The sequence below is a fragment of the Chrysemys picta genome, chromosome 18, assembly GCF_011386835.1.
Source record: "Chrysemys picta bellii isolate R12L10 chromosome 18, ASM1138683v2, whole genome shotgun sequence".
Lineage (NCBI taxonomy): Eukaryota > Metazoa > Chordata > Testudines > Emydidae > Chrysemys > Chrysemys picta.
In genome coordinates, this window is record NC_088808.1 from 12,291,251 (window position 1) to 12,435,429 (window position 144,179).

A 144,179-nucleotide genomic window follows, 5' to 3' on the forward strand; every position below is an offset into this window, starting at 1 on the left:
TTCAAACTCCATTAAAGTGAATGGGAGGCTTTCCATTGGCTTTAATGGGAGTTGGACTGGGCCCAAAGACAGCCTGTGAGTACAGTGAAAAGAATAAGGGAGAGAGATTGGATGTGGCTCTTGAAAAGGACCATGTGCCACGCGGGTGCTCGTGAGGCACACTGAAGAAAGGTAGGGTGGAGCCGAGGTGCTCCATGGCATTATTTTTACACTGCACAGATGCAGACAGAATGCTTCGGGGTCACTGAAAGGAGCAAACTGTCCAGTGCTCCTTATACCTGCTGGCGAAAGGTTCAGCATGTGCTCCCCCATTGCCTGCTGCCAGCTGTTAACAGGACAGGAGAGAGGGTCTCTCAGGGGTCAGGTGTTCTAACCAGCTGCTCACAGGCTGTTATTGTCAGCATTCTTCCTCGGTGGTGCACGGATGTACGTTCATCATCCACATTACACCTATGCATAGGAGCCTGTATTCAGGCCTACATCTTAGAGCCACCTGGGGGAACAAGGCGGCATCCTGCTTCCATGTGGCTATCTCCATTCTGCAGAGCCAGAAAAGGGCTGTCAGCTGTTAACTGTGCTCCCTCTGCTAACAGCTAGTCTGTCGCTGCACAAAAACAGTAGGACTTTGCATAACCAATGGACCTTCGTGTTTTTCTTGGCAACGGAGCCTCCCGACTCTCCCCAGCGTACAACAGCTTAAAGCTACAAGAACTTCTACGCATAAATTGCTTGACAGTGTCTATATAATTTTTTTTTTTTAACTAGAATTTTGCAATGAAGAACCTGATCTGTAAACTCTTAGGGGACGTCCTGGTTCCATTGAAGTCAATGGGAGTGTTGCGATTCTCTTCAACCGGGGCAAGGCAAAGCTTGATCACACCAAGCAGTCTTTATTCACATGAGCAGTCTCGCGGACATCAAAGGAATTACGCTTGTGAATAACAACAGCGCACGTTCATCATGGTTTTCAGGATCAGGGCATAAATAATTATGTATTTGTAACAGCATGTTTGCTTTTTGTGCTGGCATTTCACAGCAAATTACCAAATGTTACACCTGATCTCTGGAAATTGACCAGGCTCTATTCATGATACTATGGGCCATACCTTTAAAGGAGCTGGGGAGTTTGAGCCGTTACAGATAACAAGTAGGAAACAGACAACTTTAAAAAACTTTCAGTGATATCAGAAGAAGAACTTTAAATGATGGGTGTTTGCCAGAGGCCCAGCTCCAGCAATATTGCCATCTGATTTACACAATTTTAAACAATCCCCATATTTTTTTTACAATGCCACTAACCGCTGTACAGATAAAATCTAGATGATAAAATATGACTCATGATTTTTTTTTTTTTTTTTTTTTTACAAATAGTTATAAATACAATGGAGAGAAGATATATTACATTCTATGTACAGAACACACCATTTCTATCAGGGTAGGATATTAAGCCTAGCTTTCATTTGTACACGTGACCCTGAGATGTCTTGTCGTCTTCCCTTGTACAGTATGTATACAAGTTCATTAACTCCTTCTATTGAAAATGGATTTCTGTGTTTTAATAGTATCATCTCTTTGTATGAGAACTCAGAAAGGGAAAACAGTGATCTTTCTCCCCTCACCCCCAGACATTTCATGATTGATTGTTTCTGCTCCCCAAATTGTTGGAGAACTGAACATGGTGACTTTAGTATTTGTGTAACATTTACTCATTTAGAAGTCTCTTAGCAGTACAGTGAAATGAACATGATTTCCCTTTTTATATATAAAAACACAAATTCGTACCAGGAAATAAAATGAAGTCTTTACAAAAGTCTATTTTCTGAAAGTCCGCTGTTAATTCAACAGGCTGCTTTTCAAAATATAGGCTACTGGTGTAGGCCTTCGCTTGGCTGGAAGTCAAAGTAGCTTTTGATTAATCAGGAGGCATTGGTTACTACCTCCCACCATCTTTTCATATAAAAATATACTTTAAGGTCAGCATAATTTTATGGAAAGTCCTTAGCAATGAATTCTATGGATCGTCATGGAAAACAATACACTGAATGCATTTCATAATTTTACCTGAAATTCATATGCAAGACACTCCTTTCCTGCTCAACAGCAAGCTACGCCATGCCCGATGTAAAAGAGTGTGTGGGTAGCAAATTCCTTTGCTTGGTGCCTTGGTAAAGATTTTGATACCCCTTCAACGAGGACTGTAATTTTTTAAAGCCGACTTTGGAATAGCTGGAGTGACTCTTGTTTTAAGCTTTATAGTTATGCATGGGAGTTGTCAGCGTCAGCTGTCCATTTGGTGCCACTTCATTTCCGTCTTCCTCCAGTAAGCCTGAAACATCAGCGTTGGGTATGCTGTCATGGTAGCTGCTAAAACTAATGTTGTCCTCCTTAAGCTCAATGGTCCAAAAAGGAGCATTAAGTTTTCGGTTTTGATATTCACGGTACATGTAAACAGCACCCACAAATCCCATCAATAGGACCACAACAATAATAATAACTGTCAAAATAATGATGTTAAATTGAGTCCAGGAGACGTCTGCCAATGCAGAGGTACTATTGTCAGAGGAGTTGACAGGAAATATAGTCTGCACAGTTGTTGGCGCTAATGTACTGTTTATCACCGTAGTTGAAAATGATGTTGTCCTGCTGGTGTTGGGAGCAGCAGTTATAAACCCTCTAGGTTCAGGGCCAGGAATGACTTCTGCAAATAAAAAAAGAGATACGTAAATTAATACATACATGAACAATAAAATACATGGTGAGCCATGACTGGAGAACAGGAAATAAATGGCTCTGCCTATAGATCACTGTTAGTATGAGTGCAACAAACTAAAATTTTAAGGTCAGAATTGTTCAGGTCCCATTTACACATCAAAATATTCGGCCAGATGTTCAAGACAGCTCAGCGCATTGAGGGCTGAGTTCTTTTGAAAACCTGGCCATAAGCCTCACAATGGGAGCTGCTGGGGGCCGAGCACTTTTGAAAACCCCCTCCTTGTTTAGATGCCCAAATAGGAGTTGAGCTTTTTAGAAAATCTGGCCCCGATTGTGGGTGCTCTGCTCTTGAAAATCTGGCCCACGCGACCTCGATTACTCATGATGAATTCAAGTCACTCCAAGTGCAACTCAATGGGTGAAATGTTGGCTCCACAAAGTCAAAGGGAGTTTTGCCATTCAGTGGAGCCAGGATTTCACCCATACAAAAGGTTTTCTGAAGAGACCTTTTACTAGTAGGGGCTGAGGAGGAGACTCACCTCTGAAAGGCTAATTTGGTACAGGCAACAAGAGTTGGGGATGCTCAGCCCATCTCCGGATCAGCCCCTAAGTGCCAGCGGTAGGAGAGTGATTATACTTGAAAGCCCAGGGATGGATTTAGAGGTGGAAAGATCCCTAACCAGAACATGTTACAACTAGACAGAGGATTCAGAATGTTTCTGTTCCATGGACCTAGTCCTGCTCTCAGCTACATCCATCCCACTCCATCCATTTTAATGCGATTGCCTGTGCATAACTAAGAAGAGAAGTTGGTCCTGTCTATCTTAAGTATTTTTATATCACCAATCACTGCAGTATTGAGCCACTGAATAAAGTCCTCAATAAAAAGCTATTACAAGTTACATAAGGTCAACTTCCAATCAGGTTCCCACACAAAACAGTCTAGTTAGAAGACAGTTAAGGTTAAAACATTGTTGACACAACCTAATTGACTAGCCTCCAGCTTCCTTATCATATACACATTAAAATATATGCTAGCCATTAGACACGCTAGAAATGCACAGTGAAGGTATCCACCCAGCTCCTCTCCATCATATAATAAATGACCATTGGCTCTCACCCAGACCAATTTCTACCATCACTCAACCTTAGCTTTGTCTCACTAGCGGTTTAATTAGACTGTGGTGTTGATGGTGTTGTGTGAATGTGCACGCTGTTGGATTTATAAGTACAGTACAGACCCATTTACGCGCAAATCCGCTTAACAAGTGGTAGCGCCATGCCTCCCAGTGCTACCTATTTAACACACGAGAGTTGTTAATATGCAGTACAGGAACTTGGTATGTTGCACTACAGATTTGCTCACTAACTCACTGACATAGAAATCAACAGGAAGTGCGGAGCGGAAATGTGTTGTATGTCTTTACCGCTGACGGGGGGGAAGGGCAGGGGGGAAGGGGCAGCAACGTTAAAGCGCTGCCACAGCAAAGAACCCTGCAGCACTTTAAAGTTCCTGCCCCTTTTGCCCCCCCTTGGCTGCCGATGGGGGGGGGCGGCGCAAAGGGAGCAGCTGCCCGGGGCCGGCGATTTAAAAGGATTCCGCAGCAGCAGCGTCCGGAACCCCGGGCCCTTTAAATTGCCACGGGAATCCTGAAGGACTGACTAGGGGATGCTGACCCCTAGCCCCACCCCTTCTGCCCAAGGCCCCGCCTCTTCCAGGGGCCAGAGCCTTCCCCGCCCTGTACAGTAAGTGTCCGGAGTTACTTTCACCCCTGTGTAGTAGTAGTAGTAATGTTTTTATTAGATTACACATTTGAATTTATATTCTTGCAAAGCGCCATTAAGATAGGCCTGCAGTATTTGGGATGTTGTGAATATGTATGTAATCCTAGATAATTATACATGTATATATAGATATCTTAAGATATTTCAGCATGGCCCTCTTAATCCGCAGTCCATTAACATGCGGTCACGATGGCTTGACTCCCGACATCTGCACGTGAACGGGTCTGTACTGTAGTTAAGTTCTCAGGGCCCGATCCTGCTCCCATTGAAGCGAGTGGTAAAATTCCCAGTGAATTCAGCTATGCAGGACTGGAGCCTACGACCCCAAGCAACTGAAAACAGGGAGGGTCAGAATGAAAACACTTTTTCAGCCTTCCCTATAGCAGTCAGTCAGTGCCTTTTCCACTAGAATATTCCAACAACATTTAACTATAATCAAGAGAAGGAGGAAGCTAGTATATCTCTGTGAGATGAATTATTATGGCGCAATGGAGCCTGCATCCACAAAAGTTTGCTGCAGTACTTGAGCAGACAGATCTGTTATGTCAGCTGCTGCGTTCACACCACTGATCCCTGAGCCCAGCACTTCATGGATCCAAATTAAAGGCGCTCAAAAGATCATGGCCCAAATCCCGAGTGCTTCAAGGATCCTGCTTTAGTCTGCTCTTGTGACGAAGCAAACATAAAGGATCAGTTTTCGTGAGTGGCTAGTTATTTTCGGTGCTCCAGTTTTCTCAGTATCCAACCCGAGACTCCTTAAAAGGGCCTGCTGAGCATCCACCCCATGAAAATTAGACCCCTTTTAGTTGCCTCAAGTTGGGCTGCCCAAAATTGAGGCCTCCAAATTCACTAGTCACTTCTGAAAATCTTGGCCCTAAAATCTGCTTGCACGCAGTGCCTCCACCATCTCCGCTCATGGCCGAGCAACATTCAGCAAACAGGGAACAAAAATGCAGATCTTTTAAATATTAATATGGAAAGGAAAACAGGTGTCAAGGAAACATGATAGCTGCCTCAGCTGCCAGTGAGACGGGAGGGCAGTATTTTCCCAAGTCAGTAATCAGCTATCTCACCATGTCATTAAAGTGGCAGGAGAGGTGCAGGCTGGAAAGGGTCATTCAAAAGCAAAGGCATATATGTTACTATGGGACAAGGTCAGTCAGTCCCTTACACACAAAACCAATACATTACAACGGATGGACCAGTGTGAAATTGCTATCTGCAACCCTGCAGAGAGAGCCATACATAAAGTTACAGCAGATGAATATTAATCTTTTTACTAATCATCTCTCTTCCCTGCACAGAAAACAATCTTGCAGTCTGTCCGTTCAGGGATCAGTAAGAGAATGAAGGTTACATCAGCTCCCTACTGTAATGCCTTTGAATTAAATCTCTTGGAACAGCAGGGATGAATTTGGTCCTGATACGTTTTGGAATTCTGCGCTCTCCTTCCTATGTACAACCACACATGCATGGAGCCTGCAGTCTATCTAGTGGAGTAACTTACTGACAACCACTGGGAGAAGAACTATGGGAGAAGAACTTTCTACCATTTTATTCAGGGCTATATACCGTTATAAGGTAGCCTCTTCATTACCACCGTGCACCTGAGAGTATTAGATGCAATGAGGATGAGGAATGATAAGAGGCCTCAAAATCAGGCAACAGTGAGTTCACATCCCTGCTCTTCCACTGGATTTGTTGTGTGGCTTTGGTCAAGTTGCTAACCGCTCAGTGCCTTAGTTTCCAGCTACAAAGCGGAGGTGGTAGTTCTTCACAGAGTTGTTCTAAGCAGTTGGTTAAGGCCTGCACAGCACTTTGAAGCACTACGTGTTATGATAAAAAGCCTTTACAAAAGGTGCCAATCCTGTAAATCCTTACTGACGTGAGAAGTGCTACTGAATGTAGTCAAAGCAACTCACCGGGGGGTTAAGAGTTTGCATCCAGCTCTAGAAATCAGGATACAAACCAAATTATACATAATCTTTTGTTTCAGTTTATTTCATGATATTGCCTGCCATAGTTTTGGGGAACAGATGAATTAACGAAAACCTAGATGAATCTCCAATTCACGGATTTCAGAGCCAGAACGGATCATTAGATTATCTAGTCTGACCTTCTGTATAATACTAGCAAGATGAATATATTAGTGTCTCTTTTTATACAAAAAAGTGCACAAACACGCATGAAAACACACACAAAAGTTCACTGCAGGAAAGGAACTTTCTTAAATACTTTTCTGTGCCAAAACCTAGAAGATTCTGCCCTCCCCCAGCCTGCTGTCTCAAGCTGTAGAGAGAACTGTCTGTCAAGAGCCACTTCCAGAATGCCAAAGATTAGCCGTGCGTCAGAAACATCATGCTGCTCCTTTCAACGTAGGCAATGTTCAGACAGGCTCTCGATAACTGAAAACGAAGCTTGAGAAAACATTATAATGGCTACAGGGGGAACTTTCTTCCAGCTTCCCACTTGGATTGACTCTTTTAAAGGAATGAGTTTCCACCTTGGAAGATGCTAAAGCTGTTTCATCTTCAACAGCAAATCCCTCCAGGAATAAATATACCCAATATTCCTTCCCCACCCCCAGGCAGCTTGCGTGCGGCTGATCTGTTTAGGAAACACGGACACTGATTCGAGGAGAAGGGTTTACCTTTCTTGGTGCAGTTGGCTCCCTCCGGGTCTCTGACATAACCTTCCTGACACTCCTCGCAATGGAACCCGGCCGTGTTGTGGAGGCAGCCAATGCATTCCCCTGTGTCTGGCTTGCACACCTTGGGTGACTGCTCTGGGTCTACATTCCCGTTACATTTACATCTAATGCAGATGCTGTCGGAATTGTAATAGCCATTGTCGCACTGGTCGCAGTTCGGGCCTGTGTATCCGGCTTTGCAACTGTCACACGTTGGAGCGTGTTGACCAGGTTCTGAAAAAAAAAAAAAAAAGAGCCCATGCAAATATCACTGAATGAGCTCTGTGAAAGAATGTTCCTTGTACCACTTGCATGTTTGCTCTGCATCACACTAATTTGCAGTCAGGTTCTAAAGTCAATGGGAGATTGCCCGTGTAAAAGCTGAACACACATATCTTTAAAATGCAAGCGCTTTGCAGCAGGGACGTCTTTCTGTTCAGCCCTGTAGATCTATGCTGCTCCATAAAAATAAAAAAACACATTTTTAGGTTTCTAAATCTTGGTGCCCAGTCGGAGTATAGTTAGCATATTTCCAGTCAATCTACTTCAGTACACATCTGTCTTGAGTGATGGATTGCACGGAGCATCTGGCCCATTGGGACTACACCATGGAAGTTATGGATGGACAAGAACTTTTTAGATCATCTTGACCTGGGGAAGTGGGGCGGGGGAAATCACAAGGCGTTGAAAATGTTATTACAACCTAAAGCTAAGGTGACTCCCACTCACACCATTTGCCTTAGAACTCAAGTATTCACCACCAACCTCTTGAAAACACACACAAATTACATAGGCCTAGCCTTGTTATCATTAATACTGTTCCTTATTCTTGCTTTTATAGTAAATGTACGGGCATCACAAAAATTCAGTCTTCAAATAAAGGGACCAACCACCTACTAAGTTTGGGAAAAACTACTCTAGGCCATCTCCCCACTAGTGCAGGACTGATCCCAATAGTTTGTTTTCTAGCATTTTGTCCAAAATTAATTTGAAAATCCCAAGCAACAGGGCCTTCCGTCTCTCTTCTCTTGGGAGTCTCTTACATGGCTAGGGACGGCAGCTTAAATTTCCTCCCGATTAATTTCATCCCATCCCCCTTTGCTATCTCTCTAGTAATGAGGTGGCAAGAGCTCAAAGCAACATTGCAAAACCTGTAAGGCACAGACATCTTCACAAGCCCTGCAGCCAAGCAAAGAGCACAGATTATTTGTGGCAGGTCTATTTTCTGTGTACACTGGGTGAAATTTACCCCTGGGCAAAGGGCCAGCATGTTGCCTATGCACTGCTGCAGTTCCACTTAAGTAGGAATTAAGGGTTGCATAGGCCTGTTGCTAACTTTCTGCAGAAGGATGAATTTCACCCACTGCTGATAACACAGACTAGCTCTCCACTGTATCTATGTCTTTTTGTCTGCAAAACAATAAAGACACTTAAAACGAGCAGTGGAAACCACCAGGATAACCACAGTAACCCGTAACAGCTAGCGCCTGCAGCAAGGGAGATTTTTCAATGGTTTCTTGCTCTCACAAGAAGCATCAAAAATACTCCAAGAATACTGTCAATAAATCCTGCACTCCTAAATGTCACGTGTCACTTCCGATAACACACCCCAGTTCCCATGAAAGAGGGATTCAAAGGCAAAGCTTACAAACTGGCGCACTAGGATAATCTGCCCGGAGTACAATTTAGCTGTGAAATATATTGAAAGAAGTTGCTTTCACTAGCATACAAAAAGAGCCTTACTTATTTGGCAACTGCCAGTAGATGCCACTGTTGAACATGGACAGCGGTTACAATCATGGCTTGGGAGGATGCTTCTAAAGAAGCCCACCTTACATTTTTCACAGTGGCTTCCTTCTGTATTTCCTTGGCAGTTCCAACAGGCGCCTAAGAGAAATCAATAAAAACAACAGACGATTCATTTAGCAACAGCAGCAGCAGAACATTTTAATCAAGGATATTTTTATCTCTCTCTCTCTCTATTTATATTTATATTTATATATTAGACACACACACACACCCCTACATTGCACAGCCTAAATGTTCACAAGTAACTAGTGATTTTGGATGCCCCTTTTGTTTGTCTAAACCTAAGATTCATTCAAAGGATCTGATTTGGGGCATCTCAATACTTTCTAACCACCAGCCACCCCCCCACCCCCAGTTAGGCAGTCAAAAACATAAGCACCCAAAATCACTCGGAACTTTTGAAAATGTAAGCCTACGTATACTAATAAATTCATGCAATTAAAATCCTCCAGGAGAAATATCCTAGCCTGTATCAGTCCCGGTGAGTAAGGGTGTCACCCTGCCAACCCTCACTCACACAAGTAGCCCCACTGATTTTTGGTGCCTTGGGAATACCTATAATGGTCAGAATGATGGGTTAAGGTCCTGTAAGGATCACCCTGGGGATGTCGAGGACAGCTCTCTTGATTTCTGCTGTACACTTGTTCTACCACTGCAGTGTCACTGTTTAAGTTAACCAAAGAATTCAGTTAAAAGTCTATGTTGCATCTCTCTTTGGCCTCTCTGCCAATCAAAATTCACTGACACCAGGCTCACTCCTAATGCCAGTAGCACTGCTCTCAAGTTTTGGAGATTGGGCATGCGATGCAGGCTGCAATGATATGAGGACATGAGGAGGAGTAAGAACTCCCTTGCGCAGGTTACCCGGACCTTGGGTCTGAGTGTGTGGGGTGTGGCTCCACTCCCAATGCACTGACCAGCAGAGCTGAGCCAGGAGCGTGTGGGAGGATTTGTTGCTGGTCTAGGCCAGCAACAAATTACTAACCCCCTGGAGAACGCTGGGGGAGCAAAGAAGGAATTGGGGTTCCTGAGCCAAAATTACTTCTCTGGGGTGCTCCTGGAACAGCAAAGCAACACATTGCCTCTTACTAGAGGCTGTGCCCTTGTGGCATGATCGAGTCCTTTGTCAAATTCAATTTGATATGACTGCAAACAAAGGAAGCAAATCCTGCTAGCAATATAAATGCAGCCCCTATCGAAAGCTCATCCATCAACAGGAACATCATCTGCTTCAACAAGCGCCTTACTGAGGGGTGGAGGTGACCCAGGGGAAGCTTATTTGATTAAATCCCAAGTACAAGCCTCTGAAAGGTAAAAGCAGCCTCTCCGCAAACCAGGATGGCGCAGAGCAGCGTAGTTACTGAGTGCACACTGGCTGAGCTACGCTGTCAGGGTTCTGGGGGGACAAAATGCTAGTATCAACGGCAACCAGGCATATAAAATCCCCATCAGGTTCGTGTTCAGACTAGAGTTTAAACACAATATAGTTCCTTATAACATCAATCAAGGCTGGGTATTGAATAACTGGCTGGGTATTGCTTTTTGGAACCAGCTGACCATATGGCGAAGGCTGGCGGTGACTAAGGATGCTTGCAGCGTTCCATAACTCAGTCTTCTAGTCATTGCTTCTTGTACAGTGGCCTGTATTACATGAGCTGGTGGTCTCGGTGGGAGAGATTTCCACACGATGGAAACTACCCCCCCCCCAAATTGCAACCTCTTTTGGCAATCTCACCATGGAGACCAAGGGTTGAATGAATCATGGAGAGTCAATTACTAGAGGTGGTCTTACCTAGTCAGCTTTAAGGCACTTGAGTTAGACTCTGCTCTCGGTTATGCTGCCCTAAATCTGGAATAACTGCACACATTTTCTGTGCAGACTTCTCCATTTCAAGACCACATCCTTTCCCATCAGCAGGAGTTGCAAGCATCTTCCTCTGCAATACTCCAACTGGCTGCATTGCCAATGGACCAATAGGTCACTCAATTGTACAAAGCAACAAAGAGTCCTGTGGCACCTTAAAGACTAACAGATGTATTGGAGCATAAGCTTTCGTGGGTGAATACCCACTTTGTCAGACGCAAGACGAATACCCACTGCGTCTGACGAAGTGGGTATTCACCCACAAAAGCTTATGCTCCAATACATCTGTTAGTCTTTAAGGTGCCACAGGACTCTGTTACTTTTTACAGATCCAGACTAACACGGCTACCCCTCTGATACTCAATTGTACTAAGCATCCTAAAGGTTTTGGACCAGGGATCACTTTCTTCTCTGTGGAAAGCATTAATATTTCAGAACAGTTTCCATTCTGATTGCACCTTTCAAGCATTAACTAAGCCTGGTGGCTCCTCCGGTAGGTAGGTGTTGCTACACTTATTTTACAGATGAATACAGTCAGACACGAGAGGTGAAGTGACTTATACAAGGCAGTATGTGTAAGAATAAAGCCCGGGATTCTTGATTTCCAGTCTGCTTGCCCTAACTACTTTCTCTTTAACACACTAAAACCTAATGAACCTGTATCCATACAACATACTGTGAGAAAACAGGTTCATTAGGTTTTAGTGTGTCCTGTGGCACCTTAAAGACTAACAGATGTATTGGAGCATAAGCTTTCGTGGGTGAATACCCACTTTGTCAGACACAAGACGAATACCCACTGGGTATTCCTTTATATGAAATTCCGTCACATTATCCAACTGGGATTTGTCAAAACAACGTAGGTTTTCAATTAGCCACAAGAGGGAGCCCACAACACAGTATTAATGCAATAGAAACTTTGACATTGACAAGGAATACACACTTTTATATAAAGCTGGAAAGGTCAAACAAAGTGCAATCTCTAGTTCCTATCAAGAGCTACATGCATACATTACTTGTTAGAAATCAGATCTAATTTACTACCTGTTTTTCTGCTTCAACAATAAAAAGGAAATGCAAGTAAAGAAAGAATAGGAACTTTTTACCGTTCCATCATAGATTAAACTAACAGTAACACGGTTAGGCTTCGATTCTGCAATCTGATCTATAAAGACGAACCTTTAACACTCATGGCAAAGGGTTTTGCCTCCATAGACTGACTGCAAGATCAAGGGCTTAGCTGGCTTGTTTTCTTTTTTTGGTATGTAATTCCATATCAAATAGCTAAAAACCACACATAAAGGCTCTGATTCAGCCAGGCACTTCAGCGCACCTTACCTTGAAACATGTTCTTATGTCCCATGACTTCAATGGGACTTAATCACATACTTAAAATTAAGTCTATGAGCGAGTGCTTGGCTGAATCAGGGCCACACCGAAAAAAGTTCTAATCTCTGCTAGATTTCCCATGAAATTTGTTCTTCTGTAAAAAGCAATGAGGGTGTTATCTGCTGAGAGTTCATTCTGTGACTGTCAATATTGACTTTGTGTCTTTGTTAGAAATGCACAGACAATGTAGTAATAAATACTAGAACAGAGCAAATAATTACAAACAAATAATTCATTTGATTAATTCTGTCTTTCTGCTCACAGGCTGTTGGCAAACAAGCTGCTAACTTCTTGAACTCATTGCCTATTTCACTAGACAAAATTTTGGGGAGTTTTACTTTATTCTGTGGCTCATCAATATAAGTTTGAATTTCAAAATTGGAGCTTAGTTGCTGAGCTGGGATAGGTTGTGTAAATCACATGATATTGTCTCTCTTTGGGTTTCTGGTGTGCAGGGACACAAAGGCAATTTACTTTTTTCAGCACAGAAAACATGTGTAAATAGATCACAATGTTCAAGGAACGTCAACACAAAACGGACAGGAGGCAAATGCATTAAAAATCAGAAACAAATATGAATGGCCCATTTCTGCAGCGCTCATAATGTTATTTGTGTTATAGGTTGCATTCAGCCAACACCTGAATAATACATACTTCTGGTGAATAGAAGGTACAGCAAAACGTAAGCTCTTTCGGGTCAGGATCATCTTTTGGTTATGTGTTTGTATAGGGTCTAGAACAATGGGGCCCTGGATTCCTAGTTGGAGCCCTAGACATAATAAAGGCTCAATATTGCTGTCAAAGTGAATGGCAGAGCCCGCACCAACTTCAATGGGCAGAGGATCAGATCCAAAACGATAGAGTTTGTGGTGAAAGTAGATGATTTTATGCCCTATGCACAAGTACAATTAAATGAAAGATACAAATCAAAGGGATGAGATTGGAGAGATTAGTCTTCTGAGGGCTGTAATACTTGGTCTAATTCTGGTCGTTGGGCTTGGTGTGCAGATGGCTAGGTGGTATTTAGTGGCCTGTGTTACACAGGAGGTCAGACTAGATGATCTGGTGGTCCCTTCTGGCTTTAAACTCTATGACTCTAAATACAATGGCAGAAATCAGGGGACAGTTGACTACAGGTACATCTACACAGGAAGCAGAAACGCACAGCAGCAAGTTTCAGAGCTCGGGTCTATAGACTTGGGCTGTGGAGCTAAAAATAGCTGTGTAGACGATCCAGCTTGGGCTGGAGCCTGAGCTCCGAAACCTAGGGAGGGGCCCAAATGTCTATGCAGCTATTTTTAGTACCGTAGAATCGAGCCATGCGAACCCGAGCCTGTAGACTCAGTGCCGCGGGTTTCTGCTTGCTCTGTAGATGTACTCTAGACTAGACGGTAAGGACCCAAACCACTACTCACTCACCACTGCAACCTGGCTGACATCAATGGAGCCCCACCAACATTACGGAGGAGAACTTGGCTCTAAGCGGTCAGAAGCATTGTACCTGTTAAGACATCGCAGCTGTTGGAATAGTTATTGCACTGGCATGGTTCACAGCTGGTTTGGTTGACCCAGTAGTATCCATCGCGGCACTGGTCACACTTGAAGCCGGTTATCCCAACTTTACACTGGCATTTTCCAAAGCTGCGAAGGAAAAAGAAACAAGAAATTTAAATGTGCTACTTGACGACTCGGTAACTTCTGTTCTCACTCTCATGAGTGCAATGCTCTCCTTCCCCGAGGGGGAATCTGTTCCTCTTACAATATCATGCACATGCAGCAAATGTTCACCAGAAATGTAACTGCTGGAATATAAAACACAAGGGAGTATTACTGGAGTGCAAAACACCTGTACTACCTCATTGAGTTCATGAGGTTGTGTAGGTGTAACTGTACACAGAATTTGACCGTGTATTAGCTTTCAGTTCACACTTTATTGTCTGATAATGGTCTCTTTCTGAGCACAGCAACTCAATGACTCATCCCTCCCTTTGAAAGAGTTCTCTCATTGACTTACACATCTCTAGGTATTGATAGCAATGGGTGACCCTTGTCATAAACTGTGAATTCTTGAGGACAAAGATGTCTTCCTCTGTGACTGGAAAGCACCTAAACCATTTTGGGCACTACTGCAATGTAGCAGCAAATGAAAGAAGATGACGACAGTTCGGAGTTTGAGTTTGGTTCAGATAAGTAACCCCCTAAAATCAGATGTTTAACCAAAGCTTCTACAAACCTCTTTGAGTGTACAAAACTGGACTGGAAATTTTGTGAGATCAGGAATATTTCAGTGTTTGAAGTTCTGATCCAGGATAGAAACTAAAAATGAAGAAAATTCCCCCCACCATATCTGGCTATCCCAATATTTCAGAACTTTTTTAAAAGGTTCTCCTTGAGAAACGGGCAATGTCATTTCCTCTGGACCAGCCCAGCCATCTATAGGAATGATAGCATGTTCCAGGGGCCGGAACTGGAATGAGGACTAGAACTGGGCTCTATTTCAACCTCAACCACTATGAGCCGGCTCCAAAGCCCACAGAAGGCAATGAGAGTCTTTCCAGTGACCTCAACAGGCTTTGGAGTAATGAGCCTTTACGTAGCACCTTTCACCTGAAAATCTCAAAGCACTTCACAACCATGGATAAGTAATGTCTCCATTTTACAGATGGGAAAGTTCAGAGATGCAAAGTGACTTGCCAAAGATCACAGAGCCAATCGATGGTGCTTCAGAACAGCTGTGGGTCTTGATCTGCCCACCTGTAAAATGGGGACAATAATATCGCCTTATCTCATGTGTGTATGTGGAGGGGTGGGGGGGGAGGGAGTTCTAAGGATTAATCCATTAATGCATGTAAGACACTTTGAGATTTCCATATGGAAGGAGCTATTGAAGGGCAAAATATACATATCCATGTATAACACGCATTCCAGTGCTTCTTAATTCTCCTCCTTTTATTCAGCATCTCAGCATTTGCTGTGCCATCCTAAACAAACATCAATTATTCTGGACAGTTCTTGCAGGGGAAGAAGAGACAACTAACCGCATCTACGAAAAGCCGATTAACACTAACAGAGGCTGAGGTCGAGAATAGCTGGATGTACTATTTATGTGTTGTTTTTAATTAAACGCTGTAGATTACAGTGTTTTTGGACAGCACCATTTAAAAAAAATTAACATACTTTGGTATTTCTCTTGATAGTTTGCTTGGCAAAAATAGGAAATACCCAAAGCCCCCGCACCTTCCCCCCCACACACACACACTGAAGGAAAACCCACAAATCTAGCCCAAGAGGCTAAACAAAGAAATACTTTCAAAATATGAATTTCAGACACGTTTAATGGACTGATTACAGAAAAGAGCAAGAAATAGGTTTCATTAGCCTCCACGTCATATCAGGAACTGCAGCTGGCAGATGCAGAATTTAAAGAGATGCTGTTAGAAAGCTCAGTCCCAAAACGTAGCTTTGACAATAAAAATAGGGTTTCACAAAACCTAAAGTTAATTGAAATGTTTTCGTGATGTTTAAACCCAAAGCAAATGGAAACCATTTTTCATTTGCATTTGAACATTTCTCCTGCAGGATTTGCAGCACAGAGCTACAGTGTCATGGAGCTAACAGCTCTGTAGAAAACAAGACTGATTAGACTGATAAGAAAGTGAAACCAACTAGACCTGTCATTCTAAACCTATGCCATAGCAGGACTCCCTTTCCCCTCTAGCTGGGACCTCATCCCATCTACCAGTACGGACAAGGGCGGAATAGTTGTGACTCCCAGATCAAGAATCCATGAACTAGTCTAGCTTCATTGTACAAACTGACTGAAATACATCGGATTTATAAGCTAGACCTCATCTGCGACAGATCTAAGAGGAAGCTTGCAGTGATGGTTAAAGCACAAAGCTAGGAGTCAGAACTCCTGGGTCCTATTACAACAAAGAAAATATTCTATTATATATAAGGTACTTCTATGACCTTCATCTCCCTAGTATTATGATACAACTCTTATCTGAAGCAGAAAAATGGCCATTAAAAACAGCTGAGGCGAGGAAACAGCAGTTTTTAGTGTCAACAGTTACGGTGTATTCTTAACATCCTTTGGTTTGAGCTTGTCACAAGCAAGGAGCTACTTACGGTCCTGGCAAGTTGCAGTCTTGCATGAGTTGAGAACAAGTGATTGCAACAGTGGCGTTGTGTCCAGCGTGCAGAAGATTACAAGGGGTTTATTTATAAAGCCGAGGGTGAAGGAAGTAGAGCATGAGCCTGACCACGAATGTGGTTGGAAGCTACAATTTTGAGAGATTGAATAAACCTAAATCCTCCCATACTGACTCTTGCCAAAGGAAGACAACTTGCAAGGGACCATTCAAGATGGAAATCCATTGTACACGCCACCATGGCTACATCATAGCCTTTTCTGCCCTCCCACAACTATTCTGCATGGACAGAAGAAGGCTCTCTCATCAAGAATGGCGGTAGTTGTGGGAAGGGGGAGATAGAATAGATAGTGCTAATCAGGGCAGGCATGAATGGAGAGGGAGGAGACAGACCTGATCTGTGAGGGGGACTAGAGCAAGCCCAGAGAGGGCTTAAAATAAATAAAGCAATTTTGAACTGGATCATCAAATGCACTAGGGACCTGAGGGGATAACAGGTCCGTGCTGCGTTGTACCTGTGTGAAAGTGACGAGTAACCCTCCTGCCCCCAACACACACATATTGCTCCCCTAGAAGGAGGATGGTCTTGTGGTTAGGGGGCTAGTGTGGGACTTTGGAGCCCTGAGTTCAATTCCCTGCACCATCATAATCTCCCCATGTGACTTTGGGCAAGTCACCTGATCTCTCTGAGCCTCACTTCCCTACCTATAAAATGGGGATGACAGCACTTCCCTATCTCACGGGGATTGTCGGTTGAAATACACTGAAGAGCGCTAGGAACTTGGCTACCAGGGAGATGCAGCAGGAGACACACATGGTGAGATGTAACCCTGGCGATGTGCAGAATGCATTTCCATCTTGAATGGTCCCTTGTAACTCTTCTTTCAGCAGTATGGTTTTTAGGTTTCTTAAATCCCAGTGGCCACTGCTGGAGTAGCATAAAGGAGCTATAATGCAAAGAAGAATGGGCTCCTTTATGCTGCTCCAGCAGTGCAAAGAGGCCATAAAGTGGGTGGATATGGCCCCTGGAGAATTTCCCTTGATTTAGAGGGAATCCCTTTGTTACAAAGAGCCAGCACAATGGGTCTATCCCACTCCCCTGGCATCATGGTCAGAGGAAAAGAGGAAATATTGGAGCTACTCCCAGTTTCTGAAATGGTTCCTTGTGGCCATGAGCAGCCAGGTGCAAGTTAGAGCAGCCCAAAGGCTCAAAGATAGGGTAAGTGCAAAGTTCCTGCAAAGGGAATAGCTCAGTCAGAACAGGTCCTTGTCGCTCTCTGCTTCGCTGATTATCTCTGCCTCGTTTCAAATTTCAGCTGAAAAACACAGCCGTTGGTCTCCCTGGCTATAGTTGATTTCAAACTGAACTTTAACCGGGTTTAACTCCGGCCAGTATTTGGAGATGGCGTACAAATTAAGGGCCCAGTCCCTCACGTGAGTAGTCTCACAAGTCCCATTTCCTAGAGTGGTTTCAAATTTAGCCTCCAGAATCATTTCCCTTGATTCTGGGGCATTCCCTATTATTTTCTCATCTTAATATTGACCAGGCATTTATTTTAACAGGACCATCCTCCCCAGCAACCTCTTTCCAGCCAGACTCCTGCTTCATTTTAAACAAAGTTTTTTTCTTAGGACTCCTCTGTACTTAAAATGTAGTGTTCTTGGGACAACACCCATGGATTTTACTTGTTAGATTAAAAATAACAGGATAGGAAGTTATTTTTAAAAAGTTTTGGAAAGTTTGGTATCAATGCTTCTCTAGGAGGACTTTTCTCCACATTACACACGGCACAGAGCCAAGTCTTGCATGTGTAAGATTAACTCATTCAGCAAATATAAAGCATTGCCTGTGGTCACTGCTTCTATAGGATAAAGCCCTTACAACACTCCCTTTCAGAGCTCCAGCCCAGTGAAGACTGTTGAACACTTTTCGAAGCAAAGGTCAATGGTATAAACATGCTGAAATCACAAAAAAGCCCTGTTACCAGAGCAATTGTGCCCATAAAAAATCCAAAGACTTGAAAGAAAAGACCCACAGTTTAATACTTGAAGAGTGAGAACTGAATTGGATTTGCAGTGCAAGCCAGGAATATTTTGGGGAGGAAGACTATTAAGACACAGCAACATAAATTGCTTGGTTACTATTTCAAATGATTAACCACGCGGAAGCCAACAAGTTTTTAGCTCTCCGCGTTCATGCAGTGGGAGGCCCTGTTGGAAAATCTTGATTTCTGGTACCAAAGGGTGGCTGCCCGCCTGGGATTCTATTTGGATCTGTGACAGTACATACTTTATACAGGGTGCATGGATTGTACAATGCACTCCAGTCGGACACCACCTAGTGATTCAAATAAATTCTTGCCACTGCAATGCACAAGCGCATTGAACAGCCCAATTTGGGTCCCTAACAGCACATGAGCATGGCAGGGGTTTAAAAAGTCTGGGGCTGATGCACCATTGCACTGTATGCTAGCAGAGCACAGAGATTTAAATGGAGTCACCTTGGCGGAGAAGAGGAGTAGCACCGAATAAGGACCCTAACAGCTGCTGGAGAATATAGTTTGGGAACACTCCACAGGCTAGATCATCAAGAACCTGGTCCACCAGGGCTAGCATGAAGGAAACAGCACAAGTTAGAAGGAGAGGCACACGGAAATATTACTGTGTGTGGACACTGTTCTCAGATGATCTGGACAGATAAAGGAGTGGAAAGTCTGTAGGGCAATCGCCAGGGGGCAGAGGGGGACATAAATGAGATAAAAAACTTGCAGAAAAGAGAACCCCACATCAGAACCAGATGGGCTTGTAAAACCTGGTTTGGTTTGGTTTGGTTTCCGTTCACCAGGGCTGCATTCTAGCCCCCAGGGGGAATGGCCATATGGGGTGCAGGAAACCCCACACCTCTGCAGAGTTGCCTCCAAATCATTCCTTGGGGGACAGGGATGCCTCCCCACCCACCCCTTTTAATCAATGGCAGGGACTCAGGCACTTAGAGAGAGCAGAAGCATCTAAGGATCTTTGAACAGCTCCCTGGGCCAAATCACTCCATTCAGGAGCTGGGTTGCTACGTGGCCCACATTGGTAATGGCAACAACATGATCCCCTTGTCGACAGCACTGGAGGGTGAAGTCATAGGGGCCAAAGGGTGGCTGGGCAACCATCCAGGACCATTTTTCTGGCTGTCAGCTGGCTACTTGGAAACCTTCCTAGACACACAGGGAGCATACTACAGAGAGCAGCTGATGCCTGTCTCCTTCCCCTGATCCTACCCCACACCATGTCCTGAAGCTGCAGAGCACCTATATGCTGAGGGGAATGGAGATCCTTCTGATCAGCTGCCGTCACCACTATCACCACAATCTCCCTCATCTTGTGGTTTGTGCCATGTGCTATCCTCTGCAACACACAGCAGAGAGCTGGCTGAGATGTGACACGGTGGCTAGAGGTGTAATACCCCAGCTGGCAGTACATCCCCACGCTAGCTCTGATCAAGCTAAAAATAGAAGTGTAGCCATGACAGCATGAGCAGTGGGGTGAGTTAGCTGCCCCGAATATGATCCCATCTGAAACTTGGGGCGGTCAACCCATCCTATCACTTACACCACTGCAGCTACCCTGCTGTTCTTAGCACTCTAGCTCCATCAGACTAGCGCGGTCCATGTAACCGAGCTGGAAATTACATCTCCAACTCCAGTGTAGACATACAGGTGTGTCACACTGTGATCCATACATTGTGCAGTACAATGAACCTTGATGAGACTCCTGCTGCTGTCAGTGGGAGAGTTTCCCATGTCAAAAGGGCCTTCAAGCTGTGATGAGCACAGGATAGATGAGAGGAGGAATGAACATGTCCTAAGCAGCTGTCCATACAGTATAGTGCTATGGGATACAGAAAATCAATAGCCAGTTGTAATAGTTTGGGTTTCCTTCACAAGTGAGGAATCTCAGAGAGTCCATTGCTATAGGACTTTTTTTAAAAATACATTTGATAGCATTCAAGAGCAGGGGTAAAATTCTCTATTCAATTTTCTAGGACAGTTCAAACTTCCTATAGAAAAGTTAAAGAGACAAGGTGGGTGGGGTAATATCTGTCATTGGACCAACTTCTGCTGGTGAAAGAGAAATCTTCAGGCTGCAGAGAGCCCTTCAGATCTGTGTCAGCTTGAAAGCTTGTCTCTCTCACCAACAGAAGATGGTCCAATAAAAAGATAGGACCTCACCCACCTTATCCAGGGACCAACCCAGCTACAAAAATGCTACACCCAACTCCAGCAGAGTTATCATTCTGCTACTACTTTGTATGGGACATTTTCACGGTGGAACATCAACCATTCATACTTGCCGTGAGCACACTGAGCCCTAACACAACCATTACGACCTAGAGGTGGATTTTCACGTTAATTAATCGGGACATTAACAGATGAGGAAAAGAAGAGCAGAGGAACCATTGGCACATAGTTCACTTTCATCTCCTTGCTCCTCTGGTTCCACTACAGCCCTCAGAAGCCAAACACTTGCTCCCCAGTGCTAATTTAATAACACCTTCTGAGTGCCGATTCAGAGGCCAAAGAAGCCCCAAGCCCATTATGCAACCCCACTGAGGGCTCCTTTTGTGGAAGGGAGAAGAAGGACGGCTTTATTGTAGCAAACATTGGGTCATTGTGTGAAACATTCTTTGCTTTGTGCCAGTGGACAAAATGTGTGTATATGGAATCCATCACCGGAGCCGGAATACTTAACAGCTCTGAAAGGGCATTTTATAAATGTCAAAGGGCCAGATCGTCTGGCCAAAAGCGCCGCCTTCATAGTGCCATCTCCCCCGCCCAGGGCACGGGTCAGGGATATGTGGCTTCAGAGAGGGGGGTCTAGAGCCCTGGCATTGTGCTCTACAAGCCCCATGGATAAGCCAGCTGAGATACCGCAGCCTGGACTGTCTTAACTCCTCCACACTATTAATGGGGATCCTAGGAGCATCAGTGACTGGGGAGAGCAATGACAGTGCTTCTCCTGGGGAGCCGTGCTGTCAGGGAGATGCAGCACAGTGGCCCCGAGCCAGTGGAGACGATCCCAGGAGACGCAGGGGTAGAATCACTCCCCATTGCACAGGCAGTCATCCTCTCCTGACAGAATGATTCCGGGGGAGATTCGATAGAAGGGGTCTTCCAAGGTTGTTATTGTTTGTATTACCGTAGCATGCAGAACCTCCTGAATCTGGACCCCATAGTGCCAGGGGCTGTACAGAGCCAGAACAAAAAGACTTTGTTCCAAAGTGACCCAGGCCAATGACCCCTTTTCAGGACTTATATTAACAGAGATAAGGGTACTCAATGGCAAATAGTGAAATGCTATCAGACAATAAGCACAGACCTGTAATGCAGCTTTAAAAGGAAATATTTATGGTGTGGTGAAAAGTTGCCTGGGACAAAAGATCTGTCTAGGCCAAGTTACTCTGTGGCCAGCTGGAGTGTAAATCCACAGGGCACGAGTGTGCCATGTACTAATTGTCCATGTGGATCCTGCGACCATGCACTAAAAGCTCCCTAGTGCACTCAGCTCTTAGACTGGGTAATTAACTGCACACTAGGAAAGATTTAGTGGGCTGTAGCAGGATCCACACAGAGAGTCTGTGGCACACCAGTGTGCTGTAGCTTGCCACACAGTAATGGTTCATCTAGACAAGACTTAACAGCAGCACTTGATCTTTAAGCACCTGATCCTGGATGCCTTGCCTGCTGAAAGTTCCCATGGGGGAGAATGGGAGTTGGGGATGCGCAAGGAATGTAGGATTGGGCCATGGAGCATTAGAAGTGTGAAGGACATTGACATTAGCTTGCTCTACCTAGGGATATGGGGCCAGATCCTCAGCTGGAGTAAGTCAAAACTGACCCACGGAGTGACCCCAATTTACAGCAGTTGAGGATCTGGCCCATAGTTTCGTTAGTACTGGTTACCTGACGTCCCTGGGACTGCACCAGCGTAACACAGAAGAGAATTTGGCTCCATGTATTTTCTACACTCAGGCCACGTCTACACTTAAACCACTACAGTGGCACAGTTGCAGCGCTTCAGTGTAGGCGCTCGCTACAGTCAGGGGAAGGCCTCCCCGGCGCTGTAATTAATCCACCTCCCCGAGAGGCAATAGCTAGATCAATGGAAGAATTCCTTAGCTGGGTTGACCTAATGTTTAAGTGTAGGCCTGGCCGGAGCATCTGATTTCCTCTCATTAACCAGCATTCATTTTCCTTCACAAACTGGTATGAGCAAGAGGAGAAATAGCCTCTAAGTGTTTATTCGCCCCATTGTCAATCAGCCACTGCTGTGGATCAGGAATTGAAACCTCATCGCTCATGGGCCAGGTTAGGGGCTGGACTATCCTGCCTCTTAAGTTACCAATACCAGGCAGAGTTAAAGCAGAAGTGACTGGCTCACACAAATCCAGAGAATGTACATATGTGAGCCTTTTTAGTCATCTTTTCTGGATATTCAGTAATCAGAAAAACAAGGTTGTGTCTCTTGGCAGGTTTGTCTGGTATTGTCATCATTTTTAAAAAACACCCTTCTGGCAAAACCCCAATTATGCAGATGTCCTGCCTAATGAAGTGTTTTTGCAACCAAAGGAAAGGGCCCTCAAGATTGTAAAAGTGATCTCTCCTTCTAGGGCCTGGAATCTGCACTGTTACAGCCTTTATTCTCCTATTATGAAAAAAGCATTTTTGCAAAGATTTTCGAGTCGGATTTTGACCTTCATTACAGCAGTGCAAATCCAAAGTAACTCCGCTGAAGTCTGAGGAATTACACAGGTGCAACCGCTCAGAACTTAGCCCCTAATAGTTCACTCCATTGTTGTTGTTTTCATTATGATAGCACCTAGAGGCCCCAACCAAGACCAGGGACCCATACCAGGTATTGTTGGAACATGGAGTAAGAGACAGTCGCTACCCCCAAAGAGCTTACAAAGAATGGGAAGAGAAACAGGCAGAGAAAGGTAAAATGATTTGCCCAAGGTCACGCAACAGAACTAAGACTAGAAGGCAGATCTCCACCATCCCATAACAGTGACCTAGCCACCAGCTCACCACACTCCTGCTTCCTAGACTACAGTGAATACTTTAGATCGAGGATTTTAGAAGTCTTGATTCAGTATTTTTAAGAGCACTGATTCATCCAGCAGGTGAGGTGCAGCTCTAGGGCAGAAACATAGGAATGGGGAAGCCTACTGAGGGAAATAACAGCATTTCTTGAGGCCACAGCAGCTGTAAGAGAGAGGGTAACAACCAGCAATTTTCTGCTGGAGGAGCCGTCAGTTAATAAATTGCTTCGAGGGAGAGAAGTTTGTGAATTACTCCTGTCAGCAAACAAAAGTAATATCCAGGTTCACCATTTACCGACTATGGGGGGGTTAATAAGCTGTAAAAGATGAGAAATCATAACAGATACTTAGCTAATTTAAGCACACAACAAAACATACTCTTAGCCACTTTCCACTGCTTTTATGTTGCCCACATGTAACAATTTCCATTAGAAATAAAAACTCGTTCATTCCCAGAGGTGCTGACAAGGCATTATTTGGGAGATGAACCATCACTTCCGCTCTGCTAGTCAATAAACATGGGAGTAGTTATTTTAAAAGAAAAAAATAAAGGTTTGGGCTGGGTTTTTCTAAGGGGCACATGGGAGTTAAGCGCTCAGGGCCAGAGTTAAAGGGATTTAGGTACCTAAAGACGCAGAGAGGTGCATAGTGGGATTTACAGAAGTGATTATGTGACTTTCAATGGGAGTTCGGTGCCCAACCTACTTAGGTGCTTTTGTAAAACTAGGCCCACTAGGCCACTCGCTACATCTTTAGGAACCTAAATACTTTGGTGAATCAGGCCCCCAGCTCTCAATGCCCAACTCTGCTAGGCTCTTTTAGAAATGCCAGCCTTTATGTACTGATCATACCAAACATAAGGCTGGCTGGATCTGCCAGGAACATCAGCAATGCTGTTTCAATCCATGGGAACAAGGCAGGCAGGGTCAGCCTCTCAAAAGGGAGACCACTACACGGAGGGCACACACGGTGCCAAGACTGTCTATCAAGTGGAATTCCCCTTTCAGACTCAGTGCATCCTCTGCTGCAGGGGAGACAGTGATGTATAAATGTTCCTAGGGAGGCTCCATTTTCATGCCCTTTACTGGGCATACAAGGCGTGAGATCCCCCTCCGGGGGCAGAACATCTACACTTTGACATTTACAAGCATACATTACAATTTATTTTTAAGTGGTACAGAATGACAAGATATCCCTCTAACATGACATACCCCACGCCTAAGGCTACATGCACAAACCCTGGGTATCTGCTGAAAACCTCTACAAATTCAGCTTTGAATACCAATAGGCTGCCCTATTAGCTAGACAACTGCATAACGAAGCAGGGAGATAACAGAATGCTGTGCAGTGCTACAGTGCATTTCAGCCAAGGATCTCAGCCTGAACTAATTAAGCCTCAAAACACCCCAGTGAGGGGAAGTAAAGATTGCTATCCCCAATTTACAGATGGGGAAACTGAGGCGTGGAGAAGAGAAGGGAATTTTCCAATGTTGCTTGCCAAATCAGTGGCAGAGCCAGGACCAGACTTGACTCTCGGTCCCTGCTTTAATCTTTAGGCCTTGTTTTCACTATGAAAACAAGGTGCATTTTTAACCCAGGTAAGTCAATCCTCGTGTACTAAGCAGTGTTATTAACCTAATGAAGACCAGATTTGTATTAGCTGGTTGAGGTAAAGGTTTAATAAAGATTAAAACTACCACTACCTCGTCTTCACTAGGATCATGACAGTTTAGTCTAACATGCGTTAGCTTAACATTCTTTCAAAATACAGCTATTTTTCCAAGCGAAGTCACAGCCATATACATCTCTTCCAGTCTCTAATGGCTTGTGTACTTGGAAAGTTATACCAGGGTAAGATATGGTGTGAATTTAAACTGCTGTAGCTGCACCAGTATAACTCCCTGTGTGGGCAATCTTACTTCGATGTAAGTGTGTCTTTTTCTGGTTTAGTTTATGTTGCTTTGGAAGTGGTTAGGATAAACAGAAAAAGGCTCTCTTATTCTGGAGTAAGAGTGTCCACATGGGGAGTTATACTGGCACAACCACAGTAATGTAACTGGATGTGTTTCCTGTATAGATAAGCCCTGAGTTGACCGTCTTTTCCCATGCCCTAGTGAGGGCAGCACCCTTTTTAACCAGGAGAATCCAGTACTTCCCCAGGATTCCCGTACAGTGAAAGGGTAACCTCAAAGGAAGCCCAGAACTGTGGCTTGCTAAATACTAGATGTGCTGACAGTGGAGGATTTCCCCCCACTGTATCAGCTGTGCAGGATGTGGACAGCAAAAAGCCCAGCGAGGAGCAGGTCCCTGGCACAGGCACGAGGGAGGGACAGTATATCCTAGCCAGCTTAGCCTCACCACATTGGAATTACTCCACGGAGACCCCGGAGCTTCCGCTGCTCTGCGCTGACCCATGCTGCTATTAGGAAGGCTGAAGACAACCTTCCCCGCCTTCTCTCTTGGTTCCTTTCCCAGCTACAGAAAGTGGGAGATTAGAGGTCAAGCAGAGGTCTAATGGAGGAATCTCAACTGCTTTCACATAATAAAAATACAGGAGCCTATTCAGTTTTTAAGTAATTGATTCAACCAATCCAGGCTCAGTTAACTTTCTTCAGGGTAATCTGTCCCCTTGGCCAAGAAACAGTGCCCAAGACCCACCTGAGTGTGCCAGACAGAACCTTGAAAAACTAATGGCAAAGCTCTTCTGATTTGCTACACCTGAGCATGCGGCAAGAGACGCAGGTTGTCTGGGATGCTAGAGGAGGAAGCTGCAGCATCCACGGAGAAGGGGATTTTGTTTTGAGCTGAGGCCAGCTTGACACAGCTCTTAATTCCTTGGGCAGACAGCTCCACAGCCAGAGCTAGCAGGGCGGATGTAAGGTGCCACCTCTGCCTGGTTGGTGCTGTTTCAAAGTCCACTCTAGTCACACAGATGTTGGTATGGAGACAGTTTACACAGGTGGGCTAGTGGCTTAGATCCTAACCTCCAAATCAAGAGACCTGGGTTCTAGTCCGAGCTCTGCATGCGACCTTGGGTCAGTCACTTTACTTCTATGTCCTCCTTCTACCCTTTGCCTGTCTTTTCTACTTGGACTGTTAGCTCTTCAGGGCAGGGACTGAGTCTTTCTATGGGTTCATACAACGCCTAGCACAAGGGGGCCCGACTTCAGTTGGTGTTCCAAGTTCTACTGGAACACAAACAGTAATAATAAAAACAGACATTTTATCCTTGACGCTCTAGTCCCATAATACAGTCAAGTCACCTGATTATATTTTTAGAAAACAGTGTGCTGTAATAGCTAAACAGAAAGGAAAACAATGAGGCAAGATGACATTTTAACAGAGCAAAATTAAAACCAGTTTCAAAACCACTCTGAACTGGCCAGTGGGCCATGTACGGAAACGCACCACCCCAGAGGAGACAGTGCTGATCTCTACAGATAATCAAGTCGAAAAAAGGCCTTTGACTAGCAGCAGCAGAGTCCATGCATAGTGACAGCACTGTCAGGTCAATGTTCACTCCTAAAATCAACCCTATGCCTGGGGAAATGGTTTTTGTTTTGGTTTCTTTATTCTATGGTCTGTACTGGAGGTCTAGTTAATAATTAGCACATTGGGGTGGGGTGGGGTGGGTGACACACTGTAGGGTAAAGCGTGTTTAAAAAAAAAAATACAGTTGTCCTTTAAAAAGCAACCTTTACAAAAGTGCATGCAAGCTGATATATAGGAGATATGCCCTTTTTCTCCTTAGAGCTCAGCCTCTAGGAAATGCGCTTCTCAAATCAAGGACTGTCTAGACTGGTCAGAGTCCAAAATTATGTTCCGGGTTTACTGAGACAGTCTTCCCTTGAATATGCACTTTTTAAAAGGGGTACATGAGTATTAGCTTATGCAATACGTGTGAACTTGTTTTTTAAAAATAATTTAAGGTATTTTCATTATATTACCAAAAAGAACCCAAAACAACTATGAGCCCATTATGGGTATTATGGCAGTACTCAGCAGGTCACAGCTCTGTCTGTAGGCCCATTGGGCTAGCTGTTGTAAATACACATAATAAGGGACAGGACCTGTCCCAAAAACTATTGTAGTGTCCACTCCGCTTTTCTATTGTAAGATCTCTGGGGCAGGAACTGTCTCCTGCTCTCTGTTCGTCCAGTGACTACCACACTGGGCCCCCTTTCTCTATTGGTTCCTAGGGGCTACCATTATTATTAGATTGTAAGTTTGTTTATTATGAACAGGTAAGACACAAGAAGAGCATGGGGACGGGGGGGGGGGGAGAGGATGGATTGTTAGCCCCATTTTACAGATGGGGCACAAAGTCACAGAGAATAAGTACCCAAGGTCACACGGAGTCTGTGGCTGATCTTGGAATTGAACCCAGATCTGTCGAGTCCCTGTGCTTTAGCCATGAGACCATGTGGGGCCAAATCCTGTTCTTAGATACCCACAGGCAGCTCCTATCAACTTTGACAAGGTGGTGGGGAGGTGATAGGTCCTCACACCTGAGGACATTTTGACTCTAGAGTTTACACCAGAATCTTTTGGGCAGGGACCACCTTTACACTGGACTTGAATAGAGTGTGTACACAGACTCAGACTTTAAGGCCAGAAGGGACCATCATGATCATCTAGTCTGACCTCCTGCATACTGCAGCCCACAGAACCTCACCCACCCACCCCTGTACTGTATAGCAAAGTGGGGGTCCAATCCCGAGTGAAAACTCTAGGTGCTACCATAGTACAGATAATAAATAATAACAAAATTACACAAAGTACCAGCTCAACAATCCATCATGAAAGTCCCAAATACATTTCCTCTCCTGTCCCACAGTCAAATATCCATAAGGATCTAGTGCAATAGGTTTGCAACCTACAGGCCATATTCACCCGCTTTAACTCCTGTGAATGCAGTAGAGTATTTGGCCCTTTGTTTTTTGTTTCCCATTTAATTTTTTCGCACATCCGCATCACTGTGCAAGAGTCTGCCCATCTTGTAGCAATATTGATGTTCCTAGTTCTGTAACAGACAACTGACCTACTTTTTTTTTTTAAATACCTGGAGGTCATTTCTGTCTGTGGCAAAACGCACTGGGTGTGGAATGAGAACCAGAGAGCAGCTTTTTATTCACAGCATTATCTCACTTCCCCCCCAACCCACCTTATTTTCTCCTACTTTTGCTCCCTCTTCAAAAAGCTGTGGAATTCCACCACGTCCCAAATTCTGAGATTGCCGCCAAAGGATGCTGCCAGAATATGAAATCCTTTGGACAAAATTCTACAGATGCCCTTTCTGATACGTTCAGGGGTCTGTCCAGGTGGAGTTAAGGGAAAGATCTTCCAAATTACAATGGGTAGGTAGTCAAGTGTCAGAGGGATAGCCGTGTTAGTCTGAATCTGTAAAAAGCAACAAGGAGTCCTGTGGCACCTTATAGACTAACGGACGTATTGGAGCATAAGCTTTTGTGGGTGAATACCCACTTCATCAGATGCAAGTAGGGTAGGTAGATGTCAAAATCCCACACAACTCCCCTTTGTGCCTTTGGGAATCTTTCCCTAAATTTCCAATGACACTTCCTGGACGATTCTATTTTACAAGGTATATAGTGGTTAAAACTGTAGGGCTGGGAGTGGGGAGAGATGAGCTCTTATGCCAACTGACTGATGTGTGAAGCTATACATGTGACGTAAGGCCAGACTGTGAAGTGAACCCCTCACTCACATTCACCTGAGCACATGCCCATTCACTCCAACAGGACTGCTCACCAGTGTGGTTCACAACCCCATCTTTGGGAACAGATCCTGATATCCTCAATCAGGTCGGGAAACATCTTTCTCCACAAGTTGTCTCTGCCATTGATTACATTGCAGTATTTGTGAGATAAGGTTCTATTCAACCTGAGTTTCAGGATATCAGAACCTGGCCCTTGACTGCTCTGGTCCCCAGTTTCCCACAAGAGGACAATACTCATCTGACCTTTCTGAAGCATTTTGAGTAGGGCTGGTCACAACTTTGAATTACCATTCCACAGGAGAGTCTGACATTTCAAAATTTGTTTTCATTTCAAATCAGAAGCAACCTCCTCCTCCCACCAAAAAAATTATGTAAATCTCTTGTAAATCAAAGCTATTGAAAAAAAAACTTATGGGTCAACATTTTTCGCATTTCTATTTTGACTTGATTTTGTATTATAATTTGTAATATTTGAAAGATTTCAAAATATAAAGTTGGAACCTTATCAAAACACTTTCCCCCAATTTTTATTTTCAAAATGAAATATTGTCAAAAATCAACCTGTTCCCCCCAGAAAGAATTTCCATTTTGACAAAATAGTTTTCCAATGAAAAAAACATTCCATTGGAAAAAATTTTTTTGATGTGCTCTAATTTTGAAATCCCAGGAAGGAAGGTACTATAAAGCACTAGATATTCTTATGGTTGTGAAGATCTGGGATGCAGTTTCAGATCCTCAAAGGTGCATGCTACCCGTACTTGTTTTGGTGCGAGATCAGCAGTGTCTTCCTTGTACTTCACCAATAAATCAGCTTGGAAAAGAGACGACTAAGTGGGGAATCTGATAGAGGTCTATAAAATCATGACTGGTGTGGAGAAAGTAAATAAGGATGTGTAATTTACTCCTTCTCATAACACAAGAACTAGGGGTCACCAAATGAAATTAATAGGCAGCAGGTTTAAAACAAACAAAAGGAAGTATTTCTTCACACAACGCACAGTTAACCTGTGGAACTCTTTGCTAGAGGATGTTGTGAAGGCCAAGACTATAACAGGGGTCAAAAAAAGACCTAGATAAATTCATGGAGGATAGGCAGGGATGGTGTTCCTAGCCTCTGTTTGCCAGAAGCTGGGAATGAGCGACAGGGGATGGATCACTTGATGATTACCTGTTCTGTTCATTCCCTCTGGGGCACCTGGCATTGGCCACTGTTGGATGACAGGATACTGGGCTAGATGGACCTTTGGTCTGACCCAGCATGGCCGTTCTTATGTTACTTCTGCCTGCAAGCCCTGGCTGCAAGAACGGTCAATGAGCTAAAATTAAATCAAACCTTCCCTGTTACATTAATTCCAGCAGAGGCTGCCCTTCGCTGCCCTTCCTGCTGATCCCACAGGAAGCTCTGGAACACACCCTCCTCTTCACTGACTCACTCCCTTGCAACTACTTCCCATTTCCTTCATGGTACCTCTACCTCCCCAGCCTCTGAATCCATGACATCTTCCTCAACCCAGCTACTCATATAAGGGGCTAAGATTCAAGGTTCCAGTCTGGGCCCTGTCAGCAGTTCTGACCTTTCTGCTGCATGCCCTTTACCCTGCATGATTTGACTGAAGTAATTCAAATAAGAGAAATCAGGGTGTGTTTTTCCCTTGACTCTTAGCCGGCGTAAATAAAATGGAGGGGAAAAACCATCAGATGAAAGGGTTGAAACTACAACGGCTTAGCAAGCAGAACTCCCTCCGAAGTCAATGGAGTCCCAGGCACCAAGGGACTGAAGAATTAAGCCCTAAAACTGCACACGGTTTACATTGCAAAGAAAGGCTGATCCTATTCTTGTGAAATTAGGGTATGAGATTATATTCAGGAGTTCAGTGTGCAGCTGCTCCATACCAGTCAGTGATGGGGCTGGAATTCTTCCACAGGAGCTCTGCAAGTGGAGGCAACAGCAGCGGGCACTGACTCAAAGCATCTCCTTTCAGTCCTAGCCACACACCCTCCCCCAGCCAGCACCATTTGCCTCCTGTGGGCTGCCAGTGAAGGGGAGGTTGCAGCTGCTTACCATGTCCCTGGTTGAGTTTCCACTGCCAGGAAGCCTCTGTTAGTGTCTATTAGTGTGGAAGCCAGCACAGACTCCAGATGGATAATACCCACTGTGACAGAGTTCCCCATTTAGGCATCGGATTTGCTCTACTAGAGCAGATCATTGGACCATCAAGCCAAGTCACCTAGGTCCAACAGCACAATCCTTTATAGTAAGAAAAAAATCCTACAAATCATCTAGACAGTCATGCAATGCTATTCATGGGGGTATTCCTTCCTGACCCCTGTGGCAATCAGCTCCTACCCTGAAGCATGAGACTTGATTCACCTTAAAATCCAATATAAGGTAACGAAACTGCCAAGCTGAAACTGCTCTTGGAGTTGAGGGAGGGAGTTGCTTCTTTTGCTTGGTGTAAAATACATGCTGCTGGACTGCAGGGAGCATCAGATGAGAGTGAAGACTGGCAGCAGAAAAAGACGACTGTGTGCATCAGTAGTGCAGTGTAAAAATATTTAGGGTAGGCAGGCTGTGGAATGGAATGAAAGCAAACGGGAGCTGTTACTTCAGTCCACAAAACTTTTAGTAAACAGCTTTTGACTCAATAGGACACCCTTAGCTGCAGAGCTCTTTCTACACAGGGATTGCGAGAGCTGAGGTGTATTTCACAAGAAGTGAGACTAGCTGTTGTTATGCGCTACAAGCACAGGAAGGAACAACCTCATCAAATAATATTAAGTATCTGATGCATCCTTAACAGCAAGAGAATTCAGCAGTTACCAGCAGTACCCTTTATGCTGTCCTTAGGGTAGGACAGTGCAGTCTAGAATTCTGCTCAGCTGTATTATCAAACCCCTGAACTTACCTGATTCTGGGTTCTCATTTTCAAATGCAAAATTCAGCTTAAGCTCTGAGCCAATCAGTAAAGCTACGTCTCAGCCAATCTGAGACAGATTCTGGTTTCACACAGAAACAAGGAACCATTCAGCACTTTGATTAGAGGTGGGTCCAGATCAAAAACCTTTGGTGAAGTTCTGATCTGGATGTAAACTTTACAGCAGGCTCTCAGCTCTACAATGGGCCAAATGACCCAACTCCTCTCCCCACTTCAGGAGCCTGCAGGCAGTTTCACAGCCCGCAAGAGAGTCAGTGCGACCGTCTGCCGCTCAGGACCATAGCTAACTTTGACAGCATCTTGCTTTGCGCCTGGGCTTTTTACAAACCCCAAACTCAGTTGTTAGAAAACCACATGAGCCCAAGGCCAAAGAAAAGGCTTGTCCTACCCCTTTCAAGTTGAAACAGCGGATTTTGCGTGGTTCTAGGGGGCTCTTCTAAGCTGCATGAAATATCCCAGATAAAGAGACTAGAATCCTACTGAACAACCAATTACAACACAGGAATGATATGGGCACTGCAAAAGGGGCTTTGTTCTTAAGGCTGCTAGACCGCTAATGACTCACTGCAGGGTCATCCTCTAACCCGAACATTTCCCCCACATTCCTTCCTGAAGATGGCCCATGACTTTTGGCAAAGACAAGCAGCTATATCCCTAAATTGGCCACTATCCAGCCAGCTTTTATTATTCCATCTCCTTTCTTTCTCAACCATGTGTGTCCTTAATTCCCTCACAGCAGATGAGTTGGCACATTCTCACCCCTTGTGTTTCCAAATAAAAGGCCAGATCCGATTGCCTTACTTATGTGAGGGGTCATGCTGAAATCAGGGAAGTGCATGAGATTTGGCCCAGGATTTCTCAGCAGAGCTGTCACGTTGCACCAAACAAACCCAGGAAAATGCGCGGAGGATGTGGGGGGGTAGGGGGGAGCAGGAGAGATACATTGCACACTGTTATTCATTTCACCTGCAGTGGCAAGCCATTTGAGTTTCTAAAGCTGCTGACAGAGCAGTGAGCTACACTATGTACTTTCTACAGCTGTTATCAACGTCACTAGCCTGCGCGTAATCCCAGAGAATGTAACCGTTCAGCAATCATTAACAAATAATCAGTTACAGGATTAGGCACCATTACTCTAAATTTAAACACTTAACTACCTGCATAACACTAATTTCTCAACAGTGACTAGTGATACTGGGTGCCTTAATTTCTGGGTTTCCAACCTGAGATGCCTTAAAAGAGCCAGATTTTCATCCACCCTCTGAGAATCAGGCCCATTTGAGAGGTCACAAGCTGAGCACCTAAAAACCCTGGAAAAATGTAGGCTACATTATTTTTCTTTATTTACATTGCTGTAGTGCCTAAGAGCCCCAGGCACAGACCACAGACCAGGTACTGTGCCAGGTGCTGTACCAACACACTATAAAACAATGGTCCTTGCCTCACAGAGTTTACAGTACCTATTACCATGAATAACCCCTGTGCTGAGCCTATGAGGAGAGTAATGAACTGGTGAGTCTAGAGAAGGCTGGGAGATTCTAATTCTAAATTAAATGGTTATTTTGTGTAATTAAAGCAGACCTCAGAGGGAGAGGGTAATTCAAAAGCACCGGTTGTGGAGATCTGACTGGGAAAGGAGGGAAACTGAGGCAGCAGTGCATCCAACAATGGAAGAAACAAGGGCCCATTACAGTCTCTCACTCAACTATTTCTTTTGTGATGCTCAGAGAAAGAAAGTCACAAAGCTCTGTTTGAGATCCCAGCCTCTGATGCAGGAAATAACCTTTGAAAGTGACCTCTCCCAACACCCCACTGCGCGCCTCCACCCACTCTTCCCTGGTAAATGAAGGAAATCTTGTGTGAGGAGAGATGCACAGGGAAATAGAGGAGAAATTCTGCAGCAGCAGACATTCAGCTCAGAAATGGAAGTTAACTCCCTTGTAAGTTGCTAGGTTTTTTGCTACAGCTATGGATATTTGTATAATCTGATCTTTAAAAGAAGGGGCAGCATATGCTTCATGAATTTTTATGAGACCAGCTTTATTTTTATTTATATATATATATATATATATATATATATATATATATATATATATATATATATATATATATATATATATATATATATATATATATACACACACACACACACACAATGTGAGGAGATCCCACACCTGAGCCTCAAAATACACCCTGGATATCAAAATACACCCAAGTTACAAAACATGGCATACAATCCCTGGGGAGGCTCACTGAAATGTCATGTTACTTACTTGTCACAAAGGGAGTTGACAGAGCCTTTGGAACTGCAGCCACACGGAAGGCAGAGCCCACTGGTTTGGTTCAGGAGATATCCCTCCTCGCAATTTTCACACCGCAGACCAGTGTAGCCTTTGTGACACTCGCACTGTCCTGTTGAAGTATTGCACTCATTCACACTTGCACTCCCAAGAGCACTGCAGTTACACAGATAGTCTGCAAAAGGAAAAAGAAACTCAAATTAACATGCTCTAGTCATAAAATGAAGTATATAAGCATGGGGGGGGGGGGGGAGGGAAATCGCTAAACATGCAAAAATTGCCAGGAGCACATTTGGGACAACCAGGCTTGTGTGTGTAGCTCATTCTGTGTGTGTAGCTTTGAAACAGCATTGCCAACCCCAAACAGCCAAAGATCACGAGTCAGGGCCTCCAAAATCATGAGACTGGCTTAAAAAAGAAAACAAAACACCAAACATGAGGGTGTTTTTGTTGGGGTTCTTCATATTTACTTTCTGGTGTTTGAGCCTCTGGGGTTCATGTTTTCAAGCTTTTCTTCCTACAATTATGAGGACTAGAAACTTACTTTAAAAAAAAAGTTGAGACTCTCCCATAATCACATGACTCGAGGAGCTGGGGCTTTCGGAAAGACACCAAATATCACAAGACTCATGATAAAACTGCAACATTTGGCAATGTTGCTATTAGAGCACCTCATAATTCATGGATTTATCTTCACCACACACCAGTGAGCTAAATCGGTACTATTATCCCCTGTAATTATTATTATTACAGATGGAGAACTGAGCAGAGAGAGAGGTGAAGGGCGAAATTTTCAAAAAAACACATCAAGAGCTGAGCATTTTTGGAGTGCTGATTGCAAGTGGCACAACAGCAGCTGTGGGTACTGCCCAAGTTTCAAAATCTAGCCCTGATGATGGTGCCTATAAAAGAGGCACCGATCTCTTCAGAAAATGTGCCTCTGACTGTGGATGGTGAGCATCTGAAAATCTGGCCCTAAAATGACTTGCCCAGGATCAACCACAAGAAAATCCTTCCTCTCATCACCTAAAACAGAATGAGCCAATTTCAGCCTTGCTGTCGGCAGGCAGTTCTCCACTAGAGTCACCGCAGGGCTATCATCTGATCCGAAGAGCCATTCAGGCACACACCCTCCTCCAACTGACTTTCATGGAGGTTCTTCATTTGGAAGGTTTACCGAATCCAGCCCTCAAAGGGCTGGGGCAAAAGATCAAACCACAAGTTCTCAATCTACATAAACTGAAGTGTTTAGAATAAAATCAGAATTCCTCCCCAGCAAACTAGAAACTGACACTATTAGTTTTAGCTTCCCTTCTTTACTGGAAAATATTGGGTGCTGAATAATTCAAAGTATTTATCTACCAAGACTGAATTATGAATAAGGTTCATGTCTGACATGGCAAACAGGCTTCGAGGGAGTTAAGAAACACTGATGATTATTTACCGAGAGCAGCCAGGGTGCATGATGCCATACAGATGGAGGCAGTTGCCATAGCCACTGACCGGAAGAATTTACAATCAAGAACCCAATCTCACCCACTTTACCCCCAGGAGTCACCCCACTGAAGCCTACTGGAGTTTTGCCTACTGGAGCACTGAAGTGGGCCTAAAATTAATAAAATACAGTATTTCAATATTTGTACTTCACAATTATAGTGTACACTTATGTCCCAATCCAGCAGTCCATCCCTATTGAGCAAAGCACTTAATCATATGCCTGATTTTATGCACTTGTTTAAGTTTCACTGAAGTCAAGGAGACTTGAACATGTTTAGCTTTAGGCACATGCTTAAGTGTTGGTCTGAACAGGGATGGATTTCAGAATGTATTTAAATGTTTTGTTGAACTGGAATCTTACTGAGGATCTCAAAGTGCCTTTAGAAATACCAGATCCCAGGGAGAAAGTAAATTTATTCATTTGTCAGATTAATTTACTCATTTCATGTTGGCTATTCTTCGTATATTTGCTTGTGGAATTTGGGTTGGAGGAAGAGATTATAGATCAACTTCCCAATTGGTTATATACATTTAAAACATTCTTTTTAATATTATGCCCAATTAGTTCTGGAATGAAATAATGAAAAACCATTAAAGGAATGCTGGAAGCCTTCTTCTCATAAAGAGTTGAATGGGGAAGTACTCGGAACTTTCTAAGAATCAAATATCCAGACAGTTATACTGTCAAACTATAGGGTTCAGTAAAATGTCATTCAACTCAATATTTAGAGTGATACCAGGTTTTTTGTTTTTACAGTAAATCAATCCATCAGATGCAGAGATCAGTTTTGCACCAGATTAAGAGAAGAAAATTTGTATCTCATTCATGCCAACATAAATCTGGAGTAACTCCTCTAACGTCAATAGTTATTCTGTATTTATCCTTGTGTAAGTGAGATTAGAACTGGGCCTGTATTTTCTTGGATCAGAACTGATTACTGAAATGAAAACCTGGAGATCTGTATTTATCCAGGTAAACATCCACTTCCAATTACAAGCACAAATTCCCATCTCAGTTATACCAGTGTGGCCTCACTGATTTTAGCACTTTGACTTCTACCAATGAGCGCAGGTCATGGGCAGCCACTGGAATAAGCGCTCCCTTTTCAGTTTTTAAACCAAACTATTAAACACATTAATTACTTTTAAAAGCTTGTTGTATGCAACGTAATTAATCATAATCAATTTGATAAAAAAAGATGTTATAGCTAACTGAACAGTGTTCTTAGATGCTAAGAGAACAGAGACCATTCTTACGTATTGCTCCATATTCAGAAGTTCTTATTGCTGCAGTCGCAGCATAACATCATAAATCATTGCTTGCTCTTAGCCTACAAGGTTAGAGTCAACGTAACACTGAAGAAGTTCTACGGTAGCTTTCCGCTGCTAGTTGATATTCAAACATTTCTACAGGGAAAGCCATGGCTATTACAGGCCAACTTCTCTTCTCACTGCAACTCAACCCACATCACTATAGTTTCTCCAGAGTAAAAAGGAGAATTTGGTCTGTATCCTCTAAAAAGAGACCCGGGGGGGGGGGGGGAGGGGGGTTGCAGAGCTCAGATAATCTATCTAGCAAAAAGGTGTGGAAAAGCAACGCTGGCCCAAATTGCTAGCCAAATCCAGCCTAATGCATTCAAATGAGCAGTGAAGTGGTTTAAAGTTTTATAGTTTCATGAGAGGAAGGCAAGTCTAACGGTTAGGGTGCTAGTCCGGAACTCGGGAAACTCAGGTGCAGTTTCTAGCTCTGTTACAAAAACTTCCTGCCTGATCAAGGCACTTAGGGTTAATAGCACTGCCCTACCAGCCTTAGCTGAGGCCAGAGAAACTAACAGGGGAGTTGTGAAGGTAAATATATTAAGGTTGTGCAGTGCTCAGATACTATAGTAACGGGGGAGGTCACGTAAGTACATTAGATAGATGAGATCTCAAGTACTGCAGCTGGAGGAAACCAAATACAAGTCATGCTTTGGATTATATTTTACATCTGCAGCATCTACAATGTTCTATGTCTTAAAATAGCTTGCAAAATGATAGAAAGAATGGTAAAGACTATGGCTGAGATGTTCAAAGCTGACTATGGGATTTTTGCAGTCTTCCATCAAAATTTCACCCAGCTCCGTTCACAAGCCCTGCACCCTCCACTATTAAAAAAACAAAAACTGCAAAACCAAAATTAACAACGTTGAATAAATTCTAGAAAGAGTCACAATACAATAGCAGATATTCCATAAGTGAAAAAGAGAAGTTAAATTCTATGGATACATTATTAGACTCCAATCCTGCAACTTCAGGCACACAGAGCCCTATTCAGCTGTGTGCATGCAGTGCCCGACTGAATGGGGGTGAACCAGTAGCAGCATCAGCCAGTAGCAGCGTCTGCCGGTGCGCAAGAACTTGAAGGATAAGAGGTTATGTTGTGAATTCTTCACTCCATTCTACCAGCAAAGTTCTATTGCATTCCATTCTGTTTCTCAACCATGCCCATCACCATGGTGTTCGTGTGCCATAAGTGACAGGAAATAGGTCATAAGACTACCCTCTTCCACATATGGGACTTTCTTTCATCCTTCCTCTCCTCCTTGGGGGAAGTCACATGTGGATTTTTTTCTTCATATAGGATACTGTAAGTGTACATATTAGTAAAGGCAAGGTCGAGAAGTTGTTCTAGATGCAAGAGACCAAATCCCCAGCTGGAACAATTGCATAGGTCCATTGACTTCAGTGGCACTATGCGGATTGACATCCGAGGACCTGGCCCAATGTACTGTAAAAATAGTGAGAGGCACAAAAGGTGAGGCCGTAAGTAAAAGGCTTGAACTGATTCACCACAGTCAATTGGTATCAATCACACTAGGAGTACACTGTATTGAAAGCTGCAATAGGTAGGAGAGGTTGAGATGAAAATTCATCATATGAAATTTAATTTCATCCTTAGAATGGCTATACTGGGTCAGACCAATGGTACATGTAGCCCAGAATTCTGTCTTCCAACAGTGGCCAGTGCCAGATGCCTCAGAGGGAATGAACAGAACAGGTCAATTTTGAGTGATCCATCCCACTGTCCAGTCCTAGCTTCTGGCAATCAGAGGTTTAAAGACACCTGGAGCATGGGGTTATGTCCCTGATTACATTGGCTAACAGCCATTTATGGACCCGTCATCCATGAACGTATCTAATGTTTTTTTTAAAACCCAGCTATACTTTTGGCTTTCACAACATCCCATAGCAATGTGTTCCACAGGTTGACCACACGTCGTATGAAGAAGTACTTCCTTATGCTTGTTTTAAACCTGCTGCCTATTATTTTCATTGCATTAAGCCCTCTTTCTGTTATGTGAAGAGGTAAAAAAATGCTTCTCTATTCACTTTCTCCACACCATTCATGATTTCATAGACCTCTATCATACTGCCCCTTGGTTGTCTCTTTTCTAACCTGAATAGTCCCAATCTTTTCAACCTCTCTTCATATGGCATCTGTTCCATAGCCTGAAGCAATTCTGTTGCCTTTCTCTGCACCTTTTCCAATCCTAATACACCTCTACCTCGATAGAACGCTGTCCTCGGGAGCCAAAAAAAAAAATCTTACCACGTTATAGGTGAAACCACGTTATATCGAACTTGCTTTGATCCACCGGAGTGCGTAGCCCCACCCCCCTGGAGCACTGCTTTACCGTGTTATATCCGAATTTGCGTTATATTGGGTCGCGTTATGCTTCACATTGACCCTGCACTTCAAACTTGGTGCCTTGCATAGAGCCCTGACACAGCAATCTGTCCTGTTTTCTAGTCAAATCAAATATCTACTGCAGCCTTCTAACCGAGGAACAGATAGCATGGCAGAACAAAATGCTGGTAGTTGCAGCAAGAACAAGATTTCAGATGGCAGGAGTTTGTACTCAGAAATTCATCAGGAATGCTGGACTTTTAATCCAACCAAATGAAAGACGAATTGGCCTGTGAAGAGCTACCATCAGAGAGCTTAGAAATAGCGAAGAAAACTTTGGTGTGGTTGGTGTCTAGGCATATTGCTTTAGAAGTTAATTATCCTAAGATCCTGAAATGCCTGTTAATTGATGTCACACCACACTGTAGCAGGCTCATGAACTTTTATCCGTGGCCCAGCCACCCTTAGAGAAGGACAGAGTGCCACACACAATGTGGTATCTCAAACATGAACATGAAGAATTTATTTCCCCGCTCATCTCATCACTGAGGTAATAGATTCCCTTTTGAGAGCCTATAAACATTGAGAAAAAGTTAGCAACACTGCCTCCTACAAAAAAAAAAAAAAAAAAAAAAAAAAAAATCAAGCCTCCCTCCGGGTGTGGCTGTTATCTGTACATTTAGGACACAATGATTGCACCAGGTTTGGTAAGCTTTCTAAAAGCACGGAGTTTAAGGGCAGAAGGAACCACCAGATAGATCCTCTAGTCCAGTGGTTCCCAAATTGGGGTTCGTGAACCCCTGGGGGTTCGCGAAATGTTACAGGGGGTTCTTGGGAAAAAATTCCCTAATGGTGGACAGAGCTGGCCCTAGGAACTCTGGGCAGCATGTGGCCAGCAGCCTGGAGTAGACTTCCAAGAGCTAAGCAGATCAAAGCAAGAATATCTATCACACTGAGGAGATTTAAACTTCAAGACTCCTTTTAAGAAATGGAAAGGGAGGTGGATTTTTTTTGCTGTTTTTAAAATGAAACAGCCAGCTAGTATTGTTTTTAAAATTATTATGAAGAACAATTTTAAGCTTTGTTGTAACATGTGGTGTTGGCCTGGACTGCTCAAGATCTGAATGCTTGTGTAGGAGGAACTCTGAGTTGGCTTCTTAAATACCTTCATACTCTTTCACATCTGATACTCCTTGATGAAACATAGGAGCCTTGTCTTATAACAGGCTTATTCAAATTGATACAAGCTATGAAAGCGAGTTCTTGGAAGAGTGTTGCCATTTTAATAATGTAATGAAAATACTGTAATGATAAATTATTAATAATAGTGTGTAATAAGCATATCATAAAAACAAATTTTATATTTCCAAGATCACTGCTTTTATAATTTATACTCAGGTAAAGGAGAAAATCCCTGGAAATAGACATTTTTAGGAGGGGATTCGCAAGACTTGACATTTTAGTGAAAGGGGTTCACAGGTTGTTAAAGTTTGGGAACCACTGCTCTAGTCTGACCTCCTGCATCATTATGTCTGAGCCCTTATGTTAGCAGGTGACCATGAAAGAAACACTGTTCCACTAAGTCAAGTAAAAGATTCCAGATGGCAAGGTTTCAGACAACGGGCTTGATGTGGAATACATACGCTAGGATCTGCTTACACCAGTTACTCGACAGGGTGGAAAATGCAGCGATAATCCAAAACAAAGGAAAGCATGCAGCTTTTCATTCACAACCTGGGAAAACCAACGTTCAAGCTGTCTGAGCAGCAAGCCTGGTGGCTATGTCTGTGATCTTGTTTAACGAAAGCAGGCTGGGGCGGCCCCGGAGTAGCTGTTACAGAACCTACTTCAGCCAGTGCACAGGAAACAGATCTGAGCTTTTCTGCTGCTGAAACAGTTCGAAACCCTGAAAAAAAAAAAATCACATGCACATTCTGGGTAACAGTGATCAGACACAGATGAGGCTTTCTTGGCTACTTCTTTCTTTCCATGGCTGTCTGCTCACAAATAATGCTTCATGGAACATCCACAATTACGTGAGGCTCCTCACACAGCCTGCATGAGGTCACAGTGCCCCTCACACACTCAGCTCCCTAACACAACTGAGCCAAATCTGCAATACAGAGGAAGATCCATGGAAAAAATAACGTGGCCCCAAGCTGTACCACTCTGTGTCTAACAAATGTACTCAATGATCACCGTAAAAGAGGCACTCAGAGAACGTATTTGCCATCACAGTGCACCTGGGAGGTAGGGAAAAGCAGTTACCCCATTGTATAGATGGGGAACTGAGACACAGAGACACCAAGTGTCACAAAGGAAACTTGTAGCAGCATAGAGACTAAACCCCGGACCAGTGTCCTAACCCAAAAAGCCACCCTTCTCATGACAAGCTTCATGAGACTTAGAAGATTATGAGCACATAGATCTGAGGGCCAGCAGAGAGGTCCCAAGAGGAAGAGGAAGGGATGGTGTCATCAAGGCAACTGAGCCTCCTCCCCTTCCCACGTGGCATGGGGCAATACGTGCATGAAGAGCACTCTCCATGCGGGTCGCTGGAGCGCACAATCCCCCTGCTCATGAAAGTCAGAGCTGGAACAGACTGATAGCACCAAATCAACCAATTCATCCCACTGGCCAGCGCAGGATTGTTCCCTGAAGCACAGAAAGATGCCCTTAAGCACTATCAGTCTGAAAGCAGGAAAGAACTAGACAGACGCTTTAAAGTCCGTTTGCTAATGTAACAGATTTGACACTGGTGACTTGCCAGACTAGGAAAACCTGAAGCTTAATCTATCTCTATCTCTCTATATATTCACTGCCCTGATTGTGGTTGGGTTAAGAAGGCAAGAATATTTCAAAGTCGAGAGAGGAAAGTAATAATGAACTGTCTACCTTAGCCTTCTGCTGATACATCAAAAAGATGGGGAAAGAAAGACTATAGAACATTCTCCTGGCCACTGGCCAGACCCTCTCTGGGTGCACAGAACCGTTATTCCATTTGATCAGGCACATGTCTTGCTCTTGAATGTAACCTTCAACAATATCTTCGAGCTTGTGCAAGTATGAAGGAATTCACAATGAGGGGGAAGGAGGAAGGGAAGATGCGATGGTTTGGCGTAATAGGCTGATCCTGAGGTGGGCTTAGTCTGGGAGTTGTCTCGTGCTGTCCTGCTCAGTATCAGACTGATCACATTTATTCCAGAAGTTCATTCATGTTAGGATTGTAACATAAAAGTGGTGTAAAAGCCAGGACAGGTAATTGCCCCGTGGACAGAGCACTGGCCTGGGATGAAGAGTGGGGTTGTATTTCCTGTTCTGCAATTGATTTGTTGTCAGTGAGTCACTTCCCCTTCCCTATGCCTCAGCTCCCCTATATGTGGAATGGGGGTAACACTACTTCTCCTCCTTTATAAAAAAGTGCTTTGAGATCACTGGATGAAAAGCACTAGAAGTTGTGATGAATTGGATTATCAGAAGCAGTGAAGTTAATAAATCAAGCAGGGAGGCACAAGCTTTGGGTCTATACCCAGCTCTGCCACAGACTTCCTCTATGATCTGGCAAATCACTTAGTTGTTCCATGCCTCCGTTTCCCCATCAGTAAAATGATTTGGGTTTTGTGCCGAGCATAGCACTGAGCATATTGTTGGAGCTAATAAATAATATTTCCCTACCACACAGAGATGTTGTAAGTCTTAATTCATGAGTGTCTCTAAAACACTTTGAGACCCTTAGATCAAAAACACTATAGAAGTGCGAATCGTTCTGACAAGATACTACTTTAACCAAAGTGAAAACATGCTGCCTTCATGAACCTTTACTTTTCACTGCTGGATTTTTAGAAGAAGCTTGAGTGAAAGAAAAGATTTACAATACGCTACAGCAATGGACACAGTGTTTGAGGTATTGCTGTAATGGGGACTCAAATTTAGCATGCAATTTCGCATTGCTCCAGCCTCCAATTGGGTCATTATTGTGCAAAATTTCTAGATTACTAATAAATTTTTACCTTTTTTATTAAATTGGAAATATGCCGCTTGCTGGAAATATTAGAGTTCCACTTTGCTGCACTGACAGAATAAGGATCTGCAAAGATTTACAAGTCTGCTGTTTTATAAAATTTCACAGAGCTATAACTTCACATACGAGTTCTCATAGCAATATATGCATTGGGTTAGATTCTCTGGTGCACTTTGAGGAGGTGAAGCTCATGGAGGTTTGGGAGCTTTAAGCTACCTTCATGTCCTCCCAATTTTGGGCTGCTGCAGGGTCCGGAACAGTTTATGGAGTAACTTAGAGCAACCCCAGAAGCAGCTTCTGCCATTATCCTATACCTTCTCTTCCCTGGCTTTGTTTCTGGCACACTCCCAAATGTCTACAGCAGCCCAGCACAGTACCTGTGGCAGAGGAATTGGTTGTTTGCAGTGTATTAGAGGTCAGGACAGATGGGCCAAGTCCCACTCACCATATTTTTGATGTAAGAGGACAGTCTTCCGCTTGCTCAGGGTCACTTCGGACAATGAATCAGATCTGGAATAAAACTCTCCTTTCCTCTGTAGGGCTGGGCTTTTAGAGAGGGCGGCTGGGGTGCTTCTCAGAGGAAGAAAACTAGGACCGTGCCACAGTCCAGCAGAGAAGACGCCCAGCATATTTTTTTAGGGGTCAGCTAAAGCTGTGTGTGGTCATACTACAGCTTGGTAAATACAGCAAAACGTCCTGCAAATATTCAACTGAGTTTCTTAAATGAATAATCATGGGCCATACTCCTGCCCCTTTAGTGCTGACTGCCGGGGAACACTAGAGTGATAGAGGCTCTCTAGCACGAACATTTGTAGAAAGCACCTTTCAAATCCACACAGGCCGGAATGCACTGAAACAGAACGTTACATTTGTATTCCAGGTGTCTGAAGTGCACCCATCCAATCAAGAACCAGAAACACTACCTTGTGACTTAGGGTGAGATTGGTTGGCTAAGTAACACACTGAATTTTTAACATCCACCCAAAGAGTAAAAAATTCAAATAAGTATTTGTCTACCTTTGAATAAATTTGAGTAAATGATTATTTGAGGGATCTCCATCAAACAGAAGAGAGGCTAAATGTGTCAATATAATTGGTTCACTCCAAATTATTTAACTCTAGGGTGAAGTTTTCCAGCTTCCTTCTTATGAAATAAGACCTTAATGAGTAAAGCGAGAAGGTAAAGATGTAATCAAAAGCCCAAGGAGATACTGGTATACAGAGGGCAGGTTCTTTCTCCTCCTACCTACCTGCTTCTATCTTAAGCTTCACTAGGTCTTTGACTCGACCCCACACATGAGGAAAAATGGGAAGGGAAATCTAGTCTCAAGGCTTTGAGAGACGGAGCAAGATCAGGCCCTCAACTAATACAAAAGAAACCAGTGACTGAAGAGATTCTTACTGAGCAATGAATAGCAAGGGGCATCTACGGGCCATCCCCCGCCCCCTTTTTTTCAGGGGGAGGGGGGGGGAAGGTATATTGCCATCATGGGATCAAAGTGTCTGGAAAGACAGAAAGCAGACTAGGGAAACAGGTGTGAAAATTCTAACCAGGAGCTCCAATGATGCCTGTAATGTAGTAGGGAGACAGGATCTGGCTGCGAGAGGATTCTTTACTGAGGCTGCTGGACACTCTAGGTATGTCTACACGGCAATAAGACACCCATGGCTGGCCCATGTCAGCTGACTTGGGCTCAGAGGGCTTGAGCTGCTGAGCTATAAAAATGCAGTGTAGACACTCAAGCTCAGGCTGGTACCTGCGCTCCGGGACCCCGCGATGGGGGAGGGTCCAAGAACCCAGGCTCCAGCCCGAACCTGAATGTCTAAACTGCAATTCTATAGCCCTGCAGCTCAGACCCAAGTCAGCAGCCGCAGGTGCTTTATTGCAGGGTAGACAGACTACTCACAGACCCTGTAGTTCTCCAATTAATAGCCTGTGCAGCCTAGCGTCATCTTACAAGGTCTCTCTGTCCTGACCTGGACTAAGCTGCCATGGAAGGGACTGTTGACTACCGTACAGCACCTTTCCCCTGCCCCAATTGATGATCTGCCTTTCAGTTATGGGAGGCAGACACCAGTCGTACATGCTGCCAGATTTAATAGCATGATCCACATTTTGCATTTGTGAATCACCTCTAAAACAGTTCAGTCATGTAGAAAACTGAATTAATTTTTCGCTTCCTTTCTGACTCGTGATGTTCAAAGTGTACAGAAGAGATCCCTTGGTGCATATTTTAGCCATGATTTCTTTTTCATACAGACCATTTAAACAATGAACGAACAGTTTTTACATGGGTGAAGTAGCCACAAATGGCAAAACAAAAGCTATACAATGTGTGAACTAGAATATTTAGAACTTACTTGTCGGGAACGTTCTAAGAGAGTTTAAATCATGAACACTATTCATAGTGTGCAAAATTTCTAAGCACCAGCATGCCCAATGCACAAGAGGTTTTATAGCATACAGAAGCACAAGGAGACCATAGCGGACATGGGCCCATTTCACGTGTACAACTGCAGAGAAAAATAGTACCTAGTTCTTACGAAGTGGGGAGGAAATATTATCTAATGACTCAGAAAGCAGGGGAGGGAAGGGTCTCTAACCTGGCAGAACTGGGACCTCTGGCTTGCCAGGTAGGTTACTAATTGACATGCTCTGTTAACTTCCTCTATGCCTCAGTTTCACCATTTGTAAAATAGGTTAGAATAACTTACCTACCCCACTAGGCTGGCGTTGTTTGTAAAACATTTTAATTGGCCCAATTCTTTAATACTAAGGGCTTATCTACATGGGGAGATTTCCCAGCATAGCTATACTGGAATCGCTCTTCTGCTACAGTTATACTGGTGTCCAATGTGGACACACTATTCCAGAATGAAAGTGATTCTGATCACTCCAAAGGGGAGTAAATATTGCAGAATAAAAACCACTTTTATTCTGGAATAGGGTGTTCAGTATTGTGTCCAGTTCTGGGCACCGCATTTCAAGAAAGATGTGGAGAAATTGGTGAGGGTCCAGAGAAGAGTAACAAGAATGATTAAAGGTCTTGAGAACATGACCTATGAAGGAAGGCCGAAAGAATTGGGTTTTTTTAGTTTGGAAAAGAGAAGACTGAGAGGGGACATGATAGCAGTTTTCAGGTATCTAAAAGGGTGTCATAAGGAGGAGGGAGAAAACTTGTTCACCTTAGCCTCTAAGGATAGAACAAGAAGCAATGGGCTTAAACTACAGCAGGGGAGGTCTAGGTTGGACATTAGGAAAAAGTTCCTAACTGTCAGGGTGGTTAAACACTGGAATAAATTGCCTAGGGAGGTTGTCTCTGGAGATATTTAAGAGTACGTTAGATACATGTCTATCAGGGATGGTCTAGACAGTATTTGGTCCTGCCATAAGGGTCCTCTCGAGGTCCCTTCCAGTCCTAGAAGAGAATCTATGAATTTATGGAGATTTATACCAAAAGTGGAATAGCTATCCCACTATAGCTCTGCTGGGAAGTTTTCCCATGTAGACAACTCGATGCTTTACACTATGTGCTAGGGTCTTAATATAAATAAGAATCAGGCCCTAAGATGTCTAGAATATATGCAGTTATAGAAATACCAAAGAGAGCTAAAGAAATGCTCAAGGATTGAAGCATCAACCGTTAAGAATACATCCTTTCCTTTTAATTCATTGTAAAAGTCTGCTGGCATTTTACTTTTGCCGATTGCATTTTCATACCAATGTTTTCATGAACGTCTGCAGCCATATAAATATTCAGTCAGTTCTATTTAAAATTTCCATACTTTTAAACCACCCAGGGTGTGACAAAACTAACCGAACGCTTCAAGTTTATATATAAACAATATGAGACAAGGATTAAATGGAATGCTGGCAAACAACTCCAAAATAGCACTAGGCAACCCCCAGACTCCCTGCCTACTGAAAGTTCAAACCGGGAGTACATTTGTAAGCAATCGTCTGATACCCCTCAGGAAATATAATCATCATGTCAGCAACATTCTTTTGATACAAGATCAAGACACCTCCTAAGGAGCAGTCCTGAAAATTTATTAGCATACTTCAATTTTAGTATCCATGTACTACGTCCTAAAGAGAGAGGGGAATAAAAAAAATTACATGAATAACATGGAATATAATCATTGAAGTCTCTATGTACTTTGCTTAAAGCAAAATAATTAAAATCACAAACTTTCCTTGGTGCTTTGGGGAATTGTAGCTAATGAAAGAATGTGTTAATTCACACAGCGGCTCTAAATTAGCTGCAAAAAGCTGGAGTAAGAATGATCCCTCAATCATTTGCACTTGGGCTATAAATTTTGTGCATGGATAAATAGGGAGAAAATTTGAGACTTATATGGGCAAATGGAGAATGGAGCTCGAATTAGGTTCTGGGGCTGTTATTCAAAACAGTCTTCTGTTTTCCCCATCTTCTGCAGATTAAGTGAAGATGCGGATGTATAACAGGAAGGAATGTTACCAATATACATCTCCCTTGCCTAGACTAGGATTTGGAAGGTGTTAAAGGAACACTGCCGTGTCCACACTAGGTTGTTAACATGTGTTAGCTAACACCTTCTAAAACCTAGTCTAGACAAAGCCCAACAGGATCTCAGTCCAACCCTGAGCCAGGGCAAGGGTCTGGTGTTTGTGTAGGCATGTCTCATTCATGAGATTTTTGGGCCCAAATGGTAGCAATCTCATAGGGTCAGCTGATTTCCAGGTCCCTTTAGAGCCCCAAAGTTGTACCCCAAACCTTAAAAAAAAGGTTTAAAAGGTTAGTGACTGAGGGGCTGGATTTCTCAGCGTTTAAGAACTGGCTGCAGAAATCTATCCCTGAAGTCAATGGAGTTACACCTTTATCCTTAGTTTTCTGGTTCAAATCCAGCCCACATCAACAGTCGCCGAAAGGAGAAACCATCTGATGGCAGTTTGGTGAAATGAGTTTGATCTTAGTCTAGCTCCCCGTGGAGAGATGTCCACATCATAGAAACTACCACAAGTAGCTCTAGTCAGGATACTCACCGGCAGCCCCAGCAGAGCCCCTACCCTCCCTCCTAGCTCTCAAAGTGGTCCCTGCAGGTTAGGGTTTGTGCATATTGGTAGGACAACGTAGGGAAGTTTGTATCCCTGCTGCTTACGCTATACCAGTTCTATAGTCAAATAGAGGACTTGGACCTCCAAGGCAGCCAGTCTAGCACCTTTCACGTCAGGATTTCAAATAGGCTGGCACTAAATTCACCACGCTAAGATTAACAGCAACAATGTCAACATTAAAGAAGCCAACTTCTCTCCTGGGCCAAGGCAGATTTTACCAATTTTTTGATTCATGATAGCCTCAGGTCTTGTTTTAACTAATTTGGAAAAGTGCAGCTGGAGAGAATTCCTATGGCCGTCAGGTCTCACACCAGCTATGCTCCATTTGATTCCCGGAGAAGAGGAAAGAAAGCGAGCACTAGCTTCGCATATCACCTTGAACAGACAATGCAGACCAGGCACTCAGTTATTATCTTCCACTCATCAGCCATCTTCTCCGTGCTGATCTTGAAAGAGCAAATGCAATTTAAAAAATAAGCCTCTTCAAAAGCCTGCCCTGTAAGCAGAAGCCACCAACAAGGGGCTTATGTGCTCCTAAACCAGGAGACCTCGGTCTTTTAATAGCCTGATAAACACCAAACCCACAAGACAGCAGGATGTACTCGGCCTAATTCTCCTCTCATTTATTCCATTGATTTCAGTGGAGTTACACCCCTGGAGAGAAAAGAATCAGGATGTCTGGTTCTTGAACCTGCCTTATCAGAAAGGTTAGCAGAGAGAAGTTCCTTGGGGAAGGAGAAAAAGGTTCCTTTTCTTAATTCCTCGTCTGGGGACTGAGAGGAGAAAAAAATATATATGTGGTTAAATTTCCATCGCAAGTGGAACCTCAACAGCAATGCAAATGCTGAATCACTAAGAAAAAGTTGACTATGGAAAGCTACAGGTTCAAATTGCCTTCATTAAGAGAACAGACCTGATTTTCTTCTCCCCAACAGTTGTGTAAATCAGGAGTGATTCCACTGCAGTTAATGGTCACGCTGGTGAACACCAGAAAAATAATTAGTTTCATCATAGGGTGAAGAATGACCTTACAAAAGTTGATTCTAGGAAAATACATAGGAGCATACTATCCCTGGTCCACTGAAGTCAGTGGAGTTACACCAGAGGCACATTTGGCCCATTGACCGTGAAAGGACACATTTCACAATTCTAAGGAAAAAGGATAGAGAGCAGCAGACTAAAGCCAACAGACTTCAAGAAAAGCAGCCTTAGCACACTCAGAACTGGTAGGTTAGGTGGCGTGGGGAGAAAATCTAAGGGATAAAGGAGTCCAGGAGAGCTGGCAGTTTCTCAGAGAGACAATATTTAAGGCACAACAGCAAACTATTCTGATGCTATTCTTTCTATCTTTCCTTGGCAAGAGCAACATGGCTGCATCAGGAGCTCTTTAATGACCTGAAAATCACAAAGGAATCCTACAAAAAGTGGAAACACGGATGAGTTGCTAAGGAAGAGTGCAAAAGAACAGCACAAGCATGTAGGGACAAAAATCAGAACGGTTAAGGCACAACGTGAGTTATAGGGACATAAAAAGCAAGAAGAGAGGCTCTATAAATACCTTAGTGGCAAGAAAAAGAGAAAGGAAAGTGTAGGTCCACTACTTAGCAGGGAAAGGAGAGCTAATAACTGATGGTATCAAGAAGGCTGAAGTGTTTAATGCATATTTTGCTTTAGGGTACATCTACACTACAGGGGGGAGTCGATTTAAGATACGCAAATTCAGCTACGTGAATAGCGTAGCTGAATTTGACGTATCGCAGCCGACTTACCCCGTTGTGAGGACGGCGGCAAAATCGACTTCTGCGGCTTTCTGTCGGCGGCGCTTACTACCACCTCCGCTGGTGGAGTAAGAGCGCCGATTCGGGGATCGATTGTCGCGTCCAGACGGGACGCGATAAATTGATCCCCGAGAGGTCGATTTCTACCCGCCAATTCAGGCGGGTAGTATAGACCTAGCCTCAGTCTTCGCTAAAAAGGTTAATGGTGACTAGATGCTTAATACAATATGAACAAGGGGGAAGGAAAACAAACAAGAATAGGGATAGAGCAGGTTAAAGAATATTTAGATAAATTAGATGTATTCAAGTCAGAAGGGGGTGGTTTAATTCACCCTAGGGTACTTAATGAACTAGCTGAAGCAAATCTCAGGACCACTAGCAATTATCTTCAAGAACTCACGGAATACAGGTGAGGTCATCTGGGAGTAGGGAAAGCAGTTTTGTTTGTTTGTTTGTTTGTTTTTAAACACAGAGGGGGTGCGGGGTGGGAGACAAAGCACCTGGGGAATCATTGACTAATCAGCTTAACTTCAAATACCTGGAAAAATACTAAAACAAATTATTAAACAATCAATTTGTAAGCACCTACCAGATAACAGAGTGACAAACTTACTATAGCCAACATGGATTTGTCAAGAATAAATCATTGCAGACCAACCTAATTTCCTTCTTTGACAGGGTCACTGGCCTAGTGAATGGGGGATGGCAGGGGGAAGCAGTAGATGTGATTTATCTTGATTTTAATAAGCCTTTTGACACAGTCCCACATGACAGTCTCATAAGCAAACTAGAAAAATGTAATCTAGATGAAATTACTGTAAGTTGGGTGCACAACTGGTTCAAAGAGTAATTATCAATTCATTGTTCGCTCTCAAACTGGGAGGATGTATTTAGTGGGGCCCTGCAGGGGGTCCTGCACTGTTCATTATCCGAGTCATTAATGAAAATAATTATAAAATCTGCGGTTGACATCAATGGGAGGGGCTACTAGCGCCTTGGAAAAGATTAGAATTCAAAGGACCTTGACAAATTGGAGAATTGGTCTGAAATCAACAAGATGAATAATTCAATAAAGACAAGTGCAAAGTTGTTCACTTAGGAAGTGGGGGGGGGAATCAAATGCACAAATACAAGAGAGGAATGGCTAGTGAGGCAGTAGTTCTGCCGAAAAAATTCTGCAGGTTACAGTGGATCACAGATTGATTATTAATCAGTGTGATGCAGTTGCAAAAAAGGCTAATATTCTGGGATGTATTAACAGGAATATCGGAGACTTGGGAGGTAACTGTCCCATTCTAGTCAGCACTGGTGAGGCCTCAGCAGGAGTAGTGTGTCCAGATTTGGACACCACACTTGAAGAACGATGAGGAGGTTGGTATAACGCATGTTGCTGAGGGATGTGAATAAGCCACACCCCATAGCAACGTAAATTACATTGACCTAAGCACTGGCGTGAAGAGCGCTATGTCAGCAGGACAGCTTCTCACTCCCTACTGTCGCTTGTTGGGAGTGGATTAAGTCAATGGGAAAGCTCTCTGCCATCGGCTTAGAGCTCGATATATCCTTTAGGGCTAACCCAGGCTAAACAGTTGGATACCTCTTGCTTATGCCTAAAAAACCTTGCTCTCCAGAGTCCAAGCAGCATAGAGATACTGTTCCTTCTTGTTAGGAATTTTTATTCCCTTTCACCCCAGTTCTTCGAGCTGGAAACTCAGCTGATGGGAGAAATTCACTTTCATGACTCATCTTAATGGGGGGCGGGGGATGGGGGATGAGCAATCAAAGTCTTTTGTCCTCCTTAATGTTCCACAATAATTCATCTGGTGTTGATGGGCCTTTCTTTCTGGCCAGAATGTAACACCTTCTGTTGGAGATCAGCACTTTACACTATTTAATGTCTCTCTCCTATTTGGTGATTTACACAGTCACAGAGGCTTATAATACAAATGCTTAAATACTACCTTAACTGTGGGATACAGATGTTATAAGTGAGATTACATGCATGCAGCAACTTACAAGCATTCAGTAAAGTCCAAACACTAAGCACATTCTTATAATTCTAATACCTGTTTTACCAGCACTAACACACACAGGTGAGCCAGACTGATTCCAGCCAGGGGTGTATCTACACTTTAAACGCTACAGTGGCACAGCTATGCCACTGCAGCTGTAGTATTTCAGACCTAGTCTATGCTACATGGTCTACACTACGCTGCCCTGCGATGACCTAGCTGTGGAAGTGCCTTCACTTAAACTTGACTCCCACCGTCAGTGCCTCTTTATGACAATAGAGAGTCACAGTTGATGTCATTAGGTCAACACAGTGTCAGTGTAGACTCTGCGTTGCTTACGTTGACCGTTACTGACTTTCAGCAGCCATCCCACAATGCCCCACACTGACAATACAATTGATACAAGCACTGTTATTACTTGAGCCCCGGCACTTCTTTCTTGAAGAATTAAGCACTGGTGTAGACAAGGCCAAATGATTACCTGGCCAAAAGTTCATGTAAGAAAGTGTGTTACTTGCTAGCCCTTATTTACCTATTTAAAAAGTTAGTCATTCAAATCAGGGACAAGAAAAAGTTACCATGCGATTTAGGTGACTAATCACACACCTCAGATGGCCAACGGAATTCACTAACAACCTACAGGCTGAATTTTGCTGGTGGAAACAATTTAGTGAATATTTACAGATAAATACATTTGCAGAAGCAGGACTGGTTCACAAACGGGGAGAGGGGAGCTAAATTTGTAACACACATGAATTCAACCAGTTCTAGGGAGGACAGATGGGCTTGCTGTTAAGGCACTAGGACTGGGAATCATTGGGATCAATTCCTGACACTGCCACAGATCACAATGTGACCCTGGGAAAGTCACTTAATCAGCCCTGCACCTCATTTACCCATCTATAATATAGGGGGGTGATACTTCCTTAGCTCACGGGGGTGTGGTGAAGATAAATCTACATGGGATGTGCTTGGCTATAGCAGTGGTAAAGGGCCACATCAGAACCTAAGTAGGTGGAAAGTTTATGGGATGACTCCTGTGCATTGGAGGTGCGTTAGAGAGAACAAATGCTGCATACTCTCTCTTTGTTTTCAGCTCCCTTGTATTGTTTCAGGTTCCTGCCCACCATTCCCCTTGCTAGGATGTTCTTATCAGATCAGGTGCCACCTCTGTTGGAACCTCTATCAGCTACTTCAATTGGCTTATCCGGAATCCTCCCACCCACCTCCAACCCACCCACACACCTTAGTGCTAGATGAAGAGGCAGTGATGTCACTTAGCTGGATGAAAAGCTCTTTCATTCCTGCTGGCTCCCAGTATAAGTATTCACCCTTCTGTTTGTGGGCTGCCAACTTCATTGCTCCTCAACAGCTTTGGCTGAGATAATTAAGAATTCTTTTATCAGTGTAATTCACTTCAGCATAACTGGCTCATCCAGATTTGAAGAACAAAGTCTTTGTCTACCCTGGGATTCCTGCCATTTTGCACAGCTGTACCAATTCAAACCACTAGCAGCGACATGATTTTCACCAGTTCAATGCAATTTACACCCATGCAATTTAATAGTTTGAAACCAGGATAAACTGCACCAGTGCACATAGCATTGCACCAACATAAACTGTATCTATCCCAGGGTTTTGCACCAGCTGGTAAGCTATCCTGGTGGAAATCCTGCTGCACTGGTCTAAACCATATCTGCACAAGAGGATTGTCTTGATGCAACTATACAAGGGCTGAAATCTCAATGTAGGCCAAAATCTGGTAGCCTCTCTTCTCCTGGTTTTACATGGAATTTCTAATCTCAGAATGACAGGATAACAGTCATCCAGCATAATCACTGCACATGTGAAAGAAGAGAGGCATGGAATATAGAACATCACCAGATGAATCATTCACCCCTTTTTTATACAACACCACACCTGATCCCAGAAAGTGATTTTCCTCCTTGAACTTGTTTTGGAGAAGTTTGTGCCACCAAGACTAAATGTTTGCAAAAGATGCATTAAAAATGGACCAAATACATTAAATTGCTTTGGAGGTCGGGAGGGGAACAGGTCTTAACTGAAGAGACTTTTGTAACTAAGCGTAGGCGCTCACATGACATTTTTGGCAAGGAAGATGCTGTATTTATGTCACCAGCACCAAAAGGGCAGTAACAAGATGTAGTATTTGTTTTTGTTTTTTAAAATACACCATCAATGCAATTAAATCCGTTTTAAACCCATGTAATTGGCTAACACTGCAGGAGCATCATTAGATTAGTTATGTTTGTACATTTAAGGCACACTTTACGTCAAAACAGATTATTGCCCTGACTTTTAGTTGTGCACATCCCAAATTTGTGTATCAGTGTGCTCAACAATACAGTACCTAGAGACCAGATCCTGGTTAAAAAAAAAAAAAAAAAAACTGGTCCTATTCTGAAGCAGATGGCAAAACTCCCATTCACTTCACTGGGATCAGGATTTAACCCAGTGACTTCAAGATGTGCTGATATGCCATTGCTTCTCTGCATCCATGGAAACTAAGCAACCAAGGTGATTTGTGTGTCTCTCTCTCTTGCTTAAAATTACGCTGTGTATTTATCCAGGAATGCTACTGCACAGTTGGCAATCTCTTGAGCGCCAACATCTTTGGTGGTATGATAAGATGGTGTTCTGGATGGTGTTCAATCTGCAAGGAGACTACATCCCCTGGGATTTGTCTGCATGATGATCTTGCTTAAAATTATACAATAAAAACTTCTTTGCCATCAACTTCAGTAGGGTCAGGATAGGGCCACTATAGCAGTTAAGGAAATCAATCTTCTGTCCGAAAGGATTTGCTCTCTATCCGCCTTCATTTTACAAAATTAATATTGGGGAGGGGAAAATCTCCTACTTGCATAAGGCCAAAGACACATGGAAAACCTTGTGCAAAGAGATGGGCACCTACAGTTCTCACTAAAGGTGCAGCAGCAATCCCGCTTCCTGATCGTTGTGATAGGGAGCTGGGATCTTTGCACAAATACAGAATTCACAGTACGGTTTTCATAGCACCTCCCACTTCAGGATTTTAAATTAAATTAATTAAATTAAATTAATGGAGATATCCCATCTCCTAGAACTGGAAGGGACCTTGAAAGGTCATCGAGTCCAGCCCCCTGCCTTCACTAGCAGGACCAAGTACTGATTTTGCCCCAGATCCCTAAGTGGCCCCCTCAAGGATTGAACTCACAACCCTGGGTTTAGCAGGCCAATGCTCAAACCACTGAGCTATCCCTCCCCCCATTTCAATGGGTACCGGTGAATTCACTATCCCTAAACCCTTGTGAGGTGGGTAAGCATTACCTTAGCTTTACAGTTGGCAAAACTGAGGCACCAATAGGTTACGGTCCACACTTTCAAGACTGACCTCTCATTTTGTTTTCTAGAGCCTCACCGCACCTCCTACTGATTTCAGCTGGAGCTGCAAGCGCTCAGCGCTACAGGGGGGGGAAGCGAGGAGGGGGGAGGGAAATCAGTTCCAGGTGGCTCTGGTTAAGCACTCAAAACTCAGAGACCTTTTTTAAAAATGTGAACCCAAATGATGTCCTAAAGGTCACATACAGCTTGCCTATGGCAGAGGGGGGAAATCAAACCCATGGTTTTGGCTCCCAGCATTTTACCCATTAGGCCATATTTCCTCCCGGACATGGAAACATGAGCTGGCTACAAATGAGGTACTTTGCCTGGCTAGAGAAGAAACACTCAGCCTCGCTACAGACAATGTATGCTGACTGCACATTTGTCTCATATAATTAAACTTACTTAAAAAATACCTTGCTGGAAGGAAGAGAATGTATCTTTCCAAACTCTTTCCTCCAGAGACATCTGTGATCACAGTAGAGCATGTTATACAGAGTCTTTAGCATTTAGCGCCTAAGTTCGTGGAGCCAAATTTAGCCCTGGTGTAAGTGGGTGCAACTGCCATCGATTCCATTGAATGTTACACCCACATATGCCAGGATGTATTTGGCCCTGGATGTAAAACCATCAAGCAGCTTGGCACAGCGATAAAGACAAACATACAATGATTTCATATCTAGAAAAGGGAGAGCGTGCTCCATATCTGGTTTGTGCTAACGGGTGGAGTCAAAAACACTTGGCCTTTGCCTATCTCTGCTCCCGCTGAAGTCAAGGGCAGTTTTACCACCCACTTCACAGGGGGCAGAGTTAGGCTAAATTTGAGCAATTTTAAAAATCCTGCCACAATGCAGAATTTCTTCTCGCAACAAACTGAATGTTTTTAGCAACAAACCAGAGCTAGGCCTAAGCCAAAAGCCTGGTTCAAACTGGATCTGAGCTTTCAGGCTTGGGCCCCATCTCGCCTCCAAACTGAAAACACATTTGCATGATTCCGACTTCAGCACACCACAAGGATCCAAGGGAAGAGCCCCCCTGCTCTAACAATGCCCCTCTAAAAAGCATCCTGCAGCGACAACGCAGCTTGATCTCCATGAAGTTCTGTTTACATCTTATTTAGTCTGTGGTTGCAGTTCAAGGATCTGACACTGACCTACACAATCCTCTACAGTTGGATCCTAGAGAGAACCTAGAATCTATATGCAGAGTACTTGTCCTGAGGGTTTTAAGAAATTGCCTCAGTTGTGAGGTCAGCTATGAACTACCCCACTTCCTCTCTTCATACGAATGCCCAATGGCTAGCATCATCCTGGCTGCGCTGCACCACAATCACAGAAAAATGGCTGACCAAGGGCCAGTTTCTGCCCTCTGTTATACCCACATGTGCCAAAGAACTGCACCCGTATGCATTGCTTAAACTGCCTCCGTTATTTCCCACTTGATCCAACACTCATTTCTGAGATGCACGCCCCAGAGATTTGCCCCAAAGCCTTAGCCGGGGTTGTTGGAAGTAGTTAAGGTGGACAAAAGACTAATGACTATGCATGCAGATTATCCGCACAGTCTAAGTACTTTCAAGAGTACTGAAATGTTTATGCATGCTTGGGAGCAGGAAAAGTGTTTAGCATAAGCTGACAGCCACAGCTGAAGGTTGCCCTGTATTAGTATTCTATGTGGCTTTGCACAGAATGAGTAGGCCACCTTAAAGGTGACCTGCAAAAGAATTTAAGAGTGGAGCGTGTGTCTCTGATTTTTTAGGATGTATAAAGGGGGCCTGACAAGTTAGGGGCACTGATGTTTTGCTTTATTTATTTAAAAAAAAAAAAACCCCTTAGAAACATCAGGAATGAAAATTCTGGCCTTTCTTGGTTTTGCTAGCAACCTCTTTGAAGTCTGTGGGGTATTTATTGTAAACACCAATACCGTATTGAAGGAGCAAGTGTGTGGATTCTTTCACGAAGGGTTCCTTTATCCAAAGTGTTCACTAGTCACTGAAAGAGTTCCTAAAAAGAGACTTAAAACAGCCTGACTAGAAATCCCATCTCATCTCACTTACTTGACTTTCACTCTTGCATCTTGTGAGGTCATCATTTCACTAAGTCTCCACTTGCCAGAATATTTTCCAATCTAGTTATTTTTGTCTAATTTAACAAAAATTAGAATAAAAAAAATCCTTTTCAGGACTTTTGTCCATCAGAAAAAGAAAAAGAAGAGTACAAACTCAATTCCCCTCCCACACCCCTTATAAGTCACCTTTAACGCCAGGTATGGAAAAGAAAAGGGGGAGGAGAGAAGGCGAGCTTTCACCAACCCAGAGCTGGTGTGCGCCTGCTCGTTTAATTATTGGAGGGTTTAAGCTCCAAGCTCAATAAAGTTCTTTTATCCTGTTGCTCAATAAGTGGAATTGCTCTAACAGAACTTCCATTGGAGGTGGGGTGGGAGAGAGGTAGGGACAGGAGTTCTGAGGACTGGATTCACGCAAGTTTTGCCATTTTGGTCTAGTTTCAGGGGTATGATGGCATAATGTCATAGGCTAATTTGGATTTAACACTTGCCAGGCCAAGAGAAAAGTTATAAAACCAGAGAGCATGGAGAGACCCTTCCTTGGGACATGTGACAGACTGGGACACCTTTTAAGCTGGGAGAGAGAATGTTTCTTGCTATGTTTCTTTAGGCTTTATTTTCATATTTTGTAACACTAGCTTTGTGCCCACCTAGCTGTACATTTCACAGTATGCAACTTAGGGTGAACTTGCCATACGTCCAGGCTGTCCCAAACATTGCCTCTTTTTTTTTTTTTTAAATCCTCCTCCACCCTCTGTCTGGGCGGATTTTTCAAATAAAAGAGGCAATGTCCAGGTTTTTGCAGAGCAAATGTTGCAGCTCAGAAAAAGCCCCGATTGGTCTGCTTCCCAAATGGATCCCTCACCTGCATCCGCATCCGATTGGGTGGGATCTGGCAGCTGTGAAGGACCACCCAGGCCCTCCCATGGGAGGGGAAGAGCCCCCGTTGGTTGGCACTGATTGACAGTTGTTGTTGTTGCAGCTGGTCTGCACCAGGAGCTCTGCCACTGTGACAGGGAGTGACACTGCCTCTCACCTCAAGAGTGAGGCCCCAGGTACCCTCTCCAGCACCCCAGTTGTACAGCCCCTCCAGCAGGGTCCTCTTTTGGGGAACCTGAAACATGGTAACCCTAACCCAACCGGATGCAGTTTTTATCAGCTCTCTTATTTTGTGACTTTTTAAAAAAAAATTTACCGAGAACATCTTCCTTTACCCAGGACCAACGGAACCAGGCCGTGGATGCTGCTAGATGACAACTATTGGTGGGTTCTTCAGAGCTCAGTTTCTCTCTGAAGAAGGGGGCTGGCATCAGCCATTGTAGGCCCTTGGAGCACCATATGAGTTTACTAGGTGTGGCTACACCATGCGATCCCATTGAAATCACCGCATGGGCGTAACAGAAGGCAAAATTTAGCCACAAAAGTGTTTTAGGTGGAGTATTGCCACGTCTACACTACCACTTATGTCAACAAAATTTATGTCACTCAGGGGTGTGAAAAAACAACACACTCCTGAGCGAAATAAGTTTTGCCTGTATAAGTATTCGTGCGCACAGCGCTGTGTCGGTGGGAGAGCTTCTCCCACTGACACAGCTACTGCTGGTTGTTGAGGTGGTTTTATTATGTCAATGGGAGAGCTCTCTGCCGTCAGCAAAGAGCAGCTACACAAGCGAGCTTACAGCGGCACAGCTGTACCGACGCAGCTGCGCTGCTGTAAGCTCGCTAGTGCGGACACGGCCTAACTGCTACTTCACCCAAAGAGCACTTCCTCGGATTTGTATTCCAATGTTCTTCTTATGCCTCCCTACATCCCATTTACCTTTGTGTTTTAAAGACTGGAGTCATCCAGTAGATTAATGCTTCAATCAGTATTGCACTGCTGCTCCTAATTTCTCTCCTTAGTGTATTGCAATTGATGCTGCAATGATGTTCAATTTCAGTTCAGTTGCTCCCCCACCATGAATTACTTATACATTTACGTACACCAACAGTTTGCATCCAAAAGGAAAATTTCCGTTCAACAGCAAGTTCAGCATCCATAAGCAAACATTCCAACTTAGATAAATTCAGGACAAAGTCCCTGAAACCTTCCCAATGAATACCAAGCTATCAGGTGTTATGATTTCTCAGTACGCACAGTGGTTTAAAAGCACGCACACACACACACACACACCACTCCCTCCCCAAGGCAAACAAGACTGCAGATCTCCATGAGTAGGTAGAATGTGCAAATCACCTTTAACATGCTGCATCACAAAATAGTCAATGCTCCTGCAAATGGGCAAGTTCCTAAAAAATTTAAAAGTGCAGGACAGAGAAAACAATTCATAAATGTTATACGCCACACTAGACGTTTTTACTGCACTCATCACCCTGGGAATTGAGCATCTACATTATAGCAGGAAGATTCCTAGAGGCTGAAGCCCTCTCTAAAATGTACATGCGGTCTCATTGCAAGGTTAGGAACGAAAGCGGATGGAGCACTGGGCTGGGGGCTAGGGCTTCTTGCATTCTCCGTCCCAACTCTAGCAGCCCTGATCTGCTCCACGGGGTTCACTAGTTAATGTTCGTAAAGCACTCTCTGTGTGTGTTACTATTATGTGCTCAGTGCTAAGTACCTGAGTCATCTGTGCTACTGGGTCAACCGGACATTCAAGTCTGCTGGATTGTTCTCTCGTTATTTGTTGTGTCACTGTGTTAGAAATGCAGGGACGAACCTGTCTGGCTGGCTTCACAAAATAGTTTACTCAGCAGAGGAAAGAAGAGTTCAAGGATTACCCACTCCGAAGTCCCATCCTTCAGAGCCCAGTCAGAAATACAAGCAGGTATTGGACTGAGGGCAATTTTAAATGGGCATTGTCAGTGGCCTGAAATGAAATCTACCAGCTTCATTTGGGTGTGCAGATGTGCATATAAGACATGTTCATTGCACCATCCATTCTGCCTGCTGGCGCTGTTCTTCTCAACTGGCAGGGTAATGAAACTTCAACCAATCCTGCAATTCAGCCCTTTTTATTTTTAAACTGTTGTAATGGGGTGAGTGTGAGTGTGAGAGAGAGAATTTAAGGGATTCCTTCCTCCTACGTTACTAGGCTTCAAATCGCCGTTTATCTGTTTTAAATAGGGAAATGCATGTAATCATCAGCTGTTGGTAATAGGGACCATTCCAATTACTGTATTGTCACTAAGATAGGCCAAATTCTCCTTTCAATTATGCTGGTTCAATGCATTAAAGTCAATGGACCAAATTCAGCCTGAGTGCCAATAGGTGCCACTCCAGTGTAACAGAATGGACCAAGGACTCTACATTTTCTATCTCCCTGTGTTTTACTGGATCTTAGTGGGTCAAACTGAAGAGTGGATGCCTTGCATCACTCTTACATTAAAGCACCATATGCCCAAATCAGCATACCTCCATTGCAGTAAACATGCTAAATGCCCAGCTGGTGCAAGTCGGTGTTGCTCCTTTGAAGCCAGTGGACCATATCCTCAACTGAGGTAAATCAGCATAGTGCCCCTGAAGCTCTTTAGATCTCCTTTGCAGAGATGTAGGTGATACCACCAAGGACAGGGCACTGGAAAATCAGGCACAAAGGACACCAAGACTAAAATAAGCCAAAATACAGAGATTCCTCCATGATAAAAACTCAGCCAAACTTTCTAGATGAGAGAGTAGAAAGGAAAATACACACACACACAGTATCTCAGTGCCATGATATGAAGTTGAGCATCAAACATGAATGAGTTAAACTTTACAAAAAAACACACCTGTGACATTGCAGGAGGGGGAGTATTGTCTCATTTTACAGATGAGGAAATCAAGGCACAAAGCTCTTGAGTCTGAAAACCAGACTCCCCAAATCCTAACTGCAGTCTATGGGAGCTGCAGTTGCTCAACACCTCTGGAAAATCAGACCCTAATATGACATGCCCAACATCACACAGTCAGTGAGAGAGCAGTAGGCTCTTTAAACGCAAGGACCAGCTTCTGTCTTGTATGTGTGTATAGTACCTAAGACAGGGGTTCTCAAACTGAGGGTCGGGAGCCCTCAGGGGGTCGCAAGGTTATTATATGGGGAGGTCGCGAGCTGTCAGCCTCCACCCCAAACCCCACTTTGCATCCAGCATTTATAATGTTGTTAAATATATAAAAAAGTGTTTTTAATGTATGGGGGGGGTGTCGCACTCATCGGCTTGCTATCAGGAGCGCTGCCAGCTTTTCTGCCGCCCTAGGTGGCGGAAGGTCCCGCCCCGAAATGCCGCCCCCCCTCCCCCCACAGAGGCAACGGAAGGTCCCGTTGCCAAAATACCGCCACGGTCGCCGCCCCACAAATTGTAGTGCCCTAGGCAACCGCCTAGGTCGCCTAATGTGTTACGCCGGCCCTGCTTGCTATGTGAAAGGGGTCACCAGTACACAAGTTTGAGAACCACTGACCTAACACAAAGGAGCCCTGGTCCTTGATTGAGGTCTCCAGGCCCTACCGCAATAACCAATAATAAAGTGCTGGGAATAGAGCCCCCTTTCTCTGACACCTAGGCCTGTCTTCTCACACCAAGATCATTCCTCCTCCCTAACTGGACCTAAAACGTGGCTTGTTATGTAGGGACTCATTTATCAGTGCATCCCTTAAAAGTATTTTGGTCATCAATGTATTTTAATTTTAAACGGGTTAGGCTTGCACAACAGCGTGTCCTGAAAAGAAACCAATGAGAGATGGAACAAAAGAGACGGTCCCAATGTGGTGCTCCAGTAGGGATTAATGTCAAAGGCGACACGCTATTAACAACGAATAGTAAACTTCCGGGAGTAAAATGCTCACAGTAAAATAGTTAAGCCAAGCCAAATGTTTGTCATTCATTATCTGGAGCCAGTCTTGGATTTCTCAACAGCAGCCGCAAGCCAAGGAAGGCACGTTAATAATAATACGTACTTTGCAGAGAGCTTATGCCCTGTATGTCCAGCTTGCCCTTGAAGGGAGAAGCTCTATCAGCAGGTGGAACGTTTGCTTGCTCTTCTTTCATAACAGGTATTCGGTGAACTCTCTCTCACAGTGTAACTCGCTGGAGAAGTTAGCTCCTCCCACAGCTTGACATTGTGTCGCTCACGGGTAGGTGTGCGTTCTACAGCCCCCTCTGCACCTGATCCATACAGAACGAACCTACTACAAGCTCCTAGCTAAGGGACTTTAGCACAATCTCTAGAGGGTCACATCCTGGGCTCTAGAAGCCTGGGGTTTAATCTCCAGTGAGGACAAAGAGGAGAGTCATCATAACCCACTAGCATTCAGTGTTGGGGATATGGTAGGAAGTCTTTATTGCAGCACAGGGGAAACACCTGGTTTTTGTTCTGTTCTTGTACAGCACCTTGCACAACGGGGTCCTGCCCCTTAACTAGGGTTTTTAGGCACCAGGGTAATAAAAAAAAAAGTCATAGTAAGTATCTGAATAACTGAGGGCAAAAAGGGGACAGAAAAGACAAATAGGAAGAGGATGTCTACCCAGAGTGAAGACAGCCAACCCTATGCAGTGCTCCCTACGGAGGCAAATCATCCACTGGACCAAATTCTGCTTCCAGGTCTTGTCCACCCTAGGGATTCACTCAAATTACAGCACCAGTGCACTCCCAGCACAGATAGGCAAAGTCACTATTTGCACTGGAAGACGTTCCCCTGGCTTGAAAACAGGGTAAGCTCCAATTGTGCAAACAGCCCCTTTGCAGGTCTGCACCGGTGGCTGTATTTGGGTCAAATCCCCAAGGCAGAGGAGGCAAGTTCCACTGATATAACCTCAGTTGACGTCAGGAGGAGTTTTGCTCAAGTAACAGAACCTGAAGAGAAGAAAACCCCACAGAAAAGGAAAAAGCCAGATTGAGACTATGACAAAGGCAGAGAATGAAGTGGCTGCTATAAATAGAAGAGGAGGCTCTAGGAAAAGAAAAAGAACAATATCCAGCCGCGACAAGAGCCAGCAGGTCTGCACTCTGATTTGGTTTGGGAAACTTTGTTTACCGAAACTCTTTGGATACAGATTAACTTTCTGTACTTGATATCGTGGAGTCAGATTAATTCAAAATAATTAAAAAAAAAAAAAAAAAACCACCAGCTTTCCTAGACTGTTGGTTATAGAGCTGCAGGGGGAAGAGGGGTATGGAAATGAAACCATCTTATACAATCTGTCTTGTGTTATGCAATTCAATTTGCTTGGTTTCCTAAAGAAGTAAAACAAGACCATATATTTAATAGCCAAGCAAAGAAGTGGAGGAAAACTGGCATTGATTTAGTCAATTACTCATACAAGCTATTCCTATTTTGGAAGGACAGCTCCTAGTTTTTAGCCTACCCAGAAAGTCTCTCCTGTTTCCATGTCATCTCTTCTGATGCAGACATAAAAGACTCTGCCCTATTTTTCTCCTCTATATATGGCCACCTTTATGGTGTTTACATGTTACCAGGTCTGTATGTTGGGCAAAACAAACCAGTGAAGCTATGTTTTGTTTATTTATGGTAAGAAAGAGAGCTGACTGGAAAGGGGAATGTCTGATATTTCAACACTTGTTTTCATCCCAAATCAGAGCACAAAAATAAGTCAAATATTGAAACTTTTTGTGAAAACAAGAAGTTTGAAAAATTTTGTTTCAGAAACCTTCAATTTAGATTTTTCCAATGGAAAATTCCACCAAAATCTTTTCCCCACAGAAAATTTTGACTTTTCACAAATTCCCATTTTCAAATGGGAAAAATGCTGAGTTTCATTCAACCAGCCTTAATAATAATAATAAATAATAACAATACTTCGCACTTTGAAAGCACCTGTCATGTAAGGATTTCAAAGAGCATGATTTCTTATTGGAATTACAGTAGCCCCCCCGTGGCTCCAACCAAGATGAGGGTCTCATTGTATTAGGCGCTCTACATGTACAGAGCACAAGGCAATCCCTGCTCTGCACACCTTACAATCTAGACAAAGGATGGGAGAAAGGCAGTGTTGTCATTCCCATTGTACAGATGGGAAAAGAGAGGCAGAGTGACATCGGACTTGCCCAAAGCCATACTGGGAGTCTGTGGCAGAGTTGGGAATTGAATCCTGGTGTTCCAAACCCCAGCCCAGTGCCTTAACGGCAAGACCATGCCTCCTTCCTCCCTGTTCATTCAAACGTGACTTGACCATGCCTTACAGTTCCCCACTACAGCACAAGTGTTGGGGGCAAATCCATGCATCAGTGTGAGCTCTGTTGCAGTTCTCCTGACGGTGCAGAATCTGCATGGTGGAATCTCCAAGTGAGGATGGCAGGGGGAGAGGCGGCGGGGAACCACAAAACACCTGTCCTCTCACAGAAGAGAATTCCCCATGGGATCCAACAGGCTGGCACTGGGACGTGGGCTAGGAGGTGAATCTGACCCATTATACCCAGTGTACTAATGGGTATGGAGCTCAGCAACTTACACAAAGGCTCCCATAACATCAATTATGGAACAGGAGCTGCCCCAGAGCCAGGAAGTCCCAATTCACAGCCTCACCAGTGTGCTGCCTCACTCTTTACTTGTATCATCACTACCCCAGAGGACGCTAGTCGTGCTGCATCTCAGATTGCAGAGAAAAAGCCGATTCCTTCAGGAAGCCACATCAGAACACGGCAGAGTGAGCAAAGCTGGCACATTTCACTTCAGGTGAGACTACATAAAGGAAATGCCTTCTCACCCTATTTTCTCTGCAAGTGAACTGAAGGACGTCTGCTTACTGCTTCCAGGAACTGGGAAACCTACACCCTTCCACGCTAGAAGGAAACGGGGTCTGCTGGGCTCCTTTACAGGATCTAGGACTGTCCCACCATTCAGAAACTCTGCCTCTAAACAACAGAGTTACCATAAAAAGACCTGGTAAATCCCAACCTACTTTGAATCAACAGTTCTGAAAGGGATTCCACAACCCTTGGGTTGAGAATCAAATAAAGGTGGGGGCGGGGCATGTTGCATACTGCATTATAATAAAGGTCACAGGGAACGATTAAAAATAATCTCTTTTAGGAACAGCGAGATCTTCTGACTCAGGTGGTGTCCTCGGAATGAGTCATTGCCTGACTCCGGAAAGTACAGTCGTCACTGAGATACTTCTTTATGGTATGATCAGAACTGTTTCCTTAGTACCCGCTAACCTTGGCTGTTAAACACTGGGCGACAGAAGACAGTAATTATATGGCCCGAATTAGACTCGTTTCCCTTTTTCGGTACGATGCTGCTGCTGCAGTTGTCCTTCCAGAGTTAGGATTGCTGCTGGGGACGGGCAGAGCGGTACACACACACCATCAGTGTCAAAGCAGCCTGTTATTTTTGTTTCCCACTCATCTTCTCCCCTCATCTTCACTGGTCTCACCCTTGTCTTGCCTTTTATACTGTAAGCTCTTTGGGACAGGGACTGTTATTTCCTCTGGGTTTGTACAGCACCGAGCACAATGGAGCTTTCACTTGGTTGAGGCCTCTAGGTGCCATCGCAGTACAAGAGTTAGAGGCCCAACAACACAGAGCTGCCATAGAGTAGCTTTCATGGGCTCCCAGGAATGGAAAGGGTTGACGGGGGAGAACATACACTGCAGCTACACATCTGCCACTTCATCTTTCTTGTCTATTTTACTCTGGTTTGCCCTCCTCCGGGAGGGACTGAGTGTGCACAGGCCCCCTCATCACGCTTCCCACAGAGAACAATCCTTACTAGCCTGGATTAGGGAGGTGGTGGAAGCGCCACTACTGTGGCATTTAAACCTAGACTAGACAAAGATGCAGAAAAACACCCTGCAGGAAATAATCAGCACTAGGAAGGAAATGGATTAGAAGACCTGACAGGTTGTTTTCACATCTCTATCTTCCATGATGCTCTAAATCTCCAAGTAGATACTCTAAATTGCAAAATGCTGTGTAATGCAGTCAATGAATTCTCTATTGTTACCAATAAAACATGAATGCACCGTGCTAATGCAAGTGACCCTTAAAAGAAAGGATCTATGGGAACTGAAATAATACAAGAGGAGACTATTGAAAAAAAACAAGTATGATCCATTTCAACATGCTTTTCATAAGCAACTTAAAGAACCCAGCTTGACAATAGAATCATTTAGCACAGCTCACACAGTAAAGCTAGTACATTCAAAATACACGTGGCATTAATCAGCTGCCCAGAAATACACGCCATCATTTCCATAAATAATACAGGATCAAAGCAATCTTAACTGCGTTATCAGTTAATATAGGCAGCCAATCAGTCAAAATACAGTGTAAAGCGGCCTGAAAACTGATGCCATATAATTTGTAGGGAAAGGAATGAAGCAGATTCAGTTGAAAGCATGCTGCAAGCATGACCAGTTATGCAGGTGAAGGTTATATGCAGCCTACTGATTACACAGAAAAGATGCAGCATAAAGCAAGAAATAAGAGATTAACACAGATTTTATATATCACACATGTTTAAAGCTTGTGAAATGTCAAATTAGCCACATTTACAACTCATTTAGTAATAATAGCCGTGAAGAGCTGGGAAGCCGGGTTGAGGTGGGAGGAATATACTCCCCCTCAAAGGGCAAATGTCCTTATGTGTTCACATTTCCTCTCATTTCAAAATTTAGCTACATCCCTGGTTGTGGTTTGAAGAGTAGCAGCTGCAGGTCCAGAATGTGTCAGCAGCCCTAGCTGAATCAATATGGACATGTATGGGGGAAATTCCAATCAACTTTCCAGATGCTCGCTAATTAATTAAGCCTGGCAACCCTGCTGGGAGGTAGACAGGTATTATACCCATTTTATAGACAACATTAATAAAGCATGGAGAGATTAAGAGCACAGGCTTGTTCCCATTACACTCAATGGCTTCTACCGCTAATTCTCTCCCAAGTGTCTGGCTGGTGGGTCCTGCCCATATGTTCAGGGTCTAACTGATCACCGTATTTGCATCCTCCTTTTTCTAGATAGAGAGGCATTGGCACTGTTGTTCCCGTGGCAGAAAGCATGACTGATGGAATGCTGGATGACACACCCCAAAAGCAGTGCTTGAGGGCATTCAGACATACCCTGAGAAAGGGTTCTCAGTCAGTGTGAAGGGTGACTACAAACAGCTCAGGAACTCTGAAGAGAGAAACACAATAGTTCACTTTCTCACTGACAGGCAACAAAACCAGTTCGCGGTCCAATTTTTAAAAGGCAGGTATAGCGATGAGTACTAGCAAATACCCAAGACTGTCATGGCTGGCTGCTCTTCTCTGGGCTTATTTATATGGATGTGGGGGTTAGTGAATTCAAAATGCTAGCTGATCATCATGGCAAATCTTATAGTGTAGACCTGAACCTTAGAGGAAGGGGCAGTGTTTCAGGAGTTTTGCAGGAAAAAGCTCTAGTCTCTCATGCTTAAACTCTGAATTGGTTACATTTAGGGGCAAATTTTACTTCAAATACTGGGCATTCAGCACATGTCTAGTCTGAATAGCACGGGGTCAAACTCAGACTTGGTGTTAGCAGATGCAGCTCCACTGAGGTTGCTGCCACCAACACCTGCTCTGAAATAGGACGCATGTGTGCATGGAGCAGAGAGTACAGATTCTAGAGCCAGCCCTGCAGTCCTCCTTAGGTAGAATCATCCTGTTGATCTCACTTGCTCGGCTCTTGTGTAGCAGGGCCATGAAAGCCCACCCTCTACCCCTATTCTGCACGTGTTACCAACTCTCAGTGGAATTAATAGAAGAACAGCCTAAAGAGCATCAACCAGGAAAGGAATTCGGTCATTAAACAATGGGCTGGCTTTGTTAAGATCAAACATTCCTAGGCAGATTAGTGCTATGTCATCATGTTTAGATGGTCTGTTCTCTGCAGTCAGCGGTGTATGTTCCAGAAAACCCCCTCAACCGAGCATCTCGCTCTTCTGTTCGATGAAAACAACCGCTGAGAGCCAGCCTGTCACACACCTAATTCAACCTTACGAGGCCCCTACTATTCTCCCACTGGGTCCTGCTCAAACTGTGACACTGGCTGTGGGGAGGACAGGTGGGACGACTCTTCTGAAAATTCCCCTCTGTGAGGGGGAGGAGCCCTGGCCAGGAGCAGAGAGGGGTCGCATGCTGTTCCCAAGAAAGCAGTGAAGTAACTCACTCCTCCAGTGGGCAGGAGCAAGGGTGGACCTGAGGTTCTGAATCCTAATGGGTTCTCTGGTCCATTCATGAGGTGGTGCAGCTACTCACCACCCGTGTAGGCAGAGTACATTGCAGGGCTCCAATCTAGCCTTTAGGTAGCAGATATAAAAATCCCTACCTTGGGGACAGATTCTGTCCCCCTTCCACACATATTCATGCTGATCAATGCCTTATTATACTAGGAGCCCTGTCGATTTCAGTGGCTGCTCAGTGTGACCCAAGGGGGCAGGATCTATGGGCAACCAGGGCTCTGAAGCTAATCAGAGCCTTTGCAGGAACCTCATTTATAACAGCTAAACAAAGTCTCTGCTGCAATCTAATTTATGTAAGGCAATTCAGTCCCTGTAAACTGTTTTATAAAATATGTTTTTAATGGAGGAAAGCAGAAACAACAATCCCTTCCCCCAGCCACACATTCCCAAGAGAAACCCCAACTCCTCGCAGCCAGCATGGAAATGAGTTTATTTCTATTGATAAAAGATATATCTTGAGAGTAGCAACATTCCGCTCCCTCTTGAGAGCTTGGCCAATCAGATCAGATCCGTGGAAGCATTTCCTGTCTGCCAAATGGCATGAAGGTTTCAATTTTATAAGCAGCAGAATGAATTACCTGTGTGTTGGAGTCCAGGGGCCTAACTCAAATCCCACTAAAATCTTTCCATTAACTTCAATGGGCTTTGGATCAGGCCCTTGGGTGCAGCATTGCAACTTGCTTCACACCTCCACAGAGGGGAAGGAGGAGGTGGATGGGAAGTGGGACTGGAATAACGCAGTCTTTGGCCTATCCCACAGGACAGCAGGCACCGCCGGGCTGGTGCAGGGTAGGGGAAGTGTAACCTGCTACTATAATGAGCAATAGCGGATTACTTACTTCCCCTCAAGAGCAAGGGAGGGTGGAAGCAGAGACGGGACTCTGCCTTTCAGAGTCATGATCCTTTCCTTGGTCTGCCACAGCTACGTGCCGCCCCTTAGTCACACTTCCGGGATAAGTCAGTCTCACCTTTGAGGAACTGACCTTTGTGGCTGCTCTCTCCTTACAGGGAAGGGAAAAGAGGTTGGTGGCAGTTTTAAGGCTGAGTGAGTTCTCTTTCCAGCAAAGGTATTTCAGTTCCAACTGCACCGAGATTCAGATTTCAAATGTCAAAATAGCAAAGGCCTGATCCTGCCACTGTTACATCCCTGAAACTCCCATTTGGTTGAGTGTGCTGTAGACCACCATCCTCAAGCATTCCCCCTTGTGGCACACAGTGGCTTTGGAGGCCAGCTGCCCTTCCTCCCTCCCTCCTCGTGGTCTTGCAATGATTTACTCAGACCTAGGAACTGAGAACAAGATGCCTCCTTTGCAGGGTCTGATTTATTTGCTCTTTTTCCAGTGGACAAAGAAACCTCCTCAGCCTCTCAGATCCAACCCTTAAGCCAGGAGTCCCCTAGTTCTCCTCCCAGAAGCCAGCTCTACCCCCTTTTTATTCACGCCTTTCACCTGTCCGGCTTGAAAAGGTTCACAGTCCTTCTCCTGCCAAGAGCTCAATGAACTCCTCTCTCTAGGAGCATCTCCCTACAACTGACCCCGATAGTCTTTTATGGTGATAGTTATTCAATTAACTGCCTGGATGGGCTTCTTCACAGTGTTGTTGTAGCCAAGTTGGTCCCAGACAAGGTAGGTGAGGTATGTCTGAGTATACAGCAAACATCTTTATTGGGGCCCCACTGCCAAGTAATGGAGAAGTTGGGAAGATTGTCAAGAATAAAGGGCCAGTCTAGAGGTACAGGGACTCCATGTGAATGGCTCTAGCCTGCTGTGAACCACAAGGATCCATGCAGAACCAGGAGGACTCAGGGGTTTTATGTAAGATGGGGGGAAATCCCACCTCCCATTGCAGAACAATTTGGGAGAAAACTCTGCTGTGATTTTCCACTGCTGTAGGCTCTGTTGCAAGTGGGGGGTGATCAAGCACTAAGGTTTTAGTTACCAGAAAGGAAAGACAAGCTGGGCCCTAACCCCTGGCCTGAAACCAGGGTTCAATTCCCTGTGCCGCCACAGGCTTCCTGTGTGACCTGGGGTAAGTCACTTCGTCTCTCCGTGCCTCATTTCCCCATCTGCTCAATGAGACTAACAGCACTGCCATTCCTCACAGGGGAGTAGTGTGGATAAATACATTCAAAGATTGTGAGGTGCTCATACATTACAATGATGGAGCCAGATAAGTCCCCTAAGTAGACAGATCGGGATGTTCTCCAATTCGGCATTGCTAACTCTTGCAATTTTATACTGACCATTTTTGGGGGGGTTTCTTCCAGCCTCAGCTCCTGGAGTCATGTGATTATGTGAGACTCAGTTTTCATTTTAAAAAAAAAAAACATACAAATTTCTAACCCTCTTCATTGCTGAGAAAGTTTGAAAATGTGACCCCTAAAGGCTCAAGAACTAGCAAGTAAGAAGACCCACAATATATTGTTTTAAAATCTCATATTATTTTTCTGTCTTCATTCATGATTTTTTTTAAATGCTTGCGGTTGGCACTGCTGATAGTTTGATGCAAACGTGAGTTTGACATGGCTCTGAGACCACAGCACACCCTCTCCATGGAGGCAGCGATGAGTACAGGGTTGTTCTGTTTCCTGCTGAAGGCAGCAGGATTTTATTTATTTATTTTTTCAGACTCACAATAGGAGGCTCATGATTTATAACAAACACCCTCACTCCTCTGGCCCCTCCCAGGATGGTTTCTATGTAGCACCATCATTCCTTACATCCCAGCCTTCACAGCTGTAATTCAAATTTCCATTTCTTTAAAAAAAAAAAAAAAAAAAAAAAAATCCTGGTTACGTCTCCTTGAAACCGTGATATCTCGGCAGCCACATTGAACTGCAAATCCCGAGCTTTCAAATGATACCGACCGTAAGCTGCATTTCCAGGTGCTCAGCCAGAGGATAGGCCTGTGCCGGCTTGCAGCAGCTTCCCATGGTCGTTCTATACATATCATATCCCATCCCTTATGTCTAAGATAAGGCAGGCATCATCAGGCTCTTCCTGGATTGCTTTCAGCTGAGTTGTCTCCCAGCACCAGAGAGATCCCAATATCCATGGATTGGGAGCCTTCCCTGCTTGGAGATCATAGATTTTAAGGCCAGAAGGGGCCACTATGATGATCTAGTCTGATCTCCTGCATGACACAGGCCACAGAACCTCACCCAGTAATCCCTGCATTACGTCTTCTAATGCACCCAAAAGGGACCCCTGTGAAGCCCTGCAGTCCTGCCACGCCATCCTGAGATACACCAACCCCCAGCAGCAGTGGCAAGAGGAAGCTCATGGCACTCATCTGGTGGTGAAAATCTAGGGAAGAGAGCAGCAACTATGTGAGCAGACCCGAGAAAGATCAGCCTCAGTCCGATGGAGGAAGAAAGGAAAGCAAAGAGTGTTGGGGAATACGCTGTCCAGGTCTCAAGTTTCCATGCTAGCATATATTTGAATAAAAAGACCTCAAAATTGTTTCTCTTTCCCCATGAAAAGCTGCCAACAGCTGCCTGCTTTTCAGGTACTTGGAAAGCAACTGATCCTCAGTTCTTTATTAAAGACAGGCCCAAATCCAAACGTCACGTGAGAACCTCACAAACAGCCCTTGGTATTATTTCTCTAAGGTAACACCTACTATGCATTCAGCGCTTCCTATGTGCTCAAGGAGAAGCTCAGAGGCTAAGGAAAGACAGACAGAGCACAGAGGAAAGGGCATTGTAACAACAGGCAAATGACACGCAAGTCGGCTCAATTCACTGCAGGCACTGCAGCAGAAGTGGGTCTTTAGGAGGGATTTAAATGTGGGTAGGGAAACGCGGATCAGCTGGGAGGGGGTCATTCAGCGTAAAGGAGAGGGGCTTGTGGAAGAAGGAACAGAAGGGATTGTGTGAGAAGCTGATAAATACGGAGGCAAAAGCAGCTGAGAGGTTGCGGAGCCCAAATGAAGCTTGACAAAGGAAGATGAATAAGTAGGGGCAAAGGAGTTATGTAGCGTTTTGGTGACAAGGGGTAAAATTTTCACAACGCAGCTAAGTGCCTTAGCAGGATAAGTCCCAGTGGCATTTAGGAGCTTTGAAAATTTGGTGCAAGAAGCTTAAGTCTGATGCAATAATGGGTGGGATTCTATAAAATGTTGGGAATGTTCAGCTGGATCCAATCTCTTTCCTTACAATGCTGCTTTGTGTGTTAGCCCAGATTTATAAAGTACCGTGTACATTAAAATATTACACTGTCCCACCCCCCTGTGAGGTGGACAAGTGTTATTATCCCTCATCTACCGATGGGGAAACTAAGACACAGGCTCATGTAACTTGCCTGAGGTCACAGAGGGAGCCTATGGCTGAGTCGGGGATTTAGACTTGAGCTGTTCCTGGTTCCCAGCCCCATACGTATCCCACCCTGCCTTCCCCTTTATGTCCTGCACACTGCACTTCTCCCCGAAGCACAAATCTCAAGGACACAGCCAATGGCAAACTAGAGGCAGGGACCCAATCAGGGCCATGAGGTGTCTGGATGAGTAAGGAAACAGAGCTGCAAATGCCCTCAATGGCCCCACTCCCGAAACATGTCTTATTTACAAGACAGCTGATTGGAAGTACCGTACTCCTTCCAGGATTTTATATCCCTCTATGGGATTTGCCTTAGTCCCTTGTTTGTGAGCAAAGTCTATTAGCTAATCTTTCTTTCTAACACAGTCACAATCAATCTGGCTGCTTTCGGCTGCACCTTTTCAAGCTGGATAGACTATTCCCAGTAACAAAGCGGCAGATACAGTAGTATTCTAAATGTGGTTACACAGGTCACTTACTGTCCGTACACCTTGCTTTGCCTGATACCCCACATTTCAATATACCAAGACCTGCTTCGTTTATGCAAATAATGCTGCATATCCACAATCACTTCAGGTACCTTTCACAATCAGTGCTCAGAACAAGGATTTTTTTTTCCCGTACACCCAAAATGTACATGTTGCAAAATTCAGATCAGGAACCATATTCTCTACACCCAAAATTTTGGTGGTACTGAGCTAGAGATCCAGTTCGAACCATTGCAAAAGTGGAGGCAGTTTCTGAAATCTGAATCTTGGTTCAGATTTCAAATAACCTCAAAATTCCAGAGATGTCTGGATTCAGGGTTTCGGACTGAGGTGTAGGTAGCAATGAATCTATTTTCTGTGTAGCAAACCATTTTGCATTTAATAGGTCTATCTGCCTGTCCATCTTCTGGGGTTGGGCCTCAGGCTCTGGAAAGGAATCAAGATGGAGGGATTTATTCTGATGCCCATTGATTCTAATGGTAGTCGTGTGGTTAAAACCACACATGACTGCTTGAAAATGAAGCTCTGCCCCTACAGGATTCCCAGTGACACTTCATAGATTGGAACGGGACTAAAAATATATGGATTAACTAGGGTGCATGCTGATATCAGGCTGTGCCTATCATGTATACCAACTTTGCAAATCGGACAGGCTTTTCTATATGAAATCAGGTATACGCCTCGGATTAAATTGAACTATACTGCACACGAAAAAAAAGAGACGTTATTATATTGCTGCTCTCCTGGTTCATGTATTCCGGACTCGTGGCCTAAACCCATTACATCTGTTACTGTACAGTAAACCCTCCATGAATCAAACTCAACTGCCTTTACTAACAAACAACATGCAAGAGTGAGTGTAACCTGTCCATGGAGGTGTTTCTAGGGTGCCCATCATTGTGGTATAAAGGCACCAAAGTTGAATAATGTAGAGATCAACTGGCTGTAGCTATTATGAATAATTAGCATTTACCAACTTCTAAGAGCTTCACAAGCATTATTAACAAATGGTCTTTCCATCCCTGAGGTAGGTAGGGGAAGTATTGTTGTTCCCATTTTATAGATGAGGAAATTGAAGCACAGTGAGGAACTTGCCCCAGGGGAGGGAGGGGAGGTCAGAGGCAGCACTGGGATTAGACTCAAGAATCCCTGACTCTCAGTCCTTAACTGAAGCCACCCATCCCAGCAAACATGGAACATGGAAGAATCATGCACAGAACATGGAAGAGTGAGGATCCTCATTAAATTTTGAGCTTTCCTTCATGTCTTGCTTCACCTATGCATGATACTTGTACTTTTGCCTATATGGAAACTAGAAAGCGCTACTCACTTTCTCAATAAAAGCATAAAAATCAAGAGGCTCTGGTTCTCTTGGCCTTAAAAAGTGAGGGTTTTGGACATCTTTCCAAGATACTGCTGCTAGAAGTAGTCCTTTTGGAGGCTGTGTAATAGAGGAGCAGTACTTTCTGATGCTGCATTACCTGTTTTGGAGGTGTAACACAACAGTACTTCTAGGCATGACCATTAACATTTTTGGGTGGTGGCTATAGTGGCTGTTCCTAATATAAGTCATCTTCTCTCCTAACAGATTTCAATCAGTTAGCAGAGAAACACTACGCATAAAATCAGTTGGAGATTATTTACTTTATATGACTCAACAACCTGTCTATTCACTCTCAATACTTCAGGCCCTCAGGTTCAAACTACACATTCTGGAAACTGCAACTCACTGGATTAGTTTGTTGACAGAACAGATGAAGTTTCATCATTGTACAACTGAGAAGGTTGCTTTTGCTCTGCGAAAACACAACCCTCTCCCAGTGTTATCTATCATTTCCAACCTTAAACCATCCTGTATCTTCACAAGGAAATAAAAAGACAAAACTCAACAGAAACAAAAGGGAAGTGGGTGTGTGAAAGGGTAAGTAAATCCAGGTTTCCCACAAACTGCATTTCTAGCCATATAAGAAAAGCTGACTAAAATCATCTGCTCATGACACTGACTGCTGAAGTGGTAAGAAACAACAGCAAAATACCACCCTGTTTCAGATCCTTGTCCAGAATTTGACATAGTTTCTTCAAAATATCTTCAATGTTGGGGGTATTTATGTGTCTGTCTGTCTAAATAGTCTTCATTTCTAAAATTATAGGGACAAATTCTCTGCTGGAGTAAATGGGAACAGCTGTATTGACTTCAATGGAGTTTTGTCTACTTTCATTAGGAGAAAACTGAGTTTCCAACATAGGTGGATGAGAACATGAAAGCTCTGGAGAAAAGTGTATGGTCCACCTTGCTAATTCTCCATATCATTTCAAATCTCAGCTGAAAACAGCTTTTCTCCCTGGCCTCTTCTGCTTCGTATCTCACACTTTCCCATAATGGCTCTCTAAGGCATTTTGGGGATACGGATGTATGGAAGAGCCAATACAAAAATAAGGTTCAGATACTCAACTGGTATAACTGGGTATAGCTCCACTGAATTCAATGGAAGCAGAATCAGCCCTAGAGCTGATTATGACTATGTTGTGATACTTCCCAGAATGGAAAAAAGCTGAAGGCCTTTTTCACTCACATGAAAATCAGGCATTGCACTTTCCCAGGCTCCCTCACAAAGTCTCAGCAAATACTCATCATTTGCATATCCCTTTCCCTCCTCCCCAACCTATAGAATTTAGACAACGTCCATATAAACACAAGTACCACAAATCCCAGTCTACGTGAATTTCCTGTCACCGGCATGTGGATGTGGGGATAGAATCTCTTAATCTTAGGACTCAACTTGTCTTTTAGGTGCTGGCCAGGGAGCACAATGCCTTACAGTGAGCGCACACTGGTTGCTACATCTCTAAAGGTGTAGTGTGGTCTCCCCTTGAACCTTCCCAGTTCTGCTGGCTAGGGTGGAAGGAAGATCATGCCCTCCCCTCCACACTCCTCCCTGCCCCTTTAAGGGTTCTGCTGCTCTAGCCAGGAGCTATTCTTGCACTCAGCATCTTCTCCTGGGCCCCTGCACAATTAACTCAAGATGGAGGGGAAGGTGTCTTGTGCCCTCCCCATCCCTTGCACACTCAGGGATCAATCATCATCTTCTGTACTTGTGATTATATCAAAGACACGTCTTCCATGTATTCTCCTACAAGCAGCCCAGGTTTCCCCCCCCTCTCCCCATATAAATACCTATAGATATACAGGTGTGTCATGGGTGTTGTATGGATTTTACCCCATCCCCCATTATGGCTGACATGCCCCCCTTATCAACACAACATGAATCCGATCCTGCTCCCTTTGAAGCCAATTGGAGTTTTGTCATCAAGTTCAAAGGGAGCAGAATTGGAGCCCAGTGCATCTTTATTTGCACTGGAAACATCTTTATTTGTTCTAAGAAGAACAGGAGTACTTGTGGCACCTTAGAGACTAACAAATTTATTAGAGCATAAGCTTTCGTGGACTACAGCCACTTCATATGCATCCGAAGAAGTGGGCTGTAGTCCACAAAAGCTTATGCTCTAATAAATTTGTTAGTCTCTAAGGTGCCACAAGTACTCCTGCTCTTCTTTTTGCGGATACAGACTAACACGGCTGCTACTCTGAAACCTGTTTATTTGTTCTGGAAACCATTGCTTGAAGGCATCACAAACAATTATCCCCCTCCTCTCCATGTACAATTTAGAATATAAAAGGCTCTAAAAATAAGTTTCTTTTAAATGAAACTCCTCCTTGTGGCTCCCTGGTCAACAGAAAAATCTGATCTTTGCTTGTACAAGCATTATTTAATATAGGGGCATGGAACCTGCTACTATTTAATCCAATTTCTAAATTCCCATTGACTTCAATGGGAGCAGGATCAACCTCAGAGTAAGGGTTAGTATGTGTACATAACAAAATTCCACATTTACTTTCTCACCCTCACATCCATTTATAAAAAACAGTGGTGAAATTCTGGCTATATTCCAGCTCAATTAAGCTCAATTTTTTGTATTTGCATGAGCAGTGTAGCCAAAGTGTAATAAAAAAGGTAAAAACTGCAGGTGTCTGTCAAGGTAGATACCGGACATCAGGCATCTGCCTAGAATAAGGCTTCACACTCTTGCCTGGGGTTTTATCTTGTGTCCATTTGTCGTTACTGTCCATATGTCATCAACACAGGCGTGCAGGAGAAATAGCAGTGAACAAAAAGCTAAAAGCCTCCACCCTCTGTTAATGTGCAACTGATCAAGTTTACACCTGCCTCTTGTTTATTTTTAAACAAAACTTTATTTGGCCTGATCCTGAAAATCCCACTGCCGGGTCTTCTATTTTAAATGCCATGAATGACCCAAATATACCACCAGAGGAAAAAAGAGAAAAGCAGAGAGGTGAGAAAACCAGAGGAATTAAAAAAGAAAAAATGACCCTTTGCTGACCACTGCTGAACCTCAGATTATTGCCAACGATTTCTTGGTGGGGGAAGTGGGGAGGGAAAAGTGGAAGCACATTTTTCTCACGGCCTGTCTACATCTGCCACCATCAGCAGAAATTTCCAGTCACCAGCAGCTGGGGGAGAGGGAGGGACCAGGGCTGTTTCCCTTTGGTGCTACTGGAGCCTCAGGCATCACTGCGCACCTTGAGCATCTTCCTTAGCGCCCCCTTTCCCGTTTAACCCGGCGGGTCCCTTGCTTGTCACCCGGCAGGAAAAGAGATAGGGCGGGGAGGGGACTCACCTTTGCTGCTGCTGCCGCCGGCGGCGGCCACGTCCTCCTCCTCCTCGGCAGGTGGGGACGGGACTGCAGCGGGGAGGCCGGCGCTGGGGCCGTCGGGGCGCGGGGCCGGTTGGCTTGGCAGGGGAGACCCTGCCGCGGCTGGCGAGGCTGCGGTGCCGGGGCTGGGCTCAGCTCCCGGCGGCGCTGGGCTCGCCCCGTCCGGGTGCCCCGCGGCGGCGCTGGGCTGGGGGCTACCGGGGCGCGGCAGCGTGGGGGCGAAGGTGGGCTGGGGAGCGGTGGCCTCGGGGCTGAGCTCGTTCCCCTCGGCCGCGCCGGGGGCAGGGCGAGGGGCCGGCAGCGCCGCTCCGGGCTCCCCGCCGGGGGCCGGGCTGGATCCCGGCTCGGGCTCCCGCGGCAGCGAGCCGGCGGATAGCGCGGCCACCAGCCAGAGCAGGGCGAGCCGCGCCGGGCTCCGCGGGACCCTCATGGCGCCGCGCAGCGCTCCGCCATCCGCGCCGCCCGCCAGCCCGCCGCGCCGCCGCCGCCGTGCGATGAGCGCTGCCCGGCCGCCGGCCGCGACACCATCCCTCAGCCGCTCGCAGTGACAGCCGGCCGCGAGCCCTTCCTGCCTCCGCCCCCTTGCGCCTCGCGCCGCCGGGGCCCGGCCAAGCCGCCGCAGCCAATCGCGAGCCAGCCCCGGCCACGTGACGGCGGGCGGGGCGCCCCTTCGGGCGCCGCCCAGCCAATGGCCGGCGAGCTGGGGGCTGAGGGCGAGCGGGTGGGCGGGGCCGTGCGGCATTGTGTGTTACCGGAGTGACACGGGCGGCAGCGAGGCGTGCCCGGCCCCGCGGGCGGCTGCTAACAAAGGAGCCCCCTCCGCGCCCGCGTCCCCCTGGGGGGCTCGTGGGGGGCCGACCGGGGCACTGAAGCAGGATTTTCCCCTCCGTGCTTTGTGTTGGTTTTTTTAAAATACATTTTCCGCTGGTATCTTGGGGAAACCGGGGCGCAGGTGCCTGGCTTGCACGGAGAGGCGAAAAGCCCTCGCGGCGTGTCCTCGGCCAAGCGCTTGTCTGTGCTTTAATAACCGGCTCCCGCGCCTTCAGCCAAACTCATCGCGCTGACAGCTGAAATGCAGCCACCTCTGGGGTGGAGCGTGCCCGCTGTTCCGCTCCAGCGGCGAGGTTACACAACGGGCTCTGACGTAGGGAAGAAGGATAGCTCATGAGCGGAAGAAGGGGCTCGGGGTTGCAGCCGTCGATTGCTCTTCAGGGGATTGGGGGGCAGTTCTTGGCTCTGACACAGAGTGGCTGTCACGCACAAATCTCTTAATCTTTGTGCCTCAGTTCTCCCCCTGTGAAATGCTCCCTTTCTCCTGCTCTTTCTTTGTGCTGCTTATTAAAACGGCAAGCTCTTCAGCGTATGGGACTATTAACAGTGTAATACAAACGATAATAGCCACTTAGAAGCGAGCCATTGAGGCTGACAACGCCTTGAAATGAGCATCAAGGTTGGCAAAACACTGGCCACGGATTGTGATTCAGGGTATTGGAAAGAGATACTCGGAAGTGACCTTGGTGAGATTGCACTATCATGGAGAACTATTGACACCACAGTGGGGAAAAAAAAACAAAAAACAATGACACGGTTATTAAGTATTTATTGAGCACCCAGAGTGAGGTCACTGCTTCGCAAACATAAAAGGGAGTCACGGCCCTGCTCCTAAGAGCTACAGGCAGCCTTGTTCTGTTTTGTCACTAATGAAGAAAAACATCCCTGTGAAAAACACAAAGGCACGTGTGCCCAAGTGACTGTGCGCTGCTGTGTGTTTATATGCCAGACACCTGCTGATTACAATGGGAGAGGCATGCCCATAAATACTGCAGGAGTAACCTTTAAGGGGGAATGCAGGAGCAACCCACCCTTTCTGCAGCCTACCAGGGAAAAACTCTGCTAATCCCAGGTAGGACAGGACATCATCTACCACTGGGGACCCTCCAGGGCTAGAAGCAATGCAGATGTTTGCAATGTGTTTAGGTATTGTTTATAAACACTAATAATTCAGGCTGCATTCAAAAGAGAAATGAGCGGTGCTGGAAAATGAATCCTTGTCACCCTTTCCTATTGATGATCCTGACTGTCAGTCCTGTGTCCTCATGATTATTTACATAGCACCAAGGTGCACTAGGCATTTTACAAATAAGTAAGGAGACAACAACATCCCCACCCTGAGGATCTTAAAGAGACAACAGACAGAAAAGAGAGATTGGGGAACTGGATGTGAAAAAAATGACAGGGTGAGTAGGGATGTTACGACATATATGCTGTGGTTCCACATTTGGTTGTCTGTGCTCTCTCTCTAGCAGGAAAGCACTGTAAGGGATGCAGGGCAAGCAGTGACACAGCTCCTCATCCATCTGGATTTGAACCCTCCTAATGTGCCATAGGGTTGTTAGGCATATATCCTGTGGTTTCACATTTGGTTGTCTGTACACACTCTCCTCCCGAATGTGCTCACCGTGGCTTTGTGGGATTAATAGCACGCCTGGACAAAGTGAGTTTTGAGTAAGGATTTGAGGGCCTGATCCAAAACCCACTGAAGTCAATAAGACTCCTGGTATTGACTTCAATGGGATTTGGATCAGGCAATGAAAGAGGAGAGGAGTGGATGGGGAGATTGGGAGGGAGTTACAGGCATACAGGAAGAAGCAAGAGGGTCCTGTGGCACCTTTGAGACTAACAGAAGTATAGGGAGCATAAGCTTTCGTGGGTAAGAACCTCACTTCTTCAGATGCAAGACTGAAGACACTTGCATCTGAAGAAGTGAAGTTCTTACCCACGAAAGCTTATGCTCCCTATACTTCTGTTAGTCTCAAAGGTGCCACAGGACCCTCTGTTGCTTTTTACAGATTCAGACTAACACGGCTACCCCTCTGATACTAGGCATACAGGACTGCATGGAAGAAAGTGCAGAGACCAGAGCAAGAGGAGGAAATGAAGGTGGCTGTTAGCTGTGTATCCCCATCAAAAATGACTATCAATCTGAAAGGAAATTTGTATTGTGCTGTTAGTTTTATTGAAGGCAGCAGATTTCGACAGGTGCCTCTGCAGCATTAGACATTCCTTCTCCTCCCTTACTCAGAACAAATCCTAGATAACTCCCTTTCTAACTCAACACTTGTCTACACAAGGAGGAAATTGACTGGCATAGCTATTCCAGAATCTCATCATCATCATCATCAAAGCAAATCCGAAAGGGACGGAGCCTTCCTGCAGATCAAGCACCATATGGATTGATCTCTAGCTATTACGTAATAGCTATTCTGGAATAGCTCTCTGTGTGGACACTCACAAAGCAGAGTAATTCTTCCAGAATAAAATCACTTGTATTCTGGAACAGAGTGTCTACATGGGAGATATTCCAGAATAACTAAATGATATCAGAATAGCGATTCCAGAATAGTTATTCTAGAATGGTTATGCTGGCCAATTGCCTCCAGGTAAACAAGCTGGTCTTCACTGAAAGTTTTGGCATGTTCCCACAGAACGTTTGGAATCCATCAAATCAGCACTTTCCGATGGAAAACCAGCTCTAGCTCTAACCCATTCCCAAGCCCCAAACCACCCAAACCCACCTCTCACACTTCGGTGACAAGTACAAAAGTTAATTTTGACACCCAACAAAATACATGATACAAAAACATTTTTTTTAAATCAATGTTAATTGCAAAGCAAGCAAAAGGAATTCTCTCTGTGGAGTTAGTTTTCAAAGCACCAAGCAGCATTTTGCAGCACAACTCTCATTAAGTCTGTGAGTATTAAGCGGTGTTTGACATTACTGCGCCCTCTTCGGTAGGCAGATCCCAGAAAGGACTGTAATGCAGACATCTACAAATGTGACTAAAGAGCAAGGCTCACAGCCAGTCTTGTGAATGTAGGTGTCAGTGTGTGGTTCTGCTCCTTAAATAGCACACTCCATAAACACACATTCATTTAAAGCACTTCAAAATCATCCTCTGGAGAAAGTTACTGTACAAATGCAAAGCATTATTGTTATCTCCCTTCCATGTTTTATCAGTACAGACAGCCTCTCCTACTGCATGAATATGAAGAGCAACATTCTGGCACCTGCTCCTGTTGTAATGATCCCTTCCTCCTTAATTGGAGAGACTGTACCTGTGGGAGTAACCAGAGTTGTTCAGAAATCCTCCTTGGTCACACTGAGATGCCCTCTATTGTTACCTTTAGAACTCTAGTCGCTGTGCCAACAGTCTCTGGGTTTAAAAGGAAATTAAGTTGTTTAGGCCCCACTTTTTGATGAATATTGTTAACAATAATAATTTTTAAAATATACTGTAATTTACAAAAGATTTTTTGTTCAAATGTAGATGTGCCCCTGCAGCATTTGCAACCTAATCATCACAGCTTTGTGCTAGTGCATATGAATCAGAATGGGAAACTAACTAGGGGTTGATCTGAAACATAAGGAAAAGGCTTGACCCTGTTTTTGCTCTTGGAGATTAATGAAATGCAAAAGTAAACAGCATTAGTGCTGAAATGTTTTAACGATCCGAGGTAGTGCTAGTAGCATATTATAAAAACAGACAGATAAATAGATATGTTTTTAACTTGTCATGGGTGTCCCTTAAATAAAATACCTTCTATAGCGGTGATACTCAGACTGAGGCTCGCAAGCGGCTCTTTAATGTGTCTCCTGCGGCTCTTTGCAGCACATGATATTAAAATACGGAGTGATTTAATTATTAACCAATCAGGATGCTTTTAATATATTATCAACCGACTGTAGTTGATAAAACAATAATGCTTGGTCAATCATTTTGCTGTGAGAATATCTATCTATATACTAAATATTTTCCTGTCATACTGTTTAAATATGAATATATAGTACTATAATAAATGTAACAATGAACTCACACTCCAGTGGCTCTTTTAAGTAGTGTTGGTTGCTAATTTGGCTCCTGAACCCCTGAGGAGTTCACTCTGTTCTATAGGTTCACTCTGAAACTACATCCCTTATCTCAGCTAAGGCAGTATCTATGCTCGAAAAAAGTGGAACCCAGTGAACTACAGTTCCAGCTCAGAGGGTTTCATGGTACTCTTGGGGCTTGTCTACATTAGGGTTGCCAACTTGGTAATATTTAAAAACTGAACACTCCTAACCCTGCCCCACCTCTTCCCCTGAGCCTCCACCCCTGCCCTGCCCTTTCCCCGAGGCCTCACTCCTATCCACTCCTCTTCTGCCCTCCCATCACTCGCTGGTTTTTCCCACCCCATCTCCCTACCCAGGTCAGGAGGGACTTGCCTGCGGAGCCGGGGTGGGGAGCTGCAGTCACCCAACAAAGGTAGGTGGTGGCCCCGGCTGAGTAGGGGCTGGAGCGGGTGATAACCCAGTGCCTCCCCACCTCCCCCACTTGTAGTAACTGGACTTTGGGTGTCCAGTCAGTAGATCTGACTGGACACTGTCAGGTTCCCTTTTCGACCGGAAAGTCCGGTCGAAAACCGGGCACCTAGCCACCCTAGTCTACACTATAGTTTCAGTGATCATGTAGCTAAACACCAGTGTAAACTGCTAGTGTCTACACTGCAACAGGGTCAAAAATATTTGCACCAGTGCAGTCTAGCGGGTTTGAAATGAGGGCAACAAGTCTCATGATTGCAAGTCACATTTTACATCAGTGGAGCATATCTGCACTAGGAGTTTATACCAGTGGCGCTACTTTGGTGTGGCTACATTGGAAAACCCCAAGGTAAACAAGCCCTCCGTCTAATGCAAAGGATTCTCTCCTGTTGCAAACCACCGAGGAGGAGGAAAACTGTACACAAAACGGATCCCTCCCAGTTTCACTAAGGCCTGATCTTGCAAACATTTCTGTTTCTCATTTGAGTTTACTCACATGGATGCTCAAAGGAGCGACTCACCTGAGTAGAGTTACTCATTTGTAGGCTCAGGCTTACAAAAGCAGAGACCATGCAGCACACCTCTGGTAACACTGCAGGGAGCTGGGCTGAGACTTTGTGCTCCAATATATTCATTCTCCTTTAGCGATTACCATGTCCCCTTACCCCAGACACACAGGGAATACCATGCAGCATATTTCTTGCGGCAATGAAACAATTACCCCAGAACAGCAGTGATGTTGCTTTACAAGTCACTTGACTCATGGCTTCCCACATCATAGGAGTCATGAAAAATCCTGCCTCACCATAGAGCAGCCACTAATGTAGATGCTTTTCCTTCAGATCACTGCAAAGCCTTGAGATCAATGGAGCTGTGCACAACCTGAGCCCTGTGTTTTGGGGATCACCATGGAGGTAGCTGGGGAAGGAATCTCCCTTTTCTGTGACTGAAGAGATGCTTGGCAGCCTCAGATCTGGAGTAGCCTGCATGGCCTTGCCACTCCCTATTTCCCATTTGCAAAATAAACTTAACCAGTTAATTAGCAAAAGCCCAACATCCTTCTTGCAGCTCGTCAGACAGCAGCACAAGTGCTGAGGCTGGCCAGCTAGCCAGACCTAAATATAGAGACCAAAGCAGCAGTCAGCTACTCTCAGAATATGAATATAAACAAAAACAGGAGGAAGGCCAGAGAGAGCTGCAAGCCCCTTGTAATTTACAAATAAACACAATGATCAGTTTGCTGTCCAGCAAGATTCTCCGGGGAGCACTTTTTCTGCAGCCTCTGCTGCTGGAGTTGTAGGGGGATGGCTTAGCGGTCCCTGTTACCGCATGCAGTTGTTTTCACTAGTGCAAATTCATCTTTCCGAGGTCGAAGAATTGAACGCTATGCAGTTTGCTTTGGGAGAAATAGATGAAACCTTCGCTGCTAAGTGTCCATATTAATTTAAAAGATCTCTTGACCCTTTCCACAAGAGTAGCATATTAGCAGAATTTCTCCTTCTTTGCTGACTTTGCACCTGGAACTGCTCTCTAACAAAGAGGTAGATGCGTTCCAGTCGTATTATATGCGCTGCATGTAGGCCCTGATCCTGCAAACTCTTAATCAGGTGCTTAAATTTAAGCATGTTAAATTTATACATGAGTAAAGTTAAGCACGTGCATACAAGCTTGCAGGATCAGGGCCATAGTTTGTAAACTACTTTTGGCATAAAAGAGCTATTATAAATGTAAAATACTGTCATAAAGTGCCTCCTAAATATGTTTATCAGAGCTCTCTACTGGATAGGATCAGAACTGGTTAACTGTGGGTCATAGACCCTATACTCCTAACTAGAGCTGAACAGAAATTCCAGTTTCTGACCTGCAGGAAATATTGACGATTTGAAATTTGTTTTTGTTCTGAATAGAAATTAAAAGCCAAACTTTTGAAATTTCCTGCAAAAGGAAAACTCCGAAAATGTCTGATTCGCAACTATTAAAAGGTTTCCTTTTGACAATGTTGAATTGCTAGGTTTCACTGATGCCAAAACAAATATAATATTACATAATATACATGTAAAGTAAAACCAATAGGAAGAGAAACAATAAAGTCAAAACTAAACATTTTTACCTTAGCAAAATAAAACATTTCCGCATTATCAAAACAAAACTGGAAAGATTCATGTAAATTGGGAACTTTGAAACTGACACATTCCTGCAAAACAGATGTCAGTTAAACAGCACTTTCCATCAACGGTTCCATCGACAATTTTCCAGCCAGCTGTCCTGCTAACAGAGATACTTTTTAGCTGAACTAGTCTCACTGTCCCCATGGAGCTCAGAGTGGCTGTGATGAACAGCGTAGTATTCCTTGGTGACCTGGCCTTTGTTATAATATTATTTTCCACGCTTTCCTGCTCTACCATCTCTCTGTGGCTTCCTTTCTGTAAAGGGTAACTTTGGAGGCACCTGTGCTGCTGATTGTGGCTGAGGGTGGAGCCGTACAGGTCTCCCTGACGCCTCCTGGTGGATGCATTTGACCCTGGCTGACTGTGTTCCACGGGACCAGTTGTTTTCAACCCTCAGGCCGCTTTGTGACCCAATCAGCACACAGCTGTGGCCCATGTGACAGCCTCAGGGCCATACAGTAGTATAAGCATGGTGTGGATGTGGCCCACATAACACATAGAGAGCTGCATATGCAGCCCACTGTGGTAAATAGGTTGAGAACCACGGTCTTGGAGGATGCAGTACAAGCTTTTTGTCCCTCAGCACTCTGGTAACTTGTCTGGGGGGGTCTTGCACAGCATTGTAGTGACCAATCACTTTGTGAACCGCAACTCCCCCGAGGTGTCTGCGCAGTGCCCCTTTTCTACGGCTTCAGATGTGGTGTTTCATTTTTAACGCCATTGCCTGTTTGATTCCTGTCTTTTTTTTTTTTGCAGTGGCCTTTCAACAGCTTGGAACTGATTTTCTCCAGGCTCCTGTTTATTCTAATAGAAGATACAGCAACCGCACAAGACCTGTCTTTTGTCAGGCCAAACCGGCCATTTTGAAACCTCAGAAGGACAGAGTGGAAGGGACAGAGAGGTTTGACGCGCTGGCACTATTCTGGGCGTTGATCACAGCCCAGCTGCAGATGGACGATGTCTTTCATAAGTGATTTGTAATCTGCATACCTGGTGTTAATAATGTCCTGTGTGAACTTGACGATGGTGACATCTTAGTGATCCAGGTGTAATGTTTGCGTGAGATGGGCTTATCTTTATTTATTCCTAACTGTGGGTATATTGTAATGGATAACAGGTCATATTTGTACAATGCTTTTTTATATGATGAATAAAGGTGTTTTACATCACATCTCTGTCTCACACAAAAGCACACACAAAGATTTCCCCTCTTTCACACAAAGATTCTCTCGTTTTTACACACAGATTCTCCTTTTGTCACACACTCTCGCTCGCACACCCAGACATTTCTCTCTAAATAACAAGCACCCAGATTTTCCCTCTCTAATTGTTCTTGGCTCCAGCAGAGAACTGAGCAGCCCCACTAAACTCACTTTGTTCCTTTCTGTCTCCCAAACTGACAGAGAACCATCAGCTTCTAGAATTCTGGCTGTATTTCTTAAAGGGCCATCACACCAGTAAGGCTTCCTTCGGCCGTGCTCCCCCTTTTATATCCGATTTGTACCTGTGAATGAAGGGCCACAAAAAGTGTCAGTTTAAAGAAGCTGTGCTGTACCCTCTTAGAGATGGAGCAGGATCCCCTAAAATAACACTTCAAAACCCATTGGGAAAAGGCCTCCCTTATTACACATACCAAGAAGAAACAAAACAGCAAAGCCTCCTGGTTATTTGAAACAAAAACATGGAGCCAAGCTCCTTGAACTGAAATCTATGGGATACCGGAGATCACAGAACTCCCATGAAGCATCACTTTCCCACCAAATCCCTTACAAATGTATAAATGTAGTTTTTGTAATTGGCCTTTTCCAGGCATTTTTATTGTAATGGATCTCACAGAGAGAATAAGAAACTTACTACCACTGTACTAATAGCAGCTACAAGAGCTCCCCTTTAGCTCACATAGAAGATGGCAGTAGTTCTTGAACCAAAAGCAGCATGGTTCTAATCCCAGTTCCCGCTCTGTGCGTGTGAGCGAGAGGGAGATTAATTGTGCTGTTTGCACCCCACTACTTTGTTACACTGTCTGATGTGAAATAATTGCTAAATCAGAGGTAGAAGGAGATTTGCAGATACAGAGGCAGATGCAGAACATCCAGAAGTTCAGACCAGGATTTTGGTTCAATCCATCATAAAGATAAAGAGATAGCTGCAAAATTTGGATCCCCTTCCAAGTTCAAATTTCTAACACCCCTAAATGTTGGTGTTATGGCTTGAGCCTATCTCCAGGGATCCATCCTGCTTCCAAGGAAGGCAACAGTAAAACTCCCATTTGTTAGCAGTGTCCAATCCCAACTCAGTGGCAGATAGCTACATGTCATGATCCCTTTTCTGCCTTCTCTCTCCTTGCTGCTGTTCATTGCTTTGATGCTCTACCTGTACATTAACATTTTCTTCTTTATTTTTTTGCATTTGTGCAAAATGCATATTATCTGTAGATATGGAAGATGGAGGAAATAGGGTTTCTAGTCATGAAAGGAGATTATTTTGTCTAAGTACAGCTTCTCTTAGCATTCCTCCAACATGGCAATGGAAGAGATTTTGTGAAGAACTAAAAGTGGTTGGGATTTTGTGAAGAACTAATGTAAGTGGTTGGGTTGATTCTGAACAGGAATAACAATGGGTATTTGCAGCCTGGAATTGTTTTGTGTGAAGACTTCATATTGCATCTAAATTAAAATTAAACTATCTTTACAAGCAGAAAAAAAACAGACATGCTTGTATGCACGAGCTAACCAGAGGAATATTTAGGGTGGTATAAGGATCTGTAGCTAGGAGATATCGGAAGAACGTAAGCAAGTGTACATTAAGATCAAATATTGAAAAAAAAGGTTATTGGCGAGAGCTATTAAACTATGGAATAGCCTTTCCAATGGTGGGAGCCACAATGCTTGGGACATTTAAAACTAGCCTCGCTAAAGCACTGGAGAATATACTGTAGAGCAGACCCAATCATGCAGTGACTAAGGAGTGATGGTGGAAGTGGGGATGGATTCAGTTGAGTTTTTCAACATTTAGCTGCTCTGGCTCTGGGTAGAGATAGGCCAAGGTAAAAACTACTAGCTCATTCCAGATTTGGCTCAGGATGGTTTGAAGCCAAATGATGAATAGGATTTCGGTTTAGACTGAGTGGTATCAGTATCGTGTGAGTTGTTCTAATACCATTTCAGTCTCCAAACGTTGCTTTTCTTGAAAGAGTTTGGTTGCATCTAAACTGGAATCAGAAAATAGCCCCTTACTGGTTTGGAATCTGATCCAGAATCAAACCCAGAAGGGTCCGATGGAAATCCAAAACACACAGATCCTGAAATTCACAGGGGTGCAGCTTTGTGGTTCTGGCCCATATCTAACATTTATGTGCATGTTGGGGCTGTTTCAGCTCTTCCAAAGGGTCCTTTAGTTAGTGACCTGGTGTAGCCTGATGACATGTTGTTATTTTTGCACCTGTGTCAGTTGTGTTGGACTGAGTTTCAGCCCTGCATGCAACCACCAGGGGATCACCATGTGTTGTTTTGTTCTAGAACTAAATGGTTGCTCTGGTGATCTAGTGGTCTTTAGTTGTCAGAAGCAAAGGAAACAGGCAGTCGGATGAATTTAAACAGCTTGAAAGTGGGACATGTTCTCAGCTGAGTAGAGTGGGAACAGGGCCAAGAGAGTGACAGTGAGATCTAGCGTGGAAGGGGATTGAGTCCTTTGTTCAGTCCAGGACAAAGGACCTGGTGAGAACTGAGAGCAGGGAGGAAAAGGCCTGCAAAGAAAAGTTTTAACTCTCCCCAGCTTTCTGCGGCTCAGCTGGGTTTAACCTTGTCCACACATAGAATTTGCCCTGGTTTAACTAAACTGGTTTTTAAACTGGTGCCCAGACCAAAAGCTGGGAGGCTTGAGCTGGAGCCCGTGATTATGGGCCTAACCCAACAACCGTTCGTCATGGACGCAGTCCCTGTGAAGGCTTTATGCCAGCTCTGGGATGTCCAGAGGTAGCTTAACTGGAGCAGTGCTGTCAAGGTCTTTTGTCCCAGCACACAGAGTAATCAGCAGGAGAGTCTAATAAGCATCAGGCTCTATTAACTTCCCTACAGTCTCCGCCCCTGGCCTGCCCCTCCCCAGCATTCTGGTCCCCAAGCTAACTCTATAGGATGGAATCATAGAGGTGGATGAACCCCCCCACTTCTATGCATCCGGGGTCAGATCTAGATACAGCCCATGCCCTCTGCACTCAGATCTATGCAGCACAATCTGGTCCCTGGTTCAGAGGCTCATGCATGAAATTCTGCTGTCACGTAGAGGGGTTCAGTGCCTGTTGCAGGATGTGCAGGATTGGCATTTTGTGCACTCTCCTCATTCCTGTCTCCTCTTGCAGTCATGTTCTGATCCAGTTGCCACTCAGGCTCTCTCCCATTTCCCCTCCTCACTGGTCTGGTCTTTCTTCCTTTGATATTTATTTTTCTCATCTTTTGCTTTGTATCTTTTTTCTTTTTTTGCTCTCTCTTGTTTTCCCCCCTCTTCTCTCCCCCTCTCTTAACCCCTTCGTCTTTCCGTTCCAGAAACCTTCATGCTGCTTTTATTACTTGAAGACAGCAGGCACCCCTCCATTGCTAGCTTCTTGCGGCCAGGCAGCCAATGTGCTTGCAATTGATTGGAGGTCTGCAGAAACAGAGACAGACACTTGAGCCATCTGGTTGCTGCCTGAGCCTTTAGCCCTCTAGGCCTGAGGTGCTTCTGCAGCCAGCTGCACTAGGGGCTGCCCTGGAATAGAGAGGGAATGCAGGCAAGGAGCCACCTCCTACTTTCCCCGGAGCAGTGGGAGTATATTAGCAGCCGGGATGGCTCCAGGGTCCTGCCGCTTTCTGTTCCAGATTTCAAAAGGGCCCAGCACATAACGGGGCTCAGCATGGTGGGTTGCTGAGCTCTTTTCAAGAATTTGGCCACAAGTGTCACTATGGGGGCTGGTGGGCTGAGCTCTTTAGAAAATCTATGTCCCTATTTTATCTCCTATTTGCTCCACTCACCCTCCACCCCACTCCAGATGGTCTGGCATCCTCCAGGTCAGAAAACACTGGCCCATTGCTTTTGGTGGAATTTGGCGCTATGTGTCTCACCGTCCCTTAACAGAAGGGGCATGGTGTGGAGAGATACAAGCCACAATCGTGTGTAAACCCTTATGTGAATAGTCCTTCTTCTAGGAGCCCTCAAGAAATCCCATTAACTTCCCATGTAGTAAGAATTACTCATGTGCAGGGCTGGTTCACACAATGCACCAAAAGCCAGAGCTGCAGGTAAGCCCCACATCACAGGACCCCAGCCCAACAGGGACATGTGGAAATGGCAGGAGAATGTTTTATGAAGTGTTGTAGCCATGTTGGGCCCAGGATATTGGAGAGACAAGGTGGGTGAAGTAATATCTTTTATTGGGCTAACTTCTGTTGGTGAGAGAGACAAGCTTTTGAGCTTACACATAGCTCTTCTTCAGGTCAAGGAGAGCTCTGTGTGGCTCGAAAGCTTGTCTCTCTCACACCAACAGAAGTTCATCCAATAAAAGATATTACCTCACCCACCTTGTCTCAGGAAAATGTTTGGAATGCTCCTCTGCTACCGTGTGTTGATTAGCTGCAGTATACTGGTGACTGCTGGGGGAAATAACAAACTGTCAGAAGAAAACGTACGTAAGCAGGGACTGAATGACCCTGTCTTGTCTTTATAAGTGGACAGGAGGAATATTGGGAACATTTTAGTAGTGACCGATCATTTTACATGGTATGCGCAGGCATATCCCACATGTGACCAGAGGGCCACCACCATTGCTTGAGTATGGATTCCCGGCTCAGATACACTCTGACCAAGGACAGGACTTTAAGAATCACCTCCTGAAGGAGGTGCTAAGGATGGCAGGAATTAAGAAGTCCAGAACAACATTTTATCACCCCCAAGGTGACCCTCAGCCAGAGCGATTTAATCGGACTCTGTTGGATATGCTGGGGACTTTATGTCCAGAGCAGAAAGCAACCTGGAGCCAGCGTGTTGTGGTTTTGGTGCATGCCTATAATTCCACAAAGACCGATGCTACAGGAGTCACCCCATATGTCTTGATGTTTGGGCGAGAGCCAAGATTACCCATAGACCTGTGCTTCGAGCTATCAGAGGATGGAGAAAGCTATGAGACATATCAGCAGTATATTTCCTGACTCAGGGAAAAACTGCAGGATGCTTATCATTTGTCTGCAGCTACTGCCCACAGGAATGCAGATAGTAACAAGCACCGGTATGATGCTAAGGTGCATTTGCAGGAGCTCCAGTCCTGGGACAGAGTTTTGCTGTGAAATTTGGGTGTTGCTGGCAAACACAATATTGCTGACAGATGGAAGGCAATACCTTACCTGGTGGTGGAAAAGCTGGGAGATCTACCGGTCTACAAGATTGAACCTGAGACGAGGCCAGGGTAAATAAAGACAGTACATAGAAACCTCTTACTACCTGTGCAGGAATTGGTAGGCCCATAAGGGGGTATGGAATGGACCATGGCATGGGATCTGGGTGGAAAAAGGGTGCTGGACCAAATCCACCACCCAGCATGTGCAGTGGGCCCTGTGGGGCTAATTCACCCTTATCTAGCACATCTGAGAGTGAGTCTTAAGAGGAGAACACTACCATGGAGTATCCTAGAATGGAGATCAGATTCCGGTCTCCATCAGCTGAACCTAGTGAGAACTCCACTTCTTCATCTCTAAACCCCAGGACAGAAGCATTCAGGCCTGTTGCTGGCACACACCTCCCCACCAATGATGAAACCAGCCTGGGATAATGAGCTTGTCCCACCAATGTCCCCAGAAGTCCTGGAAGAAAAACAAACCTGTGATGACACACCTAGATTGTTGGACAGAGGGGACCTACAAGTGGAAGGTGCCCCTGGACATCCCAGTACCAGAGTAAGAGATGCAGGGGCCTGTGCCAGTAGAGGGGTACCCTCAAGGGAACCCTCACTATCCTTAGCCCCAGAAGAAGTCCCCACTGCCCCGCCATGCCCACTCTCAATAGGCATGACAGGGGTATAAGGCCATAAAACAGGCTAATGTACAATGCACCTGAGTGGTAAGTGAGGAAGTGATACACTTAGCTCACAGGCTTGTGGCAGCCATAGTGGGTTTCCTCAGACCTTTTGAGGAGAACTCATGTAGTTGGAATAATCTGGAGCGTGATTTGCCAGGACGACAAATTCTCGGCTGAGGGGAGGAGGTAAGCAGAGTCTGAATGAATTTGTCCCTGATAGCTAGCTGGGAGAGGGAGAGACTTTAGGTGTGTTCATGTATATACAGGTTTCAGAGTAGCAGCCGTGTTAGCCTGTATCCGCAAAAAGAAGAACAGGAGTACTTGTGGCACCTTAGAGACTAACAAATTTATTAGAGCATAAGCTTTTGTGGACTACAGCCCACTGCATCCGAAGAAGTGGGCTGTAGTCCACGAAAGCTTATGCTCTAATAAATTTGTTAGTCTCTAAGGTGCCACAAGTACTCCTGTTCTTCTTTTTTCATGTATATACAGTTTGCTCCTGATCTGCTTAGCTATCCAGCAGATAGAGTGGTGTGTTGCTCAAAGTAATCCACTTTGGCTGGTGTTGGGTTATAAGTCACTCTAGAACTGAATGCAGGGGTAGTGAAATGCTGTTACCAATGTTGTCATTATTGTCTGAATAAAGGGGAGCAGAACTGTACTTAACCTGTCCCAAATGAGGGGGTCACCCTCAGCTGAAAGGACCTCGTTAAGCCAGGGACTTGAATGCCACAGCCCTGTGAAAGTAAGAAGGGCAAGGACAGGTGTCCCAGTCAGGAGGTGTGGACCCTCCCCAAGGGTCCTCCCCAGACTGGTTTAACCTGTTCCCCCCACAGTTCAAAGAAAGAGCTAAATAGCCTTAATTAAGAGCCTCTTTGTTATTTAAATGCTCAACCAGAGCTGAAATCACTTGAGATGGGGCAGTGTTTCTGCCCAGCCTGCAAAGAGCTGAAAATTACTAAGGCTGTGTCTAACTACACAGCTTTTAGCGACATGCCTGTGTCGCTACAGCCGTGCCGCTAAAAGTCGCACAGGGTAGCCGCTGTTTGTCAACTCTCCTGCCAACAAAGCGCTGTTCACACTGTTGCTTCTCACAGGCAAAACTTTTGTCTTCCGGGGGGTTAACACCTCTGAAAGACAGAAGTTTTGTCATTCAATTGCCAGTGTAGACATAGCCCAAGAGACTGATGTGCAGAGGTCACAGCAGAGAGGCAGGTGGCAGCAGAAGGTGACTGACAGTCGGATGGCAAACGAGTGTTGGTGAGGTGGGGAGCAGAACAAGCAGCTGGTGAGGCAGTGAGGAACCGCGGCTGGCAGGACGGCCAGCGGAAAAGAACCATGGCTGGCAGGGTATAGGAGGCGAAGCGAGCGGCCAGCAGGACAGCTGGTGGAGAGGCACAGCGAGCGGCCAGCAGGGCGGCTGGCAGAAAGGGGCGGCAATCGGCCAGCAAGATGGCTGGCAGAGAGGGGCGGTGAGTGAGTGCCCAAACAGCGGAGTGAGTGAGGTGCCTCCTTGCCCCCCCCCCCTCCACCCAGGGTGGGAGGTGAACTCTGCAGATGCACTTCAGAACTCTGGGTCTGCACTGACCAAGGAGAGCAACTGAGAGTGGGGTGCAGAGAGGGGACAAGCACGTTAAATGGACTTTTGGGTTGCTGGACTTAAGAACCTGAGGGAAAAAAGACCCTGCCCAACTTATTTGGGGTGGGTCTTTTGCTCATGGTTTATGTTTATGAACCTTGTTTGTGGTGTTTTCCCAAATCAATGCTGAGTTACTTCCCTCTTTTTATTAAAAGTTTCTTTTCTGCACTCAGACTCTGTGCTTGCGAGAGGGGAAGTATTGCCTCTCAAAGGCACCCAGGGGTGGTGTGTAATTTTCCCAGGTTGCTGGTTGGGGGCTCGAGACGGTTCTGTATTATATCGATGGAAAACAACCCCTAGATATTGAACCAGGCCCTGGTTGCTGCTGGCTCCACCTGGGAGAAGGGTTACACATACATGGACCAGCTCTGCATGCAACCCCTGCAACCTTTCCCCTCTCTGGATATAACTCCATGCTCCCCAGCTGGCATAGCAGAACAGTTTGAAGTGAGAAGGTAGAGGTGAAAAGACATTGAGTTTTGGGCCTTTGTGACCAGGGACCCTTGGCTCCAGATTTGCTGAAATTGGCCATGCTTGTGTGAGTAAAGGTTTGCAGGATCAGGCCTTACAGTTTGGGTCACACTAATTTTATCCTTTTCTACTAGGTCCTTACAGTGCGCTTGTCACTGTGGTATCCAAGTGCACCATTGGTTTTTTCTTTGGATGCAGACAATGTTGAGATAAAGCCTGGAAAAAGGGAGACGCTAAGGGACTCAGCAGAGGACAGAAAGGAAAAATAACAATAAACAACTAGGGAAAAAGAAAGAGCAACAAAAACTGAAAAGGCCAAGCTAGATTAGAAGTACTTTGGGGCAGGGACATTCTTTTTGTTCTGCCTTTGTACAGCACCTAGCACAATGGGGTCCGGGTGCACAACTATGGCTCGTACGTGATACAATAATGCAAATAATGAACAGCAAAAATAAATACACAATACAAAAAAATAAATAACAGAATCAGTCAGACGTGTGATAGCTCAGTTCATAACCCACATAAATGTTGGGCTACCCCAGCCTGGTGTTTGGCAGTTCACTAGACCACTGGGTTGACTTTAGCTGAGTTACACTCACTTGCATCAAGCTGGTGTAACAGGGTAGGGAATGAGGCCCCTGCCCTTTATCTTGGAGCTGATGTTCCCATCCCTGCAAGCAGCCTGGCCCTTCTTACACGGTACGGGACAAGGAGAAGAGAACGAGCTCTTTGTCCTTGAGGAGATGAGCAGGTAATTCCTCTGCGACAAGCTGTTACCAGCACACCCCTTATCTGTTAGAAAACAAACAGCTGCTCTCCCTAGAACAGACTCAAGGGCCTGTTGAGTCTCTGTCTCTCCCTGAGAAGTTTTTCAGGTAGACAAAGAGCAGGACATTGTGCAAGGAGACAGTTATCTGAGATTACAGCGTTTGGCCACTGAATGTCAGTGTTGCACCATGAAAATTCACATAGGCTGGGTAGCATCAGAGTCTCAGCAGTCACCCCGTCCTAAGGGGGCCTAGGCCGTGTCTGGTTGTGCAGAGGCTATACTAAGAAGAGTTTGAGGACTCTGTGCCTAAGGGAGTTGGGGGTTGGAGTGATGGGAAAGCAGGGCATTCAGCGTGGGGCACTGCCGCTGGCACACAAATCCATTCCTATTCAGCCGATTGTTCACTGGGAAGCAGTTATAAAAGATTTGTTGTCATTATTATGATTTAGCGCATTGCCACTTTACAGCTGGGGAAAGAAAGTGAAGCACAGAGGTTGATTGCCAGAGGGATCCTCCCCCTGTACATAGCACGGAGGTCACTGTCTCTGTGGTGCTTGGGAGATCATGAGGAACGGAGACCCGATGCCCTGCCAGTCCACACACTGCAGTCCCAAGAGAGCATGTTCAGCCAGAGAGTGCATATCCTGAGCACATGGTTGCCAGGTAGGGTTGCCAATTTTGGTTGGATGGTTTCATCACACGACATAATCTTTAATTAAAGACTAATCTTTAATCCATGGAGACTCCTGGACAATCCTGGAGGGTTGGCAACCCTATTGCCAGGGGCTGCTTCTTTCTAGAGCTAGGGGGAGGGATAGCTCAGTGCTTTGAGCATTGGCTTGCTAAACCTAGGGTTGTGAGTTTAATCCTTGAGGGGGCCACTTAGGAATCTGGGGCAAAATCAGTACTTGGTCCTGCTCATGAAGGCAGGGGGCTGGACTCAATGACCTTTCAAGGTCCCTTCCAGTTCTAGGAGATGGGATATCTCCATTAATTTAATTTATATTTATTTAATTTAATGCATTCATGGATGCAGCCAGCACATGGGAGCCTGCCTTGGTCAGCAGGATTCTTGGAGTAAAGGACAGATTGCCCAGCATTCCTGTTCCCCCTCACACTGCCCATCAGGGCAGCATTGGGCCTAAGTGACTTAACCAAGGCCATAGTGAGTATCAGTGACAGAACCAAACATCTCCTAGAACTCATCCTGGCTCCGCTCCTTTGCTTATGGAACTGGGTGAGTTGTCAACAGCTGGGATCGAACTTTGGGCTTTTTAAAGCATGAACCTTTGACACTGCCTGAGCTGACAGACCTGTTTCTGCTAGTCAAGGCTGTAGCAGGCTCATCAACCTCGGTATGTGGTCCAGCCACCACTAGAGGGGGACAGAGTATGATATATTCATTTAGATAGACTATATGGGCCAAACATGTTAATATAACCCAGTCACTGTCCAGCATTAAACAATTTTAAACAAGGTTTGGGGTTTGGTATACAGAGACCTCACCCTGCTTAGTACCATGGCAAACACACAGTTAAAGATCTTTTAAACCTTTTATTAAAGATACACAAAAGAAGGAAAAACAGTTAAAGCGTTTGAAATGTAAAGTATTCCGTAAGGCTTTCACTTTAACAACAACATCCCCTGTTCCCTTTCCCTTTAGCTGGAGAGAGCTTTTAGAAGAAAAATCCCCCTTGTTTGATGGAATTTTAGATGGTATCAAAGATGATAACAACTGTCCTTTTTGAAGAAAAGAGAAGAATTCAGTTGAGATGGAGCAGTTATTGCTGTTGATATTACAGTCCAATCCTGTTTCCGAAAAAGACAAAACAAGACAAACACACAAAGGGGGAAAGAAAAGAATAGAAAACATACAAAATACAGCTTTTGTCTCTGGTGTTGACTTTCATTTGCAACCTCACAGCTGGGGGGAAAAAACACAAGCCCACCACATGATCGTGTCAGCCACTCCAAGACATGGCAAACTTGTACCAGCATCAGACTGGTTTGGGCATTGCTTTTAGCTGCCTCTTTCTCTTCACAGTCTCACAGCAATGTTGCAAAATATGCAGTCTTCACCAGGTGAGCCAGACTCATGTTAGACAGAAGGAAAAAGGGGAGAGAATTAGGAAAGAGAAGAAGTAGGGGAGGAAAAGGACTCATGCAGGGAAGGGGGGCTCAGTGGTACAGAAAAGACAGTCTCACATCTGAGGCAGTGTTGGGATTTAGCCAAAACTGATAGAGGTGGTGATGTCATCTGGCTCCCTCTCTCTGGCCCAGTCAGGGAAGAACATCTTTCACGAGTGGGATGATGAAGGCCTGGGGTCCCAGGAGACAGTGGGAGTGGCAGCCATGATGTGAAACTCACTCCAGTAGCCAAGTTTTCTCCCCAGACTCTTTCTTGAAGGACCCCAAAAAGGAATGATGGGTGGATTAGCCCATCTCCTCATTATTTTGTCCACCAATTAGACCTCATTTCCAATATACCAATTTTGGTCCATTGATTTTTGGTATCATACTGTTCTTATTTACCAGGCATGATTTTAACATAGCCCTTGAGTTATATCATTAGGACTTTCTGTTTGGATGAATTCAGTCTTTTTTGCCTGAACATTTGTCGTTTTAGGTTACTGTGACATCTTATGAACTTCCACTCACTCTTTACAGTTGAGCTCACAGAGTAAATGTGTAGGCCCAATTATTACAAGCACCACACTAAGTGGGCGTGAGTTACACTTAGGGTTGCCAACAATCCCTTATTACAAGAGACGTCCCTTATTTTTTCATCTCTGTACTACAAGGTCGGGAGTTGCTGCAAAAAGCAGCAAGAAATACCCCAGGCGAATGTAGGTGAGTACTGCTTATTATTGTTATTAGTATTAATAATGATAATAAAATAATAAAATCAGGAGGATGGTTGGGGCAGGGGTGCTAAGAAAACAGTCCCTTATTTTTGGACTACAATGTTGGCAACCCAAGACTTACACTCATATCACTCCTCTCTATGAAAACATTACAATAATATATAGGTGAGTATTACATTGTGGGTTGCCATGTGGTTTTAAGGCTGGCATATTCAAAAGAGCTCAGCGTTGGCCTCTTTCTGCTCCCATAAAAATAAACGGTGAGTGCTTTTGAAAATCCCATCTTAGGTTAGCATTTATTCTAATTTCTTCTGTCGGGCAAGCCTGTGATTGGGTGTTTGTGTTTTCTTCCTAGCACCTCAGTAGCATCTTCTCTTGTATCCACCACTTTCAATCAAATAAATTGCAAATAAAGAAAGAGCAAAAGACCCTGTGAAAAAGCATGAGAAGTGAATCACCATGAGAATTCCATAAGCTTTCACAGCGGCTGCTGCAAACCCAGCATTATGCCTAAGTGTGCTGGTTGGCAGTGAGGTACAAACAGTACCTGGCTCATGAAAAGAGAAAATAGTCAGCTGGGGAACACACTCAGACATGCCAAACCCGCGAAACAAACGCAGAAATTGGGCTTGTTTTGGGCTTAATTGGCTTGTGAGTTGCTCGTTGGCTAGTTTTTGGTTTGTAGCTTGGTTGGCTTGTGGCTTCTTCTTTTTTTTTTGATCGGCTCCCAACAAGCAGGGGCAAGGCGGGGAGAGAGTCAGGGTGCACAGCGGGCCCACCACAGTCCCAGACTGCACGCCAGGAGGATCTAGTCACATAGAGTGTTTGGGTTCTTAGAGATTGGCTTGTTTTGGCCTTGTTTTGAAATGGGATTAGCTTGATTTTTGGCTTATTGTGAAAGTTGGCAACTGTGAACACATTTTGCTTTGGCTCAGTGGAACGGTACAGTGAGAACGAAGGTAGCGCAGGCAAGGATACTTACTACATAGCAGAAATTCTGCTCGTCTTTATTGAACAAAGCTCCTATTAACTTCACCGGGAGTTCGGATAAATCAAAGGCTGCATTTTTGCTCCTGGTGGCTGCATTCTTCAGTGATATGAATGACCAAATGGAGGCTTGTCACAGGGTAGCTGGTCACTGTAACTGAAGGAGGTGCAGTGCCCCTCTGCCAGAGCAGATGCTGCCATTTGGGCCAATTAAGGGGGCAGGGCTGTGCCTGGGGCTAGAAAGGTCAGAGAGAGACCCAGTGAGAGAGAACTGGCTGAGAGAGGGCTAGAAAGCTGCAGGAAACAGGACTGCAAAAGTCCCCTCGGAGGAAGGCAGCCTAAAATGTAAAGTGAGCTGAGGAACTGTGTGGTTTGTTTGTTTAAGTTTGGACAAGGAACCTGCCTAAAAGAGATTGTGGGTGTGGCAGTGTGTTTTGGGGAACCTGAGTAGAAGCCCTGTTGTGTTACAAGGATTTGTCCAGGTGTTTCCCTAGGACCTGACCCAACAGCCAACAGAAGTCTTTCCACTTATTTCAATGGGCTCATTATCAGGCCCTTAAAATGAGGCAGAGGGAGTTAAGAGATCGGGGTTCTAGACTCACTGTGTGACTGTGGGCAAGCTACTTCACTTCCCTCTGCCTCAGTTTCCTCATCTGTAAATGGGAAAAGTACTTCCCTGCCTCCCGGGGCTGTTGATATTAATGTGTCACCCAATGTAAATCTGAGATACTTTCATGGAAAGCACTATAGAAATGCTCAGAACTCTCAACATTATCCACCTGAATTAGTCACCTCTCCCCTCTAATGGTAACATTTTACACTTACATACCAGAGGATCCCAAACACTGTACAAAGCTCATACGTGCCAGAAATCTAGCTTTGCTGAACAACCAGCCCCCTCATGTGTAGTGGATGGGCAGATTTCTCTGGTGGGAAAGGCCAGTTTCAGTATGCCGGAGGGAAGGGTTATGGAATTTTACTCTTAAATCAGCTGAGGTGGACGGGCAGTTGTTGCAGCAGAATGGGGAGTGTTAGCGAAAAACCCTTGGGCGGTTTTACATGCAAGCTTAGTGCTGAGGACAAGATGCTAGTTTGAGAGCCTTGGAGAATGCCATCTGGGGTGTGTCTACACTGCAGCGGGTAGCTTGCTTCCCTGTGCAGGTAGAGACACACACTAGCTCTGCTTGAGCTAGACCACTACAAATAGCAGGGTGGCCATGGGCAGCAGCTTGGGCTAGTCGGACAAGTACGTACCCAGGGGGTCAGGCATCATTGTACTTGGGCAGCGAGCCAAAGCTGTCGCTCAGCCTGCCGTGGCCACACTGCTGTTTTTACCATGGTAGCTTGAGCAGAGCTAGCACGTCTGTCTCTCTCCCTGGGAAATGCCCTCCCAGCTGCAGTGTAGATATACCCTCATGTTTATCCAGGAGCGGCGCCAGGGTTTTTGCCACCCTAGGCAGCAGCGCTCCTCCTCTGAGCATTCGGCGGCGGGGGTCCTTCCGTTCCGCGTCTTCGGGGCACTTCAGCGGCGGGTCCCGGAGCGAGTGTAGGACCTGCCGCCGAATTTCCGCCGAGGGCAGCAAAATGCCGCCCCCCCAAATCCTAGGGTCGCCTAGTGGAAGCGCCGGCCCCGTGTTTATCTATAGAGAAAGCAAAGCAGCAGTTCAAACTTCCTCCGAACTGCCTTGCCAATGCATCTCCGCTCCCGGAGGGGCTGTTCTCCTCCAGCCTAGCAAGTCCTCACCAAATTCATTTCCATCAAATGACACCTTCCACTCACACTGACCTGAACTGGATTCAGAAGGGCAGCCTAAAGGTTAGATGCCCTTCATCCCACTATCAAGTCCCCAAGCCATCCAGACCGGACTCCAATATCATTAGCAATCATCAGCCTTTCTTTAAAATGTAATTAATTAATTAATTAAAATTGCTGGCGCACTATCAGCAAAAAAACCTCTTGTTCCTTTCCAGGAAGATTACAGGCCAAATCCTGGCTTCTATCAGGTTTAAACCCAAAGGGGAGTACAGTAATTCAATTAGAACTGTGAAGGCAGCAGTAATTTGTGTCCCTCTTCTGGTCAACCCAAGCAATTCCACACTCACCCACAGCAGAGATACCCACACTGATTACTCATGCCTCTGAAGTGAGTAATCTGTGTGAGAGAGCGGGGTGTGGAGGGGCCATGTGCAGATCAAGGGGAGAGAGAGGTTCAAACGTACAGACTGTTCTGTTGCAACATCCCTCTGCAGTTAAGTGCATCGAGTGCCCTTCCAGCCCGTGGCCCTGTGATCCTAGAAATTTATCATCCCTTTATCTTGCAAAAGCAGCCACAAGTGTTTTCCAGGCAATGTCTAAAATGTCATAGCACCTATGGGCCTGATTCTCTGTTGTCCTGCACCTTGTGCGTTAGTAGCACAAAAAATGGTAGCACCCAGAGGCCTGAACTGGGGTCCCCTTGTGCTGGGGAAATTTGCATCAGCCCACACAGTGAGTGCAGGAGGAGGAGTAAATGCTACCAAAGCATCTCACAGCCACTTTGCACTGGTTAAGTCACTACAAGCCACATGTGCCTAATCCTGCAGTCCTTACTCTGTCCAGACTCCCACTGGAATCAGCAGGAGTTTGGATTGAAAGTTCTTCAGGGATTGGCCTTGTGTCAGGGAATGCAGCTCGAATACCATACACGGGTGAGCAGACAGCCCTCATGCTGCCTTAAGCCCAGAGACGACCTGGGACAATCACAGGGAGGTGGTAGGAAGTGGCCCATGGCAGGCTGCGTTCAGCACCCCTGGCTGTCAGAGCACTAGTAGCCCTCAAAAGGCCCTGGGTTGGAGCCCAGTAGAGTGGGAGGGCCCTGGCTCCCCTACCAACAACCACCCCCCAGACACACACATCACTGGCCTAAGCTCTAACCACTAGGTGAGGCTCCCCTACTAACAAACCCTGAGTGAAGGCTGTCATACACACCAGGAGAGAAGGCAGGTGTGAGTGGATCTGTAGTGAGAGAGGACCTCGGAGCTGCAAACCCTGGGGACAAGGTTCGGGTTGGATTTTGTGTTGTTTCTTGTGTGACTACATTCAAACCCCGGAAAGGGGGTAGGTTTTGTTCCAGTACAACTTGCAAAGCAGGCTGCTCAAATGACCATGCAGCAGGTGTTGCAGGGAATCAGTGGCAATGTATAGTATGGGGTCAGGATCCTCACAGCAAATACATGAACAGACGTAAGTGCTGTGACTGTAGGTATGTCTACATTGAACAGCTCTGAAACCCCGTGATGGGGGAGCAGGGCCGGCTTTATGACCCGCGGGGCCCGACTGGAATACTCGGCGGCAGTCCGGGCCTTCGGCAGCACTTTGGCGGCAGGGGGTCCGCTCCGGGTCTTCCACGGCACCAAAGGACCCCCCCCGCCGCCGCCAAAATGCCACCAAAGACCCTCAGAGCGGACCTCCCGCCATCAAAATACCGCCGAAGACCCCTGGAGCGGGGCCCCCTTAGGTGTGGGTGCGGGACCCTCTTCAGCCTGGGGCCCGATTCCGGGAATCGGTGGAATCGGCGTAAAGCCGGCCCTGTGGGGGCGGGTCTCACAGCCCAGGCTTCAGCGAGAGCCTGAACATCTAAACTGCAATTTTATAGCACTGTGAGCCCAAGTCAGCGGACTCAGACTCTGAGACTCAGTGCTGGGGATTTTTTATTGCAGTGTAGACGTACCCTTAGAGGACAATGTGGACTCAGCACACTGTCCTTGTTCCCTTTCTAATCAGCTACTCAGATCCTATGTGTAAATAACAGCCAGCTTCATTGTTTCATTGCCTGCCGGAAGAGTTTTCTTCACTTTGGTTTTCCTTAATCTTTTCATGCCACCTTAGGAAAATGAAGCACAGAGACTCTGAGGGCGGTAATCCAGAAATGAGTAACACAGAGTGCTTTTATATTGCTCCAAATCCAGACACAAGGAGAAGAGTTGGAGAGGGTTTGTTTTAACCCTGAACGTTCTTAAAATTTCTTTAATATGTTTTTTAGAGTGAGCAGATAAGGAATATTGAAATTCCCAGAATGGATCACCTCCAGGATCTACCCAGTCCAGCATCTTGTCTCTGACATTGGCTGTGTGGAAATGTCTACTACTACAGGTGCTCCCTCTTGTGACCGGGCACGGCCTAGCAGCCTCTTCTCCTTTCGTACCCCTTGCTGACAGCCTCTCCCTGGGGTGGTCTGCATTTTCCTGTGACTTACCCTCTCCCACCCACCCCCTGCCCCTGTCCAGGTCACTTTTAGTCCTACTCCTTCCAGGATAAACCCAGTCCCACACACCAATATCTGGCAGCATCACACCAGAGCTTCAGCCCAACTTTGGGCTTCGTGGAACCTTCCAGCCCTTGGCTTAAGGTCTTCACGACACTGCCTTTTGTGGGCCTGTAGGGGAACCCAAGCCGGTACTGTACTCTGGGTTCCAGCCCAAGGACCCTGAATGAAGCCTCTGTGCCTTTCTCATAGTCTATCCCCCGGCTGACTCTTCTGCAGATCTCAAAAACGGGGAACCAAACTAGTTATGGGGAACAAACGGGAAAAAAAAGATCCAACATCAGGCCTACCTGCTCCAACAAGACTGACATTTAGGAATCTCTAGTTAGGTTCTGATGGGGCCATCTTTCAAGGCAATTTCTGGTTAGGCCCTGTCCCTGGCTGGACCTTCCTTTACAGGGCTAGCTTGAGAAATCCACTCCCTCTCCCAGTCAACCACTACAGAGCTGGGTTTTTCCTCTTTAAATCCTTCCTCTGGGCTTGACACCTCCCACCAGTGTAATGAGATGGGTCTGATGGGTCCCAGAGGCTCTCATTAACCTCATCAATGTGAGGCCTATCCACCCCACCACAGCTACTATCAGCTTCTTCAAAGGAAAGTGCAAGAAACCCTCATGGATAACTATAGAATCATGTGCCCACAGGGGAAGTTTCTTCTAAACTCCCATCAGTTGGTGGTTGGCTTACACCCTGAAGCACAGGCAAACCAATCTGGGTGTAATAGAGTCCCTAGCATCTTTGCCCATGTTTAGGACAAACTCACTCAACCTGAGAGTGTGAAATGTTTGCATGTTTCTTTTCACTTCATGGACAAGATCAGCCCTTCAGCTGCCATGCATGCTCAACTCCCATTGATTTCATATGCCCAGTCAGATCTATGAACATTCATGCTAATGAAAAATCAAGTGCACAAACTTTTGTGGACAGCAAACACAGGAGAGACACATGAAAATGGCCAAAGTGGATTTATTTTAAAATGCCAATGAATATTTGTGGCGTTTGTTTTGGGGGTGTGGGAAGGTTCTTTTTGCATTATTCACCCATTTTTGCATTATTCTATTATTGGAACTTTACATTGTTTTATGCTCAGACCCAGTGAAATTAACACTTGTGTCGAGGAGCAGCACAAGACTTATGAACCATTCCAATTTTTAGGCTTACATGGAACTTCCAATGGCATTCAGCATAGGGGTGTATTTCACTCAACTCCTTAGGGATGTCTTAATGTGGAGATGATTCTCCATTTTTATCACTGGAAGGCAGGACCAGTGGTTAGGGCACTAGACTAGGACTCATGAAATCTAGATTAGATTCCTGGCTCTGCCACAGATTTCTTAGGTGGCCTCTGGAAGTCACTTAATCTACAATGCGCTTTGGTTTCCCATCTGTAAAGTGGGGATAATGTTTCCCTACCTCACTGGGCTGTTGTGAAGATAAAATCCATTAATGATTATGAAGTGCTCAGATACCATGGTGAGGAAGGCCATGTAAGTATCAAGAGAGACAGAATTAGCCTCATTTTCCTATTGAACTGCTTGTAAAGGCAGCTAATATGAAGATAGGCATCAAAACATCGTAAGATCTTTGCTGAATGGATCTTGCAGATAGTAAAACAAGCTACATAGAAAACATTAAGGTATTGGAGACTAACATTTTGCAACACCATTATTATTTTCGCTACACACCCCCTAGTGTCCATATAGGGCAAGCAGATAAAACTGTGGAAACGTAAGACTCAGCTTGAGAACTGATGCATCAAACTAATTTTAGTGAGGCCCAGACATCCTTGGAATATATACAGACATATTTTGCTTTAAAGCTTCATATTCAGCTTCATACATATTCAGCTTCACAGGACAGTGCATATGCTTCCATTTAACTAGGGTTACCATATTTCAGCGAGCAAAAAAGAGGACGGGAGGAGCCCCGCCCTAGCCCCGCCACTGCCCCTCCCACTTCCCGCCCCCCCTGACCTCCCAACCCTCCCCCCGTTCCTTGTCCCCTGACTACCCCCTCCTGGGACCCCTGCCCCTAACTGCCCCCCAGGACTATCTAAGCCTCCCTGCCTCTTGTCCCCTGACTGCCCCAACCTTTATCCACACCCCCACCCCCAGACAGACCCCTGGGACTCCCACGCCCCATCCAACCACTCCCCACCCCCTGACAGCCCCCCCCCAGAACTCCCAACCCATCTAAACCCCTCTGCTCCCTGTCCCCTGACTGCTCCGATCCCTCTCCGCACTCCTGCCCCCTGACAGCCCCCCCCAGAACTCCCAACCCATCTAAACCCCTCTGCTCCCTGTCCCCTGACTGCTCCGATCCCTCTCCCCACTCCTGCCCCCTGACAGCTCCCCCCCAGAACTCCCAGCCCCCTACCCCCCCCGCTCCTTGTCCCCTGACTGCCCCCTCCTGGGACCCCTGCTCCTAACTGCCCTCCAGAACCCCACCCCCTACCTAAGACTCCCTGTTCCTTGTCCCCTAACTGCCCCCTCCTAAGACCCCCCCCCCCAACTGCCCACCAGGACCCTACCCCCTACCTGTACCCTGACTGCCCAAAACTTTCTCCACTCCCCCCAAAAAGCCCCCCCCCCCCCGTTTCTTGACTGCCCCCTCCAGAACCTCCCTGCCCCTTCTCCTGCCCCCCTTACCCTGCTGCTCAGAACAGGGTGTTGGGCTCTGTGCGAGCCGGACATGTGGCTAAGCTCCCCAGCACAACAAAACCCGGTCCCTGGCCCTGCACAACAAAACCCGGTCCCTGGTCCGGACCGGGTTGCAGGGGAGAGCTGCCCTTGTATCAGCACAAAGTGCTCTCGCTCCCGTTTTGCTACGCTGCATGGCAGAAACCGCTCCCAGTTGCAAAAGGGGAGGGCTGCACTTTGTGCTGAGACACTTGCTCAGAATGCAGGGCGGAGCTCCTCTCCAGCTGCTCCGGAGTCCAGCCCGGGACTTTCCTGCAGCCCTCCCAGCCGCTCGCTCTGCTGTGCCGGGGGAGGGGGGAAATCCCGGACATTGTGAGTGCTTTACAAATTCCCCCCGGACGCTATTTTTAGCACAAAAAGGAGGACATGTCCGGGTAAATCCGGACGAATGGTAACCCTAATTTAACATCTTCCTAATATCCTTCTCTATTCACTCTGAAGAGTTCAGTAGCACACTTTGGTTGGAAACAATGGACGTTGTTCCATGAGAGATGGGATAACATACAGTGATTTGTTGCCTCTACACTCTGCTGTTATTGGAGATTAGTATGACACCCATTTTTTGCTATTGGTGGTGAAAACCAAACATAACACAGGACCTGGTCTACCTGAGTCCTCCTGCCACCCCTACAGCTATATCCAATACAAAAATAACATCCCCTAGTTCTGCTAATGGTGCATTAGTGACTAGGTGCGCGTGTATAATTCATTATGACTAATTTTTTTTAATCAAGCAACATTGAGATGGTAGGGATGCCAACCATCCCATAGGAAAAGATAGGCGGTAGCACTTTCTCTGGTGAGATGCTCTAGCTGTGGCTTTCTCTCCTCCTTTACACAGTTGTTATAATTATAAAGAGAAGGGTAACAGCTGTTCTGTGTACAGTACTATAAAATCCCTCCTGGCCAGAGACTCCAAAATCCTTTTCCCTGTAAAGGGTTAAGAAGCTCAGGTAACCTGGCTGGCATCTAACCTAAAGAACCAATAAGGGGACAAAATACTTTCAAATCTTGGGGGGGGGAAGGCTTTTGTTTGTGTTCTTTGTTTGGGAGTGTGTTCGTTCTCGGGACTGAGAGGGACCAGACATCAATCCAGGTTCTCCACATCTTTCTAAACAAGTCTCTCCTATTTCAAACTTGTAAGTAAATAGCCAGGCAAGGCGTGTTAGTTTTCCTTTGTTTTTCTCAACTTGTAAATGTACCTTTTACTAGAGTGTTTATCTTTGTTTGCTGTACTTTGAACCTGAGACTAGAGGGGAGTCCTCTGAGCTCTTTAAGTTTGATTACCCTGTAAGGTTAATTTCCATACTGATTTTACAGAGATGATTTTTACTTTTTTTCTTTAATTAAAAGCCTTCTTGAGCTAAAGGAAAGTACCCATCTGCGTTGTAGCGTTATAGCTATAAAAGACCCTGCAGGCCTCCTGCCACAGTAGCACACAGCCTAGAACAAGGTGGATCCCAATTGCACAGACAACTGCCTGGGCCTGTGCTGGGTTTAAATAGGGGCTGTGGACCAATCAGGGCTCCAGCATTCTGCCAATCAGCTCCCAGGACTGGCGGGAGGGGAGCCTCTGTCTGAGGTCAGCTCCCATTCTGACATCAGTTAGTAGGGCCTTAGGTGGTGGGTTGGAAACTGCTAGCTCCTAGGGACCAGGGCTGGTGGCCCATGGTCCCTGACAGTTGGCTTGCATCGCAAGAAGAAGGGGATTTACCAGTTTTCTAGAAAGAAATTCTCTCATTAGACAAGTCTGCGCTGACCACAAGAACAGGTAGAATTAGAATGGGGTAACATTGTTCTGCCAGTGTGGGCCCCCTTTAACCTGTCTTGCTGAGCCGGGCTCTTAAAACTTCCTCTAACACACACACAGGCAGGGACACACCCAGCTGCAGATCAGCTCTGGGAAGACTCAGTTTAAGGGTCTTGCTCCAGCACTCAGATGTCCATCTCCCTTGGAGTGCAGACCCAAAGATATATTATGAAATTCGCCCCCTCCTTCAATGTGGAGAGAGGTGTGCACACTTCTTAGCCCCCCAGTTAGAAATTACGGAAACTGGGTTTAATAATAAAACAAATGTTATTAACTATAAAAGGCAGATTTTAAGTGGTAAAAGGGATAACAAACAGAGCAAAGCAGATTACTAAGCAAATGAAATCAAACAAGCTAGTTTCACTACTGAAATTGGTTACAAATAGTATTTCTCACCCTAGATATTGTTGCAGGCAGTTTGCAAAGTTTCGGTGGCTCAGAGTCCGTTATATTCCTTTTCAGACTGGACCCCTGTCTCAGTCTGGACTCCCCCCTTGCCTTCCCTTTTGGAGTCTTTCTTCTTGGGCCAACAGGCCATGGAGAGGAGGAGTCCTGTTTGCCTTCCTCCCCACCCTTAAATAAGATTTACAGAAGGTGGGAATCCTTTGTTTCCCAAACTTGACCCCCCCCCCTTCCCTTACAGTGGAAAGTTACAAGAAGTCCCAGGTAATGTTTTAGTATCAGGTGACAAGACCACCTGACCCTGTAGTATCACAGTGTCCATGAGTCAGTGGCAATATGGAGCGTCCATAGGAAGGCCAAGCATTTCACCGTCCATTGTCCTCGCTGATTGGCCATCTGCCCCGTCTAGTTTTTCCATTGTTGTACCTGAAGTGTTAGCAGTGGGCATCACCCAAAGTAGCATAGTTGAAAGTAGCATACACAGTCGATATTCCTAACTTAGATACAGAAATGACACAGGCATACACATTGGATAATCGCATTCAGTAAATCATAACCTTCCCAATGATATCTCACATGAGCCATCTTGCATAAAGTATATCTCAGTTATGTCATATTCATATCATAAGCATATTTTCATAAAGAACATGGAATGACACATCACACTGCCCACAGGGAGTTTTTTTTCTTAACCCCCATAGTTATGCCCTGATGCATTCATTTTTGTTGTTTAGCTTTTTTAAAAGATACATCTGTCTTTATAATTGTATTAATATTGTAGGAGGAAAATCTGCTTCTTAAAACTGAGTCTGTGAGTTAAATATCAACTAATGGGATGGTGGCTAGGGCGCTGGAAAGGCAAATGGAGGATGAAAGAAATGGCTGCACAAAGGGAAATGCTCTCTTAACTTCTCTTAAGGTTATTAGCTCTGCTTAAAGGCTAATGGCCCCTTTGAAATTGTACAGCACTTCAGCTTGCAGCCCAGTTCATTACCTAACCACATCACACAATAGGGCACACTGTTACTAAAGCTTTTATTACAAATTTCTTCAATCGCACCCACTTGCTAAAGCAAAGCCAAACTAATGACTTATGCTGCATTATTTTTTTTAATCTCTTCTGAAATTGGTCAGCTTTACGATCCTTTTTCCCATTAACTGGAAATAGATCCGGAGTGATATGACAACAGTTTGTATGGACACACTTTCATAATGTCTCTTCCAGCTGCAGTGAGGGGGGGGAAATTACCTGTGTTCTCCTGAGTCCTTGAAAACTAAATTGAGCCTTTAGGCTGAGCTCCCAGTGGGTCTGGAATTTAGCTGCACCACACCAGGCCCAGCACCAGGAAGGAATTGCACAGACCTGGGCAGGAAACGGATTCTCCATTTAGTGGAAAATTCCATGACTTTGAAATTTTTTCCCATCGTTGAACCGCAAATTTCAACATTTCTTGCTGAACGAAATTCTGAATGCAAGCTCATTTTGGGTCGATAGAAACATTTTGTTCTGATGAAAATCAAAACTGTTTGCTCCAGTTTGAACGTATGTTTCAAAAGTAAACATGTTTATAATAAGAGCAGGAGTACCTGTGGCACCTTAGAGACTAACAAATAGAGTCTCTAAGGTGCCACAAGTACTCCTGTTCTTTTTGCGGATACAGACTAACACGGCTGCTACTCTGAAACCATGTTTATAATACAGAATGAAAGAAATTTCTCCATGGAAAGCCGTTTTGAAACAAAATCGCAACCTTCTGTTAAAAAGTCGATACTTTTTGTAGCTTTTTTTTTTTTTTTCCAAAATGAAAATCCATTCAAATTGATGCAACGTCGGCTAAACATTTCACTGCCAATGAATTGGCTTTTACCAATGGAAAAATATTATGACAGAAAATTCCCAAGCAGCTTTAAAACCACTCTTTAGAGAAGTATAACCACTCCTTGGGTCAGGAGTGAACTCCTTCAGCTAGGCCCGAGGACAAGCCAGCCCAGCCTTCAGCAGGCTTACGGTAGGGCTGTCCGGTTAGCCGAGTTGGCTGAAGGTAGCCAGCTGGCCTGCTTTCACACTCAGCAGCAGCAGCAGGTGGCTGGCTGCTCAGTGCTTATGCCCATGGCTACAATTAATCCCATGCCTGCCTCATTCCTGTCCTGCTCCAGCCCTGCTTCCCTGCTTGCTTCCGACTCTTGGTTTGACTCCTGACTCTGGCTGTGACCCTCAGTTTGACTCAAGTTCTGACCTCTACCTCGACTCCTGGATCCTGACGCTGGCTCTTACCTTTGACTCCAGTTCCTAGTGACTGGCTCTTGCTCCCACCATTAGGCATGACTGCCCATGCCCCGAACATCACACATTGGGCTCCAGCCTTGCACTAAAAGTGGGAGAAGCCGCTATTTACAACCCCCCTTTTTGGGGGATGTACCATACTCCCCATCGTGTGTCCAGCCAGCACTGGGGACTTTGTGCACAGGTGAGGGGGCACAGTCATGGTCCCCTAGCTCTGCATCCACTTGTGGGATGGGAACTATCAGGCATGCAGCCCCTGACACTCATTTAGAGCCATGATCCAGACAAGTCCTAGGCAGGTGAACACAGAATAGGGCCTTACTCCGTTATGCGGCTGCATAGACCTGCTTGCAATCAAAACCTCTTATTTTTGTACCGTTAATGCAAATCCTGTTTTTGAAATGTCCTGAAAAATTTTTTATTAAGGAGCCCATCCCTTTCATATACAGAACCAGACAAGTAGCGTTCCCAGACGTTACTCTTGAGTACTCTCAAGTATCATCTATCTATTAGTCATCTTCTCCTCCTCCTTCTCCCTTGCCACACATCTGGGCCTGGGAATTCCCTCCCTCAGCTGATCCGTAAAACCACTACCTTCTCCTTCTCCAAATGCCTCCTCAAGACCCACTTCTATGATAAGGCTGTCAAGAAACCAGCCAGCTAACAATGGCTATGTTGTGCAATAATCTCACATTCTTTACTGATCATAAAAAACACCTCCACATGATTTGAAACCATCAAGTCATGCACACCACTAACCCATATAGCCTAAATAATCATGTGATCTTATTGTATTACCCTTGATCCATAGGCGCTGACTCCGTGGGTGCTCCGGGGCTGCACCCACCAGCAGCCAAGCGCCCCGCCCCACCCCACCTCCTCCTCAGCCTCCTCCCAGCGCGCTGTGTCCCCGCTCCTCCCTCCCTCCCAGCGCTTCCCGCCACCAAACAGCTGTAGCAAACACTGGGAGGGAGCGGGGAGGAGTGGGAACGTGCAGTGCTCAGGGGAGGAGGCGGGGAAGAGGCGGGTCTGGGGCTGGGATTTGGGGAAGGAGTTGGGGCGGGAACTTTGGCGAAGGGGTTGGAATGGGGTTGGGAGGGGACAGGGAGGGGGTGGAGTCGGGGCGGGGCCAGGGACAGAGGGGGGTCAAGCATCCACCGGCGCCAGAAGAAGTCGGCGCCTATGCCTTGATCTCCCTCACCAACCCCACGTCTCTCCTGCTCTTTGTCATGCTCACAGGTTGCACCTTGTTTTGGGTTAAGCTCTTTGGGATAAGGGCTCTGTTTCCCTGTGAGTTTTCAACAGCTATCAGAATAGGACCATGATCCTAACTGGGGGCTTTGGGTGCTACCAGTGTACATAGTCATAATAATATAGAAGACTCCGATCCTGCAATGAGCTACAAAATGGCAGATTCTTGTACTCATGCAGAGCCCATTGAAGCCAACTGGAGTCCACCCACATGCTGTTTGTTGAAGGATCGAGGCCTATTTGTTTTTAGAGTGCTCATTACCATAGTATCTGAGCATCTACCTTCATTACAGTGCAAGGCTGATTGTGAACAGTGGACTCCCAGCTACAAAGCCGGTTTATTTCTTAGGTCCCAGACAGCCGTTTACATTTTTTGTCCATGTGAATAATCTCATCTATGAAGGCTCTGTTTGTCCCCATTAGATAATATTAATTACTAGAGTGAGCCAAGTGGTTGAAAAAGAAAAAAAAAATCTTGGAAATGCTGCAGGCCTTGTAAATATCTTAAAGCACCATCTGTATCTCCTCTCGAGCTTCGAGAAGAGGCAAGAGAGAAACGGTAGCATGTATTTATTTAGGAAACGGAGTACCAACATCTCTGCTTCCAGCTTCCATCTCAGTCAAACAGTAGCGCCAAGAAGGTAGGTCTTGCTCTCCTCCAACTCCTCCTCAGCTTTGTTGGAGATCGTAGTGACTTGTCCATTAATTGTGGTCCGTGTGTGGGTTCCCCTGTTGCATGTGTGTGTGACTGATGCTAGCAAACAGTCAGGAGGGTTAATCTGGATTCTTCACTCAAGATAGCTCACATAAATGCCTGAGCTTCCACCTCCTTCTCCTGACTTTTCCCTAAGGCTATGCCTACACTGCAAAAAACAAAAACAAAAAAACCCAACAACAGCAACAAACAGCACAGCAGCAAGTCTCAGAGCCCAGGTCGACAGACAGACTCGGGCATGCTAAATAGCAACGGAGACATTCCTGCTCTGGCTGGTGCTCATGCTCCGAGACCCATGTGCCTCGCAGGGCTTCAGAGCCCAGGCAGGAATGTCTACACTGTCATTTTTAGTGCCATAGTGCAAACCCCACAAGCCTGAGTCCATAGACCCAGAGTCTGTGACTCGCTGCCATGGGTGGATGTACTCTAAGTGCTCTCTATTGTTCACAAGTATGTAATGTATTTACTGTCCATTTCTTCTTGTTGATCTCCTTCTGGGGCTAGAGGCAGCTGCTGGGAGTCTCCTCCCCTCCCCAGGGGTTTTCAAACCAGTCATTGATTGATCTGATACATCATGAAGCTGTACTAAGAGACAGGGTGGTCTAGTGGATAGGTTACTAGCCTGGGAGTCAGAAAAGCGAGGTTCTATTTCTGACTCTGCCACTGATCTGCTCTGTGACCTCAGCACTTCACCTCCAAGCACCTTGGGGTATGGCCACACTGCAATGCAAGCCCAGGGTTAGTAGGACATGAATTAGCAGGCCCTGGGTTTGTTACCTAAGGCTCGAGCCTCCACACTTATTTGCCTCCCCAAGTTGGGACTTCTTGTTCCCTGGGTCCCAAGTTGGGGCTCTAGTGTCTACACTGCATTATGTGGGCCTGAGTCCAGCCATCCACATCGCAGACTTCCTAGTGCCTTCCCAAAATGTGGCCACTCAAGCCCTTTGTTCCTGGTGAAGTGTGGGAAAATTTGACTGTCCACCAAACTTAACTGTCTAAAGCAGTGGTTTTTAACCTGTGATCTGTGGACTATGTCTAAGATTTCCAAAGGGGTCTGCACCTCCATTTGAAATCTTTTAAGGGTCTGCAAATGAAGAAAAGGTTGAAAACCACTAGTCTAAAGGACAAAGAAAGTCAGCTCATGGGATTGTGGGATGTTTTTGGCAGACTCCTTGAACACCAGTCCAGTGGGGCTGTATCTACACTTCAAAGCAATAGGGCTTGAACCTTGGGTCCCAGCTTGACTCAGGCTCGGACCCGCCATGCCCATGGGTTCCTGGGTCTGAGTCTGGGTTTAGCACAATTTCTGTGTAGAGGGAAAGGGGGTTAGGCTTGAGCCTGATTTCAACCCCAGTCTTACATTGCAGCGTACACATACCCTCTCGTGTCTGTCTTTTCTATGTAGATTGTCTTCGAGGCAGGAACAGTTTGTACAAGTGCCTAGGCCATATGGGGCAGCACAACGGGGTCCTGATCTCAGTTAGGGCTTCCAGGCATTACTCTGATATATATGATGATGATGATAATAATAATATATGCAGAGTGTTTGACCTAGCACAGCCTCAGTCAAAAGCTTGCCTTACTCCATCCTTAATCTTTATCGTGGTGAAGTCATTGGTGTATGTGGCATGGCTGCCCATATAACTGCAGTGAGGTTTTATGATGTGGACACTATGGTAGGAATGAGACTGAGGCCACCAAGACCTTTCACCTAGGCCACCAAACAGTTATCAGATGGGAACAGAGTGTGATATCAAAGGAAAGATGGTCCAGTGGTTAGGATACTAACTTGGCATTTGAGAGACTGGGGTTTGGTTCCCTGCTCTGCCACAGACTTCCTGTGTGATGCTAGCCAAGTTACTTTGCCTGATGGGCAGGGATGGTGTCTCTAGCCTCTGTTTGCCAGAAACTGGGAATGGGCGACAGGGGATGGATCATTTGATGATCACCTGTTCTGTTCATTCCCTCTGGGGCACCTGGCACTGGCCACTGTTGGTAGACAGGATACTGGGCTAGATGGACCTTTGGTCTGACTCAGTGTGGCCGTTCTTATGTTCTGATCCTCAAAGATATTTAGGTCCCTAACTCCCCATGAAAACAATGGGCATTAGATACCTTTGAGGATCTGGCCCTTGGCCTGTATCTCAGTTCCCCCTCAGTAATGGGGAGAATAGCACTGCTCTACCTCATGGGGGTGCTGTGGGCATAGTACGTTAAGGGCTGTGAGATGTTCAGATGCCATGAGTGGGTGCCATGTAAGTATGTAAGATAGAAATCTGGTGAAAGCATTGTGAGGTAGCCCCAATGGTCGGGAAAACACCACTTTACATCTGGAAACAAATACTTATTATGCATATTAAGAATGGACTGAAATCCATTTAAGATGTGGCAATGAAACTTACGGTTTGTTATTTATTATTGCTATTAATCTGCTTCTTAATAATTCATCCACTTCAATTCATCTCTAGGCAGTCATTTCAGCCTGCTGTGTCTCTTTGATTTTAAGCAGGGCTTCATATTCAGGCCTCTGTCTCCGCACTTCCTTTTGGATAGCAGCCAGATCAGCTTCCAGTTGGATGATGCTGACCTGCAACTCATCCAAGATCACGGCTATATTTAAACTTGGTTTCCTGTAAATTACCTTTCAGGGCAGTCACCAGTTCACAAATGTAGATGAATCCAGCCAGGAAACAACACTGATTGGAGGGGATCTAAGTGAATCTCAATGATAAATCTTTTACACTTTTTCTGTTCTCTTTTGCACAGACTATACTTTCTGAAGGCTTAACCTGCCAGGTGCTGAGTGTTATGAGAGTGCTCTGTGAAAGAGATGTGTCTGTATATATGTAGATAGCTAATAGAGCACAAGCCACTGGCATATAAGAAAATGTAACATTGTTTATATTCAATAAAGTTGTCATGCACTGCAAATGGCTTCCATTCTGCAGCTCGTAACATGCAGTTTCCAATCACCCAGTCACGGGTGCTGGAACAATTTGTCTAGTGGGGGTGCTGAGAGCCATTGAACCAAACCGTAAACCCTGGATATGATGGAAACCACTTTAAGCCAGGGGGTGCGGCAGCAAACCCAGCACCCCTAGTTCCAGCCCCTATGCACCCACTGACCTCAATAGGAAATGAGGGGACCCAGAACTTTATAGGATGCACTCAGAGTTAGGCTCTGACTCAGCTGAAAATATCCCATTAAAATGGGTCTTCTCCAAGAAGTTGAAATGCACATGATTTAATGCCACAGGGGTTCAATCCAATGCCCATCAGAATCCATGGGAGTCTTTTAATCAACTGCAGTGGGCATTCGAGGAGGTCCCACATCCTGATGCCATGAAAAATAGTTCCAAGAAAAAGTACAAGAGAAAAATAATAGGGGGGACGGTATAAACTTTTACAGTATATTTGTTGTGTTTTACTTTTTCCAAGCCTTGACTTTTCCTTTTTAACGTAGCCTAGACTCTTTAGACTCCTCCTCCCTCTTCCTGCTCTCCCTCAGCTCTGAGATGCCATGGTGACAGATGTCTTAGAAATATGGACCAGATCCTCACTTGTTGCAAATTGGCTTCAGTAGCACCCTGCGTCTATAACAATTTGTGCCCCAAGAGCCACTTTCCATTTACATTCTATTTGAAGTGTTCTCGGTGTAGTTTTACCACTACACAGCAGGCTGAAAGTAATTGGGCCTTTGAACTGCTGCTGAAATGACAGCTTAGCATTTTCTGGAGCGAGATGAATTAATAATAATATTTAACTCTTAGGTCTCTGCTTTCACCTGTAGATGTTAAAGAATTTTACTAAGGAGTTGAGTATCATTGTTCCCATTTTACAGATGGGGAAACTGAGGCACGGATCGGGGAACCTGAGGTCAACCAGCAAGTCAGCAGCAAAGCTGGGAACAGAATATGTCTCCTGGTCCAGTGTCCTCTCCCCGGGGCTATACTGCCTGCCAAATATGGAAAGCATTTACTTTTTCCTCCTTCGTTTCCTTCTTCTCTTCCCATCCCATCAGCCACCACTTTTCACCCTCCTCCCCACACTGCTCATTTTGTCTTTGTCTCTCACCCCATACCCCCATTCAGTTTTTCTTCCCACTTATTTAACATAACAAAGGCCAGAGGGATTTGTGTGTGTGTTTTAGCGATGAGTCCCCTACTGTGCACCTTAAATTGTAATAGAAGATATGGCTTCTAAATAAGCTGTGTGGACAGTGAAGACAGGATCTTAGCAACCATTGTCGGAATACAGCTCTAAACGGACAGAGATCAGGTTGGAAGGAGGCAACAGGCAGAGAGCAACAGGGATTGGCATCGGCTCCAGTCATGGTCACACTGGAAATAAATGACCTAGAGGGAGGAATGTGCAACAGGGTGTGAAATTTTGCAGATGGCACAAAACTGAGCTGCATACATTGAGTGAACTGAACAGAGCCATGAAATTAATTCAGCCTGTCTCATTGGGCCAAACCAGAGTCCTCCGGGGTCTTCCAAGTGCGGCTCCCAACCCCCATATGTGGAAAGGGCACATTCCGCAAACACTAGAGCTCCCAAGAAATATTTTTGAAAAGAAACTCAGTACAAATTCCTCTCTGCTCTCCTGCTCTCCCTCAGTGCATGGAGCTCCCATTGTTATCACATCTGTCTCGGTGGGAGTTCCAAGCATGGAGGCAGAGCGGAATATAGCAGTATCCAAACACTCTGTGGGATCTGGGAGGGGAATATTACTCTAAGGAGTTGTATCTTTGTGTGACTGCACTGTAGTAAACCCGGGCCCCGGTATGCCAGACTGCATCAGCAAGGTGTTTGAAGTAACAGCGGTAGAATTTGTACAGGAAGGTTGTTATTCCCCCCTCTGGCAATCAATGGTGCTTTGGTCTTGACCTCACACTGAGTCTATACATGGCCGCTGCCCTCTTTCTGTAGTTCCCCAGCATAGGTTAAGGATCCTCTGTGTGCATGCAGTGTAGTTATGTGTGTACAAAGGATAAAGAGACTTCTGATGAGGCAAATACCAGGCCTTGTTTTACTACCTCTGTCCTACCATTTTAGTACATGTTTTCCCATTAGTTTGAACAGTAGTGTTATTGGGGTCAAATCCCAGGGTCCTTATTCTGGGGCATCTACTGGCGGTGTGATTTACTGTAGTGTATAGGAATTGGGTACAGGTATCCACATGGAAAAATCTGAGCCTCCCAGCCCCCTTCATCTCTCCCTACTCCAACACGCTAGAAGGGATTGATTCCCTGAAGGGCTGGGAGGGAGCAAGACAATGCATGTAGCATACCCATCTCTGTCCCTGCACGCAGACCCCTGAACCTGCCGAGGAGTCTTCAAAGATCCAGGGTGGGAGATGATGGCGCAGCAAAGACAACTGAGCCCCCATTCTGTGTTGAAAGGGGGCTAGCTATCCAGATGTCGAGGAACCCTTCCATGGACAGTGTTTGATGGAAAGGACAGTTGGTCCCTGATGCTTAGGATCTTTCTGTATCATCTTCCCAATCTAAAAAGAATAATAATTATCTGTATTACAGCAGCACCTAGGAGCCTGAGTTGTGATCGGTGTCCTATTGCAGTGGTTCTCAACCAGGGGCCGGGGACCCTTGTGGGGCTGCAAGCAGGTTTAGGGGGGGTCTGCCAAGCAGGGCCAGTGTTAGACTTGCTGGGGCCCAGGGTAGAAAGCGGAAGTCCCACCTCATGGGGCTGAAGCCCGGGGCCCTGAGCCCTGCCACCTGGGACTGAAGCCGAAGCCTGAGCAACTTAGCTTCCTGGGGACCCCTGTGGCATGAGGCCCCAGGCAACTGCCCTGCTTGCTACCCCCTCATGCCAGTCCTGGCTTTTATATGCAGAAAACTAGTTGTTGTGGCACAGGTGGGCCATGGAGTTTTTATAGCATGTTGGGGGGGGGGCTCAGAAAGAAAAAGGTTGAGAATCCCTGTCCTATTGCACTAGGGACTGTCTAATAGCAAGAGCCAGCCCGTACCCCAAAGGGCTTTCAGTCTAAAGAGACAAGACATACAGAGGATGGGAGGGAAAACAGAGAAAGGAAGTGATTTACCCAAGTCAGTGGCAGTGGGATTAGATCCCAGGTCTCCTATGAGTCCCAGGCCAACAAGTGCCTCAGCCACTAGGCCACACTGCCTCAATAATTCGAATAATCAAAGACACTTCATAGAAGTGAATTCGTAGGCTTGGTCTGCTGGCCTAGCTATGTTGGCTAGGGGTGTGACCGACACAGCTATTCCAGCAAAAGCCAGTGGAAGATGCAGTTATAATACTGGCGTATAGGCTACGTCTACACTGAGAGTGGGTTGCGCTGTGGCGAGCAGCTGCTGATATAGCCATGAAGACAAACTCTTAAGTGTAAACAAGGCTTATAGACTTATAGACTTATAGACTTTAAGGTCAGAAGGGACCATTATGATCATCTGGTCTGACCCCCTGCATGCTGCAGGCCATAAAACCGTCCCTACCCCTTCCCTGGACTCTGCTGCTGAAGTCCCCAATCCTGTTACTAGTGACTTCAATCGGCAGAGACCCTCCTGCTAGAGATCCCTGCCCCATGCTGCGGAGGAAGGCGAAAAACCTCCAGAGGCTCAGCCAATCTGCCCTGGAGGAAAATTCCTTCCCGACCCCAAATATGGCGATCAGTAAGACCCCGAGCATATAGGCAAGAGTCTCCATCCTGATCCCTGTTAGCCATTATGCTATTTACCTACCATTGCTTGGTTTTCTTGACTACTATGTTTTACCATTAAACCATTCCCTCCATAAACTTATCTAACTTAATCTTAAAACCAGACAGGTCCCTCGCCCCCACCGTTTCCCTCGGAAGGCCATTCCAATATTTCACCCCTCTAATGGTCAGAAACCTTCGTCTAATTTCAAGCCTGAACTTCCCCACGGCCAGTTTATATCCATTCGTTCTCGTATCCACGTTAGTACTAAGCTGGAATAATTCTTCTCCCTCCCTTGTATTAATCCCTCTAATATATTTAAAGATAGCAATCATATCCCCTCTCAGCCTTCGCTTTGTCAGACTAAACAACCCAAGCTCCTCTAGTCTCCTTTCATACGACAGGTTTTCCATTCCTCTGATCATCCTAGTGGCCCTTCTCTGCACCCGTTCCAGTTTGAGTTCGTCTTTTTTAAACATGGGAGACCAGAACTGCACACAGTACTCCAAATGAGGTCTCACCAGCGCCTTGTACAACGGAAGCAGGACCTCCTTATCCCTACTAGATATACCTCGCCTAATGCATCCCAAGACAGCGTTGGCTTTTTTCACCGCCACGTCACATTGTCGACTCATAGTCATCCTGCGGTCAACAAGGACCCCTAGGTCCTTCTCCTCCTCCGTTACTTCTAACCAATGCGTCCCCATCTTGTAACTAAAATTGTTATTAGTCATCCCCAAATGCATCACCTTACACTTTTCACTATTAAATTTCATCCTATTTCTGATACTCCAATTCACAGGCCTCGGTTAGAAGAATCAAATGTATTGAGGGGCAGAGATGCTTGAGGAGCGAGCGCTGCAAAGGGGGAGAATGCACAGCAGGAGTTTAGAGCCTAAATTAACAACCCTGCGAACAATCAGTTAAGGTTACCCCAAGCAATGTCTCCTCAGCAATCAGCCTGGACACCACGGGGTGCAAGGGCAAGAGAAGAGAGGGATGGGAAGGAGAGGGACAAAAAGCAAACAGGAAAGAGAAGTTATTTTTTAGTAATATTGTTTCTTAATAACACCCTAGCATGTGGCGTGGCAGAGACAGCAGATGGATAGCAGCAGCCTGTTTTGATGTTTGTAATTCAGAAAGGACACACAGCAAGCTCGGCAAACAAACAGAAAGAGAAAATAGGGGGTAGGGGTGGAAATCATAGCGGTGATTGCATTAATTCCATGTCAAGGGAGCTGGAGTTCAAGTGCCAGGGACTTTTTAAAGCTGGAACAATTCGAAGTTTGTATCATTTGTGAGCTTTTCACGGTCTGAGGGTGCATATTTGTCATGGACTAAAACTCTGCTGTTGTTGCTTTTTAAAGGCTACCAAAGAAATTAAGACTGTATCCTGACCTCAGTCAGTGCGTGGAGATGCCGTTGAAATCCATGGGGAATTCTGAATAAATAAACATAGCGAACAAACTTAGCAATCTATTTCAGTAACCAATTCACTGCATTGAATATGGGTTCGTGTATTTTTCAGCGGAGGGCAGAGAGGAGGTGCAACAGGTGTGTTCCTAACAGCATCAGCATCATATCTAGCTCTTACTTTTCATCAGTGGATCTCAATGCACTTTACAAAGGAAGTCTGTCATGGGGTATACATGCCCCATGCTGACCCAGTACCCAACAGGTTAACTGACACACTGCTGACCACTGTTGACTGGCAGTGCCTGTGTTAACCTTTTGGTTAACATATACCCCTTGACGAGGTCACTGTCATTATTCTCATTGTACAGATGGTGAAACTGAGGCACAGAGGGGATGTGACTTTCTCAGGGTCACCCAGCAGGCCAGTGGTGGAGCTGGGAAAAGAACCCAGGGCCTCTGAATTCAGAGGTGAAAGTAAGCCGGTCCGGTCCGGCGTACCGGTAGGAAAGTGGCCGTCGGTACACAGCCGACCGTACCGTCAGGGCCGCTCATGGGGACAAAAGTGGAAGCTGCTCTGGGGCCTGGCGATTTAAAGGGCCCAGAGCTCCGGCCGCTGCTGCAGTAACAGCGGTGGCGGTCAGGAGCCCCAGGGCTCCAGCGGTGATTTAAATCGCCGTTGGAGCCCCTGGTGGCACAGGCCAGGCAGTGCTGAAGGGCTGGCTGGGGGAGTCTGGCCCCAGCCCCACCCCTTCCACCTGAGGCCCCACCCCTTCCGCTCGAGGCTTTGCCCTTTCCGGGGGCCCAGAGCTGCCCCCCCACCTTGCCCAGGACTCCGGCTGACCTGTGTACCAGTAAGTCCTTTAATTTACTTTCACCCCGTCTGAATTCTTGTCCACAACACCATAGTGGGTAATTGCCTCACCACATACAAAGTCAGAATGGACATGAGTGGTGATGCTCAGCTCCAGCTCTGAGTTTTCCCAAGGTTTGGAACAGTTTGGAGCCAGGGTTCCTATTTGAGCCCATCTCTGAGGCAAAGCGTATATATGAACAGGACTTGAAAGTTCAGAGTAATTTTCCTTTGGGTCTGCGCTACATTCCTAACACACCTAGACTCATTCGGCTGTGAGGAGAAATATCTGGGGATAAGATCTAACTAATGCAGTCTTTGGTCACATTCCAAAATAAACAGGGGTTACAGTAACCCTCGTGGAAAAACAAAACACCCTATCGTTTGGCACAATGTGTTGAGTTGTGCTTCTCTTGTGCCAACAGCATTCCCTCAGCTTGATGTATAGGACACCCGACGCTGGAGGAGGGATGACTCAGCAGACAGAAGAGAAGGGGAAGGATGTAGATAAGACATTGCTGCAGACTCTTGGGTCTCCACTGTGTCTGACTGCAGAAACAATGCCCACCTTGGAAGGGTTCTTCAGTGGTACATCCCGGTTCTTCTAAAAAATAAAGGTGATGATGAGAAGCAACATAGTGACTCAATGGAAGCTGTTTCCTTGATCTCCGGGTGGATTGGAGGCAGGGATTACCTGCAAACTCCTGAGAGTCTGCTCCAGTGAGAGATCCATCTTAGAGATTCATAAATGTTATGGTCAGAAGGGACTATTAGATCATCTAATCTGACCTCATGCATAACACAGGCCAAAGAACCTCGCCCAGTAATTCCCGCCTCCAGCCCATGACTTCTGTTTGAGCTGGAGCATATCTTTCAGAAAGATAACAAGTCTTGGCTTAAAGACTGTAAATCATGGAGAATGCACGTACTCAGAAGACCCAAGGGATCTGGAGAGTTGAAATCGACTGCCCTAAGGTGCTGATTAAAAATGTATCCAGTCCGGATGGTGGACACTGGCAGTTTGCCACCTGCATCATTTACTGAAAGGCAGGAGTTTGGTTGTGATGTATTTAGGGGGAAAGACCTGTCAAAAGATGTCAGCACAGCTTCTTACCAGTCTGTCACTTTCCACCAAGAACTTCTGACCACCTTGCTAGACTAGTAAACTAAATCTACTGGGATCCAAAGAGGCTAAATGTGTGCATAAAAATTAAAGCAAGAGAAGAAATCTGAATGCATCTTCTATGCAATCTGCTGTCTCTAAATGTCCCACATCTCCTCTCCCCAGTGGTGCAAGAAGAATTCATTTCTTACAGGTATGCCACACCAACTAAAGGAGGAGCAGAACGTGGGACCACCGTACCGCCCCCAGTCCTGTCCTCCGCTGGGGCTGCTGTACAGACACCGGACAGGAGACGCAGGCACGCAGCTGCATGGAAGGGCTAGGGGGTGGTACAGCTGCGCTGGAGGAGCTGCTGGCGTGGGGCTGCCTGGCGCCTCCACATTCTGCTTCTCCTGTGTCTTTCCGGTACACCGTACTGGCTATAAATAGCTTACTGGTGCGGCGTACCATACCTCCCTACTTGCACCACTGCTTCTCCCTGCTCTGTGATGGAGGAGGGGCGTTAGGCAAGAATAGCAGCTCTTTCCACTCCAACATCAATATTTGCAAATCAATAATTTTCTGGTGATGTTTACAAAAAATACTGCAGTCCATGGATTGTGCACTGGGACACTTACCCTTCATCTGCCTCAGTCAGGCACCTCCTGTAGACAGGGACCTCAGACTGCTGGGTCTCTTTGATTTTAAGCGGGGCTTCATACTCGGGCTTCTCTTCCTGCGCTTTCATTGGATATCAGCCAGTTCAGCCTCCAGCTTTGTAGCCTGTCCCAGCGATTACCTGTCAAGCCAGTCACCTGGTTAGAAACACCGATGACGAAAAATCACACTGGCTGGTAATTCAGTTTTGATTCTCTGCACTAGATTCTGTGCTGCATGCTCCAGAGACACAGCCCAGGAGCTGAAGCCTTGGTGGGTGCAGGGGGACGGTGGGAAGAGGAAAAGTGTCTTTAAGCCGCCACCTGCACACTTCCCCTTCCTTCTGGCTGCTGAATGGAGTCTCTCTGCTCCTCCTGGCTATTCAGAAGGAGGTACAGGAAGGTAGCAGCAGATGGAGTAGGACGGGGCTAGGCACTCCATGGGTTCACCTGACTGTCCTGTTCAGCAGAAGCAATGAAGTACCACAAGCCCCACCAATAAATAGGGTGAAATTCTTACAAGTCATACACATGGATTCACATGCATAAAAAGGCAGGTGGTTATTCCTTCTTGAGAAGGCTGGCTACTTTGCTTTCAGCCACGGGGATTGCAGAAATGTGAAACCTTCCTCGGCTCTGTACATACACATATTCTGCAAGCCAACAGCATATGCTTAATGACTCCTGGGCCCGTGGCTCCAAAACGACAGGCATCTAACTCCCTGATGGGCTAACAGAGTGATAATCCCTGGTGCTTCATGCTTCTATTTGGCTAGAACAACACTGAGTGTACGTGTCATGGTGGGTTATTATAGGTTGCTTCCTGCCATCCAGAAAAGCACAAAGGAGTTTTTAATAACCATGAATGGTCAGGACTTCATCTGAAAAAATGGTCGGGCTAGATTGTCTCACTTGCGCTGGTTTACAACACTGCCATAACTCCATGGACTTCAACGGAGTCACTCCTGGTTTACACCAGTGTAAGTGACACTCCGGCTGTCTCCAGCAGCTCAGGGCTTTCTAGCACCACACTGGGGACATTGGCTCAGTACAGACTTAGAGGAAAGAATGTCACCTACTGAGACACCCACACAGTGTCTATTAACTCCAACTGCCTGGTGCGTATTGTGATCAACCTTGCCAATAAAGCTTTGTTGATTTAAAAAAAAAAAAAGATGCGGGGGGCAATGAAACATGCCTGACAGCAATTATATTCCACACAGGAATCGGTGCCTCCGGTTCTGTAACTGTTGTAAAGTTTATTATCATTTTCTACTTGTGAGTGTTTCTGATGTTATCAAAGTGGAACTATGGATACGTTTTAACCCCTGGGGAAGAGTAATGACAAGTTTATTTTTCCAATAGCTCTCTCATGGTGCAGTCTCTTCTGACAAAGTACCAGTAATTACTTTTTCTGAGGGGCACGGCGTTCAGTAGTGAAGAGGCACTGTCATTTGTATGGAAGATGCCATACTCACTGCTGGAGAGACAGAGGAGTCTGTTTTCCCCCCTGCAAGAAAATGAGTTTTTGAGGCTTACCCTTTAATAGTTTGTGAAAGGCAGGTTTGTTTGGTGGCTAGAGTGGGGGATGGGGATGCAGGGCTTATGAGGGCCTGTCACTGACTTTGCTACTGACTTGATATGTATCCATGGGAAAGTCACTTACCCTTTTTGAGCCTCAATTTACCAATCTGTAAAAAAAGAAAAGAAAAATATGCCAGTGTAAAATACTGGCTAGTGGATGTGTGTTTTTGTACCACTGCCCTCTACTGGATAGGATCAGAACTGTCCATATGTATAGGCCCTCTGCAATCAACCTAATGGAGATCCCCCTGTAGATAGAATCATAGAATATCAGGGTTGGAAGGGACCTCAGGAGGTCATCTAGTCCAACCCCCTGCTCAAAGCAGGACCAATCTCCAACTAAATCATCCCAGTCAGGGCTTTGTCAAGCCTGACCTTAAAAACCTCTAAGGAAGGAGATTCCACCACCTCCCTACGTAACCCATTCCAGTGCATCACCACCCTCCTAGTGAAAAAGTTTTTCTTAATATCCAACCTAAACCTCTCCCACTGCAACTTGAGACCATTTCTCCTTGTTCTGTCATCTGCCACCACTGAGAACAGGCTAGATCCATCCTCTTTGGAACCCCTTTCAGGTAGTTGAAAGCAGCTATCAAATCCCCCCTCATTCTTCTCTTCTGCAGACTAAACAATCCCAGTTCCTCAGCCTCTCCTCATAAGTCATGTGCTCCAGCCCCCTAATCATTTTTGTTGCCCTCCGCTGGACTCTTTCCAATTTTTCCACATCCTTCTTGTAGTGTGGGGCCCAAAACTGGACACAGTACTCCAGATGAGGCCTCACCAATGTCGAATAGAGGGGAATGATCCCGTCCCTTGATCTGCTGGCAATGCCCCTACTTATACAGCCCAAAATGCCGTTAGCCTTCTTGGCAACAAGGGCACACTGTCGACCCATATCATCAACACTGCCCAGGGCACCCCAATCCTGCTGGGCCACGGGGAGCACGGAATGGGGGCTGATTGAGCACTATGGGGTCTGGGACCTATAGGGAGCTGGATTGGGGAGGGTGGCACCATGTGGCCTGGGTTGCCTGGTGCTTCTCTTCCAGACCATTTTACAAGCATTAAAGAACTAAACCTCACAGTCCCCAGAAGGAGCTAATATAAGTACTTCAATAAAACTGTAGTCACCTAGGGCTTCACAGACGTCTCTCTGCTGTGACACCAGTGATTGAATTCAGGTACTTTGGCTCCAAAAGCCATTTTGTTCTTTTTTGTGTTCGCATGAATCCGATTAAAATCCCACGTATATCTAGTGTATAGAATCAGAGCCCTGCGCAGAAAAGCAGAGAGCTGGGGGTGAGGGCATCCTCATGGAAGCAGATACTCCAGCCCCAGCTGCCCTGCCAAAACTGCTGCCAGTTGAGTAATGGAGGCAGAGAACAGGCCCTCCTTTAGTCCGGCTCCCTAGAGACCCCAGCCGCCATCGCAGCCCCAGCCTGGCTCCTTGGGGGATCTCCAACCCCACAGCGCCCCCCTCAGCCCAACTCCGCAGGGACACCATACCCCATAGTGCCACTCCCACATAAAAAATTAAATTATATTAGCTCCTTCTGGGGACTGTGAGGTTTAGTTCTTTAATGCTTGTAAAATGGTCTGGAAGAGAAGCATCATGAAAATGAAAATCATTGTTAATTACCTATAAATTGTTGTTAGACCACTCACAGAACATAGCCTGAGCCTAGAAAACGCTGATGCTTTAGCTGCATTTAATATGTGTACAATATGTGCTGCAAGGAATCAGAATGCCTGGGGCACTTGCAGTTCATGTAACAGGAAACACCTGAGAGAAAAAAGGAGCTGAGAGAATGGGCAGAACTGTGAACAGGTGGTGTCTGTGATCAATGGAATGACAAGGTGACCTTTTAGGAGGAGCGTGCTGAGAGACCAAAGCAAGCAAGGACAGGATCAAAGCCACCACAGCCTGCATCAAAGGAAACCTGCAGGTGAGAATTAAATTTGTCCAGAAGAGGCTGGGAAAGAGATGGGGGAAACAAATCAGGGAACATGGTGGGAATTAAAGAGGGCAGGCCTGATAGCAACAACGTGGATGGGGACAGTAGCTTTGCTACCCAATCTCTCAATGGGAATGAGCAAAGCGATGAGTGTGGGGTGCAATGATTAGAGGTAAATTACCACAGCTGTGTTAAAAGGGAGGCATGTCTAGCCCCTGTGCTTAATAATCAAGAACAACATGATATTTAAATCCCTCCCCGCACAGCCTAAGGCCTAGGTGAAAGAAGGAAGAACATAGTGTGTGCTGTTCCAAAGCTGTGTTTGCTAGGTGAGCTGTAAAATTCCTGAGCTCTTTGGAGGAGGTGGGTTATTGTTCCACTTCTCTTCAGGTTGTATGTGAAAGCGTAATACCAACTTATGTCAAATAATGGAGTAGAAATGGTCTGGAATAGTCACCCCCCACCCCGACTCCTGAGGGAAATGTTGTTGGGATTATGCTGTTTTAGTGCTCTAGTGTTTCTGTGGTGGAAATAGGAGTCTGGATGCTGGCTCTCATCCCCTGTGACACTGGTGTTGCATGTTCCCAGTTCCTTGGGGATGTGGGTCCACCTTGTAAAATGCAATATAACTTGGCAGAATTTGTAGCCTGGGCTCTAAAGAGCCCTACCTAAGGATTGGAGAGAGGGGGGTGGCCGTATATGGTAGTAGAAAAGCATGTTGTATTCCTTCTGTAAGTTGGAGGGGAAGTAGGGTGACCATATTTCCCAAAAGGGAAAATGGGACACCACCTGGGGCTAGCCCAAAGTCGCCCTGCACAGGGCTGGCATTGGCTGCTGGCCCAAGCTGATTGCCCCTCTCCCCTCCACCCCCAGCCCACATGGGGTCAGCCAGCACTACTCATCCCCTAGCTCGCATGGGGCTGGCTTGAGCCACTTGTCTGCGTTCCTCAATCCACACTGCTGATTTCCACCCCCAGCCCGAACTGCTCACTGCACAGGCCCAGGCTGGGCTGTCTCAAGCCACCCACCCACTTAGGGGTGGCCCACGCTGCTGACTCCCCAAGGCCCACTTGGGGCCAGCCTGTGACACTCACCCCCCTCAGCCTGCACTGCTGACCCCCACCCCGGCCCGCTGTCCAGTCCTATAACCATCTGGGTGGTCCTGGCTTGGAGCATGCTACTGAAAATAAGCTCCTTGCCATCCTGCCTACACTCAAAATCCAAGGTGGATGAAGGTACTGTGTGAATTTAAAGCGCAACAGCTGTTCCTGATTAATTCCACATGTGGTTACAGTACTTTTATTCTGGAATAAGTGTGTCCACGCATGGAGTTAAACAGGAACAATCCATGTGCAGATAAACCTTAGTGTTAAGTAGCTATGGCCCTTAACTCTCCAAGGGCTGGACTGGATTGGTTTACAGGACTTCAGTGCACTGGCACTTCTCTCACAAGGCTATTTTGTTCTCCAGCATTTCAGCTTTTTTAATGAATGTAATCAGTTAGTATGGGACGAGGGAAAATGCTACACTTGGTTCATGGTGTTGTCAGTGCAAAGATGTCTGTGCAGGAGAACCTGCAGCAATAAATGAGAAGGATGAACTGCCTCGTTCATATACGTGAGGTGTTTACTCACGCCCAGCAATGGTGACTTTAAATGTCAACACTTTTAACTATGAGTTCAGAGTAGCAGCTGTGTTAGTCTGTATCCGCAAAAAGAACAGGAGTACTTGTGGCACCTTAGAGACTAACAAATTTATTAGAGCATAAGCTTTCGTGGACTACAGCCCACTTCTTCGGATGCTTCTTCACGAAAGCTTATGCTCTAATAAATTTGTTAGTCTCTAAGGTGCCACAAGTACTCCTGTTCTTTTTACTTTTAACTATGTCATTCCTCAAGTAAGAAAGAAGAGGAACAATCATTGTCCTCTCAGATAGTCCCCCTCTTCCTCCACAAGCAAGAAAGAGCCACAGCCAAGGAGCCTAGCAGAGTCAATGGGCATAGACAAGCCCTGCCATGGGGAACTTAGAGAGCACTATCAGAGTGTGAACATCTGCACGACCTACAGTGAGCAGTATCTGATTTTGGTGACTCTCATGGACAAAGCATGGAAGAGTACTACTAACTCCTCCCCCGGTTCAGCCACTGACCTGTCTTGATACCACACAGGGCCGGCTCCAGGCACCAGCTAAAGAAGCAGGTGCTTGGGGCGGCCAATGGAAAGAGGTGTCCCGTCTGGATCTTCAGCGGGAATTCGATGGCGGGTCCCTCAGTCCCTCTCTTCCTCTTTGAGCTGCCGCTGAAGAGGAAGAGAGGGGGTGAAGGACCCGCTGCTGAGCTACCACCGAAGAACGGAGCGGCGCGATTGAGCTGCCGCCAAAGTGCCGCCGATCGGCTTTTCTTTTTTGGGGGCGGGGGAAACCTGGAGCCGGCCCTGATACCGCACATACAACAGGTATGATATTACAGAGGCATCACTAGCAGAGTCTTTTTTTTTTAATAGTAATTTCCATTACAACACCTTGTTACAGTATGTTACATGCATCACTCAAGTGATACAAAGCAGCCAGCACCAGGTATTTTAATAACACTTGGGGAAGGGAAAACACCTGTATTAATAAAGGAGAATCCCACATATCTGAACCACCACCCATTAGCTAATCTCTTTTTAATGAGCTGCCATGGTTCTCCTTTGACAATCTAAACTTGTCTGGCATTATCCAGTCACACATCTCAGTCACACATCTGTTGTAAAACTATTTATTTCAAGCATGCTTTCACCACCATGCACGGTAGATGGTAGCAGAGTATTCTTATTTCCTATATGTCTGAAGTTTTAAAATGTTTTCCCCCTCACTTCACACCCTAGATGGCAGCAGATTGCTGTAGCATTACCAGCTTTTTTTTATATATATATATAGGTTGAGTTCTGATTATGCCCAAGTTATGGCTTGCCTTTTTTTTTTTTTTTTCTTTCTTTCTTTCAGAAGTACTGAGCTCCCGCAAATCCCAGTGAAATCAATGGGAGTTTCAGGTTTCTCCTCATCTTTGCTGTTCTGTTGAAATTCCAGTCCTAACAGTGATCTTTATAGATTTTTGTTTTGTTTTAAGGCTAGAAGAGACAATCAGATCGTCTAGTCTGAGCTCCTGGTAGCACAGGCCAGAGAATTCCATTCAGTTAATTCCATGTTGAGCCCAATAACTTGTTTAACTAAAGTATACCTTCCAGAAAGGAATTCATCTTGAATGAAAGACTCCAAGAGATTGTTCCAGTGATTAATCATCCTCATTAATTTTTTTAATGCCTTATTTCTAACTTTGAATTTGTTTGGTTTTAACTTCCAGACTATGGTTCTCATGCCTTTCTCTGCTAGATTAGAGACCTCTTTAGCACCTGGTATCCTAAAGAATCTTCCTTTAGAGAAAAAAGAACAGGAGTACTTGTGGCACCTTAGAGACTAACAAATTTACTCCTGTTCTTTTTGCGGATACAGACTAACACGGCTGCTACTCTGAAACCTTCCTTTAGAGAAGATCTTAGAGAAATGCATGGAAACCTGTATATTATAAATAACTTCCAGGAGACTACTGGTCCAACTTTTCAATTGAAACTGGATGTTTTTCAAAAAGATCTGCACAAGAATTATTTTGGGGATGTTCTATGGCCTGTTTTATACAGGTGTTCAGACTAAATGATCACAATGTTCTCTTCTGAACTTGCAATCTACAAAAATAGGGAAAGAATGGGTTAAAGAATATTTAGATAAGCTAGGTATATTTTTAAACAGGGAAAGAAAAGATTGGACAAACACCTATCAGGGATGGTCTAGATCAGTGGCTCTCAACCTTTCCAGACTACTGTCCCCCTTTCAGGAGTCTGATTGGTCTTGCGTACCCCCAAGTTTCACCTCACTTAAAAACTACTTGCTTACAAAATCAGACATAAAAAACCAAAAGTGTCACAGCACACTATTACTGAAAAATTGCTTATGTTCTCATTTTTACCATATAATTATAAAATAAATCAATTGGAATATAAATATTGTACTTACCTTTCGGTGTATGGTGTATATAGAACAGTATAAACAAGTCATTGTTATGAAATTTTAGTTTGTACTGACTTAGCTAGTGCTTTTTATATAGCCTGTTGTAAAACTGGTTAAATATGTAGATGAGTTGATGTACCCCCTGGAAGACCTCTGTGTAATCCCTGGGGTATGCATACCCTAGGTTGAGAACCACTGGTCTGGATTTACTTGGTCCTGCCTCAGCGCAGCGGGCTGGACTTGATGACTTCTCGAGGTCCTTTCCTGCCTTGCATTTCTACGATTCTATAGTGCTGGCATGTATGCAAAGGGCTGGAGTACAGGGATTAAATGTGGGGTTCACAACCCAGCTCCATGATTATAGCAGTGGAATTCCTGTGCATTTTGCTCTCCTGGGCTGGCAACTTCTAGAGTGGTGGTTTTCAACCTTTTGTCCTTTGCAGGTCCCCTAAAAATGTGAAATGGAAGTACGGATCCCTTTGGAAATCATTGTCTGCAGATCCCAGGTTGAAAACCACTGTTTTAGGAAGGATGTAAAAAGAGCCATACATGCAAGAAAAAGGTCCAGTTACTACAAAGAGAATCGAAGAGGTACCAGAAACAGAAATAAGGGAAGGGAGGAAAGTAAGGATGAAGACTCAGGCCTTGTCTACACTAAAGGGAAAAGTCGATCTAAGCTACGCAATTTGAGATGCGTGAATAGCGTAACTCAAGTCGATGTAGCTTAGAACTATTTACCGCGGGATCCACACTATGCTGGCAGTAGTGTGGCTTGACTAAGTGTGGAAGGTTTGAGTTAGGAGAAGGATATTGCTTCTTGGAGACTCAAATCTAGAGCTTATTTTAAAAAAAAGAAGTTAAAACTTTTTTTTACCAAACTGAAAACATTCACAGAAAATTATGGTTCAATTTTCCATTCTTGATAACCTGAAAAATGTTACTGCTTTGGTTTTTAGTTCTATTCTGGGTTACAAATTCTCAGTTTTTGAAAACTGCTTTTTATTTTAATCAAAAGCTTAACTGAAATCCTGTTGGGATTGTGTGAGGGTGGGTTTTTTTTATTATTAAATGAAAAACATTTCATAGGAAATTAATAAATATCTTACTTTCTAAGGGATATTTTGAAAAAAAAATTTTTTTTTCAACCAGCTTTACTCAAAATGCTGCAGAACGTATAATGTTCTAGCATGAGAGATGGTTCACAAGGGGGCAGTGTGAGGCAGTGTTACTAACTTTGTGCATGCGTCAGCTGATGGTAGGAGTGTTGGAGAAGGATGATGTATGGAAATCATGTGCAGAACTCCCTTGGACAAGCATGGCTCACCAGGGTAGTGTGTGGTGGTGGTGTGTGAATCAGATGTGCCGTGGGGAGATGTTTTGTGAATGTCTGTCACGGTTGCACATTGCGGCAGTGCTAACTGTAAGTGGTTTTGTCAATAGAAATTGCTTGCTGACACTCAACAAACTTATGCCAGATGTTGCTGTATTGTCTTCAGAGAGAGGACATTGGAGCATCATAAATCTGGACTATTAATGGCAGACTTGCATTGTCTGCCATACAACCAGCAAAATGATTGCTGCTATTTGCTGTGACAGATACTAAACAAAGGAAGAGAAATCAAAGACATCAGACTCATTCCCCTCAAGACGTTACTTATGGACATGACCTTATCTCAGAGAGCAATATAAACAGCACCTGTCCCACAGCAGATTCAACTATTGCTATGAAATTGATCCATTCTGCAAGCATGCCCTATGTGGTGTTCCTCTAAGAATAGTGACACCCCCCCCCCCCCCAGCAGCACCACTAATGGCCACATCCTTATGTTTGGAGAGGGAAGCTAACACACTTAATGCCTTGGCCTGCTGAGAGTCCACCTTGCTTGATTCATGCTCTTACCGTGGCTTCTGGAAGGCAGCATGGGGTAGGAGAGATGTCTCCTTTGGCCATGTCCATCAGGAAATGCAGTTTTGTCAAAAATGAAACGTTCTAAAAGTGTCGCTTTTGATTAAATTCCGATGGACACCTGCCTGGCTTCCTGCCAGCTCGCCCACCTAGTTCCTAACAGACTACCCTGGAGCCAGAGATCCCAAGGCTTTCAGTGTCCCCAAATCCATGGCAGCCCGGCACGCTGGCAGGGGTAGGGGTGTGTGTGCTTCCAGAGACCTAGCTCCCTGCATGCTGGGCTGCCAGGCTTTGCTCAACCGGAGATTCTTGGAAACATTTTGGAATTCTTATCCTATGGGAAACTTTGAAATTTCAATTTTTGTGCTTTTTAGGAATTAAATTCTTTTTTAAATGTTGGGATTTTTTTCTATGGAAACTAAAATTCCAGTTTCCAGCCAGCTTTAATTGTGGAACAGCCATTATATTCCTAAATGGCCATGCAATCCCATTATGGTCTCACAGTAATGAGACCATAGTTAAGGTTGCATCAGAATTCTGTTTTCCAGGGTCTGGACTTTAGCCTCTCACCCTTTTTTCTGAACCCTTTTTTTGTAAACATGTCATGGGGAATTTGAACTAAAGTTCAGCCACGAATTTATGTGTGGAATGATCTCCGGTGTTATTTTGTGTATGTTTGTTGTTGGTTTTTCTTAGAAAAATGAAGAAAATCGAGACGCCTTTGTTCCCAGGGGCCCCATTTCAGATTTGGAGGGGGCAACTTTATCCATGATTCCAGGGGCTGCTTATGCAACTGAAAACTCTAGTTGTTTTGCAGACAATAACTTAGAAATTAACTGATATATATATAATCTCTAATACTTAGCTCTAATACTAACATGTTCTGACATCTTGTATCAGGTCACTTAAGGAACACTGGTTAGGCTTAAAATTTGAAAGCATATTCTTACTCTTGAATACAGCAATTGAAACAATTGTAGAAAAATCTAGATTCCTTTCTCTCATTTAGGCTACTTACTTTTTGCAGTTCACCAAGCTTGGAATAGACCATTTAACTTTTGAAAACCTCCTACTAGAGCAAGGTCCCATGAGTTTATACTGCACCCGCCTGGGGCTCTAGGGGTGTTACCATACTACAAATAATAGACTAGATACTGACTTACTCTTTCAAGTCACTTTCACAGTATTGCCAAGCCCAAATGTTCAAAAATCATGAGATTGGCTTACAAATCATGATTATGTAAAAGTAATAGATTTGGTGTTTATTTGCCTTCTGCTTTTTGAGCCTTTAGGGTGCACTGGAGTCACATTTTGAAGCTTTCTCCACAGCCACAAGGGCTAGAAACTTACTTTTTCTTTAAGAATGAAGGCTGAAATCATCATATATCCACTTGACTCCAGGAGCTGGGGCTTTAAGGAAAACAATAAATATCATCAAAAAGAACAAGGAGTACTTGTGGCACCTTAGAGACTAACAAATTTATTTGAGCATAAGCTTTTGTGGGCTAAAACCCACTTCATCGGATGCATGCAGTGGAAAATACAGTAAGAAGATATACACACACAGAGAACATGAAAAAATGGGTGTTGCCATACCAACTATAACGAGACTAATCAATTAAGGTGGGCTATTATCAGCAGGAGGAAAAAAAACAAAAAAAACCTTTTGTAGCGATAATCCGGATGGCCCTTTTCCAACAGTTGACAAGAAGGTATGAGTAACAGTAGGGGGAAAAATTAGCATGGGTAAATAGTTTTTACTTTGTGTAATGACCCATCCTCTCCCAGTCTTTATTCAAGCCTAACTTAATGATCTCCAGTTTGCAAATTAATTCCAATTCCGCAGTTTCTCATTGGAGTCTGTTTTTGAAGTTTTTTGTTGTTGGAGAATTGCGACTTTTAGGTCTGTAATTGAGTGACCAGGGAGGTTGAAGTGTTCGCCGACTGGTTTTTGAATGTTATAATTCTTGACGTCTGATTTGTGTCCATTTATTCTTTTGCATAGAGACTGTCCAGTTTGGCCAATGTACATGGCAGAGAGGCATTGCTGGCACACGATGGCATATATCACATTGGTAGATATGCAGGTGAACGAGCCTCTGATGGTATGGCTGATGCGATTAGGTCCTATGATGGTGTCCCTTGAATAGATCTGTGGACAGAGTTGGCAACGGGCTTTGTTGCAACGATAAGTTCCTGGGTTGGTGTTTTTGTTGTGTGGTGTGTGTGCTGGTGACTATTTGCTTCAGGTTGTGGGGGCTGTCTGTAAGCAAGGCCAGGCCTGTCTCCCAAGATCTGTGAGAGTGAAGGATCGTCCTTCAGGATAGGTTGTAGATCCTTTGTGATGCACTGGAGAAGTTTTAGTTGGGGGCTGAAGGTGACGGCTAGTGGCGTTCTGTTACTTTCTTTGTTGGGCCTGTCCTGGAGTAGGTGACTTATGGGTATTCTTCTGGCTCTGTCAATCTGTTTCTTCACTTCAGCAGGTGGTATTGTAGTTTTAAGAATGCTTGATAGAGATCTTGTAGGTGTTTCTCTCTGTCTGAGGGATTGGAGCAAATGCGGTTGTATCTTAGAGCTTGGCTGTAGACAATGGATCGTGTGATGCGGTCTGGATGAAAGCTGGAGGCATGTAGGTAAGTATAGCGGTCAGTAGGTTTCCGGGATAGAGTGATGTTTAGGTGACCATTGCTTATTAGCACTGTAGTATTCAGGAAGTGGATCTCTTGTGTGGACTGGTCCAGGCTGAGGTTGATGGTGGGATGGAAATTGTTGAAATCCTGGTGGAATTCCTCAAGGGCTTCTTTTCCATGGGTCCAGATGATGAAATAAATACCATGAGACTCATGACAAAATCATGAGAGTTGGTAACACTGCTTTCATTTCTGTTTAAAGACTAGTTACTTTCCAGAAGGCTCTTAAGAAAAACACTACAGTGATCGAGTTGCAGTTCTCACAGGAAAATATTTAAAACCAAACATCAAGAAAATTCCACATTTTAAAGTTGAGGGAAAAAATGGAGTCTTCTGAGGTATCTCAGGGCCACTGCAAGTAAGAAAGAAAAATAAACGGGCATAGGAGCTCTGGGCAGCTCTTTCTCTTGGGGGGGGAAAAAAAGTTGGAGGGTCAAATCTTCCAGACCATAATAAGGTAAAACTTCTATTGCCATCAGTGCCTCCCCTCATGGATATTAACGTGTTCAATAATTATACACTTAATTATACACTTGAGCCATCTTATCCAGGGCTACACATTTTATACATATTGGCTCAGGGACTATATTTTCTGGCATATTCTGAACAGTGCTGAGCATACAGATGATGTCAGTGAAGAAGAACATAAGAATGGCCATACTGGATCAGACCAATGGTCCATCTAGCCCAGTGTCCTGACTTCTGACAATGGCCAAAGCCAGGTGCTTCAGAGGAAATGAACAGAACAGGTAATCATCAAGTGATCCATCCCATCCCCCATTCCCAGCTTCTGGCAAACCAAGGCTAGGGACACGATAATACAATATCATGAATAATACAAATCATGACAATAATTGTTGACTTTATGCACTCTATGGATGTAATTTCTGTCCTTTGTTCTGGAATTGGCCTGTATACAACTGAAACCCTAAGAAGTTGAGGCATAAACACATCTGATACTCATACAACACTTTCTCGTTACTTGCTTTTCTCAAACTCCGGACAAAAAATGACAAAACAAAATAGTTTTCAGTTAAAATATAAAATTTCACAGCAACCATTGCTTTACAGCCCAGCGTGGGGCAGAACCTGCCGCTCCTTGGGGGGTTAAGTGATCTACTCTCATTATCTCTCTCTCGCTCTGTCCTCATCCTTCCTGACCTCTGTGCTGCTTTTCATGCTGTCAACTATGACATTCTTCCCAATTGCCTCGGACCGTTTGCTGGAGTCTCAGGGAACTGGATGGGCCTTCTTGGTTTTGCTCCCATCTAGCAAAGTCCTTTTCTTGCAGCGTGCAGCAGAGAGAGAGGCTGGTTCAGTGGATAGAGAGCTAGCCCTCAGGAACCTGGGTTCTACTCCTCTCCCACCCTCCAGGGACTTACTGTATGGCCTCGCCCTCAGGCCAGTGCTTTAGGGACAGAGTTTCAAAGGTTTTTAGGCACCCAAAGATGCAGCTAGGCATCTAGTGGGGTTTACAAAGAACCTAACCTTCTAGGTGCTTTTGAAAATCCCACTTGGTGTCTAAATACCTTTGAAAATCTGGTCTTTAGTCTGTGTGTGCCTCAGTGCCCCATCTATACAATGGGGATAACAGCCCTGCTCTACCTCACCGAGGGGCTGTGAGGAGAAAAAAGTTAGACATTGTGAGGTGCTCAAATACTAAGGTGATGGGGTCATATAAGTACCACAAGTAGAGTGGGAATTTCTCTATAACACTGGTATCCTTTCACCTGGTTTTGACCCCTTTTTTTCATCGACACCCCTCATATCTTCCCTCTTTACTGAACGTAACTTTGACTCAGAGGGCTTGGCTGTATTTCTTCAGGGTGCCCTGTGGTTCTGTCTTCACTTCCACAGCCTTAATTTAATTACCAGCCCTTTCTTATCTTAATCACCCCACCTCGGTTTGTAAACCAAATACTGACTCCCTGCCCCAGGGGCACAGGCTGAGATCAGCACCTCTCCTCTGATGAACTCGCTTTCCACACTCAGGCTGTTAAGAGCTGTGCCTGAGGGTGGGGCAGGCACTGTGAGCAGAGCTCCTGTACGGAAACTGACCCCCGAAATGGTGCCCCTGTTTGTTCTCCCCAACACAGTGCACCCTTGCTGCCCCCAAGCTGTACAATTATGACCACAGAGATCATTAGCCACTCAGCTTTCCCTGCCTCCCTCCAATTCATTGCATAGCTGGGGGGAGTCACTATAGCCCTGGTTGTCACGGCAACAGCTGCCTTTGGTAACTGAGTTACCTCAGGCTACCATAACCTGTTAACAAGGAAGAGGGAAAAGTATATTGGCTTTGTGTGAGTGCGTCTCCTTTGAGTTTGTGCTGTGGTAAGTTGCACTGTTTCTTTTTCAAAGGGTAATTGTTGGTTACCTTGCTGAAATTACATGAAAATAAGATACATACGCAGAGGAGCTGAATGTTGTTTTATTTATCGCTTCTCATCAGTTGGGTGGGCTACAGCTTTCCGATTTACTTTTTGTGTGTTTGTTTGTTTGTTTGTTTGTTTTTGAAAGCAGGAAACTATAGATATGGGTCCCTACTCCATTTTTTTTTTACGCAATTAAAAAAAACATTTAAAAGTTGTAGTAAAACTGAAGTTGCACTAAAAAGTTGGTTTTAATACGCTTTAATCTCATTACTGTCGTAGGTCAATGTGGCTCTGAGGGCACTGAAATATCACACAAAGATAACAATGGCAGTAAAATGTACACTGAAGACAGCAAATATTTAAATAGCACATAGAAAATATTTTCTTTTGATTTAACAAATGTAGGAAATTCACAACAAAACTTCATTTAACATTTGATAACGGCTCTCATCAATAAACTAAAACCATAAAAAATTAGCAAATACCAAGTTCAGGATTTAAAGGTTTCAAAGTCAAACACTCTGAAGTTAGGCCCCATTCTGCACATGCATTATTATAGAGCCTTTTAATTACATGCAGAAGTGACCACCTGTGAAAAGTCTGGTGCAAGCCACTTGCCCAGCATCACATCACAACTCGGTGACAGAGGCAGGGATAGAATGCTGCCCTGGAAACTTGGATTCAATTGCCCTAACCACGAGACCATCCTTTCTCTTCCTGAAGTACCCTTCTGGTTTCCACAGACTCCTTAACTGCCCAACTCTAATTTATCCTTAAACCAGATCCAACCTGTGCACTGAATGAACCAGGGACCCTGTGTGAAAAATAATATGGGATCATATAATTAAAGACTGCATTTGTGCAATTAAGGCTGCATAGGTAGCATTCATTCTGGTATTTCCTAACTTGAGTGCTTGACTTTGCAACCTTTTAATCCTTAACTTTGTATTTTTTTTTTTATGGTTTAGCTTCTTGATGAGAGCAACCTGAACTAACGTTAAGCAAAGAGATTTGTTTATTTCTTTTAATATAATACAATGCACACAATTAAGTAGTTCACACTTTGTTGCATTCAACAAAGTGTGCATTGAAAACAAATTGGTCTATGGAAACTCATTGACTCTTGCATGATACTAAGCTGCTAGAAATGAGCCCTTGCTATCGCAGGAAGCATTGGCTAACTGGCTTCTCTCTGTTGGAGAATAGGCTGCATATAGTCTTGCAAAATTGTCCTCACTTTAAGAAGTAGAGTCAGTACGAGCCAGCTCAGAAGTACAGGACTGTACTTGAAGTCATCAGTAAAAAGACGTATGTAGCATTTTGGAGCCTGTTTTGCCACTGCACTGTCCCAATTTAACATTGGAATAATTCCATTTAAATTAAACAGGAGTAACAGTGGTGAATTGGGCCCTTCGATCTCAAGATGCCAAAGTACTTCTAAAAGATGGATATCACTATCCCTTTTTGCAGCTGTGGAAAATAAAGATGGGGAGAGATGTTTGCTGCCCAAGGAATGTAGCGCCATGGTGGAAGACTGGAAACAAAACCCCCATTTCCTGAATCACCTTATGGTGCCCTGTAAAGTGGAGATGGGTGAGTTTATTGATACTGCAGACAAAAGCGGTCCAGATAATGTATCAGGCTGAAGTTGTCAGAAGAATAGACTTTTCCTTCAACACACTTAACACTGATAAATAGCAGACACTTTGTGGGAGGGAAAGCATAATTAACCGGTGGAACTCATTGTTACAAGATATCATTCAGATTTAATCTTTAGGCAGATTCTACAGTTGTATGACTATTCTGCAACTGGGGATGATTAGACAGGATAAAAATTGGGTAAAGGGTGTAAACCATTGTGCTTCAGTGCATTAGGTAACTGATGGGGGAGGGTTTTTGTTTTTTTGTTTTTAGAAGAAATGGCTCCTATGGGTGGAGGGAGGATGGTGCAGCAGTTAGGGTGCTAGCCTGGGCTGTGGGAGATCAAGATGCAGTTCCCTGCTCTCCCTGGGCAAATCATTTAGTTTTTCTGCTTCAGTTCCATCAGTAAATTGGGGATAATAGCACTTCCCTTCTTTGCAGAGGTGTTGTGAATATAAATCTGTTAAATGTTAGTGAGGTGCTTAGATACTACAGTAAGAGGGGGGGGGAGACGTATATAAATTGTCTAATCCCTAAGATAGTCAGCAATTATGGAATAAACTATAGCATATCTTGCACCTTCCCTTGAAAAATCTGGTACTAGCCGCTGTAGGAGCGGTGTTGCCAACTCCACATAGCAGGAAGTCATCAGAGAAATCCTGAAAACTCGCTAGATGTCGCTATGTAACCTACATGAGGGACCATTTCAGACAGATGCAATAAAGTGTCCATCTCACATGAGAGGAATATCTCTCCGCTGAGGGGCGCCCAGGTCAACGTCCAAGTGAGAGTATCTCTCCTCTGTGAGGGATGGGGGGGGGGGGAGACAGGGCAGGGTCTGTGGAGCAGAGGGTGGGGCAGGGTCTCTGAGAAAGTATCCCTGGAAAGGGGCGGGGGGGGGGGGGCACAATCACTGGAAGGCCGTGCCCACGAGGTGCTGGTTTTCCCAGGTCTTGTGAGACGGTGGCTGACTCGCCATCTCCTCTGCTCTAGCTCCGCTGTGCGCGCTAGGCCGAGTCACCCCGGCCCAGCCTCCTCCCTCTGCACCTGATCGTGGCCTTGCTTGGCCTGATGGGGAAGTGCCAAGTTGTTCATCTGCCAGAGCTTGCGGTGACTCTGGGCCAGGCCATGCCTGTGGCTCGAAGCCTCTGGCTGCCGTTCCTCAGCCCACCCCCAGCTCGGCAGGTTTGCTATCTCCAGTCTGGACACGGACACCCCACCCCCGGCTGAGGGCCGCCGGCAGGATCGTGTAGTAAGAAGAGCATGGAATGGATTTTATTTTGATTTTGTGACTATACATATTGGTGACTTCTTTCTCTGAATATCACTGCAATTGGCAGTGAAAGTCACTAGATTTGTTGCCAGTCACTTTGACGCTTATTTCCTTGCTAGGGAAACCAAAAAGTCACTGAATCGGGCAACAAAATTGCTGAGTTGGCAACACTGGCCAAGGCAGGATGTTGAGCAAGACACACCACTGGCTGCTCTGGTATGGCAATTCTGAGCCAGTTTCTGGTAGTTGGGCCAAAAATACTGCAGGAGAAGCTCTTTCTGGTGGTAATTCTTCTTCTGGTTCCAGTTGGAAGCAGGTAGTGCGTGGAATTTAAAAGGGGAACAATAAAAGGATGGAGAGAATGGTTTAAACATTTTTAACCTCCAAAGAAAGTTTGGGTTGAACTTCAGGCAAAAGGTTGGGTTGGTTATTTTAGCTGATCCAATTCTCTCAATCAGTGCTAAAGACTGCCTAAGCACAGGAATCATTGGCTAGTAGTTAAAGCATGAGGCTAGAAATTGGAGATTCTGGATTTTAATCCCACCACCTAGCTGTTCTACAAATTTGCTGTGTTACCTTTGTCTCTCTGTGCTCCCGTCTGTAAAATGGGGATGATGATACTTATCTGATGCGTGGTGCTATGAGGATTAATTTGCTAAAGATTACAAAGAACTTTGAGATCCCTATAGAAATGCCTTGTGGTGTTCAAGAGAAGGGATGAATGAATCCTTATGGCAGAAGGTTTGCTTTTAAAATTAACCAAAAAAAAATGCCTTGGAAAGAAGCCAAAATTTCCAAACTTGTATATTTAATATTAAGCACTTAAATCTGTGTTTACTTAAGCATCTAAATATGTGTCCTTGTCTCCAGAGGTACTGAGCAACTGCAGGACACTTAAAGTCAGAGGCACCTATGTTCATATTTAGTTTTGAAAATGTTGGGCAAACTTCTTGAATTCTAATCTGTCTTCTCAGAACAGCAAAGTAGTGTAGATCTCTGTTGCCCAGTAGAGGGAGTCTCTTGCCCGTTCCATCTACGACTAGATCAGCCCTGGACAGAGATGCTTGATTTATTTGTAAGTTTTTTTTTACATTTGAAAAATGTATCAGGAGGGATTCTTTGTAAATTAAAAAAAAAAGTGGGATTTATTGGTGTCTGACTATTGTTATGAAATAGATAGACTTGCTGCCAATCCGCTGAGTGAGGGGAGACATGAACATCTGCTTGAATCCATAAGTTTTCCCCAGGTGAACCTTATGAAAGAACTTCAGTCTATCAAAGAAAAAAAAAAAGTGTTAGGAGCAGAAGCTTGGCCAAAGCATGGGGTCCCAGCTAAGAAGTTGGAGGGGAACAAAAAGCCGGAGTGGAGAGGTTTTTTTTTTTTTTTTAAATCAACAAAAAAATACAGGGCAGGTTTGTGTTTCAATAGTAGTGCAAGATTTATTCACCAGCCGTTGAAACCCTTCTACAGAGAAGTAAGAGAGAGGGTGCACATCACAAGTGCGTTCAAACATGCACATGCAGGATACAACTTCACGGTACTGTCTAACATCCGGGATTAGGTTACAGCTGACGGATCAACTTTGACTATTATTCATAGCATAGTTTCACCAATAGTAGCGACATCGATAGATACCCCAGCCTGTACCTCACCCCCTTCCTAAGCATGCTCATTGTCTGTGGAATTCAGTATTAAGTGAAGTCATGTGCAGACTATGATGAGTCCCTATGCAGAGGGTGGGGATTCTTCTCCACACCCCTACCCAAGTCTTTGCCCATTTTCTTACAAAGCCATTCAATCAATCAGGGCAGGTCACACTACAGCCTAAGTCGATATAATTTATGTATGGAAAAAGCACCCCCACACACCCACGAGCAATGCAAGTTTCACACCAGCGCTATGTTGGTGGGAGACTGTCTCCCGCTGACAGAGCTTCTGCTTCTCGCTGAGGTGGAATAATTATGCCAGTGGGAGAGCACTCTCCCGTCAGCATAGCGCATCTTCACCAGCTGCGCTACAGTGGAGCAGCTGCGCCGATGTAGCGCTGTAGTGTAGACTTGCCCTCAGTTTTGCCTCCTGTGCTCTCGCATGGATGTCGAGAGGGGCCGCTGCTTCTGCAGTAGCATAAGCTCCTCCCCCAGTGGCCAAACATCTTCTGATACCAGTGAACTGCTAGCCTTCATTTCAGGGGCTTTCATGTAGAGGGACTTGACTGAGCCCTTTGGTGATAACTGACCTTGGCTGCAGTTGCTTCAGGCTATGGTGCCTTTTCCTTGACAAAAGCAACAGAGGGTCCTGTGGCACCTTTGAGACTAACAGAAGTACTGGGAGCATAAGCTTTCGTGGGTAAGAACCTCACTTCTTCAGATGCAAGAGTGACAGACTGGCATCTGACCTTGGTGTAATATGGTGACTTTTCACTGCAGTCTTCCTTTTCTCATTTAAAGTAGGGCAGGATTTTCTAGCATCAGGACTTGGTGATGGTTGCTAGCAAATGTCTTTCTTATTTGAGACCGGG

At 45.2% G+C, this 144,179-nt stretch overlaps 1 protein-coding gene across 1 annotated transcript; it reads right to left on the bottom strand.

The window, feature by feature from the left end:
* Window positions 1-1,179: 1,179 nt before the first annotated feature.
* Window positions 1,180-79,295, bottom strand: MEGF9 (multiple EGF like domains 9). The gene is made up of 6 exons (XM_008170843.4): window positions 78,687-79,295; window positions 34,439-34,640; window positions 13,750-13,889; window positions 8,930-9,073; window positions 7,148-7,420; window positions 1,180-2,698 (listed from the first exon to the last, which is right to left on the bottom strand). Exons 1-6 carry the CDS (start codon window positions 79,150-79,152, stop codon window positions 2,244-2,246), a joined length of 1,680 nt encoding a protein of 559 aa, XP_008169065.2. The 5' UTR covers window positions 79,153-79,295; the 3' UTR covers window positions 1,180-2,243.
* Between the last annotated feature and the right edge of the window lie 64,884 nt (window positions 79,296-144,179).

Coding starts and splice junctions, on each gene's coding strand:
- MEGF9 (XM_008170843.4), bottom strand. CDS start 79,152: ATGAGGGTCCCGCGGAGCCCGGCGCGGCTCGCCCTGCTCTGGCTGGTG. Junction 7,421..8,929: donor TACTGGCAGTTGCCAAATAA/GTAAGGCTCTTT, acceptor TTTTTTTTTCAG/AACCTGGTCAACACGCTCCA. Junction 2,699..7,147: donor AGCCAACTGCACCAAGAAAG/GTAAACCCTTCT, acceptor TTTTATTTGCAG/AAGTCATTCCTGGCCCTGAA.